Source organism: Manduca sexta, chromosome 10, assembly GCF_014839805.1.
Source record: "Manduca sexta isolate Smith_Timp_Sample1 chromosome 10, JHU_Msex_v1.0, whole genome shotgun sequence".
NCBI classification, from domain to species: domain Eukaryota; kingdom Metazoa; phylum Arthropoda; class Insecta; order Lepidoptera; family Sphingidae; genus Manduca; species Manduca sexta.
The window spans coordinates 6,511,417-6,655,595 of NC_051124.1; the positions used below are offsets into that span (position 1 = coordinate 6,511,417).

Below are 144,179 nucleotides of genomic sequence, written 5' to 3' on the forward strand. Positions count from 1 at the left end.
TAACGCCAGTAAAGGGCTCCATACATAATGACAGTAGGTCTTGAATCTAGACCCTTCAGTAAGGCCTAGATTTATCTAAACTGATATTATTATTTTTAAAGAGAAAAAAAGTTGGATTTTTTAATGTATAATTACTCAATAATATTTTTTTTTAATTCTTTCACAAATTGGAAGTTCACATTTATCCTTTATTACTTAGTTATATTCTAAGTAATAAAGGTTACTTTTGTCCCAGGAATAATCGTTAATGCGGGCGGAATCGCGAGTAATAAATAATAATTATAAAACCACATGGTAATGATTTCCGAACTGCTCTAATCATTCAGGAAATCATTAGTAAATCTGGATACTGAGTAAAAAATACAGTTTACTTACAAAATGTGTATTCAAAATAATCAAAAGTACAATATTATGTATAAATCTCTTCATATAAATATAAATACAAAATAACTTGTAGGTATAATGGTGTCCCCGGAAGGTGGTTAGATACTTACATCAAGTATAATTTTATTAAAGTTTGTTTTCGTTTATTGACTATAATAAAATCAAACGAAATTAGTAAATTTAAAATCTCTTAATATTCAGTGTATAGTATCATCAGCTAGTTACAGAACAAAATATATATATTTCTTACGTACCTCGTTAGATATCTTTCCTATCAATCTCTAGGCTATTTGACAGTATGCAAAATAATGACTTCTTTATTGCCACCACATACCTTATATAGTTTAAAAGCAATTGCAAATTTATAAAAAACATTGAACAGTGTTACTAAAAACCCAAAAATAAACTTAATTTATTTTTAGCTGGAACACGTGATTGTATTCAACGTGATGGTTTCAACTGGCGAAATTTGCGCTGACGTAACATTTGTAAGTACTTGCTGTTATGGCTGTGTATTTTTTGTAATGATTTCTTTAAATGAAATACATACAACATTGACAACAATAAAAAATAAACATTATCTTTGGGGTCCACAGACACCGCTATGTGATAATGGTTTTCAGAAATTAGACAACTAGCACCTTTACGTAAATCTGTGGCAACTATAATAAAAATGGTATATAGTTACAGTGGTTTTATATATAAAGAACATTACAATTAGCAGCCCATCAAAAATATTAGAATAATAAGTAGATTTTACATTTATGCAATTTGCTCATGAATTGCCATAATTGACACAATCAGATTTCAGACGTAGGCATAATTTTAAAATTAGAGTAAGTAGGTAGGTATCTACTATTTACTAACATTAAAATTTTACTTTCTCCTTTATGGTTTATACGTTTTTAACTCGTATATTTATAAATTGCCACTTGTTTTTTCCGTTAACTCGTTCAAATGTTATACGATTTCAGTGGTTCAAATCGATGTTAATTACTCGTAAATAGTTATTTACTTTTATCTATAAGCTACAGACCGATTTTGTTACATACTGATCATTGAACTCATTTTCTGTAATAACTTGCAGGTAAATACACCATTATTAGCTCACTAATCACGAAATCTAGGAATTATAAAGCAAGGACATATAATTTGACAAGTATTTTAATAATCCCAAACCCAAAGCTAGTAGAAACGTGGTTGGGAGATTGTATGAATGTCGCTAAAATTAGTTATTACAAGAACGCGCATAGTTACCAACATAAGCTAGTGTACACAGCATTACGACACTCAAACCTTTTATGATTTTATTGACTACTAGCTTTTGCTCGCGGCTTCGCCCGCGTGAAGGTGTTTTCCAGGATAAAATTCCACTGTTTGATAAAAGTCTTGCTACATATTTTCCCGGTACTTATAGGTTCAAACTAATTTTATCCCCAATCTATAATTTCAGTTCAATCAGTCGAAAATCTAAGAACATTTATACAAACGTTCATCCCCTATTTTATCCCCTTAAGGGTAGAATTTATCAAAATCCTTTCTTAGTGGATGCCTACGTCATAGTAGCTTTATGCATGTAAAGTCTTAGCCCGATCCGTCCAATGGTTTGGGCTGTTCCTTGATATATCACTGTCAGTCACCTTTGAGTTATATATTATATTAACAACTGAAGTTAGCTAAAATTGAGTTTCTCGAAGCCGACCACTATTTATGTACTATGTATTTTGAGACTATGCAATTTTGTCGCGTTCGCGATTCACTTTCACTTTTGTTGAGTTTCAGAACGCGATATTAGATCCTCCAACGCGCACGCGAATTTGAACTTTATGCAGCGGTAATAAATTACAAATTCACTCTCCATTTTATTTAGAAAACGTTTGTATGGGAAATAGAAAAATGCTGTTTTGAGGATTTTCCCGGCAATTATTCGAATTTTTCTCACCTTTTAAACCTTCCCTAGACCTCCACGAATAATTCAAGACCAAGATAAGATAAATCCGTTCAGCCGTTCTCGAGTTTTAGCGAGACTAACGAACAGCAATTCATTTATATATATATAGATTATGCTTTTTGTGGTTCAATCCATCCTCCGAAAGCTTTTTCTAGCTCTTCTGCAACTGCTAAGCATAATCTGTCTTGATTGTGATTTGCTACTACTTGCAATCCTATTGGAAGTCCTTCCTTACTAAGTCCTAAAGGTATAGTCGTAGCAGGTAAACCAAGAGAGTTTATAATTGCAGTATAACTAAAATTATATAGTTTAACTATTGGTTCATTGTGGTAGGGAGCTGGAGTCGGATGAGTTGGATACAAAAACACTCCATTGTCTCCAAGCATGTCTATAAAAGTTTTTTCTAAATTCTCTCGCGATTTTAAGAAATGGTGATGTCTTTCGTCACCAACTGATATTCCACCGTGATCAATCAATGAAACAACAAGCCCGACGAAAGTATTACCAGAAAGGCCAAAGAGGTTCTTCACCATTTCAAGTAATATTAGTCCCACAGTGTCCTTTTTCATTATGAATTCTCCAAATAATTTGTCGGATTTCATTGTTGATAGCCATATAGCAATGGATTTTTGAAGTTGTTTAATTTTTTTTCCTTCTGCGATGATTTGATGTTGCACCTTCAAATATTCTACAACTTTTTTCATTGCAGTTATTATATCTACGTCAACAGGATCCACGATTGGTGCATCATTAGAAATTTGATAGAAGAATTTTATTTTCCGAATGTCAACTGGCTCATCCAAATTTAATTTACTTGCATTTTCACCTGATAGTATTTTCAATATAGGTTTTAAATCTACTGCAAATCTTGTCATGGGGCCAATACCTAAAAAAACATACCATCAGAATAGTTAATGCTTTTCTACCCAGAGAAGCGGGTATGTAGATACATAGCGTAAAACATACTTAGGAAAGAATCATGTAATTCGGATTCTGTATCAGGATACTGTCCATCATTGGATACTACAAATTTAGAAGATTTGTGTCCAAATATACCATTAAAATATGCTGGCATTCGGATTGATCCACCTATGTCGGAACCTGTAATGTAAGGATTGATGAATAATTATTCCAATCTAATGAATAATACGTAATGCAACGGAACAAAGAGCAGGTTGTTACCCTGAAGATAAGAACCACGCTTGCACGTTTAACTTGTATTATTAGTTTGACGCCCGATTCACAAAGCATTGTGATTCGAATTTATTTGTACACACACAATTACAGTATTATTTTACTAGTATAAATCTTCAAAACCAAAACAAGAATATCTACTATTTGTAATGTATATTTCAAATGTGGGTAATAAGCGCGGAACATGACAGTTGTCAGTTCTGCATTAAACGTGATACGTAACGGTCGATATTGTTTTGTTATGCATCATTCCCGAGTTTGCAACAGACCTATGTCGGAAATATTACACTATTGCACAATTCCTTGGCGGTCAAATTAAATATCAGCGGTATCTGCCTACATGAACTCTAAGCATAGTTTGAAAGATCTACGATACTGATCCGTGAGAAGACAACCATTATATGATAATCTTACCAATACCAAAACAGCTACCACCGACCGCTTGCAAGCAAGCTTCGCCGCCCGAAGACCCACCGACAATTCTAGTGGTATTATACGGATTATTAGTTCGTCCAAATATGTGATTGTGCGTCTCCCACCTGCGAATAATATTTATGACAGTACATTTATGTATAAGCGAAATCAAAGAAAAGGAAATTTTATTGTACATAGGTATGTGATTATTTTTTGCCAAAACCAATGTACAACAAAATTCCAAACAATCTTGTCACATTGGCGAATTGCGAGCCGCTGCTCGTTACGAATTCATCCAGTGTAACAAGATACTTAGAAATAAATAATATTATACCTTACCACATACAAAGTTCAGGTACATTAGTGAGCCCTATTATTATAGCTCCCTTTTCCTTTAAAAGACTTATGCACTTAGCATCCTCTTCAGCTATAAAATCCTTACGTAACACAACACCAGCCGTTTGGTGGAGACCTGTAATGTAAAAATATATGTTATATCAATACACCTACATTAATGAAGCTTTGGATTGGAATAACTTTTCTAAAATCAATTTATTTCGATATACTTAAGTTTTGTGTAACAAAATTGATAGCGATTTTACCTTTCACACTGATGCTGTCTTTGGTCGTAAATGGCACACCGAGGAACGGTTTTTCACTGGCCAATTGTTCGCTAGTCTTAGTCCCACTGCGTATGAGTTCATCGGCCTCTCTGGCTTCCTTCATAGCCAGCTCGAACCGGTCTTCGACAAAACAGTTGAGGATCGAGTTGACATTTTTTATTCGTGTAATACATGCTTGTAGTACCTCGACACTTGTAATCTGAAACAAATTTACAAAACGCTTGGATAAATTTCCTTTTACCTACTATAAATGCGAAAGTAACTGCGTATGTTCAAAGGAATTAAATTACATTTCTAAGCCGATTTTGATCATATTTAGGTACGATCAAGCTGTTTCTTATAGATATTTTTCAGCAACCAAATTCTACGTGGACAAGGCCGCAATCAAAGTCTAGCATAAATAATTGGTAATCACTTTCTTCATAGTGTATTAAACGCGAGAAGGTTAAAGCAGTTTATCCTCTTTATGACATTGCTGTTCAATTTATGTTACATTGTGAGTCTATTTAGAGCCACACATTTCAACGAAGCAGTTTGTAGACGAGATCTTTTTTTTTTCAGAAAACTGTTTGGACCCTACAAATGGGTCAATGCAAGAAAAGTGTAACCAAACCAAACCAAAATACTTAAAATTTCGTCATATTAAATTTTAAAGGCCGAAATATCCATGATTATTAATTATTTTTACGTTTTTCTTTCAACTGCGAGAACTAATCGCTAACTAGACGTGAATTTAAATTCTTTACTTGCCAATACTTGTTTAGTTACCCAGATTAAAGGTGAAACAAAATGTATGAAAATGGACCTTGAGCTATCGCCTTAAGAAAACTTGAGGAAAATATTAATTTTATATAAGGTAAAGTCACTAATGCTAGACAGTGCCCTAAAGGATGACACCTACGAAAAAATGTGCTTGTATTAAAAACAATTTTACTAAAATGACTCTTATTACAATATTATAGGACACCTATCACCATCTATGAATTTTTCTAAAAAACTCTTAACAGTTTCTAAACGAAATTTTCAAACTTAACTGTCAATTGTTTGAAATAACTGTCAGCGATTGACAGCAGGCGCGCTGCAAATTCATAGTTAAGACGGGACAACGTCTGTCGGGTCAACTAGTTAATTAATAAATTAAGCTTATAATTTTTTTAAAAATTTTTAGATATCGTGAACACAGATTAAAAAAAAATAAAAACGTCTTTTTCGTTTCACTGTGCCCCACCTTACCCTATCTAAATGACAGACATACCTATTTATCCACATTTCAAATAAATTACATATTTATCTACATTTCAATCACATTGTCACGTCTGTTCTCACATTTGGTACTAATTGAATCGAATATTTACCTACTACAAAAGTGAATATTGACATTGCTACGAACCTCTTTGTTGCGTATTTTCTTTGCTACTTCAATAGCTGGTACCTTCAATATGTCATCGGTAATAGGGGGAACTCTTTCTCCTTTCTTTCCGTAATATAATCTGAAGAACAACCTCGCTATGGCTGCGACAGTTAATCTCACTACGTGCATAACTTTGAGTTTCAGGCTTATCGGCCTATATGTTATCTGTGTTGCATTCATGATGTGGCTTAAATTAAAGTCTTTTAATAAAAATATTCACGGCACTGACATAAGATATAAACATTAAAAGAGTCCTCGAGAGACGAGTTATCAAATTATGGTAACGCGACGTCTTCTGGCAAGTTTCTAGCACAAGGCCGATGTCACAAAGTGCACACGGCAGACTGTTGGACACGATGAATGGGCAATGCGAGTAGTGGATAGATAAACGATATCAACCACGTCATTAGCGCTATCTATCTCTAGACTTGAGCTGCCATTGTATTACACAGGTATCTATAACAGCTTGAAATTTGGTAAATTCGAGTATTTTATAGCTTGTTGGCAAATCATTAATGCCTCATTAACCAGGCTTAAGCTAAGTCTTACAATATATTGCGCAAGGACGTTCAGGCGCTTTTATTCTAGCGGCATATCTGTAATTTCAGATAAGTAAAGAATTTTTCTATTGGGACGTAACAATTTTTTGTATTATTGTGTAATCTACCAACGCGAAAACATGTGTCAAACTGTATTTTTTTATCATGGTGATCTAGCTGTTGCAAGTCTCTGAATTCAAAATGCCATTCTGAATGTGTAAAACCCTGCTGTACCGTAACGTCTACAACGTAGAAGTAGGTGCTAGTGATAGAGCGAGCGACATATTGCACCTATCACTAAAGGTAACACGACTCAGCCCAGTGAACTTAGTCTTAACATCACGTGAAACATCCTAGGTACTTATAGACAAAATTTCCTCAGCGATGTGGTACGTTTCAATACAAATACCTAGGTAGTTACAGTTCACATTACCTGCTTTTAAGTTTTTAAGGCATTAGGCTCGATATTTATTAGGCTGGCAACTTCGCATGCGTGAAAAGCCTTTCCTACTGCAGGTCACTGAATGTATAGTACTGAAGTAAGAGTATACCAAATTTTAAAGTAATCGAACACGGGAAGTAGAAAGAGAGCTGATGATCTCCAATCTCCTGTAGAGATGTTCTGAAATTACTTATATGTTATAAACCACCGCAATCACAGCGTATTAAAAAAAATCGTCGTTCATATGGGAGTTACCATGTCACAAACAGGGAACCGATACACACCCTGTTTTTTCGTCCAGGGTTATTAATATGCAAATATTGTAATTAATATATTTAATTTTTTCCCGGTTTTAGCTATTTCTGATCAAGATCCAGTATCATAGCCACCGCGGGGTTTCATATTATTAAAAAATTGTGTTAACCTTGGACAAACATTTAACTTTAATCTGGGTTTGACCTTGGTCATCAGATTTCCTGAACATTTAAATACATCATAACCCTAAATTTACCATAGTTATTTTATATCGAAGTAGTACTTAGGTATTATAAATTATGTATATCAATATTTTGCTCTTTGCGTTAAGTAGGTACTAAGTAATAGTTTTCATAATTTTCTTTTTATATAACCTACTTATGGCCAATTTTTAACTCACTCCTTTTTTAAAATTTTGACTTTCACCAGTAAACCCAATAAGTACTTATTTAATTGCAAATACAATTTTAATATACTTAATTGATTTTATGTTAACACTCAGGACCTGTTTTACAAATTCTGAATTCTGTGTAAAATTTACTTAAATGCCATTGGGCACATAAACCTCAGACCATGCTTGTTATTTTTGTTACAGAAACGTAAACGTACATAAGTCAACTGAAGAGAATATAAACGTTACTTACGTTTAAAGCCGACTAAATACGAAAGTTACACTTTAATCTATGCTTAGGGTTCCGTACCTCAAAAGGAAAAAACGGAACCCTTATAGGATCACTTTGTTGTACGTCCGTCCGTCCGTCTATCAAGACTCTTTTTTCTCAGGAACGCGTGGAGGGATTAAGTTGAAATTTATGTATATCAAATACTCAGGTCTACTGTTCCTTAGAGCTGTGAAAAAATCAAACTTCTAAGCCAGCGCAATTAAAAGATACAGCCGTTTATGACGCAAATTTTCGAAATTCGCAAGGGAATCAAAACCTACAGGGTACTTCCCGTGAACTCAGAATCTTGAATTTTGGTACGAAGCAACGTCTTATAGTACAGATAAAGGAGAAATTGCAAAAACCGTAATTTTTTTTGTTACATCCTATAATAAAAATATTTTTAATCATATAAGATACCCCTTTCCTCATGAACGCGTAGAGGTATTAAATTGAAATTCATATCAAATGCTCAGGTCTATAATGGGTAAGGCTCATATTTTTAGCGCATTTTGTAAAATGTTTGTATCCGAAGAGTTAGACTCCAAAAAAAAAAAATAAAAAAAATATAATAAATCTACTTTTTATAAAAATGAAATATAGTACGTATAATTTTTTATTATGTCAAATTTTTTCATAAACATATTTCTAGTATTTATTTTTACACATTAAAATAAAAATGTTCGACTTTTTCATTCCATACATTTTGTTGGTGTCCGCATACGCCCACTCCACACAAATCATTACACATATAATTTTTTATCATTATGATTTTTTATTTTTCGTATATATCTTGTTCTATAGGATATTAACTACGAAAAAAAAACGACAACAACTACAATTAATCACCCCGTATTGTTTATATTAACAACTTAAGAGGTGTCCCAAATTTTATTCTCTTGTAACACGTCAGTTGTGTAACGCGATATTTCCTGGTCTTGTTTATAATCTACCATAAAGAATTAATTTAGTTGAAGTGACAATACTAGCTCATCGTACTTGACACATTCCTGAACAATTCCGCTATCTTTTTTTCGTGTTAGTTGGAAGAACGTGTTGGAGCAGACTGTTTGTCGTTAAGAAAAGGTAAGATTTATTCCTTGGAATTATCATTAATTAAATAGTTGTCCTGATTTTTGTTTTAAATCATACACAACAATCATTTCTTTGTTGAACTATGACAGTTTTTGAAGGCTATATTTATGACTTTACATGTTATGATTTTTTTTAGGTTAGTTCGTGTTGTAAATTACATCCGTTGTGCGACAGAGTGACACAAATTGTGCGACGTATTACAACGGAAATTATAAAGGAAAGTGTAGATTGTAATATTTAAAAACAATAAAATTTTTGATCACTACACAAACTGTATTTATTTTTCCACAACATTTATAAAACATAATTTAAAAATAAGTCAGCTGAATCTGAAAATAAACAACTTAATAATACGTCATATATAATAAAAAATATATACAAAAACTCATGTTTTTAATTTAATATTATTATTTATTTTATCAATTTACTATACACAAAATAATTCGAAAACTAAATATACATATTAAATACAAACATACATAAAAAATGAAATATATATACCACTTACTTATTTAAAATGCAAAATAAGCTCTGTCAGTGTTACTGTGTAAAAAGGTTTACAAATTCTGTTGTAACAAATTATTTCAGTTGTGACACCTTCTGTTGTGATCTCCTGTATGCGATAGCGCTAAAAATATGAGCCTTACCCTAATACCTTTAACGTGTAACAAAATCAAACTTCTATGTCAACGCAATTAAAAGAAACAACAATTTAAGCCGCATATTTTCAAACTCGCAACTACTCGCAAGTAAATCGAAATCTAAAGGGTACTTCCAGTCGACCTAGAATCTTGAAACTTGGCATGAAGCAAGGTTTTACAGCACATATAAAGGAAAAATCCCGAAAACCTTAATTTTTTAAACTTATGTCTTTAATTTATACTCCTCCAGCTTTCCATATTGTTATGTTATGGATTTCATTTTGTAATAAAAAATACCATAACTATGACTTGATTGTCGTGATGGCTTAACTTTTACTTATATACCTACAGGTTTGTAGGGAACCCTCGGTGCGTGAGTCCGACTCGCACTAGGCCGGTGTTTAGTAAGACTCCGGCACGGACTCATTAAAAATATATTTATTCTTTGCACTGAACCGTAACGCGGGGCTACATGTACAATAGTGATAGTAGATCTCGAATCCCATCATTCAAAAGTAGCACCTTCAGTAGGACCTTGATTTATCTAAACTAGTATATTCAAAGAGAGAAAAGGTTTAAATTTTTGAAAAGAATATGAAATTTATCGATTTTGAAAATTCTTTTACAAATAGGAAGTTCATTACCACCAGGGCCGTAGCTAGCCAGAGGGAGAGGGGGGCATTGTGGGGCAATGCTCTACCTCAAAATACTAATGACCAACCTTAATAATCAACTCATAATAAGCAAACGACTGTAAAACAGATTATGACTAAAAAAATACAAGATTATAGTGACATCTAAACAATACCGAATTAACCACGTTATGTATTCCCATAGTTGGTTGAAGTTCCCACGTAAGTCGGTCCCATAGTAAGCGTTCCTCGTATTGATGGGTGGAATACCACCTTCAAGATTTAAATTAATTTTGTTCCACTGTTTGTTCCCTAACAATTACGCAAGTATTAACCTGACTCATTAATGTTCACAAGTCAAAAATCAAAGCCAAAAATCGATTGACCAGATCAGATGTAGTAACATTTTTACTTCCGCCCTACCTGTAAACACAGGTGCCCTACCTTAAATTCAGTTTAGCTACGGCTCCAATTACCGCTAAGTAGTATAGGCTAGTTTTATCCCAGGGTAATAAGCATAAATGCGGGCGGAATCATTAGTAAATTTGGATACTGATTAAAAACAAACAGTTTACTTACAAAGTGTGTATTCAAAATAATCAAAAATACAATATTATACATTTATATGTATCTCTTCTTATAAATATAAATACAAAATAACCTGTATAATGGTGTCCCCTAGAGGTGGTTAGATACTTGCATCAAAAATAATTTTAGTAAAGTTTGTTCTTGTTTATGGACTATAATATCAGCCCTGTATTATATACTGTCCCACTGTTGGGCACAGGCCTTCTCTACTACTGAGAGGGATTAGGCCTTAAGTCTACTACGCTGGCCTAGTGCGGATTCGTAGACTTCACACACCTTCCAAATACCTACAGAGAACATCTCAGGTGTGCACGTTTCCTCACGATGTTTTAATTCACCGTTAAAGCAAGCCATATTTCACAAAGAATACACAAATAATTTTAGAAAAGTCAGAGGTGTGTGCCCTTGGGTTTTGAACCTGCGGCCATTAGTCTTGGCAGTCCGTTCTACAATAATGTCTAACCCAAAGATAGTAGAAACATTTTTTGGACATTGTATGAATATCGCTGAAATTAGTTATTACAAGAACGCGCATAGTTACGAACATAAGCTGGTGTACACAGCATTACGACACTCAAATCTTTTATGATTTTATTGATTATTATGCTTTTTGAGGTTCAATCCACCCTCCGAAAGCTTTTTCTAACTCTTCTGCAACTGCTAAGCATAATCTGTCTTGATTGTGATTTGCTACTACTTGCAATCCTATTGGAAGTCCTTCCTTACTAAGTCCTAAAGGTATAGTCGTAGCAGGTAAACCAAGAGAGTTTATAATTGCAGTATAACTAAAATTAAATGGTTTAACTATTGGTTCATTATGGTAGGGAGCTGGAGTCGGATGAGTTGGATACAAGAACACTCCATTGTCTCCAAGCATGTCTGTAAAAGTTTTTTCTAAATTTTCTCGCGATTTTAAGTAATGATGGTATCTTTCGTCACCAACTGATACTCCACCGTGATCAATCAATGAAGTAACAAGCCCGATGAAAGTATTACCAGAAAGTCCAAAGAGATTCTTCACCGTTTCAAGTAAGATTAATGCTACAGTGTCCTTTGTCATTATGAATTCTCCAAATAATTTTTCGGATTTCATTGTTGATAGCCATATAGCAATGGATTTTTGAAGTTGCTTAATTTTTTTTTCTTCTGCGGTGATTTGATGTTGCACCTTTAAATATTCTACCACTGTTTTCATTGCAGTTATTATATCTACATCAACAGCATCCACGGTTGGTGCATCATTAGAAATTTGATAGAAGAATTTTATTTTCTGAATGTCAACTGGCTCATCCAAATTTAATTTACTTGCATTTTCACCTGATAGTATTTTCAATATAGGTTTTAAATCTACTGCAAATCTTGTCATGGGGCCAATACCTAAAAACATACCATCAGAATAGTTAATGCTTTACTACCCACAGAAACGGGTATATAGGTACATGGCGTAAAACATACTTAGGAAAGAATCATGTAATTCGGATTCTGGACTAGGATACTGTCCATGATTGGATACTACAAACTTAGAAGGTTTGTGTCCAAATATTCCATTGAAATATGCTGGCATTCGGATTGATCCACCTATGTCGGAACCTGTAATGAAAGGTTTTATGAATAATTATTCCAATCTAAAGAATAATACGTAATGCAACGGAACAAAGAGCAGGTTGTTGCCCTGAAGATAAGAACCACGCTTGTAATGCAAGTATCGACTTGTATTACTAGTTTGACACCTGATTTACAAAGCATTGTGATTCAGATTTATTTGTACATGCACAATTACAGTAACATTTTACTTGTATAAATCTTCAAAACCAAAACAAAAATATCTACTATTGCACAATTCCTTGGCGGTCAAATTAAATATCAGCGGTATCTGCCTACATGAACTCTAAGCATAGTTTGAAAGATCTACGATACTGATCCGTGAGAAGACAACCATTATATGATAATCTTACCAATACCAAAACAGCTACCACCGACCGCTTGCAAGCAAGCTTCGCCGCCCGAAGACCCACCGACAATTCTAGTGGTATTATACGGATTATTAGTTCGTCCAAATATATGATTGTGCGTCTCCCACCTGCGAAAAATATTTATGACAGTACATTTATGTATATGCGAAATCAAAAAAAAGGAAATTTTGTTGTACATACGTGATAAGCTTTAGCAAAAACCAATGTACAACGAAATTCAAAACAATCTAATTTATATATACATTTGGACTGTTTCCAAATATGGTTTAAGTAAAGGCTCTTGTCAGATTGGCGAATTGCGAGACGCGGCTGCGTGCTCGTTGCGAATTCATCCAGTGTAACAAGATACTGGGAAATAAATAATATTATACCTTACCACATACAAAGTTCAGGGACATTAGTGAGCCCTATTATTATAGCTCCCTTTTCCTTTACAAGACTTATGGCCTTAGCATCCTCTTCAGCTATAAAATCCTTACGTAGCACAACACCAGCCGTTTGGTGGAGACCTGTTATGTGAAAAATATATTATTTTATATCAATACACCCACATTAATGAAGCGTTGGATTAGAATAACTCTTTTAAAATCAATTTATTTCGATACAAGTTTTGCGTAACAAAATTGAAAGCGATTTTACCTTTCACACTGATGCAGTCTTTGGTCGTGAATGGCACACCGAGGAAAGGTTTTTCACTGGCCAATTGTTCGCTAGTCTTAGTCCCACTGCGTATGAGTTCATCGGCCTCTCTGGCTTCCTTCATAGCCAGCTCGAACCGGTCTTCGACAAAACAATTGAGGATCGAGTTGACATTTTTTATTCGTCTAATACATGCTTCTAGTACCTCGACACTTGTAATCTGAAACAAATTTACAAAACGCTTAGATAAATTTCCTCTATAGGTAAGTACTATTAAAAATTATATTAATATTAGGTACCTACTAGAAATTCGAAAGTAACTGTGTATGTTTAAAGGAAATAAATTACTTTTCTAAGCCGATTTTGATAATATTTGGTACGATCAAGCTGTTTCTTATAGATACTTTTCAGAAACCAAATTCTACGTGGACAAGGCCACAATCAAAGTCTAGCATAAATAATTGGTAATCACTTTCTTTAGTGTATAAGACGTGGGAAGGTCAGAGCAGTTTATCCTCTTTATGACGTTGCTGTTCAATTTATGTTGCATTGTGAGTCTATTTAGAGCAACACATTTCAACGAAGCAGCCGGTAGTCGAGATCTTATATTTACAGTGTAACTTTTAGTAATGTAACTTCTACCTATAGACTACATGTAACAAGACTAATTGTTTGGATTAAATAATAAATTACGTATATATCGTAAATAAACTTACTTATTCAACGGCATTATAAATAGGTTATTTTGAACTATTCTTAATTATATATAGCACCTAAATATTGATTTAGTACTGTTAAAAAGTTTATATTTCTTCTTTGCTATAGCATATAGTACAAATATATAAAACTATCGTTATTAGAGCAGTCCAAGATTACCACCAGCAAAAGACCCTGTTTTTTTATTGAAAGTCGCATGATATGTCATCTGTATAATAACTTTTTTTATATTTCGCATATTATGAACACTCGTAGGACTAGCACATTAGGGAACACGCGTGTCAGTAGAATGTTCCACAGCTTAATGGTGCGAAAAGGTGGAGTTATCGATTTTTGTGCGAAAAGGTATGGGTAGGGACTAGGAAACTATGGGCCATAAGACAGCACGGGTAATTATTTTTTGGACGAGTAAGAACAGTAGAACTTTTCAAACCGTTTATTTTGATATAGACGCTAGAGCACACCTATTTTTAAATCCAGCTAGAATATATTACGCGCTGAGCGATATAGATAGATAGATAGCGACAATTTCTATAATTTATTTGCTTTCAGAATGCTTAGTCAGTTTACAAAATCTGACTATATTCTTACTTTCTCACAGTTCTTATTAAACCTACCTTCCAGTTTCCGATAATATTCCCGACGATTTTCTCTTCATCAGGATAACGCAGGGGAAAGCCTGTTTTTTTGGTTGGATCTAACTGCTTATTCTTACGAAAATCGGCTATTTCAGCTACTACGCCGAATTTTTTTGTCTACGCTGATGGCGTTTCAACCCTCAAACTTAAACGACTGGTACGCTCGAACGTTGGCTTCGACCTCGACATAAAGAAGAAACCATTGCCCTCCTACGATAATCGGGTAAAAAGAACTCGCAAAGATCTGCCGCCCAGACTCTCGCATTAGTTAAAGCGCCAATGTAGTGGCATCGTCCGGATCGGACAGTACAGATTGATACAACAAACACTACGCTTAATTAATAATATTGACTTTACAGTTGAGACGTTTAAAGAAAAAATATGATAACTTTTCCAACATTAGAATGAGCGTTTTGTGTTATGAATAACTTCTTCATTTAAAAAAAAAAAACAATGATATTTTCTGGCTTATTAAAGAAAAGAAAACTTTTGCATTAAAACTTAAATTGGCGAAAAAACGACTTAGCGTAGATTAATTGCCAGTCGACTGGTCAACGGCGTAGTTGAATGTGTACACGGTAGGAGTAAGACTGCAGCACTAAGGTCCTGGGTTCTAATTCCGGTCGCCTTGATGTCTCACCGGACTATTATTCGAGTAAAGGATCAGAGGTTCACATGAGAATTGCGCACATACTTGTGCACTGTAATATGTTTTGAGTGTACCTGGCTGATCTCCGTTGAGATTGGTTGCCGTGACCAGAATTCAAAATCTAAAATGTCTCTATTTCGTGAGGCTTGTATTGATTGGTGGGGATTTGTATAATACCAAAAGCTGCGGAAGTTTATAATTTGTGCAAATGTTTTTCTAATTTATTATGAAAGACGCTAGTGTAGGTATCATAAAAGGGAGTAATTATGAGTGGCGATAGGCCCATAGAACCCGATTTCTGCCGGCTTTCCTTTATGTTGAATTTCTGTGGAATCTAATTATGATTTAAAATATTTGCAGGCCATGTTTATGCATATTAGCGCCTGTATGTTGTGTCGGGTTTCCTTTCGGTAAATTTCACCGTTCGCCACTGGTAATTACTTATTACGAATTTATCATAGTTACGCTTAAAATCCTTAGAAGTCCTAGTTATATATAAAACGATACAAATTAGTGAAGGAAAAGAGAATTCGCATAATAAAATTACAGATAAGTTACTCTAGTTGTCGCGGTTGGAAATAATCTAATCGATTTGGCAAATAAATTATCAAACGCGTATTGCGTATCCTTATCAGCCTCTTGTTAATAAAACATTGTTGTTCTATTAAACCGGTTTATAAGGACGTCACTTTTTATAAAAGGCACAGTAGGTATATAATATTTTGAGTCATACCTACTCAGCTCCGCGAAGTTTAACAATTAGCCGGCTTTATATTTTATGATTTGCTAACAGACCTATCAGTTTATATTGTAATTTTCCTTAATATGGTAAGTAGTCATTCTACCCATAAGGTAGGTATCTAAATGACTAAAAGTCATACCTATTTATCCACATTTCAAGTAAATTACATATTTATCTAAATTTCAATTAAATTGTCGCGTATGTTCTCACATTTGGTACTAATTGAATCGAATATGTATCTATTACAAAAGTAAATATTGACATTGTCACAAACCTCTTTGTTGCGTATTTTCTTTGCTACTTCAATAGCCGGTTCCTTCAATATGTCATCGGTAATAGGGGGAACTTTTTCACCTTCATTTCCGTAGTACAATCTGAAGAACAACCTCGCTATGGCTGCGACAGTTAATCTCACTACGTGCATAACTTTAAGTTTCAGGCTAATCGGCCTATATGTTATCTCTGTTGCATTCATGATGTAGTTTAAATTAAAGTCTTTTGATAAAAATATTCACGGCACTGACACGAGATATAAACATTAAAAATAGTCCTCCAGAGACGAGTTATCAAATGATGGTAAAGCGACGTTTTCTGGCAAGTTACTAGCACAAGGCCGATGTCACAAAGTACACACGGCAGACTGTTCGACTCAATGAATGGGCGATGCGAGTAGTGGATAGAAAAGCGACATGAACTACGTCATTAGTGCTATCTCGCTCTGGACTTGAGCTTCTATTGTACATAGGTATGTATAACGGATTAAAATTTGGTAAACTCATGGATTTTATAGCTTGTTGGCAAATCATTACTGCCTCATTAACCAGGCTAAAGCTAAGTCTTACAATATATTGCGCAAGGACGTTCAAGCGCATTTAATCTGGCGTCATATCTATAATTTCAGATAAGTAAAGATTTTTTCTATTGGGACAACCACTTTTTGTATTGTTGTGTAATCTACCAACGCGAAAACATGTGTCAAACTTAATGTTTTTATCATGGTGATCTAGCTGTTGCAGGTCTCTGAATTCAAAATGCCATTCTGAATGTGTAAAACCCTGCTCTACCGTAACGTCTACATTGTGAACTTAGACTTTACATCACGTGAAACATCCTAGGTATAGACAAAATTTCCTCAACGATGTAGTACGTTTTAATACAATTACTTAGGTAGCTACAGTTCACATTACCTACTTTTAAGTACTTATATAAGGCACTAGGCTCGATATTTATTAGGCTTGCAACTTCGTATGCGTGAAAAGCCTTTCCAGCCACAGGTCACTGAATGTATAGTACTGAAGTAGGAGTATACCTACCAAATTTTAAAGCAATCGAACACGGAAAGTAGAAAGAGAGCTGATGATCTCCAATCACCTGTAGAGATGTTCTAAAATTATATGTATGAACCACCGCAATCACAGCGTTTTAAAAAAATCGTCGCTCATTTAGGAGCTACCATGTCACAAACAGAGAATAGATACACACCTTAAACTTATATCACCCCTGTTTTTCCGTCCGGAGTTATTAATATGCAAATATTGTAATTAATATATTTAAATATTTCTCGTTTTTAGCTATTTCTGATAAAGACCCAGTTTCATTGCTAACGTGGGTTTTCATATTCTTAAAATTTGTGTTTACCTTGGACAAACTTTTAACTTTAATCTGGGTTTGACCTTGGTCATCAGTTTTCCTTGGCATTTAAATACGTCATCACCCTAAATTTACCATAGTTATATATAGAAGTAGTTAGGTATTATAAATTAAGTATGTATTTTTCAATATCAAGTATTTTGCTCTTTGCGTAAAGTAGGTACTAAGTAATAAGTAGTCTTCATAATTTTCTTTTTATATAACCTACTTATGGCTAGATTTTATCTCACTCCTTTTTTAAAATTCTGACTTTCATCAGTAAACCCAATAAGTAGTTATTTAATTGCAAATACAATTTTAATATACTTACTTAATTGATTTTATGTATGATAATAACTTTAATAATCTCAAAGGGTAATAAAATTATTGAACAATAACTAAAGCCATAGAAAAATGTGAGCTGCAATAGCTACTTGATAAAGAGAATACAAATACTACGTAAGCTTGATAATAAATTATTTAACCAAAGCCAAATTTGAATATAAATATTGGACATTAAGTTGGCTATATTGTCGCTCCTGCTGTTTAAATATTACTAACATAGTTAATTAAGCTAAGCGATTAAGCAGCCGATGGCGTCTTAGGAAGGTCAACAATTGGAAATCTGGAATTCTCTGCATTTCTTGGTTAAAAGATGCATAAAAGCATTTTATATAGGAACGTATTATCTAGGATACGTTTTGATCACCATTTTTAATATATTAAAAAAAGATTGATTTTCTTGAGTATCAGTGGACATGGCTGTGTAAACTATGGTTCTTTTACACGTTCCTTCCGACGGGAAGAAATAAAAAAAAAAGAACTGTCATATTCAATCTATTAGTGGAGAGTATTTAGTATTTTTGTTGAATGAAAATTTTGCGATACATAAATTACAGACTTATTATTCAATTTGAAGACATTGCCTAAAATGTGTTTGAGATAATTTGTAAGTGTAGACTGATACCATTTTTGTGTGCTATATTGAGTAATTGTCGACAAATGATATAAATTTTGACACATGGTAAGTTGCTGCAATACTATTTACGATTATAGTGTAATTATCGAGTATTTTAGGATTATGATCTTGACTAAGCTTTATTTATGTCACACAGTATTCGATACCGACTGTTTTACTATGCGTTTAATACATTTATTTTACAAAATCAAACACTAGGCATATATTTACTTTTCTTGCTTAGCAGATAATCTTGATGAAAGGAATATAATCGAAGAAGTTCCATAGAGTGTATAAGTAAACATATGCAAATGGCTAAAGCATCGGTTGTGTTGAGCTTCCATGACATATTATTACATCAGTCCGACTTAGAACTGCTGAGTGGACCATATTGGTTAAATGATACAATTATATCATTTTGCTTTGAATATCTTGAAAAGACCGTGTTCAGTCATACAAAAGATTTTCTATTTGTGTCGCCTGAAGTGACCCAGTGCATAAAAATGGTGCCAACTGAAGAAATAAAAACATTTTTAGAACCACTTGGCATGACAAAAAAGAAATTTGTGTTTTTTGCACTGAATGATAATGACTCGCCAGATGTAGCAGGTGGTTCTCACTGGAGTCTTCTAGTTTATTCAAAACCGGAAAATGGTTTTTTCCACATTGATTCTTCTCAATCTTGCAATCAAGATGTAGCTTGGGCGTTCGCAGGTCATATGATACCTTATCTACAAAATGAGTGTAAGTATAAATTTTATATTATTAAACTACATAAATATAAATTAAATTTGTTAATGGATAATTAACTGTTAGGTTGGCTGCTCATAATGTTATATTGGTGTTGCATTAACCTTTTTTCCAACAATTATTATCTAGGATCATAAACAAAATATGATATTTTGTTTTGAACCTCATGATGTTTAGTCAAAGCCAACATCACTAACAGCATCTTTTATTACTAGAACTGCCAACCTCTGGGCCCACTCTGTATTAATTACTCATTTTCTTCTATAAAAAAGAAGTTACTCAGACCTACATCTTTCATTAGCATTTATACTTCTAAAGGCTTTATTCTTATTCATAGGGCATGTCTCATAAGATTTAAGTAAATTTTAACCACCAATGAAGTATTAGATGGCTCATTTAAGAGTACTAATTTTTCACATAATTATTTAACATGGAATTTTTTATTTACACTTATATTTTAACCTATATATTATCGAGCTATCAAAAATAGACATTATTTCATGCTTATTAATGTCACCCTCAAAATGGTACCAGTAGCCGCTTGACAGTTGATAGTCCAGTGATGGGTTAAAGGACATGTTGCCATTTATTTAGAAATTCTGATGCAGACACTGAATATGCTTTTAATTTTAGCTATGCCTGTAGAGTAATAATTTGTAAACAAATAGTTTTTGTTTGTCACTAGCCTTGCACATTATATGTGTCACAATGTTGTGCATTATTTTATGAGTTATTGTAACAGGCCTTATGGATTCAGATTCTTCTTTCGCTCTATGTTTAGAATAGCATACAAGAAAAAGGAAAACAATTTAGTTATTGACTTCTAAGTTTTCTTTGTATATGATTTTTTTCCTGCCCATTTATTATTTCAGATTGATGTAATAGACACAAAAATTGTACTATTTGTAACTAATTATTAATTTTGAAATAAAACAATTTTACGGATTTTATCTTGGATATTTATATTATTACTTTCTCCCAATGTTTCAAAGACTGCCTTCATGGTTACGGGGCAGACTGAATGAAGGCTGCAGTCTTCATTTATTTCAAACATTTGTTTAAACAGTAGTAATCATAATGATTGATTTGTTTTGGTGAATGCTTAACTTGGTATTCAATGGTGACAGACAAAAAATAATATATAGGTTATTATAAATGTTTTTGAAGACCTGACAAAACACTTATGTTGGTAGTTCTAGTGATAATAAAATATTAAAAATAAAATTAAACATTTTTTTTTTTTAATCTTTATTTAAGGAGCTTGGTCGAAAATTAAACATTATTTTTATATTTCCAGGTACATTGAATTATGTTGACAAAGAGTGTATTCAACAAAGTAATGGGTATGATTGTGGGATCCATGTCATCTGCAATGCTGAGAGAATTGCTGAACATGCCTTTAACCATGGTGAAGTGGGCACATGTGACTTGCTAGCTAAAATATACCCTAGTGCCAAAAGGAAAGAAATTGCTGCCATTATCAATAATCTCGCAAGCTCCACATAATTTTGTATAATACATGAATGGATCTTGTTTTTATTTTGTTTTATTAGGCTGATTAAATTTTATTATCATTATCTAGTGGTTTATATACTTTAAAGTATTCTAAATTCTATTGTGCATTGAGAAACCAATTTTTTGTGCACGGAAATAGGGATATTATATGCACCTACATTACAATTTGTATGATGGAATCAATTTATTGTAGACAATAGTCTAACCCCTTTATTCATAAACGTTTTTTATCTAAGGACGGAGTAAAGCTGTGATAACAAGCTTGTTTCTCAGTGCAAAACGGCACTGAGAAACAGACATAGGGCCGTTGTGATTGGCTATTATTATTGTATCTCAATATTAGCCAATCACAACGGCCCTATGTCTACGCACTGAGAAGACTGTCATGCCGGCAGCACTGAGAAACAGACTTGTTATCACAGCTCTACTCGGTCGTTAGATAAAAAACGTCTATGAATAAGGGGGTTAGATTTCAGAATTTAATGATATATCTATATTAACTTAAGGCGATACCTCAAGGTCCATTTTCATACATTTTGTTTCACCTTTAATCTGGGTAACTAAACAAGTATTGGCAAGTAAAGAATTTAAATTCACGTCAATCATGGATATTTCTGCCTTTAAAATTTCGTCATATTAAATTTTAAAGGCCGAAATATCCATGCATATTAATTATTTTTACGTTTTTCTTTCAACTGCGAGAACTAATCACTAACTAGACGTGAATTTAAATTCTTTACTTGCCAATACTTGTTTAGTTACCCAGATTAAAGGTGAAACAAAATGTATGAAAAATGGACCTTAAGCTATAACCTTAAGGTGGTAAATAGCATTTACTTTTAACAGAACATCGAGCATTCGCTGTTTTGAAATTTTATCGGACCGCACTTCGATAACGATGTTCGATGTTTTGTTACAACCCGGTTTTTAAAAACCGACAAGTGCGTTGGAGTAACGATTTATCGAGCAAAGGCACGAGCGCGGCCGATGCGGAATGGAGACGCAAAGTTACAGGTTAGGTAATGGCGACTCGCCTTAAGCCTTCCGTCTTAGTCCAACATTCGCAGGAATGGAATTTACATGGAAATGCTTTTTGAAATCGAGGTTCTGCCTTTATTGTACCATTCGTAAGAACGTTACATTACATTGATATAGCATATGATCTAGTCTATACTCACCTTTAAATGCAAACTTTGCTACTACGACTTAAAATGAATTTTCATCAAATAGCGAACCTATAAAGAAAATTAGGTAATATCTGATGCCTATCTTTCATTCTACTTAAAATAAATTGGTATCTACAATGTCTAAAAACATGCAGACCGTTATCTACTTCGTAACTCTAATTTAGTATTCCAAACCCACTTGTGGAAAACGTTTCTAAGGTTATTCGTTAACTTGAAATTACTTTCTACAAGTTGAAAAAATTTCAAGACTATTCAAGGAAAAGTGCTCTTGGCGCACACACTGAAATCTTACTTTGAAGGTTTATTTTACAGATAACATTGAAGTTCTTTACGTCAATGTAGTTGAAAATCTGGGTTTCCAATAAGACTACAAAAAGTAATAGTAATCTAGGGAATTGTTAGTCATGGTGTGGTTGCAGAGCATCTGCAATCATCTGTAGTGTGCTTGAGTGTTCTGTGGGCGTAAACCGCTAAGCAATCCCAAGGAGGAATTAATAAATAACTAGCTTTAAACCACTGACCTCCAGTTTTGTGCATTTAAAAATTGCACTGTATTTCACGTACAATTTTAACAAATTAAATAATACGTAAGTACTATATAATACAAGGTACCTACGCACTTAGTATAATATGAATTATATGTGTAAGTCGGTTCTAATTCGAAGATATAAACTGTCACGGCCTTAATATTTTTTCAGCGTAGAACGATGCGTCATCGGAACCGACGTAAAATTGTCTTTCTACTATGTTTCTGTAATAGGGTTCGACAGGGTCCCGTGGCTTATTATGAAAAGTAGAATTTTATTAATAACGCATTTATCTGTTTTAAGCGATTACCATAGGTGAGGTTTATATGAAATACTTTCTACTGTAAAATGCACAAATTTCAAGTTTATACTTATGTACCGCCATATAAAGGTACGCCACTTCAAAGTGTAATTTCATCTGACTGATTGATCATCAAAGCTTACTTACCGGTGACCTAAATCCCGAAATTCAGCACGAAAGGAATGTATGGCGGAATTAGAGTAATAAATCTGATCTAACGTAATTTGCAGAAACCGCGAAACGGATTTGGATTAAACTTAGCACAAATTTTATAGAACCTTAATTTACATGTAGGTCATTTGTTTTAAAATATATAATGAAACTTTTATTACCACTTTTTTGTATGTGAGCGAAGCCGCGAGCGTCTCCTAATAATCAATTACGTAATTAAAATATCCTGTACATTTTTTTTTATTCTTTTGAATGATGAGACGAGCTTGCTATTTGCTTGATGGTAAGCGATACGACCGCCCAAAAACGGTAGAAACTCCATCGAACAACTTGAATTATAAAGTATTGTTTGGTATTTCACTGCTCTCGCCATGCTGAGACATGAGATGTTATATCTCGTCATGTCCAGTAATTGCACTGGCAACAGTGTCCTTCAAACAGGAACACAGCAGTGACTACCCATTGCTGCTTGGCGGCAGAAATAGACATTGCGGTGGTTTACACGTTGTAGTTATCACTACACGTACAAACTACAAAACTACAAATGTATAAATATACAGCGTATGTAAAACTTTCAGGTCAACACTCAACTCGCACTTGACCGGGTTTTTTAACGACGCCTGCTTTCTAGCAAGCCTCCGTTCAGTAATTAAGCGGTAAATGACGCAGCGATTTGAATTTTGGTTTAACCGGCGGCGAGTGAACGTTATTTTATATTTTCTTAGCATCTTGACAACCGGTTCAGCCCTCGACACCGACAGCTGCACCGTAAATCTTTTTATCTTCCTTAAAACAATTGCTGAAACATCTTAGTATTTTTTTGACAGATTTTATAGGCACAACCTTGTGTTTGGAAGCCTAGTACCTTACTATACGCATCACGTAGGTAGGTACTACTCGCACGTCATGCGTAACTATAGTACCTACCTATTACGTTCTTTCTTCCATAGTTTCCATAGTCCAGTTTAGATAAAAATAAACTTAAAATTTGAACACTTACAGTATGTAAACACATAGCAGCTTCAATACAGTTTTAAAGTAGGTGTCCGTGAGTTAATTAGTATGACGCTTGTCTCCAGTGCATTGAGTTCAACTCAATTAATGGGCAATCTGAAACTGGGATCGACTTCGTCTCGCCGTAGATTGTGGTTGCGTGTAGCTACGAAGTGGCCTCATAGGTTATGAGATTCCTGTGACCTGTGAGATTAGATGGCTGAGCGGTACTATGGGTTGTACGTCCATGTTAATTTAAATGTGTACTGCAATAGAGGCTATTAAAACGTTTCATATTTTGTATCTTTATAAATTGTGATTAGTGGCTTTACTACTTTGCCCGCGGCTTCGCCCGCGTGGAAATCTATGTCACAAACTTTTTCCCGCGCAAATCCCGACCCACGAGATTTTTTACAACCACGCGACCTCTTCAACATTAATCGTTATATTTCAGTCATTTTATACACAAACGTAGTGTACTGTTAATCTAAATCTTTCTCAAGAATTGCACTATCTTTTAGTAAGAATCGTACAAAAATCCGTTCAGTAGATTTTGAGAAAATCTATCACATAGAGACAGATAGCTTTTGGGGCCTTTATTTTATAATATGTATAGATTGGTCTGATAGCTTGGTAGGCGAGGCTATCGTTAACTATAATAGCAAATGATACGCAAATTAAATAGTAAAACTCAACAACACTGTACCTTGTTCTGTAAATCGTCACAGCCATTACGTCTATACAGCAGTACAAACTATATTAATTATTAACGTTTCTTAGAAATCTGTCGTGTTTTCATTACCTTAGTTTACAATGGAGTAGATTTTATCGGCGAAAATACAGCACATTACCATTACGTTATTTACTTTGAATATATATTTGGCAAATGAAGAGTTAAAAAACTGTTTACCTATAAATCCGTCTGAGTAGCCGTCTGGTTAATATCAGCTATTTACAATTAATTAAACAGTAAACGGGTGCGTATTACTGTAGTTTAAATGATATTTCTCTAACCTATCCGTGGAGTAACGAATTAAATATAATAATAATAATTTTTAACGTAATGTCTTTATTTTTAGTACATATATAGTTAAAAATAAATGACCAGACAAATGTTTGTCACATATAATACAGTTGGTAATTTCATGAACGGAACTAAATAATATTTTTTGTTGAGTTTTTATTGCAATAAACGACATTATTATTTAATTACCTGTTAATTAAATTATTATTACTTATGTAATTTTAATCCGACCGTTAAACTAAAAAATGGTGATTCTTTCTAAAATTATGTGTGTGTTATTTATAAATCACCGCTTGGTTTAACGGTGAAGGAAAACATCGTGAAGAAACTTGTACACATGAGAAGTTCTCTATAAGAATTTTGAAAGTATATGGAATATGCCAACCCGCAGTAGACCAGTGTGGTGAAATGTGGCCTTAACCCTCTCTATAGTATAGGAGGCCCGTCCCTAGCAGTGGGTCAGTATATAATATAGGGCTTTTTGTATTGTGATTTTCAAACACAAATGCGACACGATTCTGCCCGCTTGGTTTCTCCTAAAATCCAAGCCGGGCGTATTGTTTCCACATACCCATTACCCATAGATATACTCATAAAAACAAACACACATCACGCATTCATCTCCGAAGGGGTATGCAAAGGCGCAACTAGAACACATACTATATACTCACAGCATGACTAATATTATAATTATTGACGTCCATGTGTGCCTACGTGGTGCATAAGGGATTCCTTGCCTTGTCAATCTGCCAGTAGGCGTATGCACTTAGTGTGATACTAGATATTACACAACATAAAGTAAGCCGTTAATTGCCTCTGAGGCTGGACTTAGGACTTCCTAAGAGATACACACATAGACACGATTTTTTTCAAATAGAAATATGTACGCTACTTCAAACAGCATGGTGCTACAAATCTTATCATTTAAAGAACTGCTTCCACGTAATTAGTACCGTAAAAATGTGGAAAAATAAAAAATATACATTAATCGAATGTTTTCCGAATTTGTCAACCGATATGAACGAGCCGAAAATGCTTTAACGCATTCATTTTGTAGCGGAATGTATTACACAATCTTTTTCACACGGCGCTATTTACACGCGTTTATTGAATGACCGAACACGATTATGTGGCTAGCGATACAATATGTTTACATGCTTATAGGGAATAGTTTAGTTGTTTGCCAATAACACAAATTTATCAAGATATGAGTAGAGCCGTCTAGAGAGAGTGCTATCACTCTCTCTAGACGGCTCTATAGCCACGCTATGAATATATTTGAATATATACGACCGATGAATCGGGTTAATACCAGCTGAAAACCGAACCGGAATGACAGCTTCTTGTTATGTTTCGTTGGTGCCTGAGATTTTCGGAAACGCAAACACCCTCTCTTTCTTACCTGTTACTTTCCTCTAAGACTGGCAACACTGGAGGATTGGTGAACACTTAACATCTGGTGCCCCTCTTACTTATACTAGTATACGTCATACGACATTCGCCAACCTAAACAAAAAATAAATTTAATTAAAAACTTATGTTACTTTCCAACCATGGGCGTAGCTATTGTAAGGATGGGAAGGTGCCCACCCTAGAAATAGCCTCCCGCTTAGTGAGTCTAACAAAGAACTGGCGTGGTGCCGGCCTTTCTTTGAATTCAACTTTTTCTTTGCTCGCGCCAGGTAACTCCCCTAAAGAAAATTCCTAGCTACGCCAATGTTTTCAACTTGTAAATTTTTAACTCGCTCTGCATCTTGAGTGAAACAAGTATTGCCAAACTAAATCCGCTTTTATACTTATGTAGAAATCACCAGCGTTAAATAAAATACAACACAAGGGTGGATAAGTTTATAGCCATATAAAAAGTACGAAATTCTTTTGCCACACTAATGTAATTTTGTGTGAACATCCCGCTCTTTATACGTTTGAAATCGATTACTGGAAATAATTTGTGGCTGTCATACCAACCCGGTTTGAATGATAATATTTCTGTTAATAATAGGCTAACTACTTTGTTCATTTATTTGCACTGTTTTACAGATATTTTACAAAAGTCATTGAATTCATGATAATTCAAATTTTGCAAAAAATAATTACGAAAACTATAAGTGAAGTAACTAAGATGTGATAGTTTATAATCTATGAAACCTCTATTGTTACTAAGATTTTAAAACAATTCGTCCTCCGGGTTTCCGTCGACACACTTTTCTCTGTTGTGTATACTTTAAAAAGCTTCATATTATATTGTAATTTATATAGTAAATAATCCAGAATTAATTCATGTAATTGAGTTCAGAGATACTTTAAAATAAAACGAAGCTAATAATTCATATGTATAACAAAGTATAAGCTCGAGTCAGTGTTGACTATATTCCTAAAGTAAATAAGTAGTTAAATCTAATTATACGGGACCAGTTATTATTTATTTAAATCTATATCTATGTACGTTATTCGTAGATCTTAAATGTATTAACCAACTGATAGCTTCATCTATGTGTTTACCCTTGAGTAGATTAAAGAAACAAAAGTAAACGATACATCATAATAACTAAGTCCAACAATAAACATTCTTTAAAGATAATAATCATGTTACTTTCAAATAAAACTACAGTCTATAGATTTATTTATAACTCCTAAAATAACTCAATGACTATAAACGAAGCAGCACCCATTTTTCATTTCGACCGGTTGAAATTTAAGCGGGCTTTCAATGTTCTGACGTATCTCTATTTTTTACAGAGCATCATGGCTGACTCGCTGGAAAGCGAACAAACAACCTCGGCGAGAAGTAATTCACTTAAAATATCCCTTCCAACAGTTATGTGCACCTCTGAACCCCCAGAAAAATCTGATATACTTTGTAAAACAAATTCCTTTGTGTCATCTGAGTCTAAGTTATCTCTTCCGTCAAATTTGGGCACTCCGACGTCACCATTAAGGCTTTCTTCCCCTTTGTCACTACCGACATCTCCACTTAATAATACTTCACAACAAAATAACAGCCCTTTAAGAAATAATAAGCCCCAAGAAGATGGCGTGAAAACTCTCATAAATGCTGGATCTGCGACAGGTATGTAATCTTAATATAAACATTAAGCAAAAAAATATTTATTACTAGATTTTACTCGCGGCACCCCGCGTGATAAAGGATCTCGGGATAAAATGGAGCATATATTTTAAGTTAGACCGCTAGCAATACATCAGTACAAACTGCATTCAATTCCATGCATAAGTTTTCGCGTAATGCGTGTACACACATACAGACAGACAAATATTTTACTAACTGATATTTTGGCTTTTGTTGTTTTAAAATATTTTTTCTTTAATATCTATAATGTACAGATATCGGCTTGTTTTAATATACCTATTATATAGATTGGCTCATTCTTTAAGACTACTCGGTTTACAATATATCTCAAGGATATCCTATACAAAGTCCACAATTTTAATAATGCAAAGTAATTTTCCATTACATGTCTCGAGACGTATCTCGAAGTAAACAAATTTCTTCCCGACGAACATCTGTTTACATTCACATTCGCAAATTTTTCAATAAACAACAAAATAATTTGTATGACAGAAGGTATGGTTGCAGGGTAGTAAAAGAGCAGTTGAAGATAATTTTCAGTAACAACTCTTTAGCTGTTGTTTCGTAGTAGATGTGGAGTTGTGATTATAGTTTTGGTAACAAAGTTTAAAAATTTTAAAGAAATTGCAGTAAATAAACAAGGATCAATATATTTCGGTATGTATCTTATTTTATCAATAGCTAGCTTTTGCACGCGGCATCGTCTGCGTGAAATAGTTTTCCAGGATAAAAAATAGTCTTAAATCCTTCTTTATGGTTTCAGTTTATTCCTCACAATATTTCAATAAAATCGATTGAGTTGTATAATTGTGGGAGCGTAACATTCAGGGCAGTTATTTTCGCATTCATACTATATGAGCTTTTGTTCGCGGTTTCGCCCAAGTTGTTTCCAAGATAAAGCCGCGCTATATATTTTCCCGGCATAAAAGTACCCAGTGAACTTCTCAAGGTCTTAAACTATCTCCATACCAAATTTCATCGAAATCAGCTTAGCGATTTAAGATAACAAACAAACAGACAGAGTCACTTTCGCATTTATAAGTATGGATATTCATTAATAAAGATAACATACATTTAGTCACGTAATTGTATCGTTGAAATAAAATGATTACATTCTTATATTTAAAATATTTATTATCTTTTTACTGACGATATTTCACACCTACATCATCACTTATTTCGGTGTACAATTTTACTAAAGATTAGGTCCCGGTCGAGTTCAATCTCAAGGTTTCAATAAGATTCTTTTCTCGATATAAATTGGAATGTCTTATTACATACTTATGTACCTACTTAAGGACATTAATTATAAGTCGTTGAAATTGTATTTGAAATTTCTGTATTACTGCCGAGAAAGTCTTTGGTAACTCAAAACTGACTACATCGTAGAATTATTTAAACACGTAAAAATGTTCAGAATATTCTTCTTTTACAAGAAATGCTTAAATACAAAAAAACTTTAACAAAATATTTTTATTACGTACAAGATATCAAATATCAAGCCTTAACTTATCAAATAGGTGACTATTTTTGTTAATATCTCTGTCAGTGGTCTTTGTAGCGATTAGCGACCTGCGCGGTATCATATTGGGACCCATCTTCTTCTATGGCTCAGAAGCTCTTTATCAAAATGGCGTCGTGGATTTCTCGAAATGTCCATAGCGTAAATAGCGAGTGGCATTGTTCGCTTGAAACTACGTAGTGAACATAAATCATATATTTACTCCACGAACTACTAAATTAAAATACTAAATTGCAAAATAACGTGATATACTTAATGTAAAGTAACGATATCAATGGATATATTATTTTATCAATGTCACAAGTGACTTGATTATTTTTTCTGACTACATTATCTCATTTTATATTTTTTATGGTTCCGTACATTAAAAGAAACTCTTATAGCCGAGATAAAATCAATCTCAAGTCAACGGGGCCAAAAATTGTGACCATTTATGTCGCATATTTTGCGATTTCTTAAGGGAGTCAAACCAACAGGATACTTCCCGTTGACCTAGAATCATGAAATTTATATCTAACTGAATATGTAATTTAACGAAAAAATCTAAAAACCATAAATATCTACTTTAACAACAAAGTAAAAGCGAATTTATTATTCCAACTTATTATTTGCGATTACTGCAATAACCGTCTAGAGAACGGAAAGGTTAGACAAGTTTGAACTTCATTATATAAGTATATTGAACTTCATTATAAGCGGCGATAGCCTAGTTGGGTGTGGAACGGACTGCCAAGACGAATGTCCGCAGGTTCAAATCCCAAGGGCACTCACCTCTGATTTTTCTAAAATCATGTGTGTATTCATTGTGAATTTATCGTTCGCTTTGACGGTGAAGGAAAACATCGTGAGGAAACCTGCACATCTGAGAAGTTCTCTATAGGAATTTCGAAGGTGTGTGAAGTCTACCAATCCGCACTAGGCCGGCGTGGTGGACTAAGGCCTAATCCCTCTCAGTAGTAGATGAGGCCCGTGCTCAGCAGTGGGCAAGTATATAATACAGGGCTGATATTATTATATATAGGTATATAATTATTAGATACTTTACCTAACTTGTTTGTACGAAACCCTCGGTGCGCGAGTGCCATCTCGCACTTGTCCGGTTTTTTAATCAGATGCGGGATGCTTAGCAGACGCCCTGTCATGTCACTATTTTCATCCAGTTCATCTTAACATCGTACTCGTAATTACGCCTTTTTACGTTTTCCATATTTATCTCTCCCCACTACTGAATTCCGGGAAATAATAATACTGAGTATATAATAATAATACATATAACAAGATCAGCCCTGTATTATATACTGTCCCGCTTCTGGGCACGGGCCTGTTCTACCATGAGAGGAACTAGGCCTTAGTCCACCACGCTGGCCTAGTGTGGTTTGGTAGACATCACACGCCCTCGAAAAATTTCTATAGAGAACTCAGACAAGAAGGTTTCCTCACGATGTTTTCCTTCACCGTTTAATCAAGCGATAATTTACAAAGAATACACACATCATTTTAGAAAAATAGAGTGGTGTGCCCTTGGGATTTGTACCTGAGGACATTCGTCTCAGCAGTACGTTACATACATAACTAAGCTATCCGCTTCCTGCTTCCCGCTTCTGAGTATATAAAGTACATAATTATTCATTAACGAGATAATATATTTAATACCTAATTTGCATTTGTATATTTTGCAAAATGTGACTTAGCTCCATGCATATATTGTGTCTACACCACCCCTGTGGTCATACGTATTTATTTAGTTTATTATTTTTGTCCAGATCTTTTTTAAATGTGTAATGAGAATTTCCCTACTAATGTGCCTAAATATAAATGTTATTTTTTTATTATAAGTTAGGACAAAGGCCGCTAAATGGAATCCGATTAAATATGACACAGATAGACTAAGCTTTGGATTAATACTATTATATAGGCTACCTTTCTGTGAAATTGCAGTGGGTCTTAAATTGTAATCTAGGAAAGCTAATGAAGAATAAAAATCATTTTGTATTTGACTGCAAAATACTGTTTTCTGCATTGAAATCGAAATAGTTTATTTATTTTCTGCCAGTACGCTGTCATACCTCTATCCAATGATTGCGAATGTAAACATATAGTAGGAATGTAAACATGAAATTCTGAAACACAGATTTATAATTTTAGTAGTAACGCGTTGCGTATTAGTGTACCTATACAAAATTATAAGTATGCCTAGGCACGAAACCGCATTTACGTGATACGCGCCATTTCAGCCATGCGCCATTTTGACATTCGTGTCACAGGTATTCAACTGCTAATGCAATAATTAAGATAACATTTTGGATTTCAGTTGATCATCTCGAGTACAGTTGAGATGGCAAATTTTTTCTTCAAATATAGATTTTCTCTTTTTTAATTATAGTAAGTAGAACTAGAGAGCGAAAAAGCGGGTATTACGCTATTTATCAGTGACTAGTTTTATTGCAACATTATTAAATTAAAAGCTAACTTTGGGTGTCGAAAGATTGTATTTTTAAATTAAATTTAGCACTCAGATAGCATTTTGGATTTTAATAATATTTTTTTATCCGCGAAAAGTACCCTTCTAATCCGAACGCCGATATTTATGTGAGTAATGCCATGGGCAAACGTATAAAATGAATTGATTCATTCTAAGAAATGTTTGGCTGATAACCCAAATATTTATATTGATAATAAAGATACAATATGTTGGTAATAATACACTTATCTATTAATATCATTCATAGAATAAATTAGCTACATGAATTCTGATTGTTATCGTCCTTAAATTTATCTAAATTAACGATGTATCGTAGAAACTTTAAAGTAAGTGATTAGAAAGATATATATTGAGTATTTAAATGATTTTCGACAATTCTTGAATTTTTTACACATCTGCCTCGATCTTCAGCCTAAATCATCATTATTGTGTCAATACATATAAAATGAACATGGAACGCTGTGTCAATACTATAAGTCAGCGGCACATATCTGCAATTGTAAAATGGAAAGTGTGTAAAAAATCTGTATAGATTTCAGTTCCAGCAACCCTTTCTTTAAGTTTCCTATACTACTATTTTCTACTAATAAACAGGAAAATACATCCAAATTGCCAAAAATCACAAAGTTCTGTACAAACTATTTACGAATTGTAAAAATCTGTATCCTTTTTCACATCTGTACCATGTGTTAAAAATATGTATTACTGGCAACACTGCGCTATGTACAGGAGTTTAATACTATCACTAAATACCAGTCTTACCGTTTGATATTAAAAATGGAGGTATATTTATCTATCACAGTTAATTCAATTATCGTAGCAGCCGTTCAATATTTAATAATATCAAACATTTTACGAGCTTATTTGGGAACATTTAATATTCATTAACGCGTGTTCGATAGCCACGTTAAAGATATACAAACGTTTTAACAATTAGATTCTACAAAATATGCATTTATTTAATGATTGTTGTTTATTCCCTAAGATAATTTATTTCAAATGACACTTGAATAAGCCATTGTTAATAATCTTGGTTTCAAGAATCACTTTTCATTTATATGTATAAGTAATGAAGAGAATTTTTACAAGGTACTTGAAAAAACATACAGTATATTATTTTATTTCTTATAAGTGGTTTCCCAACCATTCAGTACCTATACTACTAATAATATAGGTATTGGTACGTCAACAATGTATACGAACTTTGGAAAGAGTTCCTGGGTTTTAGAATCCCATATTTAGAACCCAAGTCCGAGACCTTCGCGATTCCTATTTTAAGAATGCCACTAGACCAAGGAATCGTTTTATCGTATTCAATTTCTTATTCCAGTACGACCCACTTTCAATATTATCCAATAAGCTTCGCTTCAAATATTATTCTAATTCCCTAAACTTTCCCTAGCAATATCTCTACCGTCCAATTATTTTTCAATTAGATTTAGCTAAAATAATGTTTTAGAATTCGCACAGAATGATATAAAAAACAGATTTCTTAGAAATCTACAATAGTGCTAGCAGAATTATAGTTAGAAGGCTCCATTGCTTCAACTCGCTCGCCCTTTTAGAATTCTTAACGTGTGACACACACAGATTATTTTTCAATATTCTTTTTAAAGTAACTAATCCTTTTATCAAGACTTGAATCCGACCAAATAACTGATGATATTATTTTTTGGACAAGAAAAAATATATCTATGGAATTCATTTATGATCCTAGTAAATATATCGTCTATAACCAGCGAAACCAACTAGATTGGAGATTCTAACTACATTTTCGTGTACCGTTATACCTTAGATAAAACATACCGCATGTAACTACCAATTAACCTGTAGAGTACACTTTATAGTTTAAAATTACTTTGGGTATGCTGGGAAGTTTTGGAATTAATAGAACATTACTTTGCTCTATAGAAATTACCTAATGGTCTGCGCTTCATATGTTTATTTTCAAAATCCTCTCCAATTTTAGCAATTATTGTAACGGTCATACAAAACAGTCTAAAGTACATTTTAAAGTACATCTAATAAGACATTATTATTATCGCGCAACATTTCGGAATAGGTGTTCGTTATCGTACCCTTCTAATGGTTCCAAAGCGCTCGCCTCGCAATAAACATTGAGGGTTTAGCTTTTTTCAGGACATTGAAAATGAGAGACCCTTTTCGCCTTCATTCATATTCAACCGCAGTTGAGCGCAGAGCGCGGTCGGGGGCGGGCGCGTTCCTGTACTAACTTTCTGGAACACATAACAATGCCGACCGAACTTGATTTGTTTTTCATGCCAAAATGTGGTGTATCAATTGCTCTATTATATTGAAGTGAGACGTGAATATTCAATGTAAATGTTTCATATTATTGAAGTGTTAAAGCAACTTTAGTCATACTTAAACATACAGAGGAAACTTTATTATGGAAATAAAGGTGATAAAGGAATATGTGTTGTTGAACAAAATACGACTGTAACTATTGATCGGTTTAAGTAATTAGCGTTCCGTGGAAAAAAACATTAATATGAAGTTCAAATAGTGAAGAGCGGGATGCCTTGTTGTGGATGCTGGTGGAACGGTAGACAGAGGCATCGACCGCCCGATCCCGAGACATCTGGTTATTTTCTAAATCATATTAAGCAATTTTTATGTTATAGTTGGCATATTTAATTATATTTTTTTATCTGACTTTAAGTTCAGTTTATGTGAAGACTTTGTTTTGACTCATTGGTCACAAGCAGCGTCTTTCGGCGTTAAAGCGGTGAAGTTTCAGGTTCGATTTCCAGACCGGGCAAAATGGATGAGTTTTACGATACTGAAAACTTTCTGATATGTTCTCTCGACCCACACAATTTAGAGAATGGAAATAACGTTGGCTAACCGCGGTTGCTCCATTTGCCTATCCCCTTGGGGTTTTATCCGTGAAGATAATATATTAAGTTGCTAATGCCTCGTTCAGTTGGGAACAATATTGACTCAAACTAATTCTTAAAACAAAAATAGTATCTATTTTTGCTTTTAAGTAATAAGTTGCCTAGAATATAATTTGGATAATTCATCGTTCGACAAAACTTGTTCACTACGAAGGTCATGATAAAGTAGAAACTTTGAGTGTTGTGTAGGGCAATAACCGCCTCATGTAGCGTTGTAAATCGCTTAGACTTGGGCTCTAAAAAGGACAGTAGATGACAAAGAAAAAGGTCATAATACATAAGCAATGTAAAGCAGCTTAAACTTTGACTACTTGATACTTTGTTTGAATTATTAAACAAAGTATCGACTACATGTATGTTACATTACTAATATATATATATATATATGATTTAGCATGACTTTTAGATATTTTCCGAAGTCGTATTCCTACATACACACTAATTCTAGACACAAGCTTAGCCAGCTTAGTTTAGATTATCTTTTGTCCATTTATTTTATTTGATTATTTCTAACGACTCTCGTTTTCAGCTGATTACTTTTTTCTGCAAAACAACTTTCAATCAATTACGTACAATGTACTATATACCATAGAACGTACAGAGAAGTACAAGTTCATCGTAAAAAGATCAAATCCATGCCGCTGTTTTATCAACACAGTTTAAATAAGAAAACAAAAAATATACATTTAGCATTGTTTATACATAGTTATATTGAAACAAGTTTGAATGCTGCAAGTCTTTAATCTATAATCTGAATTCGTGTTTAAGTATTCCTCTCATAGTTTTGTGCCATGCACTTCCCCGTGGCTTTTGTTTCCGACTTGTTAGCGTAGATAAGTCGTGTTAGAAGTTCGGGGAACTGTTTTGCATTTTAGAATGCGCATTTTCATTACTTATATCCGCGTTTCTTATGTATTTTATAGAATAATATTGGTATGCTTTTATTAAGTTTTGCTATTCGTCATTTATGTGTCGATGAGACATACTATTGTCATATGAATTTTGGTGAATTATCGGTTGCTGTAACGGTGAATGAAAACATCACGACGAAACCTGCATACCTGAGAAGTTCTCTGTAGGAATTTTGAGGGTGTGTCAAGTCAACCAACCAGCACTAGGCCAGGGTTGTGGACTAAGGACTTATCCCTATCTGTACTAGAGGAGGCCTGTGCCAGCAATGGGATAGTATATTATAATACAGGGCTCATATTATTATTATATTATTACCTAGTCTTGCCATAAATATTGTAATAAAGAAAAAAGAAAATTGTTAACTGCAAATAACATTTATTACTTTTACAGTGTGTCAGTTTAATACATAAATATAAAACAATTAAAAATATAAAAAGCTTATTCGAAGTGGTCTCCATTGGCTGCAATACAGTCCTTTAAACGATGAGGCCAGTTATCAATAGAAGCACGCACTCTTTCCATGGGAAAATTCTTCACTGCCAATCGTATAGATTGTTTTAGGGACTCAAATTATCATGGCGTTTAGAGCAAGCTGTACTCTCTAAAACTGACCACAAATCATAATCCAGCGGATTAAGATCGGGACTAGACGACGGCCAGTCTTCAGCTCTGATGAAGTCCGAAACGTTCGATTCCAACCAAGACTGCGTGGACCGAGCTTTATGACCCGGCGCCGAGTCTTGCTGGAAGGACCATACTTGGTTATTGAACATGGTGATGTTAAGGGGCTTAACTACCTTCTCAAGAATGGTATCTTGATACACTTGTGCCGATGTTTTGATACCTTTTTCACAAAAATATGGCTCAGTCACTCCTTCGTAGCTAACACCCCACCAAACCATCACTGAAGTCGGATAATGTCCACGTTGCACTCTGTCGACTAATTGGGAAGCTTCCTTAGAGCTTTGAGCATAAATACGGTCATTTTGTTTGTTAAAATGTTGCTCAATTGTAAAAATTTTCTCATCCGTAAACAAAATTTTTCTGTGACCTCCCTTTGCGTACCGCTTCAGTAGTTGTTTCGATTTTACCACCCTATTCTTCTTTAAATTATCAGTTAAGAAATGGCCAGTGCGTCTCTTATAGGCTGCAAGTCCTAAGTCATCTTTTAAAATACGCGACATGGTTCTAGGTGCTATCTTCATTTCCCGAGATAAAATCTTTTGCTTTCGGACAGGATTTCTTCGAATTCTTTCCCTTACTGCTTTGACCACCTTTTTCGTACGAACACTACGTGGACGGCCAGATCTTTTTCTGTCACAAACAGAGGAGGTCTCATTGTACCTATTAATAGCCCGGTACACAAACATTTTACTAATACCAAGTGTATGGAGAGTTTTAAAAATTGCATTTGGCTCCATACCTACTTTGTGTAATGCTATCACAGCGATTCGGTTCTCTTTATCACCCCACACCATTTTAATATCGCAAAATATTTTACAATGTATTGGCGCCAAAATGAGAAAACACAATGAACAATCGTATAAAAATGACAGATTCGAAATTCAAATGTAATATTTTTTTATAATTAAGTGTAACAGTATTTATGGCCAGACTAAGTATATGTAACCAGCTAAGTATCATGTAATGCATAAGCATTCTTATCATCATCATAATTAGGTTGCTATAAGACCCATAATTATTTGGTCTACTGGTTGGATTTTGAAATTCTATCAATAACAAAACGCTACATTATTCCAAATGCGTACTTATAGGCCAATTAGCCGCTAAACAGAATATCCCGCGGGCGCAAAAGCGTTCGGCGTTTAAATCGTGCTTCTGATTTTGATGAAACATTTACTGGACAATCGTAGCTAAATATTTAGTACTCTGACCTAAATCTGATCAGACATACGTCACAGTCAATGACGTTCAACAATAGCACCTTACCGAGTTCGATTTTGTCCAATGTATCTTGCATTCTAATGACATATCGATTGTTTGTTAATTTGTTTTCATTGGGCATCAGTGTGTGGTAGTCAATCGAGAGGTTTGTAGTGTCGTCGATTCTGAAATTCATTATGTTTTGTTGTGTTTTCCCTAAAAATCGTTCGAACGTTTCTACGAGTAATTCTGATGGTAAGTGAAATCTATTTAATCCTGTGAAATTATCGATAGATATATTATATATACTTATATATATATATATATATATATATATATATATATATATATATATATATATATATGAATCCTTAAAATATACATCAATCGATGGCTCCTGAGTAAACTATCGAACCTGGAAAGCTTGCGACATTTACATTTTAGCGTTGTCTAACTACTGTTTACTACCAAACCCATTTAATTCAAAAGTTAATAAACGAAAAACACTTGATTAACAATCATTTGATAACTTTTTTTAATGGGATATAGTAGTACACTGTACCTACATAATTAAACCGTAATAAACGGAATATCGCTATTTTTCCAGATACAAGTTTACTTGGGAGCCATCGAAATGTGTTAAATATTTTGCATTGGATGTGTGTTTTCTTTCTATATTCAGAACATAATATTTGTAAATGCGTGCGAAGTTTTCGCCTGTTTTATAATTAAACGTAGCATTGAGGCAACGAATTTAACTAAAATAAACACACATATATTAAACATAACGATATTGGTATCGACATTCGCCTTGGTGCAATGAGCGGTCTGTTGAACGAGAGGCCGCAGGTTCAATATTTGGTCAACAAATATTTGTTTTGGGGTAAGGTTGTTGTGGAATCGAAAGACCCTCATAGTTTCTGACGTTTACATAAGACTTGTATCTTTGTATGACAAAATTCAAAATTGGGCGTATGAATTTCGAATAGTTATATTATTACTTTATCCACACTATAAACCCACAAGAAAAGTAGTTACATAGTTCGTAATTTGTACACCAATAAAATATATCCATAAAGCAAACTACAGCAAGCATTTTATGTTGAAAATTAATATGGAATGTATGCAATAATAAGGGTTAATATGCATCTAATGACGCATGCTCTTACCGCATCTCGCTCATAAATAATACAATTATTGAGCGAACCTCTATGGTGCGAGGTTATTGGTATAACATCGCGGAAATAGTATTCGTGCCTTTCATAATGATTCATAGTTATTTTTGCGATAGCATAGCTGTAGAACTATTTATATTACTAAAGTAAATACATACAACATAACTAGTACAATGACATCAATAGCTGTTTGTTTCGTACCTCGTTATACGGCCGAGTTGCAATTATAGAAATGTTTTCTGTTTACTCTTATAGTGCACTAGTTCTAAATATTATAAAACATTGATTTATGTTACAATAATATATACCAACTTACCTCTTTATTTTTGGGTAACGATATTGTAATTTTCTAATGGCATAATTCGTGATAACTTTGAATTTCAGTCATACGTGTCTATGTGGATTAACATCGACAACAGAAATACTGTACGGAATGTGACAAAACAAATTTTTGCTCTCAAGCGAAGCGGGCAGGGATAATCTCTCGGAGCAAGTTTATAAGGCCAGTATGTGATGTTTTCCACTACGGAACTGTTGACTCAAACCTTAATCTATTCCAGATCAAATACGACAGGGATCCGAGTTTCGTTTTAAAAGTATGCTTACACGAGCGTTATAGTTGCTTTGAAAAATGAGAATATACGGATAATCAGGAGTAGTTATTTTAAATCGTTTTCCGAAGCCAATACTGGTCAAGAGAAAAAAATCCACAGAGGCGACTGATACAAAGTTATCTTTTGCAATAGAGACCATGTTAATAGATTAAAATAGAGTTTACTTTTGATTACCTACAAAGTGAAAAAAATAAATAAATGGAACTTCCCACTAAAAATCTAACACGCGGTGGTATCCGTTAGCAACATCTACTTTTTCTGTAACAATAAAATTAATTATGTAGATATACATCGGAATTAATTGTATTTTGTTTTAAATTCCATAAGTTAGCAAGTATGTAAGGGTATAGTTTATGTACAGTGTGAATTAATGGATCCCTCGACCTTGAAATTTGAGGATTTAGTACCCTTACGGTGTATATTACTATAGCACATTGTACGCCTTGAATAATAGACGCACTTAGTTTTAGGTCACGAACTTTACAAACTTACATTAACTACGAGTACCTAATAGACATACACGGTTACAAACTTTATTAATTTATTAAAACGGTTTATTTGTGATAACAACTGCTAGGTATTAAATAAAATACGTCATAAAATATAATAATTAATTAGTCGATGTAACTTGAGACATGCTTTTCGTAATTAAACATTTTCGAGGGATGGCTAGGCGGGAAATCGCTTCATTATTTTTTTGAAGAGATTAAAAATGTTGACGTTCCATAAAGCTTTTATACATATTAATGTTATAAGCCAAAACACATAAAAAAACATACAGACGAATTGAGAACCTCCTCCATTTTTGCAGTCGGTTAAAAAGTAACACTGTTAATGTATAACATTTTCATGTTAAGTCACTGAACTGATTTTGATGAAATTTGTTAAAATATAAGCTTGATCAACAAGAAACTACATAGGCTACATTATTAGTATTAATCACAAAGCGAATTACACATGGGCGTATCAGCAAACAAAAGCTAATCAAAAAACAGGACTACAATATCAGGTACTAGCCTTGGCCTGTGGCTCCGTCCGCGTGAAAAAGGTTTTCTGGGACAAATATTTTCTAAAAGTAGCCTATAGCCATCAGACACATGTTGCTTACTATTGATGAAAGAATTTCAAAATCGGTTTCGTAGTTCCTATGATTAGCGCATTCAGACAAACAAATAAACTCTTGAGCTATAATATATATAATTATAGATTCGAATGTAAATTGCTATAATTTGCTGTCGAGTATAATAACTACGCAGCAGATTCAACGTTCACAGCTATGCGGTTTAGTCGGGGCGGCGAAATTGCTCGTTAGTTCCGTTTCCGTCTTGACTTGAGAGCTTCGGTAGCTAGAAATAGTTTTTTGTTCCGCGGATTCTTTGGATCGATCTCTATGTGATATAACAAGCTTGGAGTTACCTGCAGGTAACGTTGGAACAATTTGTACGATATAGCGCGTTGTAAATTTCATTTGTTTCACGGTAAGTGAAATAGGCACTGATAAAATTTGTGTGTGGAACGTGAGATCCATTCCAGTTTTCTTAGGATATTTCTACATATTTTTTTGAAGTGTATAAATATTTAAGTATTGTAATAATATAAAACGTTTAAATTAGTCAGAGATATTTGCTCATAAAAACAAAATAAAAAAGAAGTTTAGAATAAAAGAAAAATAATTCACTTGTTTATGAATTTTCTGAGTAGTTATAATCTAACCAACCATTTAGATATAATTTTTTATAGTATTTTAAGTTGTCCTATATAACTGTAAAAAACTTTAAATCATGAATTAATATTAGACCTACAATAATAAGACATTATATCTAATTTAGTCCCAAACACTAAGATTACTGGGAATACGGCTTAAGCAAAATTTTAACATAACAATAATTGGCTACAAAAGTCCCGTTTGGGTCCTAATTGGAGACCTAACTAATACTCCATGACCTTCCGTCTAAGCAAGATTTATACGAGGCCAAAGCTAGTAATGTATAATTGAATTACTCAAATTCTCTATATCGTGCTATGCCAAAATTTCAAATAGCTACCAACTTATTGGCAAATGTCGAAAATACGGATCATAAAGTAAAATTGGAAAATAATTAAGTGCATAATTTGTAACAGACAAATGTAGATTTCTAACAAATCATACAGCAGAAAACTTGATGTGTAAGTTATTGTTAAAGATTATGACGTTATTAATAGTACTAAAAATACTACTTATCTACATTATAAACACGTCATATAATCTGATACAAAATTAACAAACGCCAAGAGTAAATAAATAGTGTACATTTTAATTACTTACGTAATTTAATATGTCGAAATATAAGAGAGATGAAAAAGTTACACGATACCGAGATAGGTCGTTAGTTTACAACTCACGTATCCATGAAGAACACGTAACGAAAGGGGCGATAAAGTTTAATTTTATTTGCGTCGGTATGCAAGAAAATATGGCAGGTATAAAAACTGGGTCGTCCTCGGCGTCGTAAACAAATTTCTTTGATTAACGGCCAGAGTTCTGGGCGCCAAGTCGCCTGGAGCCAAACACAAACACTTTATCGTGTCATGTGTCGTATTAAGCTAAGCTAAGCCGTACGTAGATAATATTTGGACGTAGATACTATTTGTACTATCTGTTATTGTATACTTCCCGAAGTTAATGACGATTCGTTGATTAATTCAAACTGATACCTGTGTTTATTGTGCAATTAACATACGAAACACTAATTGATACGGGAGTGGCGATTAGAGGACTAACTGGTGTAGTTCGCTTTCCTGTGTACCTAAAGCAAAATCAGTTTTTTGAAGGGTTACGCAGACGCCTTATTCATAATGTATTATAGCCTATAAACCTTCTTCGTTATATGGGCTATTCAACACTAAAATAATTTTTCAATTCAAACTAGTAGTTCCTGTGATTATCGCATTCAAACAAACCATTCATGTTTTATGTCTGAGATTAAAATATGAATGTTACACATATTATTACAAAAGTGATCATTACAATCAACGTTAAAATCTTTGTGATACACACTGTAGTTCTTAAATAATGATTATGTTTAAGAAAATACTACAGTTTATTTTTTTATAAAAACCGACATGCTAATTAAAATGCCCATTTCATTAAAAGAAAACGTTTTATTGGCTTCATTGGATGTAAAAGTAATCAAAGAACCTCGAGCGGTTATGCGCCAGTTCTATCGAGTATTCTTTTAACAAAATGTGGTTGATGTCTGGGAAATTAGATGACAAACTAACGGCGAATACAAACGAAAACATCAAATACCTGTTCCCATTTCCTCTCCTACGATGGCAATCTTCTTATTGTTTTATTTGCAACATTTTGAGTGGAAGTAAATAAAAAAAAATCTATTATTGCTTAATATTATTTCTATATATGGAGGAGGATATATACATATTATATATATTATCCTCTTTATAGGGTATATAATTTAGTGTTGCTGTATATTGTGTATTTAATATTGAAGTGGAAAAAAACAAGTATACATTACCTTAATTAGGGACTCCAACCTGAAGTCTTCTTAAACTTAACTAAATTAAATTCATCGCGATAGGTCTATTGAAATTAGTAATCGATACGCCAATAATGGAACAATGTTATTTGGATCTGTTAATTTAAAAGCTTCATTTAGATTATTTTTAGTATTATGATAATGGCTAGTAAAACTATATCTAATTGAAAACTTTGGGAACGTGTAATGAATGTCGTTTCGAAATGAGACTACCAAACATTTAGTTAAAAATGTCCATTTAACTCAAAAGAAAGGTCCCATTCCTAGAATGTGCAATGAGTTAACAGTTGATAGATTTCTTTATTAATCGTCCCAAATTTTATTTATTCCATAAAACGGTTCAGCGAAACAAAGAAAAAAGAAATCTCCTCAATCTCAAAGGTAACGATTCGGGGCACGCACAAAGACACAAAGCTCCATCCTTTTCAATAAAATAGTGAAATAAGACTGTTATTTTGTTAATAGATATTTGCCATATCATAGTTTGTACATACCTACTTTAAAACATAGTAAGTATTTACAAATCTAGGTAACAGGTAGGCCTACCCCGGCGATTAGTTGTATTGCGTGCGCGGTACGGTCACTGCTCTGAGGCCCCAGGTTTGAATCTCGGGTCGAGAAGACTGATATTTGGCTTTTTCTGCTCACTAGCACACAGGCTAGAGTTCGAAGTTTTAGCTCGATATGGCAATGCCCCCTATTACATCATAAGATGTAAGATATTTGGTAAAAACCATGATAAAGATGATAAAAGCCTTAGATATTTGATATACTGCTCTATTGTTATATACGTTACCTCAATGTTAGAAAGCAGGAAAATTGTCAGAAGCACAACCATTGAAAGCCTTCATGCAGATGTCTTTTTTAAAGTTCCACGATACATCGAACATTGGCATTGTGGATACGATTGGGAAAAATTATCAGTTATCACTTTACCAGAAAGTGATGCAATTGCTCATTTACTAACACCAAGTAATAAAAAAATATAAACAAATCCACCCGACATGCTCTCGGTAATGTGTTAGTTCCAACATTTATAGCCCCTCTATGGAAAAATATATCAACACACAGTTAGATATGGTTTAATGCAGCTCTTTGTAGTTAAACGAACTGTTAGATTTAGAGTACAGAAATATCTGTTGGCGTGCGGACCAACCTCCTTTGACGTCACTAACTGACCAACGCGACTTCGACATAACTGATTTAGAACGGAATTGAATTCAGTCAACAAAACTGGCACGATTCGTTTTTACATTCGCAACATTTTGTGTTCAGCTTTTCAATACTTCAAAGCAATACGCGCGTATATTTTTTGAAGTATCAAGCATCTACTATAATTATGGTGTTCTACAATGGATAAAAATAAAAATAGTTTGAAAAACACAACGCAAAGAAATTACCAAAATGATTGCCTTCAATAATAATGACTTAGTAAGTGTTACATATGGAACGTTAAAATTAGCGAACATTCCAATTGATAGGACATCACAAGTTTCTCGTTTGTCAAGTCTTAAAAAAAGAAATATATATATATATATATATATATATGGTATATATATATATATATACCAATCTTATGACACAACTTGTGTACAATTGACAACATTTCATTTTTTCAACATACCAAAATGTTTATATTTTATGAAACTAGATCTAAAATGATGAGACCCATATTTTTTCTTTTTTCGAAATGCAGATATTTTCATTCATGATTTTCACTTTGAATTTTGTTTTATTCTAAAACGACGTAAGCTCCAAATGACGTCACATATACGGCTCAAAACGCAATGACCTTTGCTTTGCAGTAAAAAAAATGAAGTGACAGTTTTTTTGTTTCTGTCTCTCTTGTTGAAAGTGACAGTTGTGACGTATCTATTGTAATATTGACATTTGACATTGACAAACGACTTAGTTTTTTAAAATAAATAATAAGGTGGACCAAGGAACTATTTCATTCAACCGTATATGTGACGTCATCAAGCATTTTTCGGTTTTTAATTTTTTTCTCCGAAATTAAGTATTAAAAAAATATTAAAAATTCATAATCGAACTCAGAGTAGAAAAATTAAGAAACGGTATTTTTGTTTTAGGCACGTTTACATTTTGAAATGTTGTCAATTGTGTAATCATGTGACTCAGCTTATGATATGTTTTTCTTGATGAGTTCAAGACGTAGTCTGAAGATACATTACATGATTATAGGTGATTTATTATCATTTCGGTCCTATGTCCCCTAGAAGGGTCAGAGAGCATCCACAGTGACTCTTTATCCCGCATGATCTTAAACTGCCTGTTTGATTTTACTCCAAGTCTTCCCAACTGATTGCTTCGTTGATCATAGTTCATCGCCCGGTTTATTTAGGACAGCCACGCTTACTCTTTCCTTGGGGATTCAACTCCATAGCCAGTTTAGCAATATGGTCTGTACCTTTTCGGAGAGTGTGGCCAATCCATTTCCACCTCCGGCGCCTGATCTGGTGGTTAAAGTTAGGTAGGTAAATATAGAAAATGATATATTATTTACTAAATGCCCAGAAAGATTGACAATGAATCAGTTTATAAGATGACACCAGCGCCTGTGAAGTTGAGCACTATCAATGCAGTCCTTAGTTTGTTTTATACTTGAAATTATTACAATAACCACATGAAACACAACTTTCCTCGCGTCATATTCTGAAAGCCAAGTATTATTCTGTAGTAATGGGCCGGCCATTACTATTGAAAACAAATTGAATGCAGCATTGATTAACACAGTTATCTTTTTGACGAAACCGTCACCTGTATTAGCACTTTAAATGAAAAATACTTACGATTCAAAATAACGAACCTCGTCTAAAATCTAAACGATCGATATTCCGTACTTGGGCGCTTTCTGTTGACTGCTTCACTTAATTAAGACTGTGAAGGGACGGGAATAGAGAAACAATCACAACACTGGCCAAGTTTATTCTGCTAACACTGCTTAGATATTCAAAAGAGTCGTTGTTACTCGACCGAAATATATCCAGTGCATAGTTGACAAAGTTTTCTTTAAAGCCTTATAACTTTGTAAAGTTTAAATAAGTTCCAAAAGTCAGTCTTTCACCTTGATTTATTTTAATAACTGTACTGGAGAAGGTCAATTTAGTCCAAAAACTTTAATTACTACAGAATCTTTTCTACCAATTTCACATAGCGTGATTTATTTTTAGTATATTTATACTTTGAATAACCCGGTATATCTACTCTTAATTTATACACTTGTTTTTAATGTTTTTGAAATCTTAATGGTTTACAGTAACGCCAATTTTTATTGTATACTTACCCATAGGTACACAATGGCTCACGCGTGTTTTTTGTTTCTTCTTAGAATTTATTCCAGCCTTGAGTCTATTATAGACTTAAAAATAATTATTGTTTTCATTTAAATAATGAAACAACCGAACGAAGCATAAGCTTTTCTAACACTTTTCAATAGATTTTCAAACATCAATGTATTTTACAACTGGTTTCGATTATATTGTGAAAAGCCTTGGATTATTGTATATTTTTATGTAAATGTGTATTTACTATTCCCTTCGAGTTCGTTGGTCAGTGAGAAAATAAATAACGCTATTTTTTACCCCACTGGAGCATCCGAGTGTAATGAGATCCTTTTTCTGTGCTAGTTTGTTATTCAAATCAATCGAATAACAGCGGTGTTTGATTATATAATGAGTTATCTTATACATACAAAGTTATATTTACTTTAATATTGGTGTTGACTTTTTGATATTTGGTCAGGTGACGAAAATTAACACCTGTCTGTAGTTTTAATTAACATTTAATTAACAATGTCTGTGTCATACTTTGTCTTAAACACTACACTACCAACAATTCTGATACGACACAGCAATTATATTTGGTAATTCCTTTCTTATTTATAAGTTGATCCCGCTTAAAAAACATACTAAATTCGATATCCCCCACAGGTATATCTATATTTCACTAAAAAATGTAGTTACCATCATCATCAGCTGATGATGTAGCTACATGAAGTCCACTGCTAAACATAAACCCCCTTATAGACTGTCAATATTATAAGAGACATATACGAGTATTGAACTGCTAACTTGAGGACTGCCTAGGTCGTAGCTGTATGGCGCACGCAGTACGATACTACTCTGAAGGTCCTAGGTCGGATAGGTCTTGCTAGGTTTTGCTACTCAATTTCAGACTGGAGTCTGAAATCGATGCCCGATATGACAATAGGCTCGTCCCCTATCACTTCATGGGACGAAACATACTTGGCGAAAGTGGGTGCCTTGGTTGCACCTCTGCCTACCACTTCGAGGATAAAGGCGTAATGTATGTGTATTATATGAGTATTGTATAATTTCATTGTTGCTTACAAACATCACAAGTACTATTATCACTTGATTGTTCCTAGTTTATAATAGACATACCATTATATGCTGATGGAATAATTAAACAGAGGCTTATGCATCCTCAATATTGAGCATATTATGATTATATAGGGTCATTTTGACATTGCGTTAAAAAATGAAGATACTCGCCTTTACCTCTGTTAACATTGTGCCAAAATGACCTATTGATGATGAAAATTTGACTAAAAGTCACCGTTTTACTTTTAAAATTTTTGTTCATTTTGTAGTTTAATGCGAATATGGCGTGTAAGTGAATCTATTTCTGACTGAACGTGTGATGTTGCCACTGCGACAAATTCTCTTAGAGTAGTGGCGTTAGGGCATGTAAAATTTGAATAATTTTCATTGATGTTTATTCTGTTAGAAATTTAACCACACTTTTTATTTAACATCCACAGTTCGAGTAACTAATTGTTAAGTATTATTTTGAAGAAGACGATTGAATTTAGTAACGCAATGTCAAAATGATCCTGTATAAAGGTTTCCTTCTTCCTTCTGTGTTACATGACTGCCTTTGGTGTATAATTCTCTATCCCTGTAAATTTTGTTACATACTATATTAATTTCGGATTGACACAGATCATTTTAGTCGAGAATTTCTGTAAACTTCGCAAGCGAATTATAACTTTGGTGCGTGAGATTAAACGAACTTTCTACGCGATCGGCTACGAGTATGTTTGTATAACATTTGTAACATGTTATCGATGACACACCCACGTTTCGCTCACTTCTAACAATAGAACTATGGCTCCGAGCGATACTATTTTATTAATTACTGCAACTCGTGTAACGTAGTTTCATGGCCGATAAATAAATGTAATACTGGGGAAATTGTTGTTGGTGGTTCATGAAGTAATTTGTTCGCCAGCGTCAACTTCAAAGCTTTTCGCCACTTTGACAATTTGCCTTTTATAAATAAATAACGGAAATCTCGTCGTACGCAAAAAACAAAAAACCGCTTTCATGTTTCTAAAATTGGCTCAAGTAATCAAATTATCTCGAATCTAGAGCGTTCGATAAATATTTTGAAATATATGACTGATGCTTCTCACCGTTCGTAGCTCTTGCCAAGTGTTTTTCTAATGTTAAATATTCATGAATTCTGATCCTTTTATTCGCCGTGAATGTTTATTATTAAATGTTTACATATAGGATCGTATGTCTCTATACAACCTCGCCACAAAGTAATGCAGAAAGTTGTTTAAATCAAATCTCAATCTCAATCAATCATCAATCAAAATCTCAGTTTATAAATGAGTCAACAATCATAAAATTATGAACGGCCGTGAAAAATGATATCATGGTCCGATGGTTTACACCTAAACAATAAGCTGTCGTCTAGGAACGGGGCCTGAATCATTCTATCGATTGCTTAGCGTTTGACATTTCACGATATGGGTCATCGTCTAGTTGTTTATTTATGCAATTTGTTTCATGTACAACTTTCAGCCGGCTCGTCGGTCCAATTTGCTGCTTGTTCCACTTTCAATGAATAACTACTGCAAACATGAAGAGTTCATTGAAAACATTCTATTAAAAGATCTTTATTGATATTTGCTATAGTGAGTTTACGTGCGTTTCACTACATAATGACTTGTGCTAAAACTTTTTACAGCCTTTAGCAGTAATGATAATGTATTACAAATTAGAATAAATGTTTTATTTATTCTAATTTGTAATACATCGGGCACAAAAAAGGATTATCATTAGTTTGTTACCTTTGATTATAGCCACTTTACGACAGACACTCAACATACCGTAGTCGTGAAATTCTGATTCCTTTGTCGAGAACAAATCCGATTTGCAGTTCTCGTGTGCTTGAACAATGTCTTGAACGTGTACTGATTTGTCTATAAGTAACTTATAAGAATGTTTTTAAATTTATTTTCCTTATATAAGTTATATTCAAATCACAACTTAATATGCCATACGATTAATTTATGATAAAATAATATTTTTCATATAAATCCCTCTTATTGATAATGAACACAGATGTAATAAAAATCTTGTAAAATATTTCAGTATCGCCTCGTTTATTTTATGTTACAAAATGGACGAAATTGAGGTTAATCTAAGAGTGAAGCCACCATTAACATTATCTTAGTGTCTGTCGTAAATCGCCACTTAACTCAATTCACTTACCCTTATTCAACACAATTTGGCCATAAGTAAGTAATTTTAAAGTTTTATTGTACTTTTAAATTTAGTTGGGCAACGACAACATCATATAGTTGTGTTTATTATATTTTGTTATTATTCTTTCCCAACATTTACGTATTTTAATACCAATTATTATAAATTTAATCAACGGGCAAATAGACAGCTGTCTATATTCCCGTTCATCCTTATTAAGGTTATCGGATAAAGTCTTGTCTAATTTCGCCACTACCTTGAACTTTATCGTTTGGATTGATTGATAAAGTCATGCCACTAGTTCTTATATAAGGTTGGTTCAATCGAAAACAGTTTTGGTTTTGCTGAAATCTACCGACACTCCAGCTTGGTCGCCTCTCCGAACAAACCCAAATTATCCACGTACAGCCACAGCATTTAACAAGATTCTGTTTGCTACATCTCCGACTTGCTAGTGTTAATTTTTTCATAGTGAGTAGATTTTTTATAGAACACTGGCTTCTGATTTCACTAAGTATTCATTTTTTTTTTATCTTCCTTTTACCTGTGTTACATACGTTAGGTATTTCAGTATCAGTAGACTGACTGCAAAACCAAATACATTTACATTTCATATAAAAAATGCGTATGCGCGAAATATATTATAGTGCGAACCTGCCTCGTTAAAAGAGAAAAGTATTCAGTTGACTATGGAAATAAATACAAAATTGAATTCATTAAATGCACTGCGATGGCTAAATTCATAACAACGATGAAACAACGAAATCGATAAAAGAAATTTTGGAACCGATTTTTTATAATATTACCTAATTTCTGTGAAATGACAATTATAACAAAATAAAAAAATCTTAGAAAAAAAATAAATCCTGTGTAAAAGGCTCTGTGGTGTAAAATAGTGAAGGAGCAAATTTTTATTAAAGTCATTTAATATTACATATGTCTCCTGTATGTAAAGCCATCTCATATTCATTTAATGTTATTTTTTTTGATATAGAGTTTGAAATTGTCGAACGATTAAAGTATATTTCTATTGAACATCGGATATAACTCATTCCATTCTCTTGTTGCTTATAACCCTCGTTATTGCTTTGCGTCCCACGCAATTTTCCAACAGAAATAACGATTTGCTGCAGATAACTGCGAGTTAAGTCCTGCATTCAGTTCCACTGAAGTGTACTGCACAAAGTTAACACCGCAAAAACCTTGGCTATGTTGAATAATTTGCATTGTGTTGTCAAACAGAATGAATTGCTTTAAATTTGCATGTCGTGTGTTGTTTTAATACATACAAAAAATGCTAACTCTTTTGTACGACGAAATTACTTTTGCACACTTCATTTTTTCAGTGCAGTGTTTATAGCAAAGCGCACATTCATTCGGTTTATTGAGAGTACAAGATTTTATATTTTTAACGTTCTCAGCGAAAGCTTTCTTTATATCAATATAAGTGAAAACAATTGAACTTAGATAACCAACAAGACGCTTTATCAACTTCTGCCTAAAATTATTCCAAAAATGATGATTCCTTCTTAACCGATTTCGGCCACGGCAGCCAATCTCAACGGAGATCAGCCAGGTAAGCAGAATATGTTATAGTGCACAAGTGTGTGCGCTATACTTGTGTGCACTCTCTGTTCCTTCACTCTCATAGCCAGTGAGACCGGACTATGAGAGTGAAGGAACGAGGAGTGATGACCCGAGAGAGATCAGGCGCAGGATCAACGGCTTTACGTGCTTTCCGAAGCACGGGGGTATCACACCGCCAGCTTACTGAATTTCGAGCCGTGACTGAGTAATTTTTAAGATGAAAAAACCCAATCACAATTACTTAAAAATACTACAACATCAATTATACTTTTAAGCAGATTTTTATTGGCAGCATTATATGGTAAAGTTTGTAATAGCCCACTGCTGGGTTCCATTACCTATATGTGCGTTATGGCAATGACTTGTAATCTAATAATATTAAGGTGTAAATAGAAATTAACTCATCCAGAAAATATCAAACAACTTTGAAAACAATGGAGAACAACGACGTACCACAATTTATTAATTTGAACATTTTGGTAATGAAGAAGGTTTTAAACATCATTGATGTAAAGACAAAACGCATACATTTTTAATAGCAAGAAGCTCTCAGCATCTGAAAAACGATTTTACACTTTAAAATTTTTCATGAATTTCACTTCACGATACACAGATTTCGAATTTACAAAGCGACATAAACTTTATCATTCATACCGCAGACTGCAGCACACACTCTCGTTTATTTAATTGAGTCAGTCAAGTCGTACAAACATACATACATACCTTACGGTCTACGAGAATTTTTAGATGAACTATAAAATTAATTCCTGCGCTAGAATAGCTACCTCACAAAAATGTAATACGTAATATACTCTTCTAAGCCACATGAGCTGACAAACCAACTAAAATATTGATCGGCTTTGTCATTGGGTCTGTTGCGAAGACGTTTGCATCTATTGTGATCGTCATCTATTAAATTACTTGACCTACGTGGTGTTGTCACAATGTTGCCAATTCTATCCTTTCTTAACTGCCTGCTTACACTGTTGCATTTTATTATCCTAATACTATTCAAACTTTCCCACTGTTTAGTTTTCTCTGTATTATTTATCTTTTAGAATTAGAGAGTTTTTTTATTATATCTTTTATACGACATCCATAAATTTAATATACTTTTATCCAGTATTAAGTAAAATTGTTATTATATTTTTACTACTTTGCACATAACAGGATTTATCATTCCCCTGGAAAGCTATCTTTACCAAATGCGTCTAATACTGTCTGCTAATTAAGGAATGTGAACTAATCCGTCTATCTGTCAGCTAGTATCTATATAAGGCAGGATATGGACCTATATAAGTTTACTACATTTGATTTTGTACCACCTTCAAAATGTTTTCAATTATTGCAATTTAAGTCAATATTTCAGTGCAAATAGATGATTTTTCGAGTCATTGTTTCAGCAAACACAAAATCACTATACTCCTCGCTTGACTAGATATTGTCTCTGCACTTTAGATTTGCGGAATACATTATAATCGCTTCAGACTTCTAACAGACCTTCTTGCTTCGGATATTATCTGTTACTGAGGCTATGGTTGAGCTTAGTCCACCGACATGCATAGAGTCGTTGAATAATCTTAAATCTGCGGTTCAAGTACTTTGTGAGAGTCCACTTATTAACCCTGTACTTTCCTATGTCATGTCAGCTACGGTGCGACGCATTAGTAAGTTTTTAGGTCTAGATATAGCGGATTCGACAATAGTATATATAGAAGTATACATACACTTTATTTTCAAATGCTATTGTTCGAGCAGATTCTACGTTGTTGTCAACTTCGCTCTCGAAGTTGTTTTTACTTAAATTAAATATTTCTTATTTTGCTGAAAACATTTTTCGTAACAATACTCCACTCTTGTTTTTTTTATCCTTAATTCATCAAAAAAGTTTGTAACGAAAATATATTCTGCCAACCCCCGTCATTATGAAATTATGGATTGTTCATTATATTCTCATTCCATTATGGATTATTCACGACCTAAAACGTGAATACGGCGCGACCCGATCTCTAAAGGAAATCTCTAGACGACGACGAACGCTTCATGGTTTATAAAGCGCCCCTATCTGACTGATTTTATAACCAAGATTGATGTTGCTATTGTTAGACAGGGTTTTTTAAACCTACTCTTGACTGCCAATTTCTTTATCTGTATATATAAAAATGAATCCCTATTTCCCTTGATCACGCTATCACGCGTGAACGGCTGGACCGATTTCACAATTTTTTTTTTGTTGTGTTTGTTATTGTCAGGAGAAGGATCTTATGAAAGAAAAAATTTAAAAAATTGCGCGGAATATAAAAAAAATTAAGAAAACTTAACGACAATATTAATTTTACATAACTCAGTGGTTTAAAATAACTGTCAGCGATCGACAGAATGCGCGCGTGCATACATAGTTTAGACAGGACAACGTCTGTCGGGTCAGCTAGTTGACAATAATATTCAGTTAGTGTTACGTTTGCCTATAGGCATGTATTATCACAATTGTGTTGTGGCAACTAGTATGGCTTTTACTTTAATGATGTTTGTGCTGTAACAAATCTTTTACTTTTACAGTTCAACAAGAACAAGAACTTTAGACAATTTTATTGTATTAATCTGTGGTTTTTTTTACTCGGTATTTAATGGAGATAATTTTTTTTTTAAATGATTTAAGTACTCATACAAGTACGCTAAATTATTAGTTTGACCTACATGGTAACTAATATAAATTTTCGGAAAAGAACAGTCGGTACATTATTATCATAAGCATGACAAAATAAGACAAACAGTGAGTTTTTGATGTCACGAAAAACAATGTCTGTGAAGCTCTGTGCGAATAAGAAAAATTTATTATGAAATTGAATGAAAACCCAATCATGCAAAAAAGTGTAGACAAGCATATTATTTAAATTTATGAACAGTCATAATTTCTTTTTATTTGTGACATTATTTCCATTTAAACTATCCTTTTTATTATTCTTTAATTATTTATAGAGGGTTTTATCACAGATGATAATGTCACCCTCAAAGTATACGTGCACACTTATGAACTACGCTTGGTATATACAAACAACGTCCGGTATAACAATTTTGCTTCTTCTGATTGTGGAGAAGTCAAAATGCTGTTACACATTCAAGCTGTTGTAGATTTACACCTTTCTCCCGTAACAGGCTTATTTCTTCATCGTTCCGGACACATTCCATCAGAACATGGTACACATCTTCTCTTACTCCACATAGCGAACAATTAGGGGTATTTGATTTTCCCATAAGAAATTTAAAACTATTCAGTGGAATGTGCCCGGCTCTAATTCTAAAAGCTTTTGCGCTAGAATAATTTTACTTTGATTATAGATATTATTTTTTCACAAAATCAACGTACAAAAATGATTAAGATAAGACTGTCTTGGTCCTTTCCCAAGAAAATGGCCTTAAGTGTGTGTCAAATTTTTACGACGCATGATTGGCGAGAATAGGCTTTGCGAATAATTTCTTTAACCAAAATAAACACATATAGGAATATTATTTTTTACTTTTTTCTACATTTATCATAAATTTTTAATATAGGTACAACTCCTAAAAATACGGTTAACGTGCTGTTTTTAGGAGGATTAAATAGGGTCACTTGACTGTTGGAAGTTGGAGTACAAAAGTTATAAGCATTCATCCGTTCCGACTGACTAACTTACTGTTTACTCAGCATAACGGAATTAGCAAGACTGATAAAGTTAAACCCAGGCACGCAAAAATTAAATTTATTTTTTGACAGTATGTTTAAAATCAAATGCAGTTAGGTAATTGACGTCATTCACTTTGTTCTAACAATCTAATAACAAAATTAATTAATAGTAATGATATGTAAGACACGTGTAGGTACACCCATTGTTATTGTTACTTATTACTTTTGTGTTAAATAATTTAGATCCAACCATACAATCATATAAAGATAACCTTGAGTATCTCCTCAAGATTTGTTGTCACCTTGTGAAAATTTATCGATTATTGTAATTGTCGCTGCTTATTTTGCGTGACGACTGACGTCATTTGCTTATTTTCAATTGAAATAAACGTGATCCTGAGACATTTCTTACGCCGTTGAACTTTCATTTTAATTGCTATCGCCAACCAAAACAATAAACTATGATGGTAGTAAACTGATTGTATGATTGCCAACGGAATAGTAATCGTGGCTAGCGTAATTGCATGGTAATGAGGGACTTTACATCTGTGAGACAAACCCAGAATGATGTCGTAATATATGTATGTATTAGACCTCCATTTAGCTGCGTGTGGTGTTACGGTTGTTTACGATCATACCCTTGCTACTTACCATCAGACCAGTGACTTACCTGCCTCTTCATATAATTTTATCTTTCTATTATTATGAAATGCGAAAGATTGTGAAAATGTTTGGATGTTTGTTAGAAGTTAACGCAGCAACAGCTTAACGGATTTGGATGGAATTTGGAATATGGATAAACCATGTCCTGTATTAATGTATTATATGCCAGTAACTTGCTCTCATAAAAAATAATTGTTATTTTAAATAGATAGCGTCGTTCAGGTGTAGCTATGAACTACTACAATGTTTAAGGGTCTTTTGTTCAAGGAATGGCTTTTCACGCGGACGAAGTCGCAATAAATACCTAGTTAAACATAAAAATACACTCGCAGTTTCAACTAGTTGCAAATTAGGTCGACGTGCAGCGAAATGCATAATCCGAATGTTGATTCTACCTTGGGTTAACAGTTGTATATTTATTGCGATATGTTTTAACGCATGTAAATGTTTGCCCATGTATACAAAAAGAGTAACTTCTAACAGGGGTGCTGCGTGGAAATTGAAGTAAATTCCGATTAATTGAGGAATGAAACGATATGAATTCTTGTGGCACTGTAGATTTACGTAGAACGTTGTATATATCTATAGAATAAACAAATTTTTAAGCATTTTTTTACTTACACAATTAGCACACGTCGCGACGCGGCGCAGCTCCGCGACTTTTGTTCAGCGGATAGACGGAAAATTTTCGTATAAATAAACGTCCTAAGCATTTCACGTGAGTTTTTAAAAACGAAATTATCCCATACGTATCGACTCTGCTCTACCCAAATATAATCAAGGACTCAAGTAGCACATGTTAAGTGGTCAGTTACTAGACGTATGAGGTTCTATTTTCACCAATAATGACAAATTTATATATTGTGCAGAATCAAAAAATAATTATAATCTGTTATGAAACGTTTTTACGTTTTTCTGCTTTTTTACTTTACGTGTACTGTAAAACATTGCTTTTTGGAAAATTTCGTAATTCTAGATCAGTGGGAAATTGGGAATTACTGTATAGATTTTAATTCCCTTGTGAAATCGCAAAATACGTTAATGGCAAAATATGAGAAAATTTATGACATGAACGGTCATATCTTTTGATCGAGTTGACTTACAAGCTTGATTTTTTCATAGCCAAAAGAGACTGTAGACGCTAGTGTTTGATATAAATTTCAACTTATTACATTTATGCGTTTCTAAGAAAAGCGTCTTAACAGTCAAACGGATGGACGAACGATAAAGTTATCCTAAAACTGTTCCTTTTAAGTTACGGAACTCTAGAACTTATCCAAATTTTCTCAGCTTTGTTTTATAATACTACAAAACAATGGAACGAATGCTCCTTGCCGGATCAGATTATAATGAAATACCTTTCCGCAATTTGCATGTAAATGAAAGGCTCAGTTGTATTGTTTCGCAGGTATTGGCAAAGGGTAAAATGTAAACCATATAATTCACACTATGCGGCTCGCTCTTATATATGTATTTGTACGTTTTAATGTGGCATAAGATAATAGTAATGAAGAAAACTGCTCGTTATATCGCACACTTTAGAATGAAAATCTTCGTTAAATTTTGCAAATATGACTTGCTTTTATGTACATAAATGAGCAACTTCCTTATTTTATATATTTCGCTGTTTTACCCCTAACGTTGCCACAGTATAATTTTAAACAATTACAAAATATTCGTAACATACAGAATGTTTACGAATCAAATGAAATTTTGAAGGTTTTATTTGCACTCGTCCACCCCTGCATCCAACAGGGAGATGTTAATCGGATCATCTTTTTTGTAGCTATTATTTTTCCACGTGAATGTACTTTTAAATTAAATGCCGCCAATTCCCTCTTTTTCGTCCCTAACAATAGAGGCAATTTGTAGTATCAATCAATCTTTTCTGAGTCACGTGACATAGCCGGGCATTGGTAGCATATTATTTAATTATACCTTCGTTAGGCAAATAATATTTCTAGCTTTGTATTCGTAAATAGAAGCGTAAACACTCGAGTAGGTACTTGTGTGTTAAATGTAAATAGCGCAGATCGCTATATCTGTTACACAGACGTGTTACGACTGCTTTAGTTATTTAAATTTATACATAGGTACATATTTTGTATTGCTATACGACGATGATAGTGATTTGTTGGAAGAAATTTGATAAACGGTTAGACCGTATCCTGGATTTAACACATGACCTATTTTTTATCCCAATAATTTGCTTCCATGGGAAATAATGGGATTTTTTTAAATAGTTCAGATGGCTCTATATACCACTACAGTGTTTTAGTATGGTTTTTAACGGGAAAGATTTTGCACGCGAGCGAAGCCTCGAGCGAGACTTAGTAGTTCATATATGTGCAAATGAGATAGATTTTGTACGAGACATAAGACTCTTTAAAGGGTATTTTTTGTAAATAAACGAGAAACAAAACTCCCTTAGGGAGAATAGCTTTTACTCCGAAATTTTGTACGCATATAATAGACACCCGATGAATGCCAGATCTTATAGCGTTATTTCGTACTAACTTATTTACAATTTGCCTTCCTTGACCTACCTTGTTTACAATTTACCGTCTTATTAATATAACTGAGTTTTTTCCGGCCGTAATCTGGTTGAATATGGTGTATAGATTAAAATATACAACTATTGAGTAAAAAATAAGTAAGAATGCTTCAAACTTTTATGAGATTTATTTTATTATTAGATTATATAGGGCGAATATTTAAAAAGTAAATAGATCATTTGATCAATAATAAACCTACAGAGATGTAAAAATACGTTTTATAAGCAACTAATTAATTTTATATTACGCCTCAGATAAAAATAGAATTTCATTATATTGTATTGTTTTAATTTTGAAAGCAATTAATCTAGCCTTCTTAATAAAGTCTACGCAGATCATGCACCTGAGAAAATATTATTCGCCGATCGAAGATTTACAACACTTGGCAGCATTTTATTTCTTATAAATCTTATCCTCTTTATCTCGTTTTCACAGAACCCTCTTGTACATCAGAGTGAGTAATTTTCTCTCCCAAATTAATGGAAACGTCGGCCAATTTTCAACATCTGTATTTCCCGAATGCTTTAGTAGGCCCTCTTAAATTTACTCTTGTTACTTGTTAATATAGCTTAATCCTAAATGTATAATTAAGCGGTGTTATCAAATAACGAATGAAATTAAAATTCCTCAAATATTAATTCAGGACACTTCAAATATCCGTCGAAAGTAAATTACCAACAAAATTGTTTTATGGAAATTGCCAATCCCTACGACCGTTATATTCATATTATTTTTCAATACAACTTTGTGGAGAGTAAATAAAATGTACGACGATTTTTGATAATATTTTAACAAATATACAAATGCGATAAAAGGAATTAATGGCTTTACTAAAGGCTTAACATGAAATACATTGAGAACAAAGTGACTTTATATTTTATAACAATTCTGTTTAAATATACTTTAGCGATTGACATTACATTCAAGCTATTATGTTCGTGTTTTATATTCCAATATATTAATTTATCAATATATTATTATTTTAAATTCAATTAATATTTAAGTATTTTGTTTCAAAAATAAAAATAAAATATTTGCATTTACACTTTACTATTACATAGAAACCGGTTATAACGACTCCGGTTATAGCGACGCATCGGTAATAACAACTAAACAGTAAGGTCTCTTTAAATAATTGCATATAAAAAGCGTATACGACTGTTGAATAGCGTCCAGATTCGGTGTCGATATATACGATGTCGCTATAACCAGTTTTCACTGTATATCTTTTGTACCAAATTTCAATTCGAAGAATTATAACGCTACAATTATTAATATTTAAATGCCGAAATTGTTATTGTACCAAAGGAAATAAACAACATATTCCAAGGTTGTATAGTCTAATACGTGCCATGAAATTATAACTCTTATTCTTTGATCATAAAGTAAATAATGCCAGCTAACAAGGGAAGACAGTTTAGATTAGTTCCAAATGAGATCTGTGTTGGTGTCTCAAGGGTTTTACACTTATCTCGAGAAAGAAAAGACTGCTGTTTTTTACAAAACACGATTCGTTTGCGAGAAGACGCCCTTACTCCGAGGGCCCGAAGGAATTTGGTTTAAAATTTCGTAAGAAAAATAATTTAGATTGAACTATTTCCTTTGTTTTCTTATGCAGAGCTATTTAATGCATAATTTTAAATAACAATCCCAAATCAGCAGTAGTATATATTAAAAAAAAAAGTATTGTAAATTATATTATATATTTTATACATTTTATCGCGTTTTTTTATATTCTTATTTTCTCCCGACGTTTGGAAGCAGCCTTCATGGTCACGGGGGTATTGAGCTGTTAGTCGTCCGAAAAGTCAAAGTTACAATGTCTACCTACATTTTACAATTATACAAATTATCTATCATTCGCGTAAACATAAGAAATCATTATTGTAAATTACCTAACATCTCATAGCAATGGCTGAAGGGTGTATTTGTATATGCACGATCATTTTATATCTCTACGCTTTTCTTCCCGCTTTTCTCCGACAGGTGTATCTATAGAAACGCACATTGAATGGCTTTAATGGCATGAAATCTGATAAATGTTAATAGAAACCAATATTATACAGATATATTGTAAAAAATATTACTCCTTTCCTTAGTTATTAAAATATTCCTATTATTGATTTATGCACATATTACTACATATACATATTATTATGTATAATGACAATACTACATTTGAACCTAAATAATCCGGAATTAAAACCGCGTAAATATTTCTCAAGCACAATTGAAGAACACATAATTCCCTCCATTCAAAATGTGAGTGAAGGCGTAAACTCGTAACTGAGATTACCACCTCCCGTAATAATAAATGAGGGAACCATTAAAGTTACTGCCAAAGTTGTTACGTTGATTCAACAGTATGAGATGAGTAGCATGTATTGCTAAAAGTATTAAGGCCCCTCCAGCAAAACGGCACACTAATCGTATTTTTAGAATCTATTCATTAAAAAATGATGATACATTAGAAAAAAAATACATTGTATTCCTACAATATGTTCGTGTTTTTTTTTTCAAATGTTTATAATGTGGATACTGTTTTATTAGTTCCATGTAAATCTAAATACCACTAAAATTTATTATTCAGTACGTTTCTTCCTAACGTACACATCATGGTAATTTGCAGCGAACACTATTAGATAGACAAATTAAAGAACATTTTGATAGTTTTAAATAAAGAACATTTTGATAGTTTTAAATAAAGAACATTTTGATAGTTTTAAATAACGAACATTTTGATAGTTTTAAATAAAGAACATTTTGATAGTTTTAAATAAAGAACATTTTGATAGTTTTAAATAAAGAACATTTTGATAGTTTTAAATAAAGAACATTTTGATAGTTTTAATTTCTTTGGAAAAGACCTAAATGGTTTTTTTAAGCAATCATTCGTCAATGTTTGCATATTCTCATCCGTAATTGTGTGCCGTTAATGTATGGAATGAATAGTCAAGGTCGTGTGCTCGGGGGAGGATCTTAAACCTCCCACGAGGTTCTTGTTATGGCTTAATGCCAGTTGCCAGTTGGAAACAAAATAACTCTTAGAGCTTAGTTGTGTCCCTGTAAAGCTAGCGATCGATTTTTTATGGGATAAATACTGCGTGTTTTCTTCCCGGCGATATAATTTAAGTCAGTAGTTTTCTAACTTATCCGCTTATTTATATTTGTTAATATTTACGCATGGCTTTCTGCGGTATAGCTAAACAAGAAAGAGGCAGGGGTTGTTGTCTGAATTAACTATAATTTTAAGTGTTTAAAAATAATTTTGTAACACATTTTTGAATACAACTAGATTTATATTAAATCCAGATTTACATTGACTACTCATTAAATAGATTTTTATTTTGATGTAATAACACATTTGAAATTGAAAATATTATCATAAATTATTAAGGTATCGGGGATATCCTGGTATATAATAGATGTATTCTCAATGCTATTTACCAAGTAATTTTTTTTTATTAATACTACTCGATTTCAACCCACAATTAAAATTTAACAACAATCTTTATTAATGTCAATAAGTAAAAAATCCTTTACTCGTTAAAATGTAATGAATACTTCTCGGTCTTAACCCAAAATTATAATTTATTGTTACATTCACTAATATCAATAAGTAAAAATTCTTGTGTAGTATGAGTAGTGATTTATGGCGAGCTGAACTTCATGGACCTATTCCAAAATTCCTTCACCAATAAAATGTTATATTGGCGCTGGTCCTAAGTAACATAGTTTATATTGAATTTGGAGTTAATTAGTTTTACGCCTTACATCTATTACCTTTTAGTAAAAGCTACTCTCATAAAATCTCATGTCACCTAGACGTTAAAGTAATTAAATTATGTAATTGTATCATCTTACGACATTTATGAACCAAATTCACTTTGTTCTGTTATTGACCTTCGTGATTGCTTTGGGAACGATATGCAGACATTTCGTAACGAACCGTGAAATTGCCGCAAAAATAAAATAATAAATTGCCTATCATAATATTTATATATGTACATTGACGGCATATGCCTCGATCATTTTAAATTGAATTGAAATTAAATACATACATCACATTATAGATATAGCAATTGAGCATACATTGCTATATCTATAATAATAATAATAATAATAAGCCCGCAGGGGCGGCTTTGTGGCGAGCCGACGGTGAGTGGCGACACCGCGTTCCCTGATTCCGTGGGAGCTAAATGAGACCCCTTGACCCTTGGCTTGCCTTAACTGGCCGGCTAGGGGTGGAAGTCGCAAGAGCTAAGAACCTCAGCTCCAGGGTGGAAGTGCTCAATCTGCGTAATAGCGAGGAAGCCTGCTCCGGGACGCGATAGCGACCCGCGATGGTGAAATCGGTGCACACCTCTCGACACCCTTAAGCCACCCACACCGGTGTTGCGTCCTTGGCTTACGCCACTTATGGGATGCCCATCTAGTGGGGGGCAAGTCACCGTCTGCCTTGAATACATAAGATTGTGACATTTTACTTGGCAGGCGTCCCGTTGTCTCAATCAATAGCCCAGCAACCAGTCCAGCTAGCTCCCATCTATAAACCCGGTATAATTCCTATATTTTCTACAATAGTCCCTGCACCTTGCAAGCGCTGTCTTTGGCTGTATTTCCTCCATAAGTACAGACAGAGAGAGTACTCGCAAGGTGTATAAACCCCAACTAGAGTAATGTATCTTAAAGGGGCGTCTACGTGTTGGATCCATGTCCCCACGCAAGCCTTCCAAAAGGACCGGCCTTTATGTCGTGATTTCCCGCAGGAAAGATACTTACAACATAATAATAATACATTGGGAAAAAATAATAAAAGAAAACGCAATGCAACTACGCCATCGAAGCAATCACATTCGCAGTGCTAGTCAGGTAATAATTTATTTCATGGATAATATTTGTCGGAAAAAATCGCCCGATTATCACCACATAAAATTTTGGCAAATAAATGGACGAGAGGGAATAACGTAAATATGCAACTACATATTATATTCCTACTTAAATTTTGAAAAAGACAAGTATGACCACTTAAGAATTAAACAGTTCTTTAAGCATGGTAATCGGTAACGTTTTATCATGATGAGGTAACAAACATAAAAAAATATATATCGACAGTTAAAAGGCCAATTGACTTAGCGACATGCGTTTTCGAAAAAATTTAAGTACCTTAAAAAAACATAGAAAAATGTGCGGATTTTATCTTTAAAATCCGCACATTTTTCTATGTATGAAAATTTGGTGTCACAAAAAATTGTCGCTTAAGTTAATTAGCCTTTCAATCGTTGGTATATGTTAATGGTTTACGTATAGTTAATATTAATACTGGTGTTATTGAATTTTTTTGTCAATGCATGCTGTGACACCTTAAAATGTTGTGCATTTAAGCCTATTATTACTGTTATATTTTATTGGATCTAGTTCTAATGTAACTACTATTGGTTATCCTAATTATAAATATATACACGTTTTGGGGCCTCCTGCTTTTTTGAAGTCGGCTACAAATGCAGGCTTATTAGAACATGTCGCATGTATTATGAAGTAAGTGTCTGTTATCGCTACCTATGATTGAGACGGACACTATGTAGATTGTGAAGTCGGATTTGTGGATCTTATACTAAATACTTTTCCGATTAAAACAACTTAATATTATAATCAATCGTAAATCGTTATTATTCAATAGATAATGATTAGTGGTTCATAGCTGACAAAGCAGTCCAATAATATAATAGATATTATAATAAATATCCAATTATATTTAATACACTTAGGTAGATGGGTATAATAAAATTTAAGACATTACTTGGGTATATATATCTTAAAACCGTACTTATTCTGACTATTACTATATGAGATGGCGGATAAGAAAATCTTATTTAGTGTTACAACGCAGGACATGCCAAGCAAAGCCAGCCATGCAGTCACGTGTTAAGCCAAGCCAAAGCCAAAGCCAAGCCAAGCCAAAGCCAAAGCCAAGCCAAAGCCAAAGCCAAAGCCAAAGCCAAGCCAAAGCCAAGCCAAAGCCAAAGCCAAAGCCAAAGCCAAAGCCACAGCCACAGCCACAGCCACAGCCACAGCCACAGCCATAGCCACAGCCATAGCCATAGCCACAGCCACAGCCAATGCCAAAGCTAAAGCCATGCCACGGAGGTTGAATGCCGCAACTTCCACTCGAGCCAGCCAGCAGTATATATTGCCTATGGTTCGCCGTTGATTGTTCGTGACATGACATCCAACTGTTAAATGACGGGTATAAAAACCCAAGGCACTAATTTCAATGGACATTCAATTGTGTGCACTAGTATAAGGCGAAACGCTGTCCGAATAATAAAACATAATCTCTGAAGTAATTTGCATTTATATTTCTCCCTTCTGTTTTACTCAGAAGTGGGATATGAACAGTAATCGCCCTAAGGAAACTGGCAATGGCGTTCGCCCGCCTGGCTGGGGGTAAGAACAATACAATACCAGCGAAAATGAAGATTATCCGCAACCAAAAGCAAAAGAATTGGTGAAATATTTGTTAGAAAAGTCACAAAGGCGCTATACGAACTCGATCAAGAGAAATAACCGCTCAGTCTGATTGACATTTCAAAGGCCACCGTGCGGCGTCACTTTTTTCTGAATTTGATTCTGATGAGGAAGATTGCACGGTATCTACGTGGTTAAAAAAATACAAATTAAGGGGACGTACACGGCTAGAATGACAAAATAAAAGCCTTTCATCTGCAAGACGAACTCCGCGGCCAAACCCTTATGATGGCAAGTAAAGAAACCTTACCAACCGGTACCTCGATGATAAAGTCCAGTCCATGTGGTCGGAAACAGCGAAAGAAATGTTTGCACAACGCCGCGTCTCTACGACCTGCGAGATATTTCCTACTCGTTACCTGCTACTTTACTCCCGGGGAAGTGAGGGCTACATGAAGATTGTCAACACTGGGGATAAGAAGATCAATTTTGAAGTCAGCGAAATTCTGTTGCGAGCTGAAAAGTGTGACGAATCATTAGCCAAGCCAGGTATGTCAAGCCAAGCCATTGTCTAACGTTTAACCACTAGTGTTTTTAATTTGCGTGTCTGAATCAATCAACTCAGTCTAAGCACGATAAGGCTAGTGCGCGTATTGATAAGGGTAGTGCTAAAATTAAATTATTTCGAAACGTCGCAAAAGCTATCGTATTCATTGAAATCGTGATCTTGTATTAGGCAAGCGCCTTCAAGTAGCAGTGCCAAGATTAATTTAAAGCTATATGACTTGTAATCGAGCCCCTATTTTATAACTAAAGTTGTCGGCAAAGACAGATACAAGATCGGGGCATAAAAAAGTTTAGACGGTATAAAATCTTTACAGGTCTAGTTTCTGCAAACTCTGCAACCATATTACGCACAGCTCTTGTATCCGACAGTGCCAACAGCTCTTACGACCTACAAGACACTGAAAATTTGATTGATTTCTAGAAAGCTAATCGTGTTCATGTGTCCCATTGCGGGAGCAATTGTTACAGGATGGCCGACTGTTACAACGCAGGACATGCCAAGCAAAGCCAGCCATGCAGTCACGTGTTAAGCCAAGCCAAAGCCAAAGCCAAGCCAAGCCAAAGCCAAAGCCAAGCCAAAGCCAAAGCCAAAGCCAAAGCCAAGCCAAAGCCAAGCCAAAGCCAAAGCCAAAGCCAAAGCCAAAGCCACAGCCACAGCCACAGCCACAGCCACAGCCATAGCCACAGCCATAGCCATAGCCACAGCCACAGCCAATGCCAAAGCTAAAGCCATGCCACGGAGGTTGAATGCCGCAACTTCCACTCGAGCCAGCCAGCAGTATATATTGCCTATGGTTCGCCGTTGATTGTTCGTGACATGACATCCAACTGTTAAATGACGGGTATAAAAACCCAAGGCACTAATTTCAATGGACATTCAATTGTGTGCACTAGTATAAGGCGAAACGCTGTCCGAATAATAAAACATAATCTCTGAAGTAATTTGCATTTATATTTCTCCCTTCTGTTTTATTAGTTAAAAGCTCATGTCTTTGACATTCTCGTCCCGTAGGGTCGAAAGAGTACAATTTTAGGGACTCGAAATCATATTGTCTAATTTGCTTTCAGAAACTCAATATATAAAAATAAATATCGTTTTACGATTGAGTCTCATTAAAATCTTTTTTAATATGTACCAATTAAATTATAGCTACGTAATCGTACTACGTACTATTTTTGACACTAACTACTTTAGATGTAAATAAATAAGGTAAAAATTATACGAAGAATCGTTATAACTTTGGAGTCAATTTAAAAAGACGAATTTTCTAATATAAAATCAATTATTTCCGAAGATCCTCCAGTAGTCCTTGTACCTATGTAAATGGGTATAAGAAAATACACCTACCACATTTGTGAATTCATCTTTTATTCAATGACGAAATATCAATCGGCTCAGAAAGGCAAAAATAGAATTTATTGGATGTATCTGATCATTGCACGACACGACCTCGCGAATCTAAAGGGATTCAACCTTTGTGTTAAAACGAATCTTTTCGCCTCAAATAATACAATTGTGCAATAACATTTCTTATTTTTGTGTTTATAGATTGTGTGATCCAGATGAATAAGACGTAAATCTGGCTCCTGAAGTACTTTGTCTAATTTAGGAAAGTAATTTTATATTGTCAGAAGGTCTGATGATAGAAAAACATAGTACTCCCATAATAAACTTAAATACCTACCTACTTTACGAACTATAAGTATTCGATGAAACAATCACTCTGATACAGTATTTTGCAGATAGTCTTTACATAAATGGAAAGGCGAATGTGTTGTAGATATTTTTATATATAGAGTGCAGAAAGTATTTCTTTTTTTAATTTTATAATCCAATTAATTTCCACGAAACTCATACTTCCATTCAAAGCAGGGATATAAAGTTTCGTAAAAATAACTAGAACTTGAAAAGTACGAGCTTTCAAAGTAAATTTTTGTATTTGGGTATGTCTTATAAAAAAATCAAATAAAGGAAAATTGTAGCATTAGATAATAATTTGCAATTATCAGTTTATTTTTTACAATCCATAATAATATAATAATCCATCAATGATTTTTATCGTATACCTACGAGCATTATCATTGATTAAATGTATGACTTACATTTCAAATATTTCAGCTTTTTAAATTACCTGCTAAAGATATTTCAACCTAAAACCACGATCAACGTTTAATTACAAGTTCTCTAAGTTTTGATTTAAAGCAAAAACTTTTCAATTTGTAAAGTCCAACTTATTTCCGACATTCGATCGCCGTTTCGTTATTTAGGTCGTGGTTAACTGAGACCTTCCATTTATTTATCCTATTTATTGATTCTAGATTATAATTAATCGAGTGTCTAGGTATAAAAGAAATCGTGAAGTCTGTGAAGTATATGTTTTCAAATGTCATAAAATAAATGAAACTGCATTGACCTGAATCGTAATCAGGAATAAAAATAAAAACAGAAGGCTACGATACAGATACAACGAAGACAATAGAAACAACATCCCAGACTATTCTTTGGCAGTGTATTTAATATGACTTGAATAAAAACCAAGCAAGCCGGCCTTTTATTATGGCAAACAGAAAACAACCGACATCTGAAGGAGAGATCCTAATAAAGCGTCTTTCATGACTGTGTTGTACGCGTCCAGTTTTTGTTTCGGGTTGAAACCTTTCTTTTTACTGTCCAGTAAAACGGTGGAACGTTCGTCCATCAGTCTTGTAAATAGGCTTCGTGACGCTTTTCCTGTTCAATTCTGTCGCCCACATTTTATTGTCTGCATTAGATGAAGCTATTTTTACGATTTCGTTTCTGATTTGCGAAATACCTATTACGAAAGTTCTTCGTTTATATGATTTTCATTAACTTTATCCTGTAAGAGCAGATCTTAATTTAGATAGTAGTCGCATCTTTTATATGATCCAGACTCCAGAGTAATTCAATTTATCACACACGCTGGAAATTCTTCGAGCATATTTATTTTAATGATGGATGATCTAATGCACACGATATTACATAAATTAATACTAGGTAGTGGTTGTAGTCGGCAAATTGTATGATTTTCCGCTATACAAAATATTATGTATTTCAATAATTTTCGGTACAATTTTATTCCGACGCACGCTGGCGCTTTTATGATGGTAATGATCATAAGCAGGTTAGTTTTGTTGGAGCAATGAAAATAAATGCGCTGCCTGAGCGAGCGTATCCAGCGTATCTTCGGCATTTTACAAATTAGCAAACATTTGAACGCAAACGAAAATGTTTATATAGAAAAAAATACGAATTTACTGACTTAACGATTGCGTAGGTGGTGCAGTTGTATAACGTGCGCGGTACCATCACTGCTCTGAAGTACTGGGTTCGAATCCCGAGTACGGAATACACCTGGTTGCACCTGTGCCTACTCGGTTAGGGAAAAGGCCGTGATGTTTTTATTTTTTAATAATATGAATTTACGACGAGATATACATACAAAACATTTTAAGAGACTATTTATGACATATCAACAAATACATTACATACATTAAAAAAAATGTAATTGAAGTAACTAGTAAATATAAAAACAAACAAGTTCATACAGCCGCAACCTTTATCTTAGCTTAAATTCACTTCGCTCTCCACCCTAGCGGGCGTGCGCCGCGCAAAAGCTTTGACGAAATTGAAGACATTCACGGTAGAGCGGATTCACGGCTTTGCAACTAGTTCTCTGCGTCTTAATGCAACATGCTTAAATCATCTTAAGATATAGTTTAGCAAACATTACATGCACTCAGCGCTAGCTTTGAAGGCATACACTTAAGTTAGTAAAGCAGTGTCGTAAGCTAACACAGTACATCTTAGTAATAATACTGAATCCATTGCAGTGTATTTAAAATATTTACGTATTTTAAAACTCATAAAATATGTATGAATTAATATTATTACTTAAATGTTTAGTGTATTTTAGCTGCGGTAACTTACTAGATCTGTCATGACTGATAGGGTACTAGCTGTTCTGAGGTACTAGCACAATGTCTATTTATGCTTTATTATGATATTTACGTCTAAATTCAGAGGCTAGCGCCGTGCTTGTCGCTCCATTTAGTTGTATTATATAATGCGTTCTTTTTTTTGTTAAAGTCCCCTCGCTTTAATAAACAAAACGCTTGTAATAAAAAATAATTTGGCTAAGGAAAAATATTTTACTTCACTCCTATTATTTCTTGGAAAAGGCCGGCAAACGAGTAAGTAGGTCATCTAACGGTAATTGGTATGTGAAAATGTAAGTCTCCATAGACTTACGTTGGATGGTGGGTAGGCGGCGGAATTATTAAATATAAATTTGGATTCCCGGCAATCAGTGTAACAAACAAAATTCATTACAAGTGAAACAACATTTTGTACGTCAAATTTATTATAAGCTAACCCGAAAACACAATATCTTAAGTGTAATGGACAATAATTTTAAATGAACTTTCTCGCAAATAAATTGTCGCTCTCTGGGTCGGGATTAAGCAATCACAGAAGTAATTTCCCAGTCTGAAATGGGGTGTTTGTAAACATGAATTAGATTAGCCATTGTTAATGCACAGGTGCCTTATGATACAAGTTTGTGCCGTAAACTATAGCTATGAATAATATTTGCATTGTATGAAATCTAAAGTAACAAGTTTAATAGTTTCAGAGAATGTTGCTTGTTGGTTTTACTTAGAATTCAGTATAAAACCATGAATAATTGGGAAGTTTAATATAAAGCTATAAATATACGCATTGCTATTCCAAGTAAATCAACTGGAATTATGTAACTAAAGTCTTGGTCGGACTACGCTAGTATTTAGTCGAGTAGTCAGTAATTCTGTAATTAAATGTGTCTGAAGATTGAAAATTTTGTCCAGTAGTTTAGTGTAGATTATTAGACTACGCTAGTATTGTAAGTAAGTAGCGAGTAATTTGGAAATTAAACGCGTCTAAACGCCGAAAACTAAGTCGATTAGATTAGTACAAACACGTTTAGTTACTAAATGCATCTAGTTCAGACTACATTAATATTGTGATTAACGACTTACAATACTATGGTAGTCCGAACTAGGCTTTGAATCTCAGGATTTAATATGAGTGAGTCACTGAGTAAGTAGGTTTTTTATAATCAAAGTAAAAATTAATATTATGATTTGTAAGCAGCTTTCTTTTTTTCCTACGATACCTACAACTCTACCTCATTATGACAAACGGAACTCTTACAAGATTACTTTGTTTTTTTCTGTCAGTCTGAACGTGTTTTAAAGATTTTTCTCAGTAACAACTTATGGATACTGGCGTTACTAGAACAATGCGAAACTTACCTTACTTTCAAAATTCTTTTGTTTTATCTCTGAAGGTATTCGTGTGTGTCTAGAAATGGCAATAATGTGATATTATTTACGTTAAGTACTGAAAAATAAGACAATTATCCTACTTAAATATCAACGACATCGATCATTACCTAATTTTAAACGTTTTTTTCTAAGATAATATTTCAACCCTAGTTGATATGAAAATATGGCTACTTAAGCAAATTTTGGTCTAATACCTGGTCAGAATTCACCGACGCGAAAAATTAAAATCGACGCTCTCGTCCGCTAAAAGATTTTCCTTCAATTTTACTTGAATTTACTTTGAGTCCTTGAGGGTGTTTAAATTCGTGTCCCGGGAGGAACCACTTAATATTAAAGGGACATTGGTAATCTGGTTTAATTACCTTAGAGTAATACACTGTTGGTCGGTCACTTTGTCCTTGGGCCCTTGTAATTTAGAATTTAATTAATGCTAGTTCAATATTTGTTTAGCAAACCTAACAAACCGCGAATATTGTCACATAGAATCTTTAGACGTAAAGTAAATAGTACTCAAAAGCCTGTCTAAATAATTCAAACCTCAGCCAGCATAAATAGACCGATGGTTGATTTAACGACGAACCCTTCGCCCGTAAAATAAGAATAAGCAAACGAGGTAAGTTTTTCCATTACGAGAAGTTTGGTCGTCTTAAATAAATTTATAATAAGTAGCAAACCTTTTTCAGAAAAATAATCCACGCAAAAAAGGACATTTTCGGAGTAGACAAAACGTGGCGCTCCACTGAGATCGCGCTGAAATTCTGTTTTGTGAAATTGAATCCAATTAAGTGACAAATCATAAAATGTTTGTCGACGCTCGCAAATATACGTAAACACGAAAATTTGTCTGAGGATTACATCCTGTTTTTTCCGCTTCGTGTTATTTTATATATTGATTCGGCATTTATTGCCTTTGTGTTAAGGATATTTATTTAAGTGCACCGTAATTTGTATCGCATTAATATAAAACAACTACGGCTCAAACTTTATCTACCACTATAATTTAAGCGGGTACTTTCCAACACGACTATACAAAATACATTTGCCTCGAACGTATTCATGTTATTTAGGGTAATCGAATCGCACGCTGCGGTTAACTAAATTACACGTCTCTGCGATCCTGTCGGTGATTAGGTAGATATTCTGTACGTAAATGAAAGCAACGGGAGTGTTACATTGGCTCTTGTTACCGATGAAAGGTATATTATGTAGTTACCTGTATGCCGAATTAATTAAGTCAATATTGATTCAGCGGAATTTGCACAGACTATTACGCTTGTTAGCAAACAGCGCTCCCTAGTCACACGTGTGTGGCGATGTACGGCTGTGTTTACCATTTTGATCAGTAATATTTTGATCAAACATTACAACACGTGAGCATAGGTCAGGTATTGAACATTATTTCATCAATTCAGATCACATATGTTATTGTAATAATTTCCATGGTGATTATAAAAAAAAACAATTTGCAGCAACCTATAAGCGGCTTGGAGTGTATCCGCAGTATTAATATTTTCATTAAGCGAGATAACCTGCCGTTTTCCTCGCACTAAAGGATCGTTCTGGCCATTACACGTCCCTCCGCGCTGATACTAATAATTTCATTACTCTGCTGTTTTATCAACGTGCTTAACAAAACCATCAAATTTATAGATACTTTGTCGCAAAAGTAGCCTTATGTCTGTATATATCTGTTTGTATGAATATAAAATTCTATCACGTGTTTTATAATTCATATCCATTATTATATCAATTATAATTATAGTTATTAAACAATTATTGATGTATTAAGTAGAGAAATAGATAACTGGTGATTTAATAAAAAGTTAACAAAATAAATGTAGAACATTTTGCTTAACATTATTTATTTGATCAATCCCGGCCACTAACCTATCGTTTCACTAGCTATAGTTAATAAGTATGTTTGTGTGTGTGCGTGTTTTATTTTCTTCTACTTTAATTTTACTTTCGTGGAGTTTAATAAAGACTTATCTATGTTAACAGGATAAAATACAATAATCCGTCCAGTCGACTGTGCCCACGCTTGAAACAATTACAAAAGCGATACCCGCTCGTGATAACCGCAAAATTACTCGCAGATAAAAAACTTCGTACTTTATAAAATTAGTTACGGACATATTTGATTGGAATCTTGTAGGAAAAAAGGGAAAGTTCGATAGAACTTCGGTCAGCTTTGATTTATCGATCTGTGTCCATCTGTTTTTCGTTGGGTTTCTCGTTATCGAGTAATGGATATATTAGGTAGACATCACTAGTCGTGCAGAGCGTGTACATACGTGATTTTGGTAAACTTGTCATAGTGCCCAAGGTGTTGGTATGATAAAGTTTAGGAAACAAAGTTTATGAATATACGCATCGTATGTATAGGTTCGTTTGCGTAACTAACAATATAATCTATATTAAAATTTACTAAGTAGATGAGAGAAATATATTTTAGAGCAAATCACTTAGTTTTTTTTCGCTTTGGGTCAAGTCCCACCATTCCGCTGTTCACTTTTTATGATGATAAACTACGTCCGACTCCGCCACGGTAACCTTGAGACTACAATATAAATGAATATGATTTCAAGGCATTTGAAATGAACTGAATAAAATGGTTGCTATCTAAGCATTAATTTGCCTAGATTGATTTCAGTGAGTATTTAAGGTTTTAATATTTTCGTTTTATGGTCATAATATATCGACACATACAGTGACAAACGCGTGCACACATTTTTCGATCAAACTGCGATTCCATCGATACCGACAATTCAAATTCGAATGTACTATTTATTCCATACAACGAAAATCGATTGAATCTGTACAATTTCGCAACACATCGCACTTTGTCAATGAGATTTGAAATGCACTATTCAAGTGTAGTAGAGTTGGAAACTACTGTACGCGGCATTACGATGGCAATCTCTACATCGTCGAGGCCTATATTTTGTTCTGTTTTAATAACATTCTTAGTTTCTTTATGCTAATTATAGATATTATCAAGTATTATTCTCCCGCCGTGTATCAGGCGACAGATTATTTAACAGTTTGTGAATAAAAAAATCGCAGTTGCGTAATGAAATTTACACAACACGTATTTTTTTTATGAATAAGACTATTTATTTTATTTTACTATGGTAAAATATGTCGTATATTTTTTTCAATATATCTTCAGTTTAATATTAAGTAAATGCAGCATGTGTAGGCAGAAAACTCATTACATATAATACCTAAGCATTGCGCATAATACATTCAAAGTAATTTCAACGTGTTATTACTTTTATTACAAAATACCTTTGGGAATATATAGTTCAGTGCTAAGAAGTTCTTATGAAATAATACGAATGAATATTTTCTGCGGGTTGTGACATAACAGGGCCTGAAATATTAACAGCAGAACGTGAGAAGTCACTTTGTGCGAGAAACAGAGTTGCGGCTAAACGCGAACCATAGAAGCAAGCATAATTTTTTTATTGTTTTAATGAGTGCATCAAACTTTTAACGGCTTGAAAAGTCTTGTATTATATAGGTACATAAACTAACTATATATTTTAATACATTGGGGCTTTTTATTTTCCTGATTAGACTTTGGACTAAAATAATATGCCTGATAGTCTGGGTAAATATGAAATTACTTTATTTTTTACTAGGTATAAAGAGGAATTATTTTTTATATTTTATTCTCCGCCGAAGTTGTCTTATTCTTCATATTTATCATTGTGATCTTTTTACCCAATTACGTTTTGACATATATTTATTATTTTAATTCGAACCAGTAGTTCCTGAGATCAGCGCGTTCAAACAAACAAACTTCAGCTTTACATAATGGTATAGATTATTTATTATTTTGGTTGTATTATTTAAGTATAATAATATATATTATGTATATAATGTTATATATTCTTATGTATTTGTAAGTATATGTATGTATTTGTCATATTATATTTGCCTTGCACAGTGTACACCTTTTCTGCCTTTTCCTTTCCGCCTTCATGTTATGGTTGTCTGTAAGAAAATGTCTCGAGAGATAAAACGACCAATTGTACTTTTCTTCTAAGTGAATATGTTTTTTTATTATGCACATGTAAACTATTATAAATATCTACATTCTAATATGACACCTATTATAGCAGTAAATAAATTTTGCATTTGAATAAACGACGTTAATACTATTAATACCTCTTTTATCCACTGCCTTAACGCCCAATTTGCAGCTCAGTCAGCGTTAATCGTCACATAATTGACAATAGCTATTAACTGTACACTATGGAATTACCACGTAGGTAGAACTCATACAAATACATGAGAATAATACCGACACATACTATTATATAGTCAATAATTTCAATGCTTTGTGACAGGCTTGTAGGTTCGAATTTTTAATATTTGTAATTGATTAATTGTTAAACGTACTAAAGAAATAAATCATAACTAATCTACTTACACAAAACTATCACATTTGTTTACGCGCCGACAATTTCTGTGTAATTCGGTAACGGGTGAGAATAATAGTGATAATTTTGCAGGCAATCCTCGTAACAAATGCGCTCTCCAACCGGGCCACAGTCTGATGGACTGGATCAGACTGGGCAACTCCGGAAAAGATCTCACTGGTGTCGGCGGCCGCATTCGGCCCGTCACGCCGTCGGAACTCGCCTTGCACAACAAACAAGGTACGTCTTTATATCTAATCCTACTACTGTTAGCTATAAATGTAAAAGTTTGTGTAGTGTTGGTTAGATACGTAGAAACTAGTATTAACATGTATATGGGTTATTTTCTACGTGATAGGTACACAGTAGGACTTTTATTCTGGGAAAGGTCTTTTACGCGAATGGGGCAACGAGATTACCTAGTCTATAAATAATCATCATTTTCAGTTCTTGGTATTTTCGATCCTGCTTTATAAATATAACAGTTCTATTTAATTAATTTAATATTCCAGTGAATACAGAATACTTTAGAAATAACTGGAAATAAAATATTGTTACCATGGGCAGTCGCTGATTAAAGCGCGCACCTGAAAGTGGAAGGTTCGGCGATGGAACGTTCTCGAAAGATCTCGATGTAAATACTAGCACGTAACAATACCTATACTTTGTTTTTAAGGTGCTATATCTGTTAACAAATGGAGCTCTATTACTAATTTCTGTGAAGACGAGTTGTGATCAAGTATCCTATTAAATTGATTGCAGATGACGCTTGGCTGGCTATCCGTGGGCGCGTTTACAATATCACACATTATTTACCGTATCATCCTGGAGGTAACATAATATCTTGCACTGTATATGATAGTTTAATTTCATTGACTATAAGTTTTATTAATTTTCCTTAGGTCCAGAAGAACTAATGCGTGGTGCGGGAATAGACGCGACGCAACTGTTCGACAAGGTTCATCCTTGGGTGAATTACGACTCCCTCCTAGCAAAATGTCTCGTAGGTCCATTACGATACGACCTGCCCGACGCTGAAGAATTATTCGACATATCCAATCCATCACCAAAATCAGACCGTCTTAGAGAGCCTTCCAAAGCCCAAGAACTAGTTAGAAAATCTATGGAAAACTTAGCAAATTGTATCACTCCTGTACGAAAAAAAATAACAGCCAAAAGTGAAGAGAATGTCAAAGGCAGTCCGCCGAGTAAAATTATGCAGAGCTTAGTACAATCTAGTGACTTGCCCGTATCTATAAGTAGGAGAGCAGCCGCGAGTCCGGCAAAAAGAAGTGATAAAAGTCCAGACATGCCGCCGCCTCTGAGACACGATTGGATACAAACGTCAACAAAACTGACTATCTCAGTATACACGGGGCCGCTAGCAAATCCTGGAGGATGCGCAAGAATTACCGAAAGCTTCCTTTTAATAGAAGTGGCGACGAACGGTTGGCTTAGGACTCTAAAAATAACACCTGAAGCGAAATTGCGCGAACCTTTACAGTTGCGAGTGTTTGCCGAGAGTGGAAAAATAGAGGTGAAATTTCTATTCGTTGATCCACTTCAACCCGTTTTGTACAAACTCAATAAATCCAACGTCGTTTCTGAATTTTGAATGTAAACCTGCTTTTAGAGCTTGAATTTTGTATTAAAACATGCAAAAATCATTCGTTAAAAAGTACGTTTTTATAAAGTGTAAGTAATAGATGTTTTTTTTTGTAGGTAATAGCTTATAAAGAAGAAACAGGTGTATGGAAAGGTTGTGGAGAAGTCGTTATGGGCGTCCCGAGTAAAGTGTCGTCGCCTCGAACAGTTGATTGTCGAGTGATGCGAGTAGGCAGGGTGTCGCATGACACGACCCTGCTCTCCGTAGCGCCTAAAGCTGGACCCGTGGTTGTACCTCTAGGACACCATGTCAGAGTGCACAGACAAGTACAAGGCAAGTTTACAAAACATTGGAAAATGTAATAATTATGAATCACTGTAAGGATTTGTCAGGATTTGTTCATTTATTTAGGTACTCTAAACGCTTCTGTCTTTCGATTATATAGCTTTGCAGATTTCTTTTGCATTTAATAATAATTATCTAATTAAACTATCACTACATTAGTAATAATGAATCTACTTCGTATAATTGCTTCGAATTCGTGTAAAAAAATAGTTGACAAAATAAACGTAATATTTTTATATATTACTCTAGTAAAGCCACATTTCCACATCAACCATTTAATAATGTGTAGGTAGTTATTATCCCGGTAATTAGTATACTAATTGAATACCTACAAGAATCTCAATAATAAAGGAGCATAGAAATTATACACCTTTTTAGCTGTTATTTTAATATTCTAATAAAAGCAAGGGAATGAAATATTTTATAATTTAAAAAGAACTGAGCTATAAATGAGCACAAAAAAATGCGTAGTGTTAATCGTGAAGGCAAGTAAATTAAGTTCTTAGAAAATACCTTATACAACCAGTATGCCAAAGATAAGTACAGCAAATATTGTGTCTATGTTGCCGTTAAGGCAAGCAAGATAAGTAAACTTGCGCATTACACACCTAGTTTCTACTAACAAATGTGAACCCATTAAATATAAGGTCGGTGTTGGAATCCGTCCGTCGAATTGCAATCACAAACGATATTATTAATAATTTCCGTTATTTTATTTCAGATTCGGAATGCGTGCGATCATACACACCTGTGGGCGATGGTTGGGGCCCGACAGATAGTAGTGACGTGTTCTCCGCTCTAAAACTAGCTGTAAAAAAATACGACGCCGGAGCACTGTCGCCTCACCTGTCGACTCTAGAAGTCGGTGATATTCTAACTTTATCCGGGCCTTATGGAAATTTTGAATTGCAAAAGGTATTTATTACTTTATATCAACTTACTATTAAAATAGTGCGATCCGAGAAAGCCCGATTCCTAACAAGGCCCACTTTCCATATTTTTTTCTGTGTTGTGTTAATACATACCACGATTTTTTGTTACTTCTTTTATTATTAAATTTAATAATAATATGAAGTGATAATTTGTCATTTAATCAAAGGTGTTTCTTTAATTTTTTTCATGTAACAATTGAAAGAAAAAAAATTAGGTAGTCTTTCAACGGTTCCCATACCTTTTTAATATTAAGCCTTATTCAAATATGACTCATTTTCACCTATTAAAACATAATAAATATAAGTTATACAGCATTCTAACGTTAATCTCAATAAAATTTTTGTTACAGCTCAAACCAGTGAAAACAGTATATTTTATAGCAGCTGGCACGGGAATAACTCCTATGCTCGGACTCATGAGATTTATGCTGTCGAGATCTCATCCCAGATGGTGTGTATAAAATCTTATATTCATTCACAAAATATATACCTATTATGTAATGGAAATCGCGTCTGGCTTCCAAAGAAATTTATTCCAACAAAATATTCCATCTGAAAACATTAAAACTCTGAACACAGTTATCGAATGCTCTGTTTTATATAATTTCTTGCGTAAAACAAAATTATCTATAAATCTAGATAATTAAACCCTTATTCAGTTTAAGAGAACGAAATAATAACATTTGAAATATTTGTTTCAGTGAACAAGCACATTTATTATTTTTCAACAAAACAGAAGATGATATTTTGTTTTATGAGAATTTCGATGAAATGGCGAAAGAAGATAATAGGTAAGAAAATTTAAATGGATACACACAAACTTTAAATTAAAAACAAACCACATTTACGCCTTTTATGCCAGAAGGCGTAGGCAGAGTAGTGTATTCCGTCTCATGTTGTGATAGAGAACGCCTCTATCGCCATCGGCCACGAATTTTAGACTCCAAGACTGAGTAAAAAAACCCGACTCAGGATTCGAACCCGAAACCTCAGAGTCGTACCACAATAAACCTTCGTAACCGCGGCAGTGAAATAAAAAAAATATTGATAAAATTACTTTCAGGGTATTTCACCCGTAAATATAATGAAACCATCTTTAATACCCAGTAACACGTGTTTAGATATGTCATCGGTAAAAACCCGATAAAATGCGATAATAAATAAATGGAATCACCTACGTAATATATAGAAATATCACTTGAAAATGAAATGAATGAAATCTAATATTATTTTAGGTCAAGTGATATCCGAAGAAAGCCCGGTTCCTAACATGGCCCACTATACATGTAGTGGGTAATTTTATTTGTGTTCTAACGCAAAAACCAACTACGATTTTTTGTTAGTACTTTTATTATTAAATTGTATAATATGTAGTGATATTTTAAACAAAGGTTTTTTTCATGTAACGATTTTAAAATTAGGTCGACTGACCTTCAAGGTTTTCGTTACCTTACCGCTATTAATTAACTAACGTCTGTCTAGCTTAAACATCATATTACAATTATTTTCCTTTGCAGATTACAGGTATCTCACATTCTGTCAGACGGGAACTCATCGTGGACTGGTCATAAAGGCCGTATCACCAAACAGATACTCGTAGACATATTAGGAAAAGATGCAATGAAATGCATAGACAAATGCACGCATTTCGCATGTTTGTGCGGACCAACCGAGTTTACTCACACTGCGCTCGATTTGCTGAAGAAACAAGGCATGAAAGAAAACTGTATACATGCTTTTATGGGTTGAATGATTTAGTTCCTTTTGAAAAACTGTTTCTTATTTTATATATCGAAAATTATGTTGTAAATAATTTGATATATTGGGGCTTATTTTAGTAAAAATAGTAAACAATGTTTTGTCTATTTTATATATTATCTGGATGGCAGCCGGAGTTTGTAATTATTTAAAGAATTATAATGTATTTTCATTTATACATAAAGACTAAACAAAAGCACTACAGATAAGAGTTACTAGGGCGCAATTATCTACGCCTTTCCAACGATTATAGGAAAATAAACCGAATCCATGTGAAAGATGTAAACAAGCAATAAGTAAGTTTTTTAACTCAAAATTCAATAGAATTTAATGGCTCTATATGGGGTAAAATATTTAAAATAGTCTTTATTGGCATACTTACCTAATGCATTTTATCTAAATTCCGAACTAAACTAGTATAACAGGAATTACATTTTCAATTGTACGTAAGTAGCTTATAAGTGGCAATATTTTTCGATTTAAATGTTATTACTTATTGTGTATAGTGCATTAGTACAGTAATAACACATTTAAATGTCCTAAGAGTGAGATTTCGTTACTTTGTGTAGTTTATATAAGTAAGGTTCTTAAATATGCACCAAAAAGCCACAAAGTAAGAAATAGTTTTCTACACGCTAAATTAATCAAAAGGAGTGTGATAATATAGCTTTTTAGAGTATTATTAATTGTCTAACAATAATTTTGTAACAATATGTTTGTGATTAGCGTAGGCATTTATTGTGATTTCAGTTTTAGAGCTCAATGTACAGAAAGACAAATTCTATTATTGTAACTGATCATTGTAAGTGAAATTATTTTATTTATTCTCTATGTCGACCGTACGAAATATCTACATCTTTTCAAATAACTTTTCAGCAATATCAAAAGAATTCCTATGAATAAAGAAAGCAATATTTAAGGCTTTATTGTTGTTATTGATATTGATATATTTACGTTTTCGAAAAATTTTATAAGTCTAGGATCACAGCTCACACAGGTTAAAATATACAATTTACTTATCTAAAACTCCTTTTTGTTGGGGTTCCTTGGCAAAATTATAAATCTTTATAGTTTACCTCCGTCCGTTTGTCCTTCCGTCCGTTTATGAAAGGCATTTAATCGTTTGTTTTCAAAAATCGAATGCACGTTAAGTATATCTCTATTCTAACAACACTGTTAATAGCCAGTATCTTAGTTTATCTACATATAATAAAATATGATGGTTCTTATCCTACAGTATAAAATACTTTAAAGGTTGGCCTTATGTTTTCTGATTAAAAATATTCGTAAAAAATTTAAATCAAATCTCCGGACTATATTTTTTCGATTGACGTGTGCGGTACCCAAACTAAAGTTGGCCCGATTCAATATTGACTGTTTCCATTTTTACGACTGCTTCTACCAATGAAACTTTTTAAGGACGTCTCACGTTTATTTCATGTCGACATATGTTGTTATATGTTGCTTCGGATAATGGTATTTTCTATCTCATTGTTGAAAAGTGAATATTGCACAAAGGTAAGGTACAGTAGAGTAATATAACATAACTAGCTTTTACCCGCGGCTCCGGCCGCGTTATAAACTATTTCGGGCTAAAGTTTTCCGTTATAAAAGTTACGCTATATATTTTCCCGAGAGCCTATGTTCTTCCCAGGGTCTCAAACTGTCTCCATACCAAATTTCATCTTACTACGTCGGGTAGTTTTTGAGTTTACTACGTTCAGGCAGACAGATGCAGCGGGGGACTTTGTTTTATATTTTTGTAGAAATTTTTAAGAGGAACAATCCCGTCATACATCTTTATTGCATAACTTTAACTGTTTACACAACGCACGCAACAGAAGCCCTCAAAACTAATAAATTTTCCTCGTTTTTGCAACATGTTTCATTACTGCTTCGCTTCTATCGGTCATAGCGTGATGATATATAGCCAATAGCACTCCAGGAACAAAGGCTTATCCAACACAAAAATATTTTTTCAGTTTAAACCGGTAGTTCCTGAGATTAGCCATTACTGCTCCGCTCCTATTAGGCATAGCGTGATGATATACAGCCTATATCACTACAAAAACAAAGGGCTATTCAACACAAAAATATTTTTTTATTTCGAACCGGTGGTTCCTGAGATAAGCCATTACTGCTCCGCTCCTATTGGGTATAGCGTGATGATATATAGCCTATAGCGCTCCACGAACAAAGGGCTATCCAACGCAAAAATATTTTTTCCGTTTGGACCAGTAGTTTCTGAGATTAGCCATTACTGCTCCGCTCCTATTGGCCATAGCGTGATGATATATAGCCTATAGCGCTCCACAAGTAAAGGGCTATCCAACACAAAACGAATTTTTCAGTTTAAACTGGTAGTTCCTGAGATTAGCCATTACTGCTCCGCTCCTATTGGTCATAGCGTGATGATATATAACTTAGAGCACTCCACAAACAAAGGGCTATTCAACACAAAAAGAATTTTTCAGTTCGAATCGGTAGTTCCTGAGATTAGCCATTACTGCTCCACTCCTATTGGTCATAGCGTGATGATATATAACTTTGAGCACTCCACAAACAAAGGACTATTCAACACAAAAATATTTTTTCAGTTTGGACCGGTAGTTCCTGAGATTAGCCATTACTGCTCCGCTCCTATTGGGTATAGCGTGATGATATATAGCCTCTAGCAATCCACGAATAAAGGGCTATCCAACGCAAAAAGATTTTTTTCAGTTTGGACCGGTAGTTCCTGAGATTAGCCATTACTGCTCCGCTCCTATTGGGTATAGCGTGATGATATATAGTCTATAGCACTCCACGAACAAAGGGCTATCCAACGCAAAAAGAATTTTTCAGTTTGGACCGGTAGTTCCTGAAATTAGCGCGTTTAAACAAACAAACAAACTCTTCAGCTTTATATAATAGTTTAGATAAGTAAGTATGTACCGTCAAAAACAAAAGTAGCTAATCAAATTTCAAATTTCAAATCGCTTTTAAACTTTGTCGCCTAATCAATAATCGTTTTTTTCTTCACGAAATATAATCACAGGGTTTACTTTATTTTGGATACAGAAAGAAGAATATTACGATTGAAGTTAATTAGTAGAAGCGTTTCGAAATTCTAAATATGTTTATCTGCTTTTGTGCCTATTTGCTAGCCTGAATAAGGTGGCCATAATATTGGCGGTACATAAAATGATCCTGAAAAAGTATTTCAGCAGAAGCCATTATGATGAGGTACATTTACAAAAAACTCCAATCCAAAAAATAATAAGATCATAAGAATATTGCTATGCCATCGGCTTAGTTTTAACATCTTTGAGATGTAATTTGAGATATTAGTGATCTGTGATCCTATTCTTAGACCAAGAATCAGCAAAGTACTTAAAGCAAATGTAGTTTTATTGTTCTTTGTATTCCTTTTCTTAAAAGAATAACGGACATTTAATATAAAATGGCTAAATACCGTACTAACTGGCAACGGCTTGGAATCTCCTGTGGTATGATAGTCACGGTTGGGTTAATATTCACAAACAACGTAGTTGTGAAATCCACACTGTTATTATCCCTCATCATCATCATCAGCATCAGCAGCAGTATGTTCACTGCTGAACATGGGCCTCCCCCAAAGATTTCCAGATCGAGCTATTGGAAGCGGCCTGCATCCAGCGATCTCCTATGATTTTTATGAGGTTATTGACCCTAGGATGAACATTTAGCGCCATTGTTCCCTTCACGTTAAATGTCAAATTTGGTGAATACCGAATGAAACAGAAATTATAGTGCAAAATTTTCATGCTGGGGCTAGATTCCTCAAATTGCATCTTTCCTCTGCCCCGCTCGTGTATTGCAATATGTTCGCTGGCTATAACACTAAGCTCATGTACCCTCAACTTTTTTAGTCGGATTGAAGATAATCACAGGTTAAGTTTACAGGCATGGGCAGGCATGTGTAGAGGGTGCCTTAACTAGCCACAGGAAAACTGGAAAAATTGGGTATACTAGTTTAAAAATTTAAAATATATCTGCTTCTCAATATGATGTAAATAACATGAAGTTTTGTAACAATGGTTATATTTTATTTATTGTTATCTTTATACAAAAGCTAACATATTCCGATTGAGCTGTGTGATAGATGTACTTATGTTATTATGAGGTCAATATTGTATGCAGTTTTCTTAAAATTATGTTATTCTTTATTGTAAATATTTAAAAGTGCCTACATTCCAGGTATATGTTTTGGTGTGTTGTTGATCTATAGGTTTGAATAAATAAAATATTAAAGTTTTATTATTTTTTTATTAAAAAATATATACCTAATATACCTATTTCCTACCACTGTCTTGGTCATATATTGACTTGGATAAAACTGCGTTTTGGTCTTGAATATAATACTAAAAAAATATTCAAATTGACAACAGAATGCGAAATCGATGAAATAGAAGATTTTTTTCCATGTACAGACATACCGCATAACATAATAAATGCAATGAAAAACTAATTTCTTACAAAAATACCAAATAATTTTGATATAATTACGCATACATATCACACGGAAAAAATATATATCACTGAAATATTATTATGTGCAATAAATGATTGCAAATGTTTAAAAACTGAGAGTTATTATTTATTCTTTCTAAAGGAACTTTCATTAGATATTAATTCTAATCTTAGATTTATTCCAAACAATGAAATTTATATAAATAAGATACATGTTATCATATTATTATGCTGGCTTACTAGAGATTTAACTTAACCAATGTTACCTAAAGATAATGACATAGGTGCTGTCGACTATCTGCCACAAAATAACATAACAAATTCGAATTTTAATTCAACTTAGTATGTATTTTTCTGACTTACTGTACTTGTTTAATAAATTAATTTGTAACACTAAACAGTGTAGTGACTACTATTATTTTAAAAATAAGTTACATTACTTATTCTGTAGCAGTAACGCGGAAAAACGCCGACAAAGATTGGGGCAAGTAAGCTTGGAAAACAAAATTACGTACAGACAATTCATGCAAAACATGGTTTTATAGTCAATTCAGAGGTTTTAGTTGTTTGGTTGGTTAGAATTTTGCCTATGGATATAGAGCTCAACATTGTACAACGACCAGGTAGGTATAACGCAAGGCAATGAATGCATGCTACCCATGGGTTTTTTGATATAGTGCAAATTACTATCCTGCTGTGCTAAGCGTAAAAGCGGCATGTGAGGGAAGACTTATTTCGAGATAATCGAAGTTTTGTAAATATAGTTTTATATGTAAAATTGAGATAGAGAAACTCTTTCAAGGTTTATTATCAACAAGTTCTAAAGATACCGTTATTTAGGTAAGTTTAATGGATAGGTATTTCTTTAAGCTATCTGATAAAAATCAAGTTTTTTTTTTGAGATACCACTTTTGAGGTTAGCACGGCAGTATCGCCCGACTAAAATGAATATTTACACTCTTGAAATCCCAAACGTCATCTTAAGTCTGAAAGTATTTTGATTCTGTTGTTCCGCGCTTATTCTAGTCATGATATTGACCTAAAAACTATCAAATATTTAATGCAAAAAAATTGAGGAACCTTCCGCCTCAAAAATAGCACACTAAGCATTAAGTTTGCTAGTTATTCAATATAATCAAAATGAATACACATCAATTTAAAATTGATGATTTAAACCCTATATTTTGTATAGACACTTACAAGGTGAAAATATTAACTTCGACTTCATTATTGTGTAGTGATATTCATATTTTTCAAAAAAAGGTAATTAAGTTCATGGGCGTTTATATCTTGGCAGATATAATATTCAATTTAATAGTTACCTTGAAAAAAATAAATAATACGAGAATTTACAGGGCTAGTCGCCTTTAATATTATATTTTTGTGACGTACATAAAATTTTGTACAAATTGCGCGTTGTGTAAGAAAATATTTTTTTAAATAAATGTACCTACACTATTTCCAATAGCAGTGAGTTAAGGACAGTGACGACAGTGACATCTTTTCAATGTACAATAGTACCTATGAATTTATACAAATTCAAAATAAGTAGGTATCCTAACTCTTTCTAGCCTTATTTCTAAAAATTGCTCTAAATCCATAAGCCCATCCCGTGTTCCCGACAAGGCAAGCAGAGGTGTAAGTAGTTGATACCCACATGGTTTACTTAGCTTATTTTTCAACCTATGCTATAGGGGCGACCAGGGTAAAAATTCCTATCCTTAAAAACCTCTTGCTGGTGTCCTTAATAATTCTTAATGTCTTAATAAATTTAAATCAAATGATAGCTCCTTTTGCCTAGTATTCTATAACTAAGTGATTTGGAAATATGTACTTCAGACTAAACACCGATTTCGTTTGCGATACTCGTAATTATTGATATCTTACCAATATCTGATAAGTCTTTTAATGTGGTCAATTAGTTTACACTATATTTACAAGTTCACAGATGGACACAATTTATCTGCTTTATTTATGACATTGTTTTAATGTTTTATAGTGCAAAATGAATTGATAAGAGAATATAAAAGCAAATGCATGTACAATCAAAAAAAAAACTAAACAAATTATAAATATCAAATCTTTTATAGACATTAACTTTCATTTGATATTTTGTTTTTAATGGCAAACATTTTGTAGTTTACCTCAGTGAAATAATATAATATAAATAAACAAAAGTATAAAAGCGATTAAATTTTTCAATTTGTTCAATTATTTTTGTTGCTGACTGTACATCAAAAAATTAACAATCGTGTGGTTGACTGACGCTTTATTCCCAAGATGACCAATATAATATTTATCGGGCACTAGATTTATGCGTTGACATCGTTCACGAACAACACGTCGCGGTCCTTCAAACCGGACTCCAGCAAATTGACAGCCCCACGCTTTAACACCCGCTTGGGGAAGTTGGTCGTGATCTCAAACTCCTCTGGTGACTGCGGATGACTAAACACGAAGTCATACAAGTCCTGTAAGTAATATTTAAACAGGTTATAAATTGAAAATTAGGCCAAACACGTATAGTATTTACTATTTCTATAGAATGAATTTTATAAAGCTAACAAACTGCGAAACTATGGTAACCTGTGTTGTGTGCGCGAGTGTGAACCGGCGCGTGAGTCGCTCGCCGCCGGGCAGGCGGATGAGCAGCGCCACCGTGTCGGCGCCGGCGGGCGGCTCGGCCGGCAGCCGCGCCGCCATCGCCGCGCGAGCTTCCACCAACTGGCATGGGAAATTATTACGTATTGCTTACTACATAACTAGAGTAGGTTGAACTTTATTAAAGACCAAAATGGTCACTGATTATTTACCGTATACTAATAAAATCACTGTTCTATTCATTATTGACTAATATTCATTCATTACCACGTTGACTGCGACTTTCGTAACAGTTGAATTTTTTAAGGCGCAATGCGCGTATCTGTGCCTTATGCGCCGCACAGGTTGAAGTTCATTGTTTCGAGTCCGCAGTCAAAGTGTTGAAATATTTTAATATAGTAGTATTATAAAAGTAGGTAGCCACAGTAAAATCCCGAACACGCGACGTATTTTGGTGTCTACTTTACACATATATTATAATTATTATAAATGGCACATACGTCCTGTCGATGCTTCTCTTCCAGCTGTCGACGCTGCAGGTCCTCGTGTTCGCGCATCTCCCTGGCGGCGCGGTCGGCAGCGCGGCGGCGCTCTTTCTCCTGATCAGCCGCCAGCGACTCGGCATACGCCTCGTCCTGCGCCGCGCGCAGCCGAGCCGTCACCTCACGCTCCACTCTGTAGTAAACAAATAAAACTCAACTCCAACTATACAATGCCAATCAATACTAGCCTGATATTTGGAATTCGAATCTGATACCGCGATAATGTCGATTGTGACGGAAAAAAAGTGCGTGGCTTGGTTGCATCTCTGTCTACTGCTCTGGCGATAAAGCCGCGACGTGTGTTGTTTTTTTTTTGTTTTAACAAATTTCAACAGCTTTTCAATTAAGCCATCCATCACTGAACAATTTTGAATCATACCTATCAGCCCTCGCAGCGGCCAGATGCGCCTCATTATCAGAAACGACTCTGCGCAGGCGCTGTAGCAATTGCTGCGGAGTGCAGGAGCCCTCGCTGCGCGCCACCACCGTCATGCGATGATCGCGGACGCACACCACGCACAGCAGCGGGTAGCGGCGCCCGCCCACCGACTGCGCCACGCGCCAGCCCTCGCCGCTCTCCACTGAACATCCCCAAAACAGGGCATGCGTGTTTATGTACTCAATCACTTCAGGATCAGCGAGTGTTGTCCTGCAAATATAAAATGGAGTTAAAATTGGATACATGTTTGAATTTTTTTATAAACTAACAAATTAGCTGAAAATATTAATAAATGATTGGAGCATCAACATCTCAAATATTGATATTTTTATATAATAAATACAGAGTTTAAAGCCAAAATATAAGTATTTAGATAACTATACCTGCAGAAGTTTTGTGTCTCTGTAGCTGATTCTGAATGAAGGTATACAATGAGGAAACGCAGCTCATTCTTAGCATCATTAAGTGCCTGAGCATATGTGCCCTGGTAGAACACTGGATGTGGGTTGAATCGTGATGTGTAACTACTTATGAAGTTCATAACATCTCCAAGGGAGTCTGTCACCACTAAAATAAAACATAAATAGTATTACATAATTGGAAAAAAAATTACAGAAACAGCATTTTGTTACATTAAGGTGGTAGCTCAAGGTCCATTTTCATACATTTTGTTTCGGCTTTAATCTGGGTAACTAAACAAGTATTGGCAAGTAAAGAATTTAAATTCACGTCTAGTTAGTGATTAGTTCTCGCAGTTGAAAGAAAAACGTAAAAATAATTAATAATCATGGATATTTCGGCCTTTAAAATTTAATATGACGAAATTTTAAAGGCAGAAATATCCATGATAAAGGGGGAGATTGCATAATGCATAGTACCATGAAACTAGTTATTTTTTAGTTTCAGTTACATATGTTGTGAGACTGTTTCTTTTTGCTATACCCTATATATTGCAGCTGATGCTACAAAGAATATGTGGGCTGTGAAATAAAAAAAAAATGGATTTAGCCCTTCTTAATACCAATAATAACATCCAATCTATTTAAAGGGTTTTAAATATGTATAAAGATATTATTACTTGTTTTAAAGTTATGACTAAAATACCACAAAAAGTAACTTAAAGGATTAGCACTTTTATGTATAATATGCCTGTATCACAAAAAATTAAACCTCTACTCATTGAATAACTGTCCAAACTTAGCTAAATGCACCGTAATTACAAAAGAATTGAAAAAATATATCATTAGCAGAGCGTTTCTTTCAAATACTTTGATACTTTACAAAAAAAATAATAGTTAAAAATACTTACACCTCCTATCGTCGGTACGAACGAAACTTAAAAGTAAATTTAACACAGATGTAATTGTACTATAGCACATGGATACTACTAGGTTTACAACATAGCGCAACAGCCCTCGCACGCCCCCGGGCCCCTCTGGAGGTTCATCTGTGAACACTTGCTGTCCTATATGGTCATGCACAACCGGAGGGGCGCGTGCTTCCGTCGCAAATACTGAAGGTCTCCCTTCTCTTATATTCAATTGCTCCTGTATCGCCACCTGAGACAAAAAGGTTTTACAGATGAATATTAGACATAGATCTTATTATAAAGAAGCAATACGTAGGACTTGCGTTGGAAATAACGAGACGAGTTGCCTTTATTGAGAACCACTGGTTGGTTGCAATTGTTATGGTTAAAATCCATAATGAAGAACTTAAAATAATATGCTATAAGGATGTTATGAAACCATTTTTTGTTGACACAGTTCGATGTCAACATCAATCTAATTTTACTACTCAAGACTTGTAAAATTATCAAACACTTAGTAATAGGCCACGCGTAATAGAAATGGTTTTGTTTTACCTCCAAATCCCACTGATGCCTCTGCAAAACGTCCCTACATATTGACATGTCTTCTATGCCGGTTAAATCTTGAAATTGCAATATTTTATCAGTTTGTTCATGGGTCAAACCCAAAGCATTGTCCTCAAGATCCATTGGCCTAATTCTATTTACAACTTATTTATGAATAAAGACACCAATTACACTACACTATAGCTAATAAAATATTCAATCTTCTGAAATTCTATAACATCATTTATTATCATATAACGTGAAGGGAAATATTAAGATGAATATGTTTTCAATTTTATTTGCAACACGAACTACATGTCATGTATGTCAAATGACAAATCGTGTCTACTATTCCAAAGACAATAATGATCGTTGATTATGAGACATGTACTATAATAAAAGTATTCGATTACGTTTTAAACTCGAAGTATAGGTACATAATTACCAATAAAATATTAAAGATTATCGCGAAACAATTTTAAAATACCTGCCGTTGAATAGCATTTTGCGTATATATATATTGAGTTCTGGATTCACAAACTACTTTTAAGTCGACTATGGAAATTATTCTAAAAAAAAATTTCACATGCGTGAGTCTGAAAAAAAAATACAGTTATTATAAATTGTGTATTATTTTTTAGATAGTACTATACCAAAGAGCATTACTTTACCACGGACAGTACATACTTTACGGAAAGTACATACTTTTTAAGAACAATTGCTTCATCTGTGCCAAAGCGATTCAGGATCCAAGTAATTCGCGTACAAGCCGACAACCGCGGGTTTGTGTTGTACGTAATGAGAGTAAAAAAAAGGATTATGAATCTTATAAACACACGTTCTAATGACGTTGCAATGGACATTGCTTAACATTGAATTTTTCTCAGGAATTTCTTAACATTTTCGCTTATAACTTTTTTATTTATAGTTCTACGACAAACAGTTACTGAACCAAAGTTGTAGAGAATTTAATTTGCAACAAAAAATGTTTATACATTTTTTTTGTCAGATAATTAGTTTAAGAGATACATCGTAAAACCATTTCAACCCCTATTTTCAAGATAGCGGCCGTGGGACAAGGGTGGCGACCCCACAAACTTGGTTTTAGCTTTACACTGACCCCCCCTACACTTCAAAAAAATAAAATTGCGTCCTCTAAAAAACGCAACTCCAAATTTAACTTTTCAATGGACTATACTGTCATGCTTTTCGTTTTTGCCAAAGATAATAATTGACATAGAGCCATTATCAATGCATAGTGCTATTAAAACAGCACAAACAGTCGACGTTACTTTAGCGTAGAAATGCATATCTAATTCCAGTTTTGATTCCAGTTATGTTAGCAAATTATTGAGACCGGCCGTTAGTAATTACAGTGACGTATTAATATTTAATAGGATTAAAATAGATCTTTTATATTATCTACTGCACCCAAAGGGAGAGAGGTTTGAAAGTCTTCAAAATGTGCATCGATGTTATTACTTTTACGATCGCATAATGACGATCGCCGTTTCTATATTTGTGTACCCTAAGAAGCGTTCAGTATTTTTATATAATAATATTATATTTATTGATTATAACAAAATCTTTTATTTATTTTCTGCAGGGGGTGGTGGAATGGGTGATGATTGTGGTGTTGTTGGTCCAGTTTCTACAGTTGCTGATGTCGGTTTTGGTTGTTCTTCAATAATAGGCTCAGGTGGCACAGAGGGATCTTCATCAGGGTTATCATATAGATATTCAATCTGTAAATACCAACTTGTTTTATATTTTGGCAGTTCTAATGTTAGGGAGGTAACTTAAGCGTCATTCAAATACATTACTTTTAAATCTTTGAGCTCTGGTGCAATACTGAATAAACTTTGAATAAAATTTGCATAGAAAACATTTCCATCCCCTCGGACGTTGGCATCTCGTAACATTTCTTTTGTTTCAGATTCATTGAAAACATCGCCGTATCCTGTCACGATGATTTGTAGGTCATCTATTTCTAAAAAATCTCTGTTTTCTGTGTCAAAAATCTAAAAATACGAAATGTATATAAACTATAATAATTTTCAATAAAAAATGCAATATACTATTTAAATATTTTCGAATCGTGTTATTTATAATATTTTGAACCTTGAATGCTAAAAGTAATTCGTGTGTAATATTTGGTTCGATAACCCATTTATTTAGCATGTATATAAATTGGTCCTTCGTTAACATTTTCGTTGTACCCGCCTTAAGATTTTCGGCTTCAGTCATTATTTCAAAATAGCTAGGGTAATGGAAATTTCTTCGGTGGAATCTGAAAAAAAAAGTACATCGTTATGCTTTATTCCACTTCAACATTGTTTCTGCCTTTTGGGTCTTTTCTATTCATAAAAAAATATAAGCCTGCAAACATTTGAAATAGACAACCGCGTGGTGGGAGATTTTTCTTTGGTAAGTATGTAAAAAAATACCTGGCACGCGGTAATGTACTCGAGATATTTATCGGTTATTATAACAAGATTTTCACTTTCAGTGGTTTTGACCTAGGCCGGTCAGCACATGACATAGCCTTTCTTCAAGAGTACCTAGAAATGTATTCTAGGTACACTTGAAGAAAGTCAAGTATGTTTGTGTTGCGCCGCAGGTCCCGCGTCCATGTGCTTATTATGCGGAAGAAAAAGGGGATTGAAACCAATTTGTTCGTAGCATGCTTACATGGCGTTGACCTAAATATGGCCCTTATTTGTGCCCAGATGCTTTATGCCACTCACCAGACCGCTGCCACCCCTAGGCCGCGATATATATCTATACTATTATATAAAGCTGAAGAGTTTGTTTGTTTGTTTGTTTGTTTGTTTGTTTGTTTGTTTGTTTGTTTGTTTGTTTGTTTGTTTGTTTGAACGCGCTAATCTCAGGAACTACCGGTCCAAACTGAAAAATTCTTTTTGGGTTAGATAGCCCTTTGTTCGTGGAGTGCTATAGGCTATATATCATCACGCTATACCGAATAGGAGCGGAGCAGTAATGGCTAATCTCAGGAACTACCGGTCCGAACTGAAAAATTCTTTTTGCGTTGGATAGCCCTTTGTTCGTGGAGTGCTATAGACTATATATCATCACGCTATACCCTATAGGAGCGGAGCAGTAATGGTTAATCTCAGGAACTACCGGTCCAAACTGAAAAATTCTTTTTGCGTTGGATAGCCTTTTATTCGTGGAGTGCTATAGGCTATATATCATCACGCTATACCCAATAGGAGCAGAGCAGTAATGGCTAATCTCAGGAACTACCGGTTCGAAATGAAAAAATATTTTTGTGTTGGATAGCTCTTTGTTCCTGGAGTGCTATAGGTTATATATCGTCAGGCTATGACCAATAGGAGCGGAGCAGTAATGAAACATGATGCAAAAACGGGGACAATTTATTAGTTTTGAGAGCTTCTGTTGCGTGCGCTGCGTAAACGGTTAAAGTTATGCAACAATAATGTATGACGGGATTGTTCCTCTTAAAAAGTTCTACAAAATTATATCATAAAACAAAAGTCCCCCGCTGCATCGGTCTGCCCGAACGTGTTAAACTCAAAAACTACCCAACGTATTAGGATAAAATTTGGTATGGAGACGGTTTAAGACCCTGGGAAGAACATAGGCTCCCGGGAAAATATATAGCGTGACTTTTATAACGGAAAACTTTAGCCCGACTAACTTTATAACGCGGGCGGAGCCGCGGGCAAAAGCTAGTATATATATATACGAACTGTTGATTAATTCAACGCTGAGGCCCGTGTTTATAAACATAGATTAGCTAGGTGCGAAGTAATAATATGTTAATAAACATGTATTCAAGTTCAAACAATATTATAAAGACGTAAAGTTCGCCCGAATGCATAGTGTCTGCAATTTCATAGTTTTCTTTGACTTGTCAGTTCTTTCGGCATAATACCCTATGCAGAACGTAGGCATAGGGTTGCTGTTTTTGGCTAATACTGAGATACAATTTTATTTCAGCTGGCTGGCGGATAAACAAAGCTGAACTAAGAAAACTGAAATTCCAACACTTTGCATTCGCGAAAAGTGCGTACATTCATAGTGTTGTTTGTGAATTTTGAGGTTACTTTCTTCTAGTACTCGGCAAAGGTCTGTAACTTAAATTTCAAGATTATTGGGGAATCTCATCTAAACATGTAAAAACACCCATAATTCCTGACGGGGGTGTGAAGATAAGACTTCTCTATTAGGGGCAATTTATGTGCTGGATAGCTTGATAACAAAAAAACACGACTAGTATTATTGAGTTATTAACACTTACGTACTTTTTTAATGATAAAAAATTTATGAACTTCTGAATAGTTATGACAGGTGTGGGCTCCCCCTCATTTATTATTAGTTGCGGTTTTGAATTTTCGTCGAACCATTCAACGATTTCATTAATTTGATCGTCTGTAAATCTTGGTGTTATATTTTTCAATGGATTAAAAACATCAAATGTAGTCATGACTAATAATTTTCTAATGAATGCTTATAATACTTCAAAGCAAGAAAAAAATATCTATTGAAGTATTATTTTTTGTACTATAATTTGTCAAATCTCTTACGTAGCATATTACTTACTCCTTTGATTTATTCCAAAGATTACAACAGTACTGAACTTACGAAGAAGAAAATTTAGTGGGACGCTGTATTATGGAAAGGAAATCAGATGTTGCAAGTTTTTATCGAAATATATTGTATTTCGTAATATAAACGAAAATTGATTGCTTTTTTTCCTGCTAGTGGACGCAATCCATTATAATATACGGAGGGCAATATTAGGCAACATTGCCATAGAATGTCAAATTTACGGACCAATCAAAATTCAAATGTCAATTATCAAAACCTATGGCTACATATCTATTTATTTATTAGTCTCTGCATTTAATGTGAATTGTCAAATTTAATATTTTTTTTTCAACATACAAAATAAAATAAGTATTTTAACTAAAGGCTAAAACAATAATTGGTTTTGTTTATTCAGTCTTTTCTTCACAGTTTTTACTTTCAAGCTCGTTGAATTTAACCATCACGTTGTTAAAGTTGGCCTAGAATGAATCTTGGTGAAATTGCAAAGAAATGTTAACGCTGTTTTTTGAAAATGTTTGAATCAGATGATTTTGATCAGGTAAATTTATAAAAAATAAGTACTTATAGTTTTTTATTAAAATGCAGTTAAATAATAAAAAAAATGTAAACATCTTATATTTCAGGTCCTTTCTCAGTTTGAGATCCCCGAAGTGCTACCAGAGGAGAAATATTCACAAAAAGAGAATGTAACAAGTCATATAAAGAAACCAGATAATCCAGTTGAATCTAATTCAAACAAGTTAGTAACTGTAAATGAGAGTTTTAAGCCACCCACAAATAATGTTTTAAGGGAACAAGCAATATCCCCAAAGCATATCAAAAGAAAAATAATTAATTCATATTTTGATCACAAAACTAAAAGGAAATTTCCTGGTCCTGCTGGTATACTAAATGGTAGTATGGAGGAACCTGAAGACCACAGCATTGGTCATATGGAACTGCTATCTCAGGTATGTAAATAGTTTTGAATTTATGAGAATCAGGACATAAAATTAATAAAAAAAAATTGGAGTACACATTAGCATTATCTCATTGTCCTGTTTTATTTTCTAGGATATAGATTTCTCACAACATAATCTACAAAAACATATATTTGAATCACCACTATGGACCAGATTATTAATTGATGTAAAAAGATGGAATTTATGCAATATAGATACAATTAAAAGTATTAAACAACAGGCTATTAGTGGAATTTTGAAAAGGAGGAAAGCTCAAACAATTACTGCATTTGTTGAAGCTGTTGATAGATCTGCTATAGACCCCCTAATTATACTTAGAGATGCAAGTGGTTAGTATGTATGATAAATATATTAAAAGTGTTTGAGTTTTTGAAAACAAACCTTTTGTTACAAATGCTTGGTTATAAATACATTTTGTTTATTACATTTTATAGTATATATTTTTTAATGAATTTTAAGGACAAATTAAAAGAAACTATAGATTTCTTTTATGACGCTCAATATATGTGTGATTATATTTTCAGGCTCAATAAAATGCACACTACACAGGGATGCATGGTCACAGTTCTCACCTTATATTGTATCACAATATTGTGTGCTAATATTGTCAAAGCCAACAATATTGATTACAGGAAGTGCCTTCAAAAAGCATTATTTAAACATAACATTAAATAATATATATGCCATATACAGCTCAGCTGTTTTGAATGATGATGCAGAAAAAAAAGACATGTGCGAGGGATATGAAGTTGTGCAAGAAGAAGATTTTACTGTGATAAAAGCTATCAATTTGTCAAGTGAGTGTGTTATAACTTAATCTTTAGGTGAATGACTGTGATATAATCAATAAAAATAATGTAATTTTTATATTTTGTGTTTTATCCTTTTTTAGCAGAATATTATATTCATAATACTTTATGTTTACTTTACTTTGTTTACTTTACTGTATTATATTTACATTTTATAGGTTTATGACATATCCTTAATTTTTTAATGCTATTTTTCAGGTACAAATCCAGATTTAAATAATGATTTAGATGCTAGTGGAAATAATATATTAGATGGTTTAGATAGCATATTTTCCGAAGACATATTTTGAATACTAAACATTATTATATAGAAAGTGATAACATAATAAAAAACTCTGTCAAGATATCAAAGATTACGTCGAAATATAGCGAAGGCGCGAGTAATGCTCCGCACAACTGCAATAATTGTTCATGCCTTTTTGCTTGCGGAAGGCGTATGTCCCGAACGTACACTTTTACGATTTGTCACTTTAAAATTTGCGTAGTTCACTAGCCGTATGCGAATAAATTAGCATGCGTGCGTATAGCTCATCAGCAATTCGCAATTACACCCAGTCATTAGAGACTTACCACATTGGACGAATGCGAGTGGAGCGGAGGCGCGACGATTTTGTAGGGGACGTGCTTTGAACAATATGTGAGCTTCCAAATCATTTTGGACAGTCAGAATGGATTCCAACAAGGAAACATTATAAGCAGAAGATGCCGAAAACCTACGTAGAAGCAGGTACTTACTGCAAAGAATTCGGGAAAATCATTTAATGATTTTGCAAACAAGTGAATATTTGTTCCTACGTAAGAATATCGACCTACATTTTACGAGTAATTGCATCTAATACAATTATACTTACGACGCAAATACACACTTATGAAAATATAATTTAATTGAAGAAAAGGGTTGTACGCAATGACGTTTTACAAATAGACGCGTCATACACCAACAAAATGGCACATAAAAACGGCGCATTATTTGCTATAGTCACGTACCTGTACATATAATTACAAATTGGCTCGAAGAAGGAATAAAAAGATGCAGAATACATTCGCTGGAAAAGGATATATATACCTACATTGAGAGTTAAGTAACAACGTTAGAGCCGCACGCTCATTGGACGTCAAGTCTGGCAATTGCCTTGCTTTCGTCTTGTCAGTATTGAGCTCGGACAACGTATCTATGTAATAAAAACATCTTAGGTTGTACGAGAATGTACGTAGAGTCGATGAATGAAGATGTGGCGCATTCGGAATTCGCTGCGTCGCTCGTAGCTCCGCTATAAATCCGCCAGTGTCAGAAGAGCATTTGACCTACACATACTCCAAAGAAAAGTAACTTCAAACCAATCTTTCTGTTTGAAAAATATTCAAGAATGATTTTTGTAAATAAAAACAATTCATATACCGAGAACATTTAATTTGCTTTTAATTTAATATGTCGTGTGACTATATGCCTTGACAGAGTTGATGGGTGATAAAACGTAGCTGGACACATTTTACATTTGTACACTTCCTTTTCCTTCCCGACCTCCATTTGCTCGGTATTCCCTTTGTCACCGTCTGATTTTGAAGGGATTGTAGGAACGAAATGAGTTTTTACATGTTTCTGGCAGTGACTTACTTTTGCGAACCTCGCCTGAAATTGAACAGAGTATTTAAAATATTTTTATTGATCAGAACAAAATTTAACATATTTCAACAACATGCAGATATTGTGCAAAGTTATCTAGGGCAAGATGTGGGCAGACAAAATTTTGTATATTTATGTATACAGGGTGTCCCAATAAGTAGTGTCAAGCGGAGGTCCAGAGATAGAGCATCCCTTGGGGTATCCGAATCACCCTCATGTATGTTCCGCGATTTTTCATAGTTTTCGAGTTTGAATACTTTTCAGAATTTTTGAAAATTTTGGATGTGAACGATTAAATTATTTCTTTTTAAAAAAGTAGAAGACTTATGCGAGATTTTTTTATTGCAACTAAATTTTGATTAGTTGTACTTTTTTGCCAAAAACAATCAGCTTCGTAACTTTAATGAAAATGGTGTAAAATGAAAAACTTAAGATCTATGAATTATGACTTAAATTTAAAAACCTAAACAGGTGACTTCGTGGTGCTAAGGTAGATCAACCAATCAAAATTTAGTTTCAATAAAAAAATCTGGAATAAATCTTCTACTTTTTTTAAAAAAGAAACATTTAATCATTCAAATCAAGAATTCTCAAAAATTCAGAAAAATATTCATAACTCGTAAACGAGGAAAAATCGCGGAACATATATGGGGTGATTCGGATACCCCAAGGGGTGCTCTATCTCTGGACCTCCGCTTGACACTACTTTCTGGGACACCTGTATACTGCCAAAAGAACTACAATGTATTTAAAAAAATGTTATAACAATATAAAACCTCTGAAATGTAAAGGTTAGTGACTTATAATTCATTTATATTTCTAAACGGTAATATAAAAAAAAAATCGTTATATTGTAGTGAAATATGCAACAATTTTTTTGTACCGACAATGAACTATAAATTAAAAAGCGAAAGTGGAGCCCCAAAGCGGATTTTCTATTTTTTTTGTTCAGTCTATATTTACCTACATATTTTTAAAAACCATATACTTATAAGGAATCATATAGAAACACATAGTATAGGAATAAAGTATTACACTCACATCACATTGCAAACAACTGTATAATTTTTCTTTCCCATTTTTGATCACTGAGTAAGTTTCCTTATTTTTATTGAGAATGTCTATGTCTATTGTAAGATTACCTTCAGTTTCCATACATTGACCCTGGAAGGTGATTAAAAAAACATATATATTAATTTTAATTCATTTGAATTTAAAAATGCGAACACAATAAATGTGCGGTGGAGTGTTTTTCACGACTTGGTTGGAGTTAGATAAAAAACCCTTACTAAAATGGAAAATAGTTATGGGTAGATATTTTTTGTAACAAGAATTTTATAATCGTATACCTCTTGATGTTGTTTAATGTCTTCTAATGTTGTGAACATTGTGGCGCAAGCACCACACGCGTATGTTGTTTGTGCTTTCCTTAGAACAGAATCTACAGCAAATTCTGGAAATATAAAAACTTCATTGAGGCTTTCTTTTAAAGAACAATAAAAAATCATTAAAAATATCAATTATAATTAATATAATATGTCAAAAAGAGAATAAACAAAATTACACTATTTCATGCTCTTTAAAGTCGTTCTCAATGGGCTACCGGCGCGGCGGCTGCTTAGTAGTAGTTGAATGAGTAAAACATTGAACATTTTTTTGAGATGGATACTTACGTCGTTTGGCTAAATTAATGTGAACTCGCACAACATTGTCCTCACAAACTACCTCTGATACATGTATATGATAAATAGTAAGATCATTTTCTATAACATCATTGTCAGCATTAGTTTTATCGGGTAGTTTCGGGTTTGTTACATCTGAAATATTTAAATTTAAATTCTGTACTGTAATAATGTTAGATTATTGCGTGAAATGAATTGATAAAAAAATGTTTACCTTTTTTCAACAGTAAATTGTGTAATAAATTGGGTATGTGTGTAAAACATTCTTCTTTATTATTTGATAAATTAACTTTGCCGGTAATAAGTGATATTTTACTTTTAATTATTTTTCCAGTTTGGTCTTTAGTACTTCTTATCTGCGAAATTATTTCAAACACGAATTATTAGATCTCCTACTTTCAGACATTTACAAATTAAGGTTGAGCCCATGACGATTTTTTCAAGGTTTATTTTATTATTATTTAAATAAGTAACGACTTAGTTCTGTGATTAGTGATTACAATGACAGTCGTCCTCATTCTTCGGAATTTACAGCTTCTGACGTAAGTGACTTTTTAAATAAAACTTACAAATGTAATTCTCATCCAAGATAACAAATAATACCAAGTTACCTTCGTCAGAATAATTTTCTGATCAATAATAGATTGCCTCAGAGCGGGTAGTTTAAGTAACTGAAAAATAACCGCGTTCGCTGCCACCGCGTCTTCAGCATAAAAAGTATTAGAATATGAGCGTAATGCCTGGTGGACTAATGCTAAAAATTGTGATTCACTGAGGTCTGAGCCATCTGCAAATTAAAGTGAACATTCAAAATATAGCAATAATAAAATAAACCAGTGATATCTTGAAATACAAAAACTTGTAAGTGTTTTCGTTTGAAAAGCAAACCTAAACAGTTCAGGATAGGAATTGAGTTTGTTTTAGCAGACTAGCCACTAAATTATTTACCTACCTACTCAATAAAATGTTTTTAATACATATAACTTGCATAATTTAAGAACCTACCTTTATATATTTTAATAAAAATGTACTTACTATATTGCTTATTGTTCATTATTTTCTCATATACTGTGAGGGGTTTATTTTTCTTGACCACTTTCGCCACGATTCTTTTACCATTAGCAGTTTTCCCCAATATTATTTTATTTGGAATATCTAGAATAATGTCACATAATAAATTAGAAGAATCGGCAGCTTTAATTTGATAATATTTTAAAGTCAATTATAATTCGCGCTCATCAGGCTTAATCATAGCTGGAGTCAATCGACGAGTACTTTCTGTACTCTATTTCAAATTGTAGGAAATATTTAAAATAAAATTCGTACAGAAATACAATATATTTTTTTTAAACCAATCCTCTTGCCTCGCACTCACAGATTTTGCATACTTGAAGATTTGCAATATGAGTATTTACTCAATAATGGTGGATATAGTAGTACCTTGAAATTAAAAGTAGGTCTATTTACAGAAATACCAAAAAAAAACCTTCTCACACTTTCGCAAGGTAATTCTAGTAGTACTGTTGTAGAAATACTGTCCAGGTCTTATAATTCAGATACTTACTTGGGAAAACAAATTTAGTTTTAATTTTTATGGAATTACTATCCTGTTCTCTGAAAACTTCTATAGTCTCGTCTTGAATGGCGGCATTTGCTGACTGGGCCTCTTTTTTATAGTCAAATCCCTCATCGATTGGTCCATCATCTGTAATTCCTAACAATTGTAAACAAATAAACTTAGAACATTCACATAATTATATACCCTTACGTAAAATTTTAAATAAAACATTGTTTCAGTAATGAACTCTAAAAACGATTACTATACAATTTTAGTTATATAAGAATAGCCAGTTTATTTTTTTGTAGATGTCATGATCTTTTCTTTATAAAATTTTAATTGAGGTAAATATTTTATAAGACTTTTTTACATGTTCATTAATAATTTAAAATTGGCTCACCTTCTTTATCCCCAACTACGAAGCAGACATTTTGGATATCCTGTCCATTTTGAGAGACCTCGTCATTAGCGACAACAAATTCGACAGTAGTATGTTTTGTTGATGAATCTTGGGTAGCATTCGGAATAACATCACCCTTGACCAATCTGTTATAGAATAATATTATTAATTGTGAATACTAAAAAATATATGACCAAAAATATAACAAGAATATACCCAGACTCCATATCAATATCGGCATTATTCTGAATTTCGCTTTTCAATTTGTGTATTAATTCTGAAAAGGGAAACATTTTCAGCATGACTTAGTTTCACTATAACCACATATATTGAAATTTATACATACTATCATTGGTTGTGATATCATGTAGTCCCAATGTATTTAAAACAAATATTTTATCATTTGATTCCAGTAGAATCCAGCCCTTCTGTTCTAATGTTTGATACTGTTCATCACTTAAAGTTATCTAAAAAATAAAAAATAAAAATTAAAACAACTAATTTTTACCGAAATGTATAAGAAATTACCAATGCAATTATACCTCAGTACAGTTATTTGTTGATTTATTGTTAGACTCTGAAGCAATTTCTGTGCTGGTCTCTTTGTATTCATCCGTTACATTTACTACCTGGAATACATAATGAAGGGTATTATAATATATTGCTTGGATACTGGTCTAATTAAATGATAGTGATATTGTAATGCTTACCCACCTGTTCAGTCGTTGCTGTAGTTGTAATGCCTTCTGTTTGCAACAGGTAATTGTTGGTGAACAAATTACTATTCCCGTTAGGTATTACTAACTCTGAAAGTTATATATGTCCTTGTTGAAATTATGAAAAGAAACTATATCTCGTAAGTAAATGGTATAGAGAAAATCAATGCTATAATATCCAATCATACTAGATGAATATATTACACTAACTCATGCCTGCAGCTTCACCTACATGAGAACATTTTCCAGGATAAATATTGTCCAAGGGTAAAAAATTGTCAATAGCACTAGGGAGTAATGTAGCTTCCTATTAGAAAAGAATTCAAAATCAGGTCAATAGTACCAGACATTAGCCCCTACAAACTTTTCCTCTGTATAATATTATTATAGGCATGTATATTTCTATAGCTAGTCATAGCTTGTTACATAAATGGGACAGTCAAATTACCTGGAATGATGAGTTCAGTAGAGTTGTTAACATTCACATAATACTGCTGAGGCTGCGCATCATACACAGGGACTGTATTCACAGATAGTTCTTTATTTTCAGGTTCTTGGTTCACATATTGTATTTGTTTGGTTACTGAAATAGTACAACATTAAATTACAGCAAAAAATGTAAGAATTTGTGTGTAAATTATCTACAGTGTAAAGAAACAGGCAGTTATCTAATGTGTTTTGATGAACATTGACATTATCTTTTACTAGCTTTTGCCTGTGGCTTAGCCGCGTTAGAGTGTTTCCGGGATATAAAGTAGCCTGTGTCCTTTTCGGAGTTTCAAACTATTTGCTTATCAAATTTCATAGTAATTTTCGGGTTCAGGTAGACCGACACACGCGGCGGGGGTCTTTGTTTTATAATATGTAAGGATATATAGAATACAAGTGTGGATTTATAATGCTTAAAAACTGAATATTAGTCAGAATAAAAATAAGTTTAAGTAAATACTCACTAAGAAAAGTACCGTCATCTTGTACCACGAAGAATTGGTCAGATTCAGATGCAACGTTGTTTGAGGGCAAGAATTCATAGGTTTCGTAAGTTTCTTTATCCATTTTCTGCAATAAGGCATATTATATTCATTTGGTGGATCAATAACTTTGTAGTTTGTAGTAATACCGTATTAACACTTTCCTTACCACGAGTTTTTAAAAGAAACTCAGTAATTTATTCCACTTATTTTGAGTTACTGAATTATTAGTGATTCATTTTTCTCTCATTTATGTTTGAAAATGTTTACTCATAAAATACAATAACATTTGGATCAGCTGATTTGTGTTTGCGTTAGTATTTTTGACATTTTATTTTTTCTACTGGCAATTAGGTTTACGTTGATATAGGTGCGTTCACGGTTCAATACTGAATTTCATAAACGTGTTACAATCGTGAAGATTATTCCGGAGATGATAAAATATAAATTGTACAAAAAATTGTATGTAACGTTTAGGGTAATGTAAAATCAAATACAAAATTGACTCTTGAAAATGCTTCACAATGAACAGTATTTCTAAAAGCGTAGACGTAATTTTTGAGTTCTACAGGCTCATAAACTGGGGCTTTGAATTTTCCAACTACCATTAATTTCACAATTTCATTGAACATGATATCTTTTTCAACACACGATGCTCGTGAATCCCAATCGCATAAATGAAATTTATAAAATGTAGCATCACAACGTAAAAATTGTTTCACCATAGGCACATCAAACCCACATCCATAATATACCATAACTCCATTACGCTCCAGTAATTTCAGCACAACATCTTCAAACCTTCCTCCCAAACAATTTAGAGCCAGGACAGGCCTGGTTAACGATGTATCGAAACAAGTTAACTCTTCAGCCTCCTCTAACGTATAAACAGCAGTTGCTCCAATTTTCATCAGATATTCTTTTACACTTTCATAGCCACAGTGATTAGCCACTATATTGAAAGTATTAATACCCCAAGCCTTACATAATTGTATAACACACTGTCCACAAGGGCTATTAGCAGCATTTTGTATGATAGTTTCACCAGGGAGCATGTGCCTGAAGTCTTTTATCATTCTGTACGCCATACAGGGCGCAATGGTGAGCATCGAAGCCTCTGGTAATGCTAAATTAGGTGAGATCACATGGACATCTCTTTCATGGTATATTCCATAGTATCTCCAAGTGCCAAGCAATCTTGAAGCAAGTACTACTCTGTCACCAGGCTCCACTGTGCATACATGTCTTCCTACTTCTAATACTTCTCCCACACCTTCATCACCAGGTATAGTTGGTAAAGAAGGTAGACATAGATTTTTTCCTGTAATATAAATAAAGTACTATATTTCAATGATAAGTAACTATTTCATGAAAATGGTGTTTTGGAAAGGAGGTATTAGTATGTAGTCATTATCAAAAATAAAACATTAAGCTTTATGCTTTTTCATTTTTAGTGATAAGTAACTTTTTACTAAACATTGATTTTGTTATCCTAAATTACTTTGTGTTTTAAAGTAAACAATTGTGTAAATTTATGATTGGCACATTTCAGTAATAAATATACACCATAAAAGAACTATAAAAAAATATTTTGGGATTAAATATATTTTTATTCAATATTATATTATAACTACAAAATAACAAAGTTTATATTACAAATTAACAACTAAAATCTAGGATATATTTACATCCAGTAAAGCCTTTTGCAGTAAGTGCATTTGCTAATGCATCTTTATAGTTATCAAATTTCACCATCTTATGCACTGGACCTTGCAGTTTTCCATCACACATTAAAGCTATTATTTCTGACATCATTTTGTCTTTGTCAGCAGCATTTGCTTTTTCATTCCAAGCTGTCATCCAGAATCCAAAGAATGACAGATTTTTAAAAATAAATGATGATGTAGGTATTGTGACTGGATCTCTTGACATTCCACCATATGTAACCATTGAGCCTGAATGTTGTAAATGTCGTAACATTTCCAATGAACTTTTACCCCCTACGCAGTTTAATGCCAGAGAGGGCCGATTAATCTTCTTGTCTTTAAAGATTGTTGTTGAGCGTAATTCTTCTTCAGTCAGTACGTATGTAGCCCCCAAACATTCTAAGTACTTCTTTAAATCACTAATTTCAGGTCTGTTTCTTACAATATTAATATTTTTGACACCCCAAGCTTTGCAGATTTGTATGACATTTTGTCCACAAGCACTGTTTGCACCGTTTTGTATTACCACTAATCCATCTTTTACGGACTTAAAATCAGATAGCATTCTGTATGCAGTACAGGGGTTTACAGTAAGCGTTGCTGCTTCTACAAGACCCAAGTTATCAGGGACAACTTTTAACACATCTTTGTTAAAGGTAGCAATGTTCCTCCAAGTGCCTTGAACTGGTTTTGTAATAATAACTTTGTTTCCTGGACAAATTCCCATAACATCTTCACCTATCTCTTCAACAACACCCACACCCTCATTGCCTGGTATACAGGGCAAATTAACTTTCACTGGATACTTGCCTAAAACAATACAAAACATCATCAATTAACAATTCATGTGTGCTAATAAATACACTATGAAAAAAAATTTGTAATACCTTTGTAAGAAATCTTGATTTCAACATAAAATAATCAGCGGAATGTTATTGAAAACATAATAAGATTCTTTCTGTAAAAGAAGGTGTACTAAAACTAATGTACCTTGAATGGTATTTATGTCGGCTGGGTTGACCGGTGCAGCGAGCATGCGGACTAGCACCTCTTGACTGCCTATTGGAGGTACTTCGCATTCCCTGAATTTTACTACATGCAGTGGATCTCCAAATTCACTGTAAACCAACTGCTTCGACATCAAACTTCTAACAGTAACTTTGTTAGGGCCATTCTGTGCGTAACATTTGATTGCAGAAAACAAAGTTTTTGTGTACGGTAAAATCGACATTGTTTTTGATGAGAATTAATAATTATAAGGTATTTTTAACAATTTTAACTGTTGATTTTATATGTTATATGATAATGTTTATCAGTGATTGACAGTGACATTGACATTTCAGTTTTGACGTTACATTTTGACATTTAGGTCCGGGTTTTTTGCACTCTGGCTGAATGTTCAAAAGAGAATGTTCAATTCCGCTGTCCGCGTGAATTGCAATATTGCAATGGAATTCGAAACCAGTTTTATAAATAATGCGGCGTGAACTACAAAACTGACATCCTTATATCACATATCCAATAAATAACTATGGATTGGGACTTGAGAGGCGCTGCGTTCGATTTCCTGATAGGGTGGATACGTAATACTTTTCTTTTGTGTGGGGGAGATTTTTGTTAACATAATTTGTCCAAAACTCTTACCCCCTTATTCATAAACGTTTTTTATCTAACGACCGAGTAAGGCTGTGATAACAAGTCTGTTTCTCAGTGCTGACGGCATGGCAGTCGTCGCAGTGCGTAGACGTAGGGCCGTTGTGATTGGCTAATATTGAAATACAACAATAATAACCAATCACAACGGGCCTATGTCTATTTCTCAGTGCCGTTGGGCACTGAGAAACGGGCTTGTTATCACAGCTTTACTCCGTCCTTAGATAAAAAACGTTTATGAATAAGGGGGTTACACTTTTTCCAGTGTAGATAATATTATGCGATTAATGGCATTGTACCTGTATTGTCTATTTATGACAGCAAATAAGAGCATCGTTTTTTTTTTGTTTGAAGGAACAGTCTATGTAACGTACATATTGGACTCTAATAAAATAATTTATAAATACTCATTCATGTCCGTAGTGCTTTCCAAGTCAAAGATCCGGGAGGTAAGTACCTGCTAGTGCCTGTTATTTTTGGATAGCTATGGTTGGCTCGTTGTGCCATTCTTTATTAAAAAAAGGTCAACTTAGCATATGTATAGTGAGTGATTTATTATGAAAATCATCTTTGCATTCGATTTTAGATTCATTAAATATATCAATACAAATATTTTGTAAAGCCTTCATCATTCAGAAACTTATTTACGCGGACGTCCAGATCTTTGCGGGCTAAGGGCGCTGTGGAACTAGGCGGTGCAGTAGCTTCGGGGGGCGGCATCTGTGGTTTAGGCATGCGCAGACGACGTGCACGTGTCAGTTGCCAAGCTGTACTTGTGTTGCGCATTGAACCGTGGCCCATACCCGCTTCTTCGTCAACCACAGCGAGGGCAGGACGAGGTACGCTGCAAACGATGAGAGATGCTGCATAGTCGAAGACAACGCGACGTGTTCTTCCCTTAATTTTTACTAAGATTAGATATATACATCTTTCTTTTTCTTTTTTACTGCCTAACTCCATAAAAATGTATGTAAGGTTTATCACATAAATATTATCATACCTAACATTGGAAATGAGAACTAAAAACAACAAAACTATGGGATTAAATAAAGTATTTTTTGTTGAAAGGCATCCATGGCAATCTGGTGGGTTATTATTATTAAGTACTTACGTACTTACAAGTACAACTATTATAGAAAACAGCATGCCAGTATTTTTAAAGTTTTAATTCTGCAATTTTATTCTTAACTTAAGAGTTTATTGTAGCACGCGTTTAGGTTTACTATAGCCAATCAACTGGCGTATACTTATTGAACGTCATATTTGCAGACAATGTAGGTAATAATAGTTGTTATCGATGTAAACTACATTTTGTCTGCCGAAGACACCAAGGGACGTAAATAGAACAATGATAAATCTACTCACTATGCCAATGTGATTGACGTCTTTAATCTAGCCGGGGCTGTTATTGTGGGCAACTCCACCGAAGAATTCTTTTTCAAGCCTGGATATAATGTGAAAAAAACGTTATATTGACCTAATATTTTTGCGTTTTCTTTTACCTAGCCTAAGTGTTTAGGCTGTGTTTTATTGTAACCATCAAAAATACTATTAGAATATCGAAAGAAATTTAAAAGTATGCGAACAAGCTGAAAATAAGTGGATTTTAATAAGAAATATTATTTACATAACTAGATTACATCGGCCGTAATGTAGAATTCATACTCTATACAAAACAAACACACATCACACCCGCTGCCCCAAAGGAGTAGCAAGAGGTATAGTCTATTTTTCGCTTGTTTATTCCGTCCCATGATGTGATAGGGCGAACCTATCGCTATATCGGGCACAGTATCCAGACTCTGTATTGATAGAGCAGAAAACTCAATATCTGCACGATTCGGACCCGAGACCTTAGAGCGGTGTCATACCGCACATGTATTTATGCAACTACGCCAACGAGCTAAGCAATTCTAATATTTATTAGTAATAAAAATAGTGTTTCAGAAATTTATATAACCAAATACACTGTGAAAGAGCCTTAATAGCTGTCTACTGCGTACCAGAATTCTTAACATTTCTAATAGAGCTTCGATCTTTCCATTTCTGAGAACAAACGGGACACACGGATCGACGAATGGACCATCGAGGAATCTCCTCACGTTGAGGCGTATTCATCTTATGGAAGGCTGGGATTTCTATCTGTGTCTGAAATGAACGCATATCATAGTTTGTTAAAATCGTAGTGTGCATTATGTATAGCACCCTATTTGTAATTAAAACTCCGGGAACAAACAATCTCTATATGTCATCTCTATCATTCATTGTTCATCTTAAATATGTAAATAGTAATGCTTTCGTACAGTTTATAAAAGAGTCGCCGACAAGAAATACTGAGAAATACAATATGTTTCCATCTCATTGATTCCGGTTTCAAAATTCAATTTTTAAAACAGTGTTCAACAGTCTTTAAGCCGAACGCGAGTCAGTGTAGCATGTAATAAATAATAATTAGAGCAGTATGCATACTCCTTACAGGTGCTGGTGTGGTAGTGGTGAATGCTAGTATAGATGGTATGTCCATATCCCGTCGGGTCGATATCCGAGATACACGGGACCTGGATACGCTTCGTTCCGTCATTCGTAAGCTGAGACCGTGGATGCACGCGTCGCTGGACTGGCTGAAGAATGGTTTAATAACCATTAGAATCATTGTCACTTAATATCATAAACGATGTATATAATATTTGTAAGGGAACAGTTATTTTCATTTCATTTTAAAGTAATAACCATCTTGTTTTTAAACTTTGCTTTTTTTAGGGTCGTATTAGTAAATAATTCTCACATTTAAGTAAAATTTCAAGTAGACATTTAATATATTGAACTATTTAAGGAATCGAGCTTAAGATGCCATTTAAGAGCTTTTTCTCAAAGTAGGAACAGTTACGTAAACAAAAGTCAGTTGTCAAAATCTGTCATATACTCTTAAACTTAAAATATCATTTGAGATCACACTATTATGGATTTATTTAATAGGGACTCTCTTAAAATACCGATCTTAGTTTGGCAACATCTCACCTGATATTGCACTTGAGAGCGAAATTGAGTTGCATTTACCAAAGGCCTTAAATATTTTTCTAGTACGCATTTTTTAATGATTAGACATAATTACTCAAGATTTACTTTAAAACTAGTACAGTCTGGTTCACGAAAAAGGTCTTTTGTATAGGGCGCTATTACTCAAGTCGGCCGTTTATATTTTAAATCAAAATAAAAATTGTACCTTATTGCTTTTTTTAAATATTGATTAATGTAATATGTAATGCCGTTGGTGTACCTTATTACAAATAATTAAAAAACATTTTATTTTTCATGTATTAAGGAAAGACAGGCGTGGTTATATTTTTCCGTATTATAGTAGTAGTCTATGGTTATATTATTTGGCTCCGATATTCTTTTCATGTAAAAGAATATAATCTGCGTTACATAAGGCCTGAGGAAATTCAGTTCAAGAACTAAGCTGATTATTTATCTAGAAACAGGTTTTATATCATATCCCTTTTTTTACCTGAATATAATGCGAAATTGATAGATGAAAAATAATTACACCAATAATTAGAATTGTAATAATGTTGCTACAACGTTATTTGTAGATATACAGATACTAAGATAACGGTGAGAAAGTTTGATTTCAAAGTTAATTCGCGTAATGGAATCGTCGGAGAAAGTGTCGTGAGATTTTTTAATACTTACTTTTATTATTTTTGAACTTTGTAACGTACGATTCCAAGTATGAAATTCAGTTAATATACATAAGGCTCATTATAAAATTTTATGTCATGACTTCTTAGTAGAGCTAGTTTTTTTTGTTCCACATTTCCTTGCATAGAGAAATGTCATTATGCTGGTCACTTGTATGCGTGTGCGTCACAACTTTCTAGACTGAGTGCTATTTCATATACCTATGCATAATCTTTGGTACTAAGTGCCAACTGGCAATACCTAAATCGTAGTTTAAAAAAAAAGGATTATGTTCTTTTTCTAGTTTCAGGTCGCGACAAAACATATAATAATGCAATTGAATTAAATATAAAACTGAAGAGTATTTTTTTTTATTCACAAATTAGTAGCCACTTTTTATCTTTAGGATTGACTATTAAAAATAGGAGGCGAGCAGAATGAGTAAAATATATTTTGTTATCTTACTCGTCTGACATATTATCTGAGGGCAAGTTTAAAGATTTATCTGGTGATTCTTCTAATTCACGATTTCGAGCACGGACCATATCCAAAAGCAGTGTTTCGTTGCCACCTAAATCATTACTATATCTGTAACAATAAGAGCCAAGATTTATAAAACTGATCGAAAAAGGTTTCAAGAAAATAAAGCGAGTAAGTAGTAGAGCCTCCTATCTACCTGCTGTTATATTGTGGAGACTGGAGAATAGCTTTATTATCGGTAGCAAAAGCTATTTTTATTCGCAACTTCTAGAAAAGCAATATTCCTGATATGACACCGAATCGCTTTGATTCAAGTTATTTTGATGTCATTCTTTGTGCTAGTACGGAGGAATTTACGCACGAGCAAAAAATATAATGATGCAATTTAAATTTTAATATCATAACTTTTTATAAATACCAACTAACATGATTTGCCATTTCTTTACTTTGAAAACTATTTAGAACTGAACTTTAATTACTTTACTAGTGTTAAGTATCAGTGGCGAAGCGTCCATACAACCCGATTCCTACCGGCTTCCCTTTTAGATTTATTTACGTTTGTCTTAGCTTTGGTTTTTTGTTAAATTGACCGCTAAATGTTAACTAAGGAAGGTTTTTTATGCCTCGGGTTACCTTTTTAAAATTTTTACCCTTCGCCACTGATAAGTATTCGTTTGTGCTTGATTAAATTCAAACATATTCAAACTTGGTTTTGTTTATAATTACAGAACTTTCCTCAGATACTACATTTTCTTTAACGTATCACAACTTCCATCAAAGATTAGGTCGCGACAAGAAAGTGTCGTTTAACTTTAGTCTCAGGTAGTTAAACCGATTTCTATTGATTTAAAATTACATCTAATGGGATGATGACAGTTTTTTTTATCTTACATTTGCTTTTCTATTTGTAAATAAATAATTAAAAAAACATTGTCTTCCGACAGTACCGAGTCCGACAAAATTGTAACATTAACTTCGATCAACGGAAATGGATCAAAATTGTGCGACGCCCTATTTCGGTTTTCTTAGAACCTGTTTGTTCACAATAAAACCAATACTCACTGTATACTACTCCTGTAGCTGTTATAAAAGTCGCTGCGCTGAGACAATGTTGAGCCAAGATATCTCGAGGAGGTATCTTCGGAGTGACATATCGAGTCCCGTTGGCTAGCGCGCATCCTCATTAATAAAGACGTGTAAGGCGTGGAGTCATTGCTCATGAATGAAATGCGACGTGGCTCTTCATCTTGAGACCTTTACGTAAAAGGAGGACAATCGTTTTCAGTATGGACTAAATTAAAATTGCTATGTATGAAAGGAAAGCGTCATGTCTGTTTAATCACGTTAATTTCAGGAACCAGTGATGAGATATTGATAAAGTTTTTGTTACTCTCTTCATTAGCTTTGAACCTTGTGAGGATTGCCGATGCCCATAATTGACCAGCTACCATTAGTTCTTCAATACTTTTGAAATAGAGTGGCAAGTAGTTAGTGTTGCCCAAATTCAGTCTTGGTCTTGTTCTTGCGTTTTTGCAAGACCAAGACCAAGAACAAGACCGCGTATTTTTAGCAAGACCAAGACCAAGACTGACCGTGCAAGACTTGAGCAAGAACAAGACATAGCCTGCAAGACTCTTGCGTCTTGCAGCTAGGACTTAGCGCTATTTCACTGAGTAGTTAGGTGTAACAGCTCGGTGTATAGGTAGGTACGCTTAGGAATTCTATGAGACGCAAAAACTGTATCAAAGAATATGAAAAACTGGACCTATGCGCATTACGACTAATACCATAAACATAGCGAATAAAAAATATCCGAGTTGGAGGAGTACCTGAGAAAACCAAGAACTGCCAGCTCGGAAGACATTTTAGATTGGTGGAGGACGCATGAGACAGAGTATCCGATTTTATCGAAAATGGCCCGTGATTTTCTCTCAATACCTGCAACTTCAGTACCTGCTGAGAGGTTATTTTCTAAAGCATCATTAGTAATTAGAAAACATAGAAATAGGTTAAGTGATGAGTCAGCCAGATGGTTACTTTGTATTAATTCTTGGTCAAAAAATTGATATAAAGTATCATAACCTAATGATAAAGCTGTTGATTAGTGTTGTATTTTATTTTTATTCAAATAAATGATAAATCGTAAAACTCTTTTATTAAATTTCTTATAAGTTGAAGGTTCAATCTCTTTCTAGACAGATAAGTATTGTTCTTTAAAATACAGTCAAGTTATTGTAATTAATTTGTTTTTTACATGTTTTAGCAAATGTAAGCTTATAAATCATAAATGTTTATTAAGAAACAGTTACTTCCATGGAAAACGACATATAGGTCAGTTGATTTTTCGAATTTCTTATCAAATCTTCAGTTATTTATTAATCTGCTTGATCTTTACTATGGCTATGTTAATTCAAGCTCACAATGTTCCAATTCTAATACGTTTTTCTAAGATTTAAAGTAAACTTTAATAAATAGTAATAGACTAATAGGTAATTGCAAGACTTGCAAGACTCTTGCTGCAAGACCAAGACCAAGACCAAGACTGGGAGCGCAAGACCAAGACCAAGACCAAGATCAGGTGTATTGGCGCAAGACCAAGACCAAGACTGGCTAAGTCTCGTCTTGTTCTTGCATTTGGGCAACACTACAAGTAGTAGGTATGGATACTCGTTACAATAAGAAATTAAATAAAATAAGTGATTGTTGAGTGCAATAACAATATACACAAAACTAAATAAAATATTTAACGTACCTACTTATTACTTAGTTTTTGTCGTAAAATATCTATATAATTAATGTTGAGCCATAAGTTTTTCAGTCGTGTATGTTACCTACGTCAGAATTAATTTTGCATTTATTTTGTTGGGTGGGTTTAAAGGATACCGTTACTTCACCCGAGAAATTGAGAACATGTTTAATAAGTACTATAAGAATATTTTACGAGCCCGCGCATATTTATGCAAAAAGATGACTTACGACGATAACAATATATTTGTCATCTCGTTAAGTTTTTAAATCCAAGTAGATTAGTAGCTGGAACTGCAGACCGATATTTATTTAACGATAGAATAAACTCAACAACAATGCCTTCTGATGAATACAAAATATACAATAACAATTATTCTCCGTTTTACGAGACGCAGCGAAAGTAAAGGATCGTGATGGTGGTTTGGTGATGCTGATTCGAGTTTTTCACTGGCCGTGAGTCACGCGACGGCTTCGCGGTGAGTCACCGTGCTATACGATACCTGGTAATGTAGGTAGAGGGCACCGGTTGAAAATAAGTGGGTGCAACTCGATTCCAAGTAGACCTTGGAGCCTATCACGACCGGACCAATTCTGCTGAACAGTTACTATGGTTCGTTTTTGTATCAGTACCCTTAAATTAACAGTAAAACTACAGCAAAATATGTAATAGTAAAACCAAATGGTGTAAGCTATGCTTTTTTTTTGTATGTCATTAAAATTTCAGTAGCGCTAATTTTATTATTTTACAACAGCTCTTGCTGGTGTTCTAAAGCTACGATTTACGAAAATCTATGCAAACTCAGCTAAAATGTTAATGCCAACTTCATGAATTTATACGTAAGTAAAGTTTAAAACATATAACGGTTCTAATACGTACAGTGAAACTCGTCCTGTAGAGTACAGTTTTGAGTAGCGGCTTTTCCAGTCGCCATTTTTCCTCCAAGCAGATTCAACTTTTCTAAAAACATAAAACTTTTACGAGTTATCTAAATGTAAATGGTCAGGTATTTATTATTGTATAGTGTTTGTTTTCTATGATTGCTTTTGTTATGTAAAGTTAATGGACATTCCAATCGTTACTCACATGAAAATTATACAATATGCAATTAAGAATCTTGTATAAATATTTTTATTTGTAGCTATAAGTTCTTTAGAGAATTAATCACGTTTCGCAACACATGGTTTTTGTCCCGCGGTTTTTCTTGATTATCCAATGCGCCCGATACTTAAGTATTCCAAGGCTTTTTGCGGTGTTAAACCGCATTAACAAAAGGGATTTCAGTAACTACTAACGTAAATCATAAGGTGTTGTTTTACACAATAAATTATATTTTATTTGTTGTTTCAATAATAATGTAGTCGTAATGTTTTGAGAAAACCAGCAATAGGTATGAGTTTATTCACCTTTATACCTATTACATGAATGAGTATGGTATTAACAAGAATTATATTATTATATTGAAAATAATTATCATGTTTAGACATTATTTACTTACTGCATTTTTGTTTACAAGTTTTCTATTTTTTATATTTTTCTATTTAATAAATAATATAATGTATATTAAATGTAATCGAAAATGATTGAAAATATTTCTCAGTGCACTCTTTTATTAATGATGAATATTTAGTAAATCTTTCAAAATAGAAATTGACATTTTGGCATTCGCCATTTTATCTGTTTGTTTTGACTTTTAATGGGATTAGATTTTTGACATGAATTTAAGTTTTGTTTTTTAATATTTCGAAGTCGCGGTAGTGCCATTATACCTACCACTCGTTTTAATATTGTAAGATTTTTTGTTTGTTTAAAATCTTAATGAATGCCTTCTAAAATTAAAAGGTCTAGGGTTATTTGCAGACATTAATCAGTTAAGTGCATATACCAATCAATAGAGGAAGTACCTTCCAAATATCTTGTACAGAAGTGGAAGACGAAATATGTATAAGAAACGGAAAAGGTAATGTTTTACTTGGATGTATGCACTTTACGAATTATATAATTATAGATATATTGAATAATAAGCACATAAAGAAGATAAAGTCAAACCTACGAGTATAATTTATATAGCCCGAATTCTATGGGTTCTCGATAAAATATGAGCGTTTTTAGCTAAAATGTTGTCAGAAGAGCAACTAATGCGCCTATGTTTTTGTTTGTTATAGGATGAAGGAGCCGGTGTATAATAGTATTTTACCCAAGTTCTAATAAAACTCTTTTATTTTAACTACGCGTAAAAGTTAGTACGAAACGACTGCAGCTGCAGGCGTGATAAGCCTGTCTATTAGTCGATATCGCCTTCACTTTGTTTTGTTTTAGGAAACCTTACTTAATCCTGTCTTTTTCGTATTATGGTCCTTATGAAAAAGGTAGATTTAAGATAGAATAGATAGGGACATTTATCAATAAATGTTTCATTAATTCAGAAAAAAATGTGCAAAATTTCCGAAAAAATAATTCATAGATAATATAAAAAATAGTATCTACGTAAAATATTTTTACAAATATTGAACATTGATTTCTTCAATAAATATGTAAATAGGCCAAACACATTAGCAATTAAATGTAAAGCAACAAGTGAATGTTCAACATGTTCTGAGACATAACAACGCTCGTAAAAAACTGTTAGAAGATGCTGATAGGCAACATTGTGAAATAAAAGTTTATTGTCAATGCTCAACATACACAGATCTAAATAGACACATTCTTAATATCTCTTGTACGCAAAGAATAATGTTATGCGGAGACTTATGATTTCCCGTAATAACAATTTGAGTATCTGATAACTTTTACCCTTATCTAAATTAAGAAAACAAATGAAGTAACATTATGTTCGCAGATCCATCCTAGTTGTTCCGGACTGTAGCATAGATCATGATCAAAATATCTCCAAAATAATGCGATTTACGGATTTAAATTTTATTCTACGCACCATAAGTAGATTATTTTACTTAGATGACTATAAAAAGACTACACGAATTTTATAAAAGTACTTTATTATAAAACAAAACAGACATCTAGAATAGTCGTATTTAAGAACGTGATTACCTTGAGATGAATTGACCTGTGACGACTGGTTGACTATGTATCTTTCTATCAGTTCATTTGGTTAAATACTTCTCTTACTTTTTAAATTTAAAGACAATAATCGTAGGAACATAAAAAAAAGTTTAAAATTAAGTTCCAGTAACAGCGGGACCGTTAAGTTTGTAAAAACGGAGCCTTTACAGTTCAGACCAATTTGTAAACGGGATTAACGTTTCGATAGCGTCAAACTTATCGTGGGAGAGTTTGTAGACTACCGCCCAGTGTATTCAGCGTTTGTTTGGGGACAATGTTTAGCCACAATGCGTTTCGATAAGTAATTTGATTGAAGCTGTTGTGTTGGTGTCAGGCGGCGGGGGCGAGCTTGTCTCGTGGCCGCGCGGGCTGCGGTGCACCGTCGCGCGCGTTGCGTCGCTCACGAGTCTCGACTACAGCCGTCGCGCCGCAACTCTAGTCCGTCTGATCGCGAACCGCCGCGCACACGTCGCGCCAGCGTCGCGCGATTTTACCTCTCCTCGCATTACGATAACGCGCCTCATTTCAAACGTAACAAACTGTCTAGCTACACAATCCGCTTCATTCACACATACCACTACGAATCTATTGAGTTACGAACGACGTCGAGTGTCCTAAATTGTAAAATTGTTTGGCGCGGTGATCTTAAACCGGCTTCGTGACCATATGATCCGCGTTGATCTGGAACTGCACGGCTCTGATTTCTGATATCCGTGCACTGTCACGATGCCAATCATCTGTTGAAGGATTTCGTTATTGTTTACACGTTTGTGCAAAGATGATTCATTGAAGTGAAACTAAGGAGTGTGCGGTGTTGTTTTGTGAACGGCTTGTGTTGGAGATGTGAATATTGACGTTGAATTTGAAATCGGTGGTGTTAAGTCAGTGTGATGGCTGGTGCTAGTGAAGAGGGTGGGGGTGTGGAGGAGAGTGCGCCCAGCTCGGTGGTGGAGGAGCGCGGCAAGCGTGGTCTTAGCGGGTCCATGTCGCTGCGCACCCGCAAGCTAGGGCGGCGGCTCTCGCGCAGCATGTCCATTGTTGCGCTCAAGTTGCCTGAGAAAGCACAGAGCATTACGCGAACCTCGACCAAGCTGATGCGATCTGCTAGTCGGGACAAGAAAAACAGATGCTTCGACCTTTCTATCATACTACCGGATAAAACACAAAAACAGGTAAACAATCTTTGGCGTCAAAACTCAAAGCCTATTATAACCGTGGAGATACCGAGGGTAGAATGTGGGTTGAATTTCAATTAACAAGAAATACATTTAGAAATCCATTCACTGCAATTCAGCCTGGCTATATCGAACTAAAACGAAATTAAGCAATGAGTGTTATATTCATTTTAGATAGGAAAAACCCATTATCTACAGTTGCAAAATACTGTTATCAAAATCAGTGAATTGATAACACGCCAAATTAAGCTTTTCTGTGATTGCCATTTATAATTATTAGTTATAGAATATATGGCCAAATAATGAAATCTTAATAATATAAATTAAAAGATACAATAATATAAATTATACTTATATCTTAGATACAATTCCGGGTAGCTTTCGGTAATTATCAAAATTAGTTTGATCTACAAGTACCTGGTAGGTGAGCAATTCGTTTCAAATATTACCACCTGGCAGTTTTATGAAGCTGTCTTTATGCATATAAATTATTGTCTATAGGTATATTTTAAACTTTATTGTTGTTACGTTTTGCCACCGCGCTGCTCCTTGCATACACGCCCATACGCCGTTGATTTCTATTGATATAATAATGGGTGCAATTGTCGTCGCATTCAGTATTGTTGTCAAGAATGGTCCGCCATTGTCAGTGAACCAAGGAATTGCGGATTGTGTGATACATGATGGCAGCACGAAGCTATCATTATACTTAACCACCGGTATTAGTAGGCGATTACATAAAGAAAGTCGTATGATAAATAGCGTGCATCAAATTGTTAGTAACCACAAACTTCTGTATTAAGCGTGTTTTCGAAAATTACTCTAGACACAGCGACAAGTTCAAAATATGTCTTAATTAAAGGTCATGGTAAAGTAATTACTTATTTTTTAAGCCGGTTTAAAGCTTCCTGAAATGTAGAGGACAAAGTCGGTTCCGGTAGCGAATGTAATTAAACACCGTAATACAATTACAATCATCTCTAGCAGCGACCCAATCACCCATTTACGTTTTAGTGATGTTATTGGTTAGTCATTACTCATTAATATAGATTTAATATGATTTATCGTTAATGATGCCTAACGTAATGATTATTTGAATCGTAATACTTAGCTATACCAATATTTTTTTTAATAAGCGGATTCCTTTGCGGTATTTATTTTGATTAGTATTCTTCTGATAATTCAAATAATTTTATGTTTATGGCCTTACTGTTACTGCTAACATATGTTTCCAATATATAATAGGTATTGTTTGTTGACCCTTGAATGTTTGTCTTTAGAGAATTTGTGTATGGAAGCTTCGACTCTTTCGTTTCCTTTTGTAATAATATTTAGATTTTTGTTAATAACAATACAATGACACATAACGGATTTGTCGAGATTTATCCGTATGCACCTGTGTAGATGAACTCTATAGGAATATGCAAATACGAACCAAATATATTCTATAAGCGAATTTTCCTATATGTCGTATACGTGAATGTAATATTACAAAGTTGTCCTTCTGTTGCGCTAATGATGCGCAGACGTCGTTTGGATTAAATGAGGAAATACACCTACTGTCTGCAACTACTGTAATGTATTTGACGGAAATGCGAATCTTGAGAGTTAATACGAAAATTATCTGGTTCAATATGATATTTGCTTTGTTATGAGCCTATGTATATGTAGATTTGTTAACAAAGTTTGTCTCTTTGCAAACTTTTTTAAAATCTTGCGTAAGTTGTTACATCATTTAAGTTGTCTTTCAAGATAATTTTATAGAAAATGATGTATCAATATTCAAAACTTTGGGTTGTGTTAAAATTAGCTTCTTCATCTTATTTAAATATTTGAATGTGAATATTTTTCTCAACAGGATTTTGCATTAGGATTTATTTTTATTTTACTGATATGAATTTATATTAAAAATAGTTTTATTGTAACCATTATCTAGAGACAAACTTTTCGCATTCAAAAACGATGCACAACTTACTATAAAAGCTGAATTGTCGATCACATATATTTACCATTTCCCAATGTGCGAAATATACCTTTCAAGCACAAACATACGGTATAGATATGAGTGGTAAATTGCAAGAGAAAGTGATGTCGCAACGCAACGCATGCGGGCATCAAGTAGTCGGTGGATAGTGAACTAGCGTGCCGGTGTCATATGCGGGCTTCTGGTTTATAACCATTCGTTAGGCAGACTATAGTTCGATATTACATTCGATATTATAGTAGGAAATACCTATTATCGTGATCAATAACAGCCGGTCACGTTGATCGCTGTATTGACAGTATTTAAAATGACAAATGATTTGGCACAAAAATAACAATTCGTTATTTTTATCTGTTACACTTTTTCGACGTCACATACAATAGCCAAGTGCCAGCACATGGTAAAATTTAGTTTATGTATTATATACGTATTTGTTTATTTTTATCTTTCATCGCACTAGTTGGAATACTTTAAAATAAGGGACGAGTGAATCGCAAAAAATAATTGTTTACATTTTTTTCAATACGTGTTGATTTTTTTAAATAAAATAAAAGATAGCATGGTTTTCACAACAATGTACGTTATTAGTGATTATTTTCATATTAGGTACTTCCTAGATATATAATTTATCTGATTAAGGAAATTGTTTTTTAGACTTCCGTCTAAACAAAAATCATCGTCCTAACTTGACATTAGCATAATATATCAAAATTATCATAAAAAATCCTCCTGGGGAAACACTACACTACTTTGAAACTGACATTCGACAATTTACTGGTTCATAGTAATGTAGAGTGTCTCAGTCCCCTGTTGACAACATCTGTGCGTCATCTGAAACCTTCATTACCTCCATTCAAGAAAATGATTTCATACCAATCAAATGGACATGAATAGAGTCTAGACACATGGGCGGAGACACTTCTCATGTGATAGTATTATAACTGAATACAACGGTTATGTTAAAATGTCATGCTTTATTTATGAACTTGTTATGTCCACTGCAGGGCAAGGGCCTCCCTTATCTTTAATCCTCTACGTTTGTCCAATGAGGTTTTGTCCGTGTTAAAAAGTTTACGTCGCAGACAGTTTAGTTTAACTTCCCAGAAATATTAGTCTTAAGCTCGTTATTTCGCTCACGTTTCTAAGTTATATATATATATTTGGAATAATCAAAAACAAGGTCTTGTAAAATAATAAACCTTTTTGTATAACGCACAATAACAAACATGAGTATCGTAGGATACGATCGTACTCAAAGCTGTTCCTATCTTTCAAACATCACGGGTGCAGCCACGATTGTATTCGTTATTGTGTTTGTAAATAATGGTCCATTGGAGTGGTGCCATATCATTGATCATCTACCGACTACAAGCGACATCATTGTACGTACATGTTTATAACTACGACGTTACATCATAGTGTACCATTGTGATGCATTTTACTAATTCTGCAATGATGATTTCAACTGACTAGTTATAAAGCTAGTTATGTAATTTCAATGCCGTTACACGTCGGTAATTGTAAAATAATTGACTTCATGTAGAATTGTTATCTTGTAATATATTTGCGGTGAATGTAATTATTTTTTGACTAAAACTAGTATTGCTGTATTGATAAAACACCTTTATGAAGGTAATACCAAAAGAGATTAGTATTTAATTTAATTTATGATTTGGATTTAAATTTCTTTCTTTTTATAGATAGTAACCGCTTAAAAATGATTGTTGATGGTATAGAGATTGTATGTTGCATTATCTAGTCTTTGACATATTCTTATAGTATATTTATTTACCTATTCTTTACCCTATAAAATTTGTATTTGGCGGAAGACCTGTGTAGAGTCCATTTTCGTAGCATTTACATACAAATTAATTAAAATAAAATTACTTATAAACTAAATATTATATATATTTAACTTAAGAGTTCAGTCTGGATGGTCTTGGGTCTTGAAGATGACAATTTATTTTGTCTTATGTTACGGCTTTGCATACTGGTCCTTTAAACCCGTCTATTATAAACTTTACTATTTTGTCAGCATTACCATAATTTACAATAGCATCATATTCACTCATTATTTAACAATCACGGTTATTCCTGCTTATCTGTTAGCCACGTTGTGACAAACTGGGACACTGAATAGTTTATTGTGTAGTATCTGGAAACTATGGATTATCAGATAGACTACAGTTTGACCGTCCCGTTCGATGGTAGACATTTCTTAGAGCGTGTATGGCCTGCATTAAGTCCGGAATGGCATTTAACGTTGCTAAAGAAACAACTGTAATTGCATGGGTAGACATTACCGTGAAGTAATATTCTTTTGTAGGTGCACACGTTTTACAGTAAGTTATGCGGTTGCCGGATCTTACTAACTGATATCTACTAAAATTCTTGACAAATACTACGTAAATGTTTACAGAGACGGCTTTACAACACATAAAAATAAAAAGATAAATAAAATTTGGATATATTTTTGTTCGATTCATTACTAATTTATTTTTAGTTAAATATTGATTCTTCCGGTTTGAAGTGTATACAAACGAGACCAACCTACAAATTATTAGAGTTTATTTGCATGAATAAACATGAGTGTACGTCTTATTATATCATAGGGTATATCATTTTATTTTGTTTGTTTACACTTATTTGTGTAATATAGCTAAAATACTGTAAGAAGTAACCTATTTTATTTCATGAAATAAGTTGTGTATTAAAGTAGTTTTATAATTTAATGCTTATTTATTATGTAAGTACATAATTGGTTTTTGAAAATCTAATTTAAAGCTGATTCTTTGTCATTTTTAACACGGCATTGTTAACACTTCCGGATTTGTCCATTCTAAATCGTGCCTTGCTGTGGTTCAGCCAGTGACATTTAACTTTAAATGTACCTATTCAGTTTCTGTATCTATATTGATTTGAACGAATGCACTAATGCCACGACCTTTTTGTTTTGCTTTCGATGGACAAGCGAATAATTTTTGATTCGATAAAGTTTTAATTTTAATGATACTTGATTCTCGAACACCAGTCTTTTTAAATATTTGTAAACATTGATAGTGTTAACGAACTCAACAATAAGTTAGTTGTTTTTCGTTTTCAAATCGTATTATAATGTTAATATTCCGTAGAGTTGTAACTATAAAGGTCTTATTACTTTTAAATCGATATTTTATGAACTCCGAATATAAATTATGTATAATTAATATTCAGTTATGTAGCTATAATAATATTAGTGCAAACTCAGCTGAACGTAACAAGGAAAGCTGTGCCGATCAACAAGGTCTCGAACCTACGATGACTATCACTTTTCTGTATCTAAAGTGGCCGTTAAACCGGTCTCGAGGCCTATGAATGCGAACTGAACAATCCTCTGGTGCACTGAGTACCTTATGCTTTGTATGGGCCATTGCGCGATCACGAATCGTCCTTTGGTGAATTTCTTGGTGGTTCTTGGGTGCTTGGAAGACTATGGCATTTTGTAAATTTCCGTAAACCCTACCTAACTATGAAAAAGCTGAATACTAGTAGCTTAACGTCGAATCCCGTTATATACAAGAGTGTCAAGATCCTACAATACATTTTTTTTGAGATTTTTTGAGAAAAGATGTATTAGGCATACTTAGTGTCTAAGAGAATTTTTGCTGTTGCCAATAAATCTTCAAGTTATAAAAGTCTTGTTAATAAGTATTAGGCGTTTAATAATTACGAATCCAACATTCGTTTATCCGTTCATATTTGAACATCTATATTGATTAATTAGTTTATGTTAATTCTGTTTAAAAAAAAAATATGCAGTTCGCATTAACTAGATAGAATAAAAAAGCGTAAACCGGTCAGGACTGATAGATGCAAGTTGATCGTTCATTCCGTTATGCAAATTTAGTGAAAGGACGTGGCGAACAATTAAATATTATATTTCGATGCATATGTGAAAGTGAATATTTATATCAACATCGAAAAGATATTGAGGGAAAGAAGAACAGAAATCTGAGCATATGTTCGTAAAATACATATAAAAATTATTATAAAACATACATAAATCAGTTCAGGCTTTTGCCCCTAGTTATAGAGAAGTTACACTATTGGCATCTTTTGATAGTTGACCATCGTCTAATAGATGGATAGACCATATACTATCTCTCTATGTACTCATCACTATCTATCTATGTACTCACTTGTGTTTCTCGAAACGAAAAACTCATTCTAATTTCGACGACTCGACTTAGAGATTTAATTTCACACCTTCATGTTTTCACAGCCTAAAAATAATGCCGCAATGAACCGACTAAAGCACGTTAATAAAATAAGCGAATTAAACATATACACGCACTTAAAAGTTTAATGACAAATAAATGTCATTAAAAAGTTTATTTCGTAGATAAATCATATTGTAATAATATGTAGTAGATATTAAAAAATTTATTATGAAATTATTAATTGTTTTGCTCCAATTTTCGATTGTTATTTTATGTCCGAAATAATTACATAACAGATCTGTTAGTTTTTCAAATTTGCTATTCGATGATAGAACACTTTTTAAAATTTGAATAAATATTTGTGGTTATTCAATAGACAAGTATATATACAGTCGAATCTGTTTATAATGACATCGAAAGGAATTGACAAACACGTCATAATAAGCGGACGTCATACAAAGCGTTTTGTGAAAAAAATACATTTTTATGTAAATAGTATGCATGTATTTAAGTACTTTAATAAAGAAACATAGTAACTTATAAAATAAAAATTGCACGTAATAAGTACATACCTATGTATGTATGTATGTACATAAAAGTTATATTTTTTAATGTAAGTAATCTGTAATTTTTGTCTGCTTTTGTTTTTATTTTATTGTAAAACAGTCTCTAATACTATTGTGTATAGAAGACATCGCTATGTCAATTACTCACTGAGATTGAAAACAAAAACGAGCCACGTGCCGAACGTCGTCGGGAATCAAGGAACATTACTGAAGGCGTAAAGAATCATGTCGGTCATTATAACCGGACATAATTTATTAAAAGGGGTCACAATAAGCGACATGTCACTGTAAGGGAAGTCATTATATACGACTTTTTATAAAGAATCTTATATGAAAACCAAACTTCGTAGTGTAATTACGTCATAATAAGAGGTTGGTCAATATAGGCAGAGTCATAATAAACGGATTATACTGTATATTGGGTGCTAATTATAAAGTTAATTAGAGAGTTTTTGGATGTTATTGTAGAACGTAATTTAATTAATGATTGCATATGGATTTTTATAATAGAAATTAAAATGCGTGTTTATCTCAGGCGGTAAATGTGTCTTTCCGGGATTATGAATCGTTTCCCGTCATGATAACTTCAGTGTAAATCCCTCTGACACAATTAATATTTCCGTGTAATATAAACGTTCTCTAAATCATAAAACAATGATTTTTAATTATGAACGTGTGAAATAATTATTTTTATGAATAAACTGTACGCATATCAATAAATTAAACGTTAACATATAAAAATGAACTACGTATCCCATATTATTATTTTAGTTGGCTTTTACCCAACTTGAGGCATAGCGTGTGTGGCCGCTTACGTAATTTTGTCTTTGGCATCTTATTAAAGACCAATATACCTACATCTAGAACTCTATGGAATATCGTTGTGGTATTTTTCTTAATATTATATTAGTTTTTAGTTTTTTTTATGTCCCCAACTCAAGACATTGTCAATATAGCCATTCGGGTATATGTTTTTTTATATGTTCCGCGTCATCGTTAGGTACATTATTATGAACTCATCTTGACTTTTTTGTGAATCTAGAGTTTTATACATTTATTTTATAAATAACTTTGCTGACTATAAGTGGTAATATTTTACTTTCTACAAAGGCAGTATGTAGAACAGCATAACATAACACTATACTAATAGAGTAGTCGATCGGAAAACAGTTTTGCACAAACATGACCCCAATTATTTGAAACAACGAAGTGTGTGACGAATGGAACGCGCTGAACTCTTTGTCACATTGCATGTTTGAGAGGTTCAATGTTCTAAGAATATTCCATTTTACATGCATGATCGATAATAAGAAATTAATAAGGTGCCTAATAAAGAATGTGTTAAGGAATAATTAATGATTAATGCATTATATTTACGACAAAATGTAATAATATATCACCAGCATGTTTATTTTTTAGCATAGTCTATTAGGTTATTTAATATCACTATTTCATAACTTTAGTATAATAGATAGTAAAATTATTCATTGACAATCACACATAATGAAAACTTGCTTATATTAACGAATGTCTGTTTTTGTAGTGTACAAATAACTTTATGTTCAACCGTGAATGAAATTAGTTGGCAGATCGGCAATAATGCATGGAATCGGTGGTGATTACATGAGTATCATAACGTTGTTTACCATTTCCACGTATTGTGTTATAAATAAAAAGTGCAAACATGTTTTCTTAACAACATAAATGCGATAAAACCCTAAAATAAGTAGACTAATATACGCATTGTTTTTAATGTCGTTGAGTCAATACCTAAAGTTTAACGTCACAATTCGTTTTGCCGACAGATTTCTCTCATTGTCAGTCACAGAGTTCCGTCTGACAAGCGGTGAACGGTTCACAATCAAGTAATGACTGTAAATACATTGTGTGCGACTTACCTTCACCCATAAAACGCCTTTGTCCCTCCACACTAACTTTAAGTGATGTAAAATTGTTGACAAAGGTTTTTTTTTTTTTCCTTATGCCTGGTGGTTAATCAATTAGCTGTTTAATCGAAAGGAACTCTTTGATGTTTATCAAAGTGTAGCATAGCTGTTGTGGACGAGTCAATGGTTTTCAGGGGCATTAGGATTACGCTTCTTTCTTGCATATGACAGGCATACACGTGTTAGAATATTTGTTCTATATTTAGCTTGCGAGGGGAATATAATATTTGTTCGGATTCTGATAACGATGATTGATGGCTCGGGATGCGATTTTCTGGTTCTGGTGGCATAACTGAAAGTAATTTTGTGGATTTCAAAATATTTAAAATTCTATTTTTATTTATTTATTTTAAATATGAAAATTGCAAAGATGATTTGATGATTGGTAGTGACTAGTGCATTAAAATCAGGAATCAACACAGCGCTAAATCGATTTTGGGTAAATTTCGTGTCAAAATCATATTTTTATGTATTTTAAAGCTACATAATTATTTTTAATAAAATAAAATAACAATTTCTCAAGTGCATTATTTGAAGCTCAAGTATTATAAATGGTATCTTTTTTTTCACTTTAAAATTCTCTTCTGTAAAGTCAACATTATCAAGTTGGCCTTATGTTAATAGCCGGTATCGAAATATTAAGAAGATTTATATGAATTTTGGAGCATACTTAGGCCATTATTAATACTAAGCTCAAGAATTACCCACATGGCTGTTGTACATACAATAATGATCTCTACAACACACGTCTACATTAATTGTGAAAATTACACAAATTAATTTAATGCGATAAAAGCATTCTAGTCTGATTTCTAACGATTAACTTAAAATCTTGGAAATAATTGTGGTATTTAAAACGCCATCATCAATTAAAGAGTCAAAGATTATTTTGCCGTTAAAGTTTTCTGCCCCAGCCGCGATGAGTTCCTAGATAATAACCAGCGATTGTGTGAAAGTGTGAGAAATGTTATTATTGAGTCGCTCATGTAATCAACTGGGTAATAGCGCTCACTGATCGTATACAACCGCGCTATTAAACGATATTAAGAATAGACTTAAGCATCCCTGTGACGTCATCAACGATACAAACACAATGGATATTTCCAGCTGTTAGCGACGCGTTAGCTGATTAAAAAATTATGTCGTCCCAAACTGAAATAGAACGCTTTTGTATGTTGGAGAAAGTTGACACGGGCGTCTGGTACTCTCTTTCTGACACGATGAAAACCATGCGGCAGTTTTGGGTCACTCTCGTAATAGTCTGAATACCAAACAACAATAAATTAAGAATCACCGCAAATATTTACGCAGAATGTTTCCTTGGCGACGTCATAAATTCGTTGTAAAGTGGCTCAGAAGCGTCTTGAAAAATGTCACATGAAAGATGTGTTAATTTCGCGGGGAAGGCAGTTATATAATTTCATGTTCAACCCATTTATTTATTACGGTCAGTGTTTACTTTGCATTTACGAAAATGTGTATTTTTGCAGCTTTGAAATAATCTCTGTTGCTTTATGCAACCACGCTATTTTCTGTTTGTTGTGACACAAGAGGTGCGCTGTTCACTTCAATGGAGTCGTTTTCGGTGTGTACGTGGGTTCAGATCCTTGAGAGTCAATGACATTTACTTTTACGACGTATATGTCTTAGAGATATTTTTGAAAGAGAATTAGCAAACCCTCACCGTATAGTCTTTCTTTTCTTGTATATATTACGAAATTATTTTATATTTCACATAATATGTATTGGAGGCACATTTAGAAACATCTTACAACAGTTAATGTACAAGACGTAGCAAAGGATGGTAGATACAGTTATGCAATTAGCGCGGAGAATGGCGCAAATAGCCGTGTCCTTACGAGCAACGGGCCAATGCCTCACTTACTTTGAATTTAACCCAAATATCTACTGTAATTACAGCTTTATTACGGAATAGAAATTATTCATCATCTTATTTATGTTTATTTATTTATCAATTCACTTACATTGACAGGTAAACTAAACATGTAAGCTATGTTAAGTAATGAACAATAACTTATGTTGATAATAGTTGTTAAGGTTGAATAGACTATAGTAGTAATTATGCCGAATACTTTTTTATACCACTATGCAATAAGCTTTATTTAATTTGGGTGGTACACCAACCCAGCAAATTTATGTTATTGGGTAGAATTGATTTCTCAGTTGTCTTTTGCAGGAACGTGATGATTGGAAATTCAATTGCTCTAGACATTATCACAATTTTATCATTAAAGAAATTATCAAGTTGTTGACATTAAGTGCCGTGTAGATACTACTTATAGTAGATATCTTTCATTCTAATATGGGAATATTTATGCATCATTTCCAAAGTTATAATTCAATTGTGCTTTTCCAAAAGTGATGTATATTTCTTTATTAAATTGTATGTTTAAGGCATATATATGTTAAACTAGTGACGAAACAGATTCAAGACTCAGGTGGGCTGACAGGAAAGTCAGAACCTGAAATGTGCAGTCAAACTAACAAACATGCTGCGTTAATGTGCATGTCCACACATTGTTAACGTATTACATACAATGCAGAGGAAAAAGTTTCTTCTGCTTCTTTGGTGGGATAAGTCCTATACTCTTCACAAACTGCATTTATCGCCTACTGATCTGTCATGCCCTAATTGTCGTTTATCATGTATGCCGTACACTGTACTAAATTCAGCATATTGTTATTAATAAAGATATTGATTAATACAGAATTATGTTCAGTACATCAGACTCAAAAAGATATAAAAACGAAAAGCACCCAGAATTAACAGTCGCATGTATACTGAACAGTAAATAAAAAACTCGTCACACATAATCAGTTAAACCTCACGTCTAGTGGGAGACGCATACGTGCGATAAATTGTCTTCTTACCATTGCACAAATGTCATGCACGTTGCTCATTTACGACATTGTTTCAACCAATTACAGATAGTATGGATTTTTATAGCACATCTAATTGCGATTCACCCATTTCCTTCTGAAGATAAAGTGCAATTGGTGTTTACCTTAGAAGTAGGATAAGAAAATCATGTAGTTAATGGTAAAGATGAACAATATCATTTTGAAAATGATGGATATGATTATGCCAGTATGAAAACAAGCCGCTCTTGGGTCTTATTAAAAAATATATACTTAGTCTGGCCATAAATACTGTTACACTTAATTATAAAAAAATATTACATTTGAATTTCGAATCTGTCATTTTTATACGATTGTTCATTGTGTTTTCTCATTTTGGCGCCAATACATTGTAAAATATTTTGCGATATTAAAATGGTGTGGGGTGATAAAGAGAACCGAATCGCTGTGATAGCATTACACAAAGTAGGTATGGAGCCAAATGCAATTTTTAAAACTCTCCATACACTTGGTATTAGTAAAATGTTTGTGTACCGGGCTATTAATAGGTACAATGAGACCTCCTCTGTTTGTGACAGAAAAGGATCTGGCCGTCCACGTAGTGTTCGTACGAAAAAGGTGGTCAAAGCAGTAAGGGAAAGAATTCGAAGAAATCCTGTCCGAAAGCAAAAGATTTTATCTCGGGAAATGAAGATAGCACCTAGAACCATGTCGCGTATTTTAAAAGATGACTTAGGACTTGCAGCCTATAAGAGACGCACTGGCCATTTCTTAACTGATAATTTAAAGAAGAATAGGGTGGTAAAATCGAAACAACTACTGAAGCGGTACGCAAAGGGAGGTCACAGAAAAATTTTGTTTACGGATGAGAAAATTTTTACAATTGAGCAACATTTTAACAAACAAAATGACCGTATTTATGCTCAAAGCTCTAAGGAAGCTTCCCAATTAGTCGACAGAGTGCAACGTGGACATTATCCGACTTCAGTGATGGTTTGGTGGGGTGTTAGCTATGAAGGAGTGACTGAGCCATATTTTTGTGAAAAAGGTATCAAAACATCGGCACAAGTGTATCAAGATACCATTCTTGAGAAGGTAGTTAAGCCCCTTAACATCACCATGTTCAATAACCAAGTATGGTCCTTCCAGCAAGACTCGGCGCCGGGTCATAAAGCTCGGTCCACGCAGTCTTGGTTGGAATCGAACGTTTCGGACTTCATCAGAGCTGAGGACTGGCCGTCGTCTAGTCCCGATCTTAATCCGCTGGATTATGATTTGTGGTCAGTTTTAGAGAGTACAGCTTGCTCTAAACGCCATGATAATTTGGAGTCCCTAAAACAATCTATACGATTGGCAGTGAAGAATTTTCCCATGGAAAGAGTGCGTGCTTCTATTGATAACTGGCCTCATCGTTTAAAGGACTGTATTGCAGCCAATGGAGACCACTTCGAATAAGCTTTTTATATTTTTAATTGTTTTATATTTATGTATTAAACTGACACACTGTAAAAGTAATAAATGTTATTTGCAGTTAACAATTTTCTTTTTTCTTTATTACAATATTTATGGCAAGACTAGGTATTGTTAATATATTGTTCATGCATCCTTTTCTACGTTGTAGGATATTCATTAGGGTGGCCCTTTTTCACACTGTCATTGTTTCAGTGTTGCGTATTATAAATCTATATTTTATACAGACAGTTTGCGTCCACGCGCGCCTTTTTTGCTTCGTTTACTGGGTACCGGAACAAAACAGGAATGTGTTAATATTCAATATTCATACACGTCGAATTGTTAAAGTATCATCCGCTTCTCTTTGTTTTGACGCAATATACACGCAAATTATGCGCAAAGTTTATTTTAAGTTGATAAAATAATTGTTGTAAACATCTTTATATTTATTATCGAATAAATGTAATTTCATTATTGATTATGTAACAAGCTCGTGTTAATGCCCGTAACGGAGACAAAAAAAACGAAATTGGTTCAGTAGTTTTTGAGTTTGTCCATTACAAACAACCATACAAAAAATCAGATCTTTTCTCTTTATATTAGAATATACATATAAGATAGTTTACACTTTGTTATATTGATTAAACCTATTATAGCCTAGCGGGATGAGGATTGCAACATTGAGCCGCAGGTCGCGGGTTTTATCACGCCTCTAGGGCATGCACCTCTGGCATTTCGAATTTACTACTGTAATATTTTTGTTGTTTTAATTTCAATAGCGAATATCAAGATGAAACCGCTTTGCATAAAAAAATCGACGTTTTTAAAGGCATATACTTATTATGCGAATTGCGAAGTATGTATGGTCAATCCAATTTTATAGACCAGTACCCATTATCATAAGTCTAGTAATCTTTTATAATAAGTAAGTGTAAGTTAACGTCTTTGCTAGAACGTCTTATCACATAACCTAATAATAAATTAATATGAACGAACTACGACCGTAAAATGTATCATAAGCTGAAACATGCAACATATTTTTATGTCAAACTCAGGGTACACGTGTCTTTGTTTTGGAGATAGCATGAGTCATATTAGATGATTATGACACGTAATGTTTACAATTTTCCCTCGTTGTGATAGTCAACTATGTATTTAGCAAATTTGCTCATACTTGCAATTTACACTCACGCTCACGGTAATCGTCGATGGTATCAGAAGACCAACTAGTGCAACTGGTTTCCATATCTGTCCTATGATGTGATAGGGAGCAAGTCCGAAATGGATTTTTTTGCTATAATGGGCCCAAAATCCAGGCTCAAGACGGATGAAGAGCAGAAAAACTCCAATATCACTTTATTCGACCCAGAAGTCATACTCGAGACCTCAACACAATAGTCGTACTGTAAATATAATAATTATAATAATAGTGTAATTATAATAATATAATATATACTACCAACGAATATTAACACTATATTATATACTGTCGACTGAGTATGAGTCTTTTCTAGTACGGAGAGGGTTTAAAGCCCTAGTCTATCACGCTGGCCTTGTGCGGGTCGATGGACTTCACATACCTTCGATATTAATTTCGGTAAATTTTCAGCTATGTAGGTTTCCTCACGATGTTTTCCTGCATTGAGTCAGTACTTATAACTTAATACAATCTATCAGTAAATGCACTCAATAAACCTAACTCATTCTAAGCACTGAACAGATCTTTGTAAGTCAAAACAATAATAATGAATAGGAGATATAGAATCAAGTGCAACGAAACTGGTATATGTTACGTGATATAACCCGATATCCGTAGGCGTGTTTCGCTGACCTTAGGTCTATACTCTGTTAGTATCAGGTGTCGATATGTCTACTCTGTATACGAGATACCGTGACGTACTTTTTATAAAAAAGACGCTGCGCGAGCCAATTGTTTCGACGGTTAATTGAGATTCTTTGCAATATTAACACAAATGTTTTATTATAGATTAACTTACTTTAGACTTATCTGACATTCTTAGTAAAGACCAGGTCAAAATTACCCTGAACCGGCGAGAATGTTTGAAAAGATTGATGAAGATGGAGAAAGCGAGTGAAGTGTGCCAGAATCGTGCAAAGTGGGAATCCATAGTTTCTGCTTACCCTGTGGGGTAGAGGCAGGATACTATGTATGTAGACTTAAAATAAAACACATCCATGTTAAAATCACCACAAAATGACCAAAACTTATTAATTAAGATTATTTGAATTACGTTGAAGTACATACACGTTTATTATGTTTCAAAATATAAATATCTTTGTTAGACAGTAACAAAGTTGCAAAAACAAAGACACGCTGAATTAGAAACATATTATACGCAGAGATACTGTGGTAATATTACTTCATGTCAATTATGTTTAAATTACTCTAACTAAAATATTAAATTTTAAAGAAATCCTCACAGTAAATATCAAAATAATAGCGTGGTATCGAATACATTTGCAAAGTTCTCGATTGCGACCATGGACTAACTCACGTAATAGTAACTTGACACCGTAAAATAATTTAAAGTTATTTATTTATCTAGTATTAACAGATGTTGTGTAAGAGTAATGATAAAGGCATGCATATTTTATTGACTTATATGGAAATCTATACTTAATATATTCACCTTCGTTGGCAGAATCTACGAGCAGGTCTTACTTTAAGTCTAATAATTTCATAAATGTAAAATTATGCCGATGTTTGGCTTTTAGTTAATAGTAAACGGATAAAACTATTAAGCCGATTTGGATGAAATTTGGCATAAAGATAGTCGACAACCTGGATTACCAATGCTATTTATGCTTAAAAGACAAAGTAGGAGACATAATAACGAATACCTACTATGTAGTATTCTGTGTTAAGACTTATATTCGAGTTAAAAGATTACATGCGAGCAAAGCTTATATAACTATAAAAATCTATTAGTCAAACAAATTGAAAACTTATTGTAATTATACGGCATTAGAATATTGTTTTTAAACACAAAAACAGATTACCTACCACATGTACCAATCGTAATTAAATTACGAAATAACTTAGCTTTTTGCAAATTACAAAATATATTACGATTACATCACGCTATCAGAAGTCTCAGTTCTTACAGCCCCATTCACCTGGCTAATCTCAAGCGTATTCATTGCGTCGGGTTTCACTTTCCTGCAATTAGGCCATTTGTACTGGCTCCGGTAACCACTTAAATATCAACTTACAAATCATGTCATTTGCAGTCATGCTCATACGTCATAAGCTGAAACAAGTCCTCTGTGTACAATAAATGCTGGTTATTTTGTTTTAATTGCTATGTTCGTTGGTTTCACGTACATAAGTACTCCTTGTCTTTTGTTTACTTCGAGATGTAATGAAACATCTTTTTTATACTAAGTGTAAACTATTTAGATAGGAAATAAACTAAGTTCATATAAAACGGCGGCTGTGTTTTTTGTTTTATTTTATGAAATAGATGCTTTCTAAATATCAATCAACGGCGGTTAAATTTGAAATATCGTATAGAGGTATTTTTTTTTAATACAGCCATTAAAGTATTCTGAATCATTACTTTTAACTGTTTTATCTCGATATTGTCTAGGTAAGTGGAGGTTGGCGTAATTTCGAGGTCACCCCGTCACAGTTAATTAATAGACCTTTATTATCCGACAGACATGCAACAGCGTCGAAACCCACGCTTATCAGTTGACGAGATATTTTAGTTTGATTCAGCGGTACTAGAATTTACAGTTGTGGTTATTGATGCTAGAAGTTAATACTATGTAATGATAAAACAGGGTTTTGCAATCAACGACAAATTTTAGATTGCGTACACTAAAAGCCTTTTTCGTTTCAAATTTCAAAATGCTAAAAATCTTTTTTATGTTCTCCGCTATTATGATAATATATTCCATACTTATAGTGTTTGCTTAGTTTTTTTATGGTATTTTTTTTTGTATTATAGTCAAAGTATTGTATATCTTACAGTCTTCTAATAAAATGCAAAGTGGATGATTATTTTTATCTCCGGCAAACGTTTTAAAACCTTTTAAAGGTGTAAAAGTGCCACTTCGAAGCATCTTACAAGTTTTATATGGAGCGATTGTAAACTGTGATATAAAGAACTGGTAGACTTCGTAGCACTATCCATTACGTAAATATATATTTTTGTTTCAGAAATCTAAGACCACAGCTGAAATACCATTCTGTATCGACTTAAGCCAATTATCGCAATATAAATGCATATACAGCCATTATTATTTCTATTTTAGTAATATAGTATATCATATTCTAACTACCTGTGTTTTGATCTTTTTACTTTGAACTCAAAAGTTTTAGGGAGATACGTGTCAAAATATAGAATTGTTATTATACTGACAATTATTTTTTATGGATAATAGAAAAGCACGTTCTATTCCCTATATTATGAAGAAAAACATTATTCTTTCAGTAAATACCAATTTAGCGACACTCAAATGTCAATGACAACAACTAAAGAATTTACAAGATATATTGGAACAAATACTGCAAGTAAAACTTTATGACAAAATGTATTACAATTTAATGATATACCACTCCTTAAAGGAATAAGAACAAGGCTAACCATTAATATTTGGGCAATCTTCAAGGTCTTATTATTTACGATTTTGTTTAACACTTATGGTCGAAATGGTCGAACTATCTAAAAAGTCATGTGTAATCGGTTGTTGCCTTGCGGTTATATGTTCGATTTAGGCTAAGCAGAACTATTATTGAGCATAAACTTCGACATATCAAAACTAATTATGGTCTATTAATTCACACAATGTTTTCTATCTTGGAAGGAAATTTTAATTGGGATTTGGAGATGATGTACTGTTCTTTTTTCTTTTCACAATCTTACTAATTATAATTGGACGTATATTCTAGTGTACTAATTAGAAAACTATTATATTCAAATCTAAGTCACGATTAAAAGCAAGAGTCATAACAATATGGAAAGCAGCTGGCACGACCACTGTTTAGAATTTGGCGCCAGAAGAACTATTGTTCACATGTGAACGAACATGTAACATTCCGTGTCATTGTGTTTGACGGAGAAGGTTGTAAAAACAAAACAATGCCGGATTTACCAATACATGTCACAATAAAATCAAATAAAAATTATAAAGTTTCTCATATCCGTACATTGCCTTTAGAACATTTGTAATTTTTTTTATGAATTTATTAAAAGAATTTAATTCCTTTTCAATTAATTATGGTGTTGTTATAATTTGATAACATTTCTTTGTTATTCAAGAATTTTATGAAGTTAATTGAGGAGTTTTAAATACAAAGGCATCATAAATGGCTTCAGTTCGAAGTCTTGCTAGAGTACCATTTTTATCAGTCTCAATGAAATTTCTCTCACCATTTTGAATGAAAGTGGAAGTTCCGAGTGAGAACTGTGGACGACGTTGCATTGTTTGTTAATTAGTTTACACGAATTGTTAATGAACACTATGCAATAGATATGTAGAGAGAATGTGTTTTGGAATTAGTGAGCACCTAATTTAATGTCTTAATTGAAGTTTTATTGGACACGATGACAAAAGTCCTGGGAAAATATGGAAATTTTGCAGATTGAAGAAATATATCGTCCAAGTTCCCATATTGCATTGAGACACATCAATTTTGAAATATTTATTAAAATAATTTAAATAGAATGCTGCTTTTCACATATTGTACCGAAATGTAATAACTATCTTTATTTTAAAAATCAATAACGCCACATGGAAATTATTTTATGAACAAAATATTATCTTATAGTTTTTTTGAAAACGAAAATAATTCCTCATTTCATGTGTCTGCTTGTGCAACCTTTAAGAAGTAATTTAGATTTCTCAAATAAAATTGGTCCCAAACAGTTGATTGAATTTAGTGTCGTTATTTAATCGTGCGTATAAATTACCGTCACAATTAAAGTTTACGACGTCCAAGTTTAGATTGATGACAAACTATGGTTGATGTGAGTCATAGATTAAATACTAACAGGTTCCTTAGTTTAACATAGTGTGTGTCATATGAAAGAGATAACTTAACTCGGCCTATGTATGCGGAAGCTTGACTCAACATTAAAATCAAATAATTGTTAATATTAATATTGAAGTTATATAAGGTGTGCAGCTGAATTTTTAAGTATATGCTATATGTTTTAGGATTAAGAACTTATTAAATATAACTCATCAAGATCTTCGGAACTAACAGGTTTCGGTAATGCTTAGAGAAGTAACAACAATAATGTAAATATCTGTACGTACAAGCAACTAGCATTTGCTCGCAGTTTCGTCCGAGTGAAAGAGTTTTTGCGGGATAAAAGTCCCGCTATATATTTTCTCAGGATAAAAAGTAGCCTATATTCTTTGCAGAATCTCTGACTAACCCCATATAAATTTCATCAAATCGGTTTAGAGATATAGCTGTGAGAGCGTAACAGACTGCCAGACGGAATTACTTTCTCATTTATAATAGAAGTACACGATACTTTAGTCACTCCTTGTTGCTTTGCTCATTGGCAATCTCAAGAAGGCCTCTTACTGTAATTATCAGGGTCGTAGCTGCATCCAGGGTGTCATTCTATTCGAACCAACTCCAGTGCAAATGCCATGGCTATCCTTTTTAAACTTACATAAAACTGTCTAAATCCTGGTTCTTGCATCAACTCTGATAAAGTCAAAAACTTTATTTAATCAATATATTTAACAAGGTTGTAGATGACACAATATGACTATATATTAGACAGTGGCCGAAATACACGCGTACACAATACCTAGACCACAATGGATAGTGGTTAGTCATTCGAGAAACGGCTTTGTATGTCCCTCGCGGGATTACGAATAGGAATCAATAGACGAACAATGAACGCGCGATGATTTGAAAATGAAACACGTCTGTAGTTTATGTTACGTGTTCGACTACATGAATATTACTTGCACACTGTTCTAAAGAATAACATATAAATAGACAAAATCTCATTTTTATTTTGAAATGTTTGTGAAATGATTTTCATTAAATGTCATTGAATCTATTAGAATAATTTGATATATATACTTAACTTCTATATATTAGTGCCTTTTTGTATGCAAGGATGCAATAAATTAAGAATTTAGTACTTGGTTTAAAGTTAAATATGATATTTTAAGTATAATTACAATTATGAGTAGAAATAGGTTTAAAATCTAATTTTATGGAGACGTTTATTGACTTTATATAATTTGGGCATGTTAAATTTTATTCATGTGATAATACATTAAGTTATGCATGCTTTAAAACGTATGGTTATTTACGACTGTCTAGGAAATATTCACAAAACCCTAAAACATATATTAAATTATAGTGTGATGTTTTAAACTACAGTGTTTGGATGACAAATTATATTAATGCTTAATAATTATTATTAAAAATATAGGTAAAATTGACCTGATGTATATTAAATTCCAAAATAAATACTAAACGTGTTGAATAACAAAGTTTGAACGAATTTCTATACATTTTTATACACGTTCACAATCAGTAGAAATCGTGTTAATACCTATATACCACTGTCCATAAATATTGAGTGAAAGTAATGTTCCGCATCTATTTTCGTATACAAAAGTTTAGAGCCATAGCGAGTTTCATAGGCCGTTGATTGATTTTTGTATTAGGACAGATATTTCACATAAAAGCCTTTCGAACCTCCAACAAATGCATTAAAATTATAATAGATTTTTTTATTGTAACTTGATATTTAAGTTTTCTATGCATTAATGTGGATAGATTTGTAAGTCTCTTGTTTTCAGAAAAGGTAGTTGTTTTGTAATAAGTGGAGAGAAACTCACAAATGATTTAAACTAGGCAGGTAAGCTTAGAAGCCACTGCGTGTGATCACGTCATATACGTGATACCTAAACTATGTTACAATTCAATGTCTATTTTTAGATTTTAAACCAGTTTGGAAAACAATTTTCCTAAAAAAAATCAATATTTGCATTGTATATTGTGGTTCAAGTTTCGTTATAAATTCTTTACGTAGGAAACGTAGTACGTAAACGCCTTAAGATAAAGGCTAAAGTAGAATGTTTAGACCAACAGAATGACATAGAATAGGAAACATTTCCCAGTCAATATGCATGTTACACACTGTTTGTAAAGGAATCTGTTTTTTCCACACTGAACTGAAGGTATAATTTTATCTGCCAAGGTCATGGTCAATAGACGGTTGAGAATAATGATAATAGTATATTATGTTCAAATTACGCGGTAATTTTATGGTGATCACGTTGAAATCATGATTTTAGTGTGACTAGTAGAATTTACTGGAATAAAATCAAAGAAACTCAATTACTGTTTTATTTTGCAAAAAAAATTGTAAGTACAAATTGAAACTAAGTTACACGACCTACTTAAATTTTATGCTGTATACGTAGTACATAGCATCTATATATAGGTAGGAAACCATTCAGCATTTTATGCTATCTTATCTAATTTTAAATGCGAAAGTCTGTGAAAATGTTTGTATGTGTAGTGGAAGTATACGTAGAAACAGCTGTTTTAGTTGTTGTTGTATGTTGGGTTTTATCCGCAGCCTATAAACATTCACTGTTCCAGAAGAATCAATAATGCTATTGGTGGCCTTAAAGGACGACTGTTTGGAAATTTTTGGTCCTTCAAATATCTTATCCACTATACGCATCGCAACACCAAGTTGTCACATCTGATTTCTGAATGGCGTTGGTATTTTAATAGTCCCGGGTTATTCATAATGTAGAAGAAAGGGTATAAAGTGGCTCTAGCAGTTTTAAATAAAGATTTGTGTGTATCCTTAGTAAAATATTTGAAAGTGTAGTTTTAACAGATCTTGTGATATACCCTGATAATTTACAGCAATTATAAAAAATGACTAACGCGTGGAGCGATGTAAGTATAAATGTTCACAGCACTTTCACTGCAATTAATGAGTTTAATAAATATACAACAACATACATTTAATTACGCAGTTGTATACAGTTCTATAATTATTAACACGTTCATAAATGCAAAGAAGGTGCAAGTTATTGACCCCAGTCGACCTACTGAGAAACATTTGCGAATTCCGCCATAATAAGCGTTACTCATTCATTATTTAACTCTGGCTTCTAGTTGCCGACATGCTAAAGGCGTACACGTAACATTTGTTTATTTACCTTGCGTTATGATCATTTTTATGAGGTTAAATTGTTTAAGACATATATTTAGGTTAAATGTGGATCATAAAAGTCATTTCGTATATCGTTTATTAGTTTAGAATTTTATTGAAGTCTTTGTTATTTGTGTTTAAATGAACAATAATTTCGTGACAATCATTTTAAAGACAATTGTGGTGTATTGTGGAATGACTTTTATCTTAGATGGGGTTTGTTTTATTTTTTATAATTTGGAACATCGTATAAAATAATATCTGCTGCTACTAATACTGAATGTTACAATTACGTAATACAACTTTATTGTAATAATTGGGTACTCCGTGTTGACAAAAACAATGAAATTGTTGTACTGAAAACATATATGATTCAACGCAAATCAATATTACTCTATATACAAGGTATTTTGTTAAACCCGCGTAAGCAACACTTCGAGGAATTACCTCAACCTATAATAAAGTTAATTTTAAATCTGAAGTAACATTTTGCCCGTAGGACATAGTCTCAAGGAAAACTGGCAGTGTGGGCATTCATGTAAGTAGCCGTGGATTTTAATCCATATAGAAACAGTATAGACTAGGTTAACCTCCTCGCCTCACTTGCATGGAATCTTGTTGGTGAAATATATAATAGTTATCATGTTATTATAGTTCCGCTAGTCGAATTGGATGTAACCTGTAATGGCTGTGTGTTTATGTAAATAAATAAAATAAAAAAAATATCATTATCATCTTTTGGTCAACCTTAATTCGCGCTAATATTTATCAAAATCATTTCAGTGTTAGTCATAAAGGGTAACAGATAGATAAAGTTAATGTATTATGATGTTAGTCAGGATTTGCCGTTTAGAATCCTTATAGTTGAGAAACGTGTTGCTGTAGCAGAGCGATCTGTCGCACCACCCATGCTCTTGTTGGTTTTTTGTATCATATTAATCAGATTTATAACGGCTTTTGTAAAATTCTTGCATATTATAAAATACATATAACTCAAAGGTGACTAACTGACTGACATAGTGATCTATTAACGCACAGCCCAAACCACTGGACGGATCGGGCTGAAATTTGGCATGCACGTAGATGTTATGACGTAGGCATCCGCTAAGAAAGGATTTTGATTAATTCTACCCCCAAGGGGATAAAATAGGGGATGAAAGTTTGTATGAAACTTTGTCAATTTTAACCCGATCGGGCTGAGACTTTGCATGAATAAAGTAACTATGACGTAGGTATCTCCTAAGAAAGGATTTTGATAAATTTCATCCCTAAAGGGATAAAATAGGGGATGAAAGTTTGTATAAATCTTCTTAGATTTTTGCCAGATTGAATTGAAATTAAAGATTGGAGCTACTATGATGAAGACGTTCGCTTAAATAAGATTTTGATTAATTGAACCCCCATGGGGATAAAATTAGTTTGAAACTATCAGTACCGGGAAAATATGTAGCAAGACTTTTATCATACAGTGGACTTTTATCCCAGAAAACTCCTTCACGCGGACGTAGCCGCGAGCAAAAGCTAGTTATAAAATAAAGTCCCTCGCTGCATCTGTGTGTCCGTCTGTCTAAACGTGATAAACGCAAAAATTACCAAAATGATGTAGATGACATTGGGTATGAAGATAGTTTGAAGACCCTGGGAAGGACACAGGCTACTTTTTGTCTCAGGAAAATATATAGCAGGACTTTAATTCAGTATAAAATCTTCACGTAAGCGGAGTTGCGAGCAAAAGCTAGTTTAACTTATATAATCCTCAAATTGCTTATAAAATATTAGTTATCACGACATTAATTTCGCAGTTCACCATTTTTCGTTAGGAATTTATAGTTATTGCGATATAAACTTGTTTTTAAATGTATATTTGGCGGTAAGTATATAAATTGATTATAATAGAACACATTTTTTCGCCAAAAGGTCAATGTTCTATTAAGATGGTAGAAATGGCATTTTAGATTGATTATAATGGAGCAGATATTATATTAAATTATAACTCAATTCTATTGGCGATGTTATTTTATAATACTAAGTATTTTTATTTTATAGATTGAACTTTAATAAACTACTTTTTTTTGCACTTCGTCCCAAACAAATGAACTGTTTGGTAAGTTAGGAATCTGTGGTTACAATTTGATTTAAAATTATTAAGTGGTTTATTCGTTAACATATCCAGCATATAAACGTCGTCATTTTTCATATTTAAAATATTGCTATTATGTGAATTTTTACATCAATGCGTTTCACTGAAAATGTTCATAATATAAGTATGCAGACTCGTCATGCTCTAAATTGCACAATCGGGGTCAATACCGGCTCCAACGACTGCCGAAACATTATTAAGGATGTAACAATTTAATATGTTGTGCGCAAATCTTACAAACATATCAATTATGTTTTAAACAATATACTATATATTACTTGCGGCTTGGCCTATGTGAAAGAGTTTTTTCAATGTTAAAGTTCTGCTGTATATTTTATAAAAAAAAATAGTGTATAATATATGTTAACCCAAGATTTCTTATCAGTAATTTGTATCAACTTTCTTTACTTCTAACAATTATTTATAATTACCTTCGTAACATAGTAAGAAAGCCTTTATTATAATTTAATATAAGGCTTATTTGACAAGAGTTAGGACTTTATAAATACAAACAAAATTCACTTAGAAAATGTGTCAAATATTTTTAAAATTAAATCAACATTTTATTAAGCTGATTTTTATTAACATTATTTCATCAACAGTTTTGTTGTGACCGTCAGTGCAGTCACCTTGTTTTGGTGACGCGCAGCGTGTGAAAAATATGCAAAATAATTAACATACTCACATTATATCAATAGATGATTTCATGTCCTCTGATCTGCCAAAATGTTTCTGTACGTATTACGAACACTAAATAATAAACATACATAGTGGTGGCTATGGGTCAATCTAACCCGATTCCTGCCGACTTCCCTTTATTGAGAAATTATGTGGTATTAATTATCATTACAATGATTTGTAGACCGCATTCATGCATATAAGTACTTATATGTTATGTTGGGTTCCCTTTTGAAAAATCTGGTACGCCACTGATACAATATAGTTGTAGTATGAATTGTATGCTTTTTAAGTCTTATAGCAGGTACAACAACGAGGTTATAAATACAAAATTATGTCTTTTACCTTATACAATCACACTTCAACTAAACCTGTATAGTACATAACTAGCAATAACAACTTCTTTCCAATGACTCAGGCCATTTGAGTCATACATTTTTACTATATTTTATAATTCAAGCACTATTCGCTTCATTTATGTTAAATTAAAGACATTAAACCGTGTAGTTAGTCATAGACCGGACATTAGGACCTAATTTGTGCTTGAAAAGTTTTTGCCAATTGGTAATAAATCGTTGTCTTATTAGAACTGTCCGTGTGAAAAGATGTCATGACGTCCTTAGATATTAATACAAAAATAACACATTGACAGAAAATGTGCAAATATACGGACTAAAACGTGCAAATCACGATATGGAAAAACATGAAGTATTTTATATAGGTGTTTTGTTATTTCGAGGTAGATTGAGTAACCATCGGATGAGTGCAACATTTTTGTATGCCAATCTTCCCAATATCTACTCTTTAAAATTTTAGAATTCTGTGATCAACATATAAATAAATCGGTACTATAAATGTGAATAGAAATGACGTGTCATGATTCCTAAATGAATAGCATTGAGAGTGTTTTCATAAAATCTTTTCCCGATTTCAATAAACATCGCTAACTACAGATTAATGCAAAGAACAAACCAATTAAAATAATTTATATGTAACCATGCCTATTCATTGAGTATAAAAAATCCAAATTTAGTTAATCGATATCGTTCGTAAGGTTCGTATTTGTATACAGTGATTGTTCTATAAAAGTCCTGTTTAATGTTATTTATAGATCAATGTTATATTAAGGAAGGTACGCTTCTTAAACATCTAAGTTCTGTCTATGAAATAAAGTTTGAAATATGGCTATAAATAGCTAAGTAGAAGTTTCTTTATTCATTGAAATTCATAACTAGGCGCAAATGTTTCTATTGTTAAGTAAGAAAACATTTGAATAAAATACAAGCTTACATTTAAATTGAGATGCTAATGCTCCAAAGACTTCTTAATCTTATCATACGTGTTAAATCAGCATTAAATTTTAACACTCGAATTGCGTGACAAAAGGAAGAATGTGACAAAATAGTGATTAGTTATAAGCCTGATTAATAATATTTATTGATAAACGGACAATCGTACACAACAATGATAAACATTAACATCTACAATGATAATCTATTGTAACGATTATAAATATTTATTATTTTGCTTTCAATATTAATGTATGCATGAACCATACATTACACGT

General features: G+C 33.4%; 10 protein-coding genes across 17 annotated transcripts in view; 3 read left to right on the plus strand and 7 right to left on the minus strand.

The window, feature by feature from the left end:
• Positions 1–366: 366 nt before the first annotated feature.
• Positions 367–6,360, minus strand: LOC115455875 (fatty-acid amide hydrolase 2-B). Its single transcript, XM_030184638.2, has 7 exons — positions 5,957–6,360; positions 4,546–4,765; positions 4,283–4,415; positions 3,944–4,068; positions 3,302–3,436; positions 2,446–3,221; positions 367–1,701 (listed from the first exon to the last, which is right to left on the minus strand). Exons 1-6 carry the CDS (start codon positions 6,155–6,157, stop codon positions 2,446–2,448), a joined length of 1,590 nt encoding a protein of 529 aa, XP_030040498.1. The 5' UTR covers positions 6,158–6,360; the 3' UTR covers positions 367–1,701.
• A 4,453-nt stretch (positions 6,361–10,813) lies between these two features.
• LOC115455787 (fatty-acid amide hydrolase 2-B) lies at positions 10,814–16,837 on the minus strand. The gene is made up of 6 exons (XM_030184494.2): positions 16,464–16,837; positions 13,444–13,663; positions 13,181–13,313; positions 12,787–12,911; positions 12,287–12,421; positions 10,814–12,208 (listed from the first exon to the last, which is right to left on the minus strand). Exons 1-6 carry the CDS (start codon positions 16,662–16,664, stop codon positions 11,433–11,435), a joined length of 1,590 nt encoding a protein of 529 aa, XP_030040354.1. The 5' UTR covers positions 16,665–16,837; the 3' UTR covers positions 10,814–11,432.
• Positions 16,822–81,140, plus strand: LOC115455785 (cytochrome b5 reductase 4). 3 transcript variants are annotated; one of them, XM_037437057.1, is made up of 10 exons: positions 16,822–16,934; positions 27,984–28,314; positions 75,288–75,434; positions 75,957–76,025; positions 76,097–76,731; positions 76,917–77,133; positions 77,867–78,060; positions 78,428–78,528; positions 78,779–78,868; positions 79,595–81,140. In XM_037437057.1, exons 2-10 carry the CDS (start codon positions 27,990–27,992, stop codon positions 79,824–79,826), a joined length of 2,010 nt encoding a protein of 669 aa, XP_037292954.1. In that variant the 5' UTR covers positions 16,822–16,934; positions 27,984–27,989; the 3' UTR covers positions 79,827–81,140. The 3 variants fall into 3 exon arrangements, with proteins under 3 accessions (XP_037292954.1, XP_030040351.1, XP_030040353.1); XM_030184491.2 differs by lacking the exon at positions 16,822–16,934 and adding an exon at positions 18,623–18,842; XM_030184493.2 differs by lacking the exons at positions 16,822–16,934; positions 27,984–28,314 and adding an exon at positions 34,535–34,941.
• A 3,011-nt stretch (positions 81,141–84,151) lies between these two features.
• LOC115455816 (FAS-associated factor 2) lies at positions 84,152–90,117 on the minus strand. The gene is made up of 7 exons (XM_030184553.2): positions 89,773–90,117; positions 89,218–89,467; positions 88,292–88,475; positions 87,849–88,118; positions 87,428–87,602; positions 86,913–87,050; positions 84,152–86,797 (listed from the first exon to the last, which is right to left on the minus strand). Exons 1-7 carry the CDS (start codon positions 89,905–89,907, stop codon positions 86,639–86,641), a joined length of 1,311 nt encoding a protein of 436 aa, XP_030040413.1. The 5' UTR covers positions 89,908–90,117; the 3' UTR covers positions 84,152–86,638.
• A 1,212-nt stretch (positions 90,118–91,329) lies between these two features.
• LOC115455811 (calmodulin-like protein 6) lies at positions 91,330–94,343 on the minus strand. The gene is made up of 4 exons (XM_030184540.2): positions 94,053–94,343; positions 91,885–92,053; positions 91,587–91,784; positions 91,330–91,508 (listed from the first exon to the last, which is right to left on the minus strand). The coding sequence occupies exons 1-4, from the start codon at positions 94,232–94,234 to the stop codon at positions 91,353–91,355; spliced, it is 705 nt and encodes a 234-aa protein (XP_030040400.1). The 5' UTR covers positions 94,235–94,343; the 3' UTR covers positions 91,330–91,352.
• A 222-nt stretch (positions 94,344–94,565) lies between these two features.
• Positions 94,566–97,542, plus strand: LOC115455810. Its single transcript, XM_030184539.2, has 5 exons — positions 94,566–94,897; positions 94,983–95,309; positions 95,413–95,650; positions 95,846–96,118; positions 96,329–97,542. Exons 1-5 carry the CDS (start codon positions 94,871–94,873, stop codon positions 96,418–96,420), a joined length of 957 nt encoding a protein of 318 aa, XP_030040399.1. The 5' UTR covers positions 94,566–94,870; the 3' UTR covers positions 96,421–97,542.
• On the minus strand, positions 97,525–103,407 carry LOC115455809. Of its 3 annotated transcripts, none has more exons than XM_030184537.2 (16): positions 103,251–103,407; positions 103,064–103,169; positions 102,559–102,693; positions 102,109–102,200; positions 101,937–102,023; positions 101,741–101,861; positions 101,611–101,671; positions 101,395–101,540; positions 101,001–101,150; positions 100,472–100,591; positions 100,048–100,223; positions 99,651–99,792; positions 99,428–99,571; positions 99,104–99,207; positions 98,796–98,918; positions 97,525–97,760 (listed from the first exon to the last, which is right to left on the minus strand). In XM_030184537.2, the coding sequence occupies exons 2-16, from the start codon at positions 103,164–103,166 to the stop codon at positions 97,539–97,541; spliced, it is 1,926 nt and encodes a 641-aa protein (XP_030040397.1). In that variant the 5' UTR covers positions 103,167–103,169; positions 103,251–103,407; the 3' UTR covers positions 97,525–97,538. The 3 variants fall into 3 exon arrangements, with proteins under 3 accessions (XP_030040397.1, XP_037293006.1, XP_030040398.1); XM_037437109.1 differs by having other exon boundaries at positions 103,246–103,401; XM_030184538.1 differs by having other exon boundaries at positions 101,001–101,141; positions 103,251–103,389.
• A 122-nt stretch (positions 103,408–103,529) lies between these two features.
• Positions 103,530–106,128, minus strand: LOC115455812 (enoyl-[acyl-carrier-protein] reductase, mitochondrial). The gene is given in 3 exon segments (XM_030184541.2): positions 103,530–104,402; positions 104,770–105,597; positions 105,778–106,128. Coding segments are annotated over 3 exon segments (1,917 nt in total). The 5' UTR covers positions 106,019–106,128; the 3' UTR covers positions 103,530–103,554.
• Positions 106,129–106,969: 841 nt separating this feature from the next.
• On the minus strand, positions 106,970–114,885 carry LOC115455884. Of its 4 annotated transcripts, none has more exons than XM_030184670.2 (9): positions 114,846–114,885; positions 114,227–114,307; positions 112,431–112,557; positions 111,664–111,855; positions 110,587–110,709; positions 108,917–109,061; positions 108,444–108,588; positions 107,806–107,884; positions 106,970–107,284 (listed from the first exon to the last, which is right to left on the minus strand). In XM_030184670.2, the coding sequence occupies exons 2-9, from the start codon at positions 114,279–114,281 to the stop codon at positions 107,041–107,043; spliced, it is 1,110 nt and encodes a 369-aa protein (XP_030040530.1). In that variant the 5' UTR covers positions 114,282–114,307; positions 114,846–114,885; the 3' UTR covers positions 106,970–107,040. The 4 variants fall into 4 exon arrangements, with proteins under 4 accessions (XP_030040530.1, XP_030040529.1, XP_030040528.1 ...); XM_030184669.2 differs by having other exon boundaries at positions 112,431–112,554; positions 114,227–114,321; XM_030184668.2 differs by having other exon boundaries at positions 114,227–114,321.
• A 1,935-nt stretch (positions 114,886–116,820) lies between these two features.
• The window catches only part of LOC115455874, a 124,538-nt gene continuing 97,179 nt past the window's right edge, over positions 116,821–144,179 (plus strand). Inside the window, exon 1 of the mRNA XM_030184636.2 lies at positions 116,821–117,579. Within this exon, the coding sequence (XP_030040496.2) occupies positions 117,298–117,579 (282 nt within the window). The 5' untranslated portion in view covers positions 116,821–117,297. The remainder of the gene's footprint in view (positions 117,580–144,179) is intronic.

Bases quoted from the DNA above. Each gene is read 5' to 3' on its own strand.
- LOC115455787 (XM_030184494.2), bottom strand. From the start codon at position 16,664: ATGAATGCAACAGAGATAACATATAGGCCGATTAGCCTGAAACTTAAA. The intron at 13,314-13,443 runs GTAAAATCGCTT...TTCACATAACAG, and splicing joins AGACTGCATCAGTGTGAAAG to GTCTCCACCAAACGGCTGGT. The intron at 12,422-12,786 runs GTAAGATTATCA...CTTTCATTACAG, and splicing joins TGGTAGCTGTTTTGGTATTG to GTTCCGACATAGGTGGATCA.
- LOC115455875 (XM_030184638.2), bottom strand. From the start codon at position 6,157: ATGAATGCAACACAGATAACATATAGGCCGATAAGCCTGAAACTCAAA. The intron at 4,416-4,545 runs GTAAAATCGCTA...TTTACATTACAG, and splicing joins AGACAGCATCAGTGTGAAAG to GTCTCCACCAAACGGCTGGT. The intron at 3,222-3,301 runs GTATGTTTTACG...ATGTTTTTTTAG, and splicing joins ATTACATGATTCTTTCCTAA to GTATTGGCCCCATGACAAGA.
- LOC115455811 (XM_030184540.2), bottom strand. From the start codon at position 94,234: ATGACTACATTTGATGTTTTTAATCCATTGAAAAATATAACACCAAGA. The intron at 91,785-91,884 runs GTTCAAAATATT...TCGTATTTTTAG, and splicing joins AATTACTTTTAGCATTCAAG to ATTTTTGACACAGAAAACAG. The intron at 91,509-91,586 runs GTAATGTATTTG...TGGTATTTACAG, and splicing joins CAGAGCTCAAAGATTTAAAA to ATTGAATATCTATATGATAA.
- LOC115455884 (XM_030184668.2), bottom strand. The intron at 109,062-110,586 runs GTAAGATAACAA...ACCATTCTTCAG, and splicing joins TCAGATAATATGTCAGACGA to CCAGTCCAGCGACGCGTGCA. The intron at 107,285-107,805 runs GTGAGTAGATTT...CATCGTTTGCAG, and splicing joins ACGTCAATCACATTGGCATA to CGTACCTCGTCCTGCCCTCG.
- LOC115455816 (XM_030184553.2), bottom strand. From the start codon at position 89,907: ATGGATCTTGAGGACAATGCTTTGGGTTTGACCCATGAACAAACTGAT. The intron at 87,603-87,848 runs GTATGATTCAAA...TGTTTACTACAG, and splicing joins GCCGCTGCGAGGGCTGATAG to AGTGGAGCGTGAGGTGACGG. The intron at 86,798-86,912 runs GTTACCATAGTT...TATTACTTACAG, and splicing joins CACTCGCGCACACAACACAG to GACTTGTATGACTTCGTGTT.
- LOC115455785 (XM_030184491.2), top strand. The intron at 28,315-75,287 runs GTATGTAATCTT...ATAATTTTGCAG, and splicing joins AAATGCTGGATCTGCGACAG to GCAATCCTCGTAACAAATGC. The intron at 75,435-75,956 runs GTACGTCTTTAT...AATTGATTGCAG, and splicing joins CGCCTTGCACAACAAACAAG to ATGACGCTTGGCTGGCTATC.
- LOC115455810 (XM_030184539.2), top strand. From the start codon at position 94,871: ATGTTTGAATCAGATGATTTTGATCAG. The intron at 94,898-94,982 runs GTAAATTTATAA...CTTATATTTCAG, and splicing joins AATCAGATGATTTTGATCAG to GTCCTTTCTCAGTTTGAGAT. The intron at 95,651-95,845 runs GTTAGTATGTAT...TTATATTTTCAG, and splicing joins TATACTTAGAGATGCAAGTG to GCTCAATAAAATGCACACTA.
- LOC115455809 (XM_030184537.2), bottom strand. From the start codon at position 103,166: ATGGATAAAGAAACTTACGAAACCTATGAATTCTTGCCCTCAAACAAC. The intron at 100,224-100,471 runs GTAAGTACATTT...TTTAATTTGCAG, and splicing joins AATGAACAATAAGCAATATA to ATGGCTCAGACCTCAGTGAA. The intron at 98,919-99,103 runs GTATACGATTAT...ATCACCTTCCAG, and splicing joins ACATTAAACAACATCAAGAG to GGTCAATGTATGGAAACTGA.